Genomic DNA, 137,764 nt, shown 5'->3' on the forward strand with positions numbered 1-137,764 from the left:
TTTTGATTTTGAGATGAAAAATTACCCAGTTTTTGTAAGATTGACCCACGTGCTTGTGCAGTTGTAGGGCTTGTTTGTAAAAAGTCAAAATTGTGCATTTAACATATTTATACTGAAATCTGTGTATACAGAGTGTTTGTTGTTCATATATCAATTTAAAACAATGCAACTTGATTCTAATTAACTCTAGGATGTTGAAACGCTTTATTTTTTGTAGTCTTTCCTTACATTGGCATTTAACCCTTCTAGATATCATATTGTTTGATTTGACAGTTCGCCTTGACGTCACAGTCTCAAACTTTTTGTTTTAATTCATTCGAGTCACTTGCTATCCCCGACTGCGCCTGTATCACTTGTTACTGTAAGTGCTCGCACATAAATCGATCAATAAAATATCATATTTTCAAAGTAGGCCTATATACGTGTCTTTGAAATTTAAATGTTTGTTTCCTATTTTCGCACCTCAGCATCAGCATCAATCTCTGGGGGCTCTTCTCGTCTAGTAGCCTACTTTATCTTGCCTGTTCGCGTTTGGATATCCGCATAAATGTTTATCAGCCCGAATTGAACCTGTTTTATATCAATTACATAATTTCTGACAACATATTCTGTGCTCTATAACTAAGCGAGGTTTGCAATAAGCCCGTCACGCCCAGGACGCACAATTAAGTCGTCACGTCTTTCCGCGGACATGATGTAATTTATGCTGCATTTTTAATTAGCTGTGTCTTATTATTTAGATGCCAATTAAGCTGTCACGAACATTTCCTGGTCTCCAGCCACACTGAAACCCTTCATTTCGAATGTATGCCAACAAAGTGCAGGGCAACTGTCAAAAAAATGATGCCCTTGAAACTGCTTTGAGCTTAAAGGTGAGTGCTGTGTTGTTATTTATGTTTTTTTTTTTTTCACTTAGTTGAATAATGACTCACTTTCATTTGTCGGAGGCACGGCTATGCGCTTATTGTCGTGGTGAAAATAATTCTTCTTCTTCATGCAGGCAGCTGTGTAACCCCATGTAATTGAAATAAACCCGTTCGACACAAACCCGCACGAATTTAAGTGCACTTAATTAGATGTGTCTTGACTGAAAAATAACAGGCTTTCGCAGCTGACTATGTTCTCGGTTTCAGCCTATAACCGATTCACTCTGTGATCGCGTCCATTTAATATCCCACCTCAAAATCAATTGCCACGCGGGATACCTTGTGTTACAGTAGTCTGGGAAGGCGGCAGGGGGCGTCGACTACCACCTGCAGGTGTCTTTACACCCACCCACCCTTCTTCTTTATTCTACCACAGGGCTGGACTTGTTCAGTAATGTTAGGAAATTCATTGGAAACTGGAACGAACGGATTCGTTCAACGAGTCGATTCATTTGAGTCATCGCCGCAAAAGGTTCCTCGAACGCTTCGTCCTTATGCTTAAATATTCAGCTCTTTTAGACAAACGTTATAGGCTATTGTTTGCCTCCAACGTTTAATCCATTGTACAGTTTTACTCCCAAGCTTCTTTGCCGCTTAATTTAGCTCACTTTGGCTGCCAGTTTTCGTTGCTGGATGAGAAAAATGGCCAACGCACTCACAGAAGAACTACGAGTAGGCCTAACTGTTCATGAATTGTTCACTGAATTGCTCAATACCAACCTTGATGAAAGGATTTCTGATCTTAACTTGTTCTTACAAAACACACCAGTCAGACTAATAGAAGCCCATTTCTGCCAATGAATAATACAAATAATAATAATAAAGGTTAGGCTAACTGCACATCTCATGCTTGCTAGACAAAAGTCAGAATTATGAGGAAACTCTTTTCTTTTTTCTTTTTTTTTTTTTTGCAATTCTGTTTGTTTCCACCATTAAACAATAATAATAATAAAAATAAATGCAAAATTGTATCTATTTTTAATTATTGTGTTTTAGGCTGCTTTTATTTAATTCCAAGTTCGGATATTGTCTTTTTTCTAGATTGCAAGATATTATATATATATATATATATATATATATATATATATATATATATATATATATATATATTTGTCTATTTGAGATAGACCTATAGCATAACAAACTCAGAATTGCAAGACAAAGTAACTGCATCTTTATTTTTTTTATTTTTTTTTATTCTGTGGTGGAATATATATATATATATATATATATATATATATATATATATATATATATATATATATATATATTAAATGTACTGTATATAAAAGTAGCAAATCGATTCCTCGAAATCGTTCAAATGAGCCGATTCAGTAGAACGACTCGCTCGCGAATCGGACATCATCACTATTGTTCAGTGGGAACGGGACACTAGAGAGCCAGACAGCACAGAAGCGCACAGCAGCAGCACTGAGCGCTTTATACCGCAATTCCTCTCACAGTATAGTAGCTAGGGATCTCTTTATTTGTTATGCATTATTAATAGTGCGTTAAGACATGAGCACCAGAAACAGATCCCCACCGGACTGATAAATAACACGCATCCTCTTTCATCAGGACCCCCGGTTTTAAACCTGGACGCGCGTTTAAGTGGATTTGCTTCTATACCCTGCTGTTGTACACAGAGTCGGATGCGTTGAATCGCTGTGTGAAGTGCAGAGCATCAGCGTCAGTGGACTTCTTCCTCCTCCTCGGTCTCCGGATCCGGACACAATGGATCTGACAGCGGTCGCGCTGCTCGTGTCGCTCATCTCCGTGTCTCTGTCCGCGGATAACGCGGGCGGCAAAGTGCGGAGCTGCGCGGACGTGCGCCAGTTCTACAGCGGCAAGGGTTTCACGTTAAACGGCGTCCCGCAGTCCGAGATATCAGGTATGAATTACCGGTGAAAGAGGTCATTGTTACCTTTACTACGGTCTCATTCATATTCAACGCTGTCCTTTCTCTGTTTACTACGAGTATCTATCTATCTATCTATCTATCTATCTATCTATCTATCTATCTATCTATCTATCTATCTATCTACAGTCAGTCTGTCTGTCTGTCTTGCCTATGTATCTTATTGTTTACCTATGTTTTTTGTCTTTTTTTAAATTTCTATCTATCCATTTGTTTGGCCCATCTATCTATCTATCTATCTATCTATCTATCTATCTATCTATCTATCTATCTATCTATCTATCTATCTATCTATCTATCTATCTATCTATCAACCATTTTTATCAGTTGTGCACCTGACACGTTCCTCTTGTTCTGCGAGGTGTGTGTTGTTAATGTCAAGTTCAGAAAGCTCTTGAACAGATGGAGAGGGTCCCAGACAAAAGCTCTACTCGCCGCGCTGAAAAGAACAATAGGCACAACTGTAACTGCTAAAACGGGGCTAAACCTGGCGTAATGTCGTGGCTTCCGCATTCAAAAGGACCTTTGGGTTCATTCATCACCCACCTGATGTCTGGATCCCCGTGTGGTTTGAAAGAGCATGTTCTGGAGCTGATCTCCAGCGGTATGTGGTCCCTGTAGGTCATGTTATGATGAACACAGTGACGGCTGGATTCGTGGGTTTCTCTCAGGGTTGCAATGTCGAGGTAAAAACCTCACCGTAATTGTAATTTCTGTGGTTTGTCTGCAATTTGCAGTATTGATTAGGACTAGCGGTGTCATTAAATAGACGCACGCCAACGAGAAGTCAGTAAATCTTGTCATTTGATGTCCAAATCTGGTGATTTTCTTTGTCATTTGCAAGTAACAGACAGCAACTGAAATCCATGCAGTCAGCAAGTGATTCGTAGCTGCAGCCAAATTCCCATTAGCGGCCAAAAAATGTTGGCAGGTTGTGAATATGTCCAATGCATGCTGGGTAGTATGAAATCCGCCATCAATCTTTATGACACAGCCATCTTTTTGATAATAGGTCGCACATTATAACCGGTAATATGTCACCAATCAGTCTGCATAAACATGCAATTATATCAGTGCATGATGCACTCCCAGTTTTTTTTTTTTCAGAATTCCTCTGGGATGCATATGTCTAATTGTGCTGTGTGCCCAAGAAGCTAAAGGAGATAAATGATCGCACATGTGCCACGCTCGCTAACACACTTGTAAATAAAGCACAATTTACACAATATCGCCATTATTCAGTGCACTTCTTCTGTAAGGCAATGAAAATATATCCCGCACAATATCTATTCTGCCTTCCAGTTGTGTTCAACACACACAAACATCCCCTCAGCGGCCCCCTTCAGTAATAAGTGTATTTGAGGCGTTATACTTTGGCATCCTCAGCACATTTGAGAGGCTGAGAGAAACAAAGGGTTCCTATTGGCCGAGAGGAAATTCTCAAGGTCATCGCCTGCGGTCTCAATGACAGTAAGGGTTGGGGGGGGGGGTGTAGCATGTGCTGGGCCGCCCACCACCGTCTCATTTGAGACCGTCTCGACATCATTTATTCATCATCCGAACCGTCAGAAGAAGTTGTTCGTTTAAAAGCATAAAAATGGTTGGAGGCCAAATAGTGTTTGTCTGCTTGAAGTTCAGGTTTATTTCTAGAGATGTGTTATTAGTTCGTGGGTAAATATAAATGGTTTAAAATATACTTTGATTGACTGTGTTGTTGTTTATTTTTATTGAATAGTTTTTTTAAATGATTATTTAATAAACCATATGAAAAAAAACAATTATGAAAAAAAATATATATATATAAGAAATATTAGAGTGTGCTGTATCCAACTCAATATCTTTCAAAAGCCTTCATTTTTATTGTGAAACACAAAAGGAAATATTTCTATCAGGATGTCCAAGCTGCTCGTTTGCATACAATGAAAGTGAATGGGGACTGACATTTTTAAAGGGATAGCTCACTCAGAAACGAAAATTTGGCTTCATTTACTCATCTTCAAGTTATTCCAAACTTGTATGAGTTTCTTTCTTGTGTTGAACATAAGAGAAGATATTTTGAAGAATATGGGTAACCAAACAAACGATGGTCCCCAGTGTGCTAAAAAAAAAAAAAAAAAAATGCTATGGAAGACAGTGGGACCATCAACTGTTTTGTTACCTACATTCTTCAAAATATCTTCTTTTGTGTTCAACAGGTTTGGAACAACTAAAATGTTTAGTTTTTAAGGAAACGATCCCTTTAAGCAAAATTTTCCGAAAAATAATTTCCGTCTTCGATAAACGGTTTGAGAAGAGTTGGAATACTGCACATAAGTCATTTGGACTACTTTTATTAAGAAGTTATGATGATTTTGGAGCTTTTTTGGGCTTAACAGCCCGAGTCCCTATTGACGTTCATTGTAAGGAAAAGTACAACATGAACATGGTTCAAAACGTCTATTTTTGTGTTCCACAAAAGAAAAAAAAATCATATTGGTTTCGTACGGCATTAGCATGAATAAGTGATGACAGGATTATATCACGTAACAAATGAAAAACTGGTTGCGAACAAAATTTCTTGCCTAGTTTTAATACTTTAATACTAACATTAATGCATTTAACAAAATTGGATTTTCAATATAAATTGCATTATTATATTATTTTCTAATATTTTGTCAACAATAATATTCGCAGAATATTAGACGTAGCGTTAACAAAACGTTGTTTTAATGTTGAACTAATGTTATAGGTAGCTCTAGCGCTGTCATCTCCTCAGATTATTACAATACAACGTTATTTTGATGTCACGTTGACGGATGAGACGGTGATACTCGTATTGTGCTTTCTGAGTTGAAGGGTTTGAGGTTTCTGTCACATTTTCTTTAAGCATGTTAGCGAGTTTTAGAAAGAGCTGATCATAAAGCATACCTAAAGGTCAGAGAGGAACCAGAGCTGAATGCTGCTGTCTAGAATTACTGACGCAACTAGTGTGTCTGCCGTTTTTATGAACACAGAGGCAGCGTATTGTTCGGCAGGGGGGACTATGTGACACTTCGAGCCCTGCGGCGAATCTAAACAATGACAATCTCACATTTCACTCAAGTAGGCCATGAAGATGGGAGTCGGGGATATGTGCGATCTCGCATTTGTTTGCGATTGTAACTTTGTTGTTTTAAGAGATTTATTTCCAGGTTTTGAAAGTGAGATCCAAGTCTGGTTGGATTTGTGATGTTTGGATCCTTGTAACCTGTAGCCTGGTTTCAGAGCTCTTCTGCTCTTTAAACAACGAGGCAACACCCATGAGCCCTGTGTGTAATGAAAGAGGCACACACCCATGTTCTCAACCACACTGCTACACGCACATCCAACCCCCCAGCCATGTGGAGACGCACGGGCCTGATTCGGCTAAACATTTTGCATAAATGAAACCTGTTTGCACATGCAAATTCAATAATAATTATTCAGTGGAGAATGACAATCAAATTTGCTTATTTGAAGTTATTTAGTATTACACATCTAATTTCTGTTTGCATGACTGTCATGAATTTTACTCCAATAGCAATTCCTCACAAATTATGGAATTATTAGGCATGCTTTTTGACTGAACTCACAAACAAAATGTCTTGCTAAGTTTTAATTGTAAAATTGTGTTAATTTGCTATATTCAAAAATAATATTTGAAATATCATTAAAATATCATTGAGATATGAACATGCTTCCCAACATCTCCCTTTTGTCTGATTGTATAATACAGTCTTAAATGTATTATTAATATGGTTTGTATTTATATATATATATATATAAATTCGATATTAAGACTTAATTTATTTTACTAAATGTTCAATAATCAATCATAAACTAAAAATGAAGATATTATTTATTTGATCTTAATTAACAAGTTGTATTTAATTTCAAAATATTTTTACTTTAATACGACTGGATCTAGTTTAGATTTAATTGTAAGGTATGAAAACATTATTGTATTTAATAGAATATTTTACACAGTGTTCGGTAATTGTTCGTAATGTAAATTAAAAATATGTTTTGTATGATTTAAATTTGACAAGTTTTGTTCAGTTTAAAAAAAAGTATTGTAATATGACAGAATCAGCATGGCTATATTAGCGTTGATTAAATTAAGTATAAACTTAATTAGAATTTCTATTATTAGTATATTCTAAATTCAAATATGATGTATTACTAATTATTATATTATTATTTGTATAATCATTCATTATTATTATTTAATAATTGATGTGATCATATTTATTATTGAATGTAATTATTTTTATATTTAATATTTTTAGTAACGAAGATTATCTCCTGTCATGAAAACCAAAAATATGCTTCATCTGCTAACATTTCAATACGTTAAAAAGAAACAAGTTCATTCAAAAAGAATATTTACTGGTTACATTAGTTTACATCAAGAAAAGTCCTTTTAAAGGTGATATTAAGCAGAAATAGCTCCATATTATATTAATTAACTGCAATTTCACTTTTAGTAGCCTTGAGGTTGCGCTAATGCATACAGTACCAAGACATTTGTGCCAAATGTTCATGTTTTCGCTGATGAATTGTCGACTCGTGATTATCTGAGCATAATTACACCTTCTCCCACACAGCTTCTCTCCCTCTGGCCCACTGATTGTTCTTTTGAAGCGTGGGGGTGTTTTTCCTGCGCGGCTCAGCGGGGATCTGCAGTGCGCCGTGATGCTTGTTAGAGCCGAGATCATGCAGATCTGATCAGGGCAGAAACATGCCAGCGCTCTCAATCTTCCACCCTCATGCCCTGCCACTGATCGCGAATAAAAGCACAGCTGTACTCAGAGCAACAGCAGCTGGAACGACTGACTGCTCTGCTTTTGTTCAGGTGCACTGGAGTAGTTGCAAAAGTTGGGCTGGACAAGTCTTTTAAAAGCATTGACTGTGTTCTAGAAAGTGTGGAGGGAAAACAGACATTTCCTTGCAATAAAAATATAGAATAGATCATTTTGAACAAAAGCTGAATACATTTCAACAAACATTTTTGTGTAATTGCATAAAAAAACTAAAATAAGAATAAAATATTTTTCTCAAACGCTATAATTATAGTTTACTAAAACTATATAGCTTTTAATTCTATCTGATATAATGACATCAATATCCACATGGCGCAGCTGATTGGTTCCTTTTTCACATCAGCAGCCAATGAGCTTGCTGCTCCACATTCAAATACTCGGCTAGTGTTTGCTGTAGAAGTTGCAGTGTGCTTCAGAGACCCTCCACCTCCCCCAGCTCCACCTGTATCCAGGGTGATTTTGTGTAGTTATATATGTATGGAGCCAAAAAGAGTCTCAATAAAGATAAATGCACACACTACATTCACATATGCACACACAGGATTCATACAAGCACACACATGATTCATAAATACACACACAGGATACACAAATGTGCACAAAATTTACCAATGCACACACAAAATTTAAAAAGCACAGATTCACAAATGCATACAAAATTCAGAAATGCACACAAAATTCAGAAATACACACACAATTCAGAAATGCAAACAACATTTACAAATGCACTCAAGATTCACAAATGCACAGGACAAGATTCAGAAATGTATTTCTAATGCACACACACATATATCTTGATTTACAAACTGCTTGCGGTCTGTGAACTTCACTGCATTTGTGTGTGAATTTTGAGACTCCTCTGACTTGGCTCGACACACAAATGCATGGAATGATCAGCAACCAATCAGATGTCTCCCTTCTTTTAGCCAATCACAAGAACGCACTCCACCTGGTTGTTTACTTATAAGCCAATCACATGAACGCGTTCACACAGTCTATTGTGTGGAAAGTGCGGAAAGTGCGGAAAGTGAGTCTCCTGCTGCGCAAGGAGTCCCTGCTGCGCAAAGTGGGTGTCCGGCTGCGCAAAGTGAGTCGCCGGCTGCGTGAGGTAAGTGAGTCGTTCGCTAAGGATAGTGAGTCGTTCGCTGCGTGAGGAAAGTGAATCGTTCGCTGAGGAAAGTGAGTCGTTCGCTGATTGAGGAAAGTGGGTTGTTCGCTGAGGAAAGTGAGTCGTTCGCTGATTGGCTTATAAGTAAACAATCCCCCACGTGGGGTGCATACTTGTGATTGGCTCAAACAAGGGAGATATCTGATTGGTTGCAGATCATTTCCTGTTTAAAAAAAGGCATTTGTGTGTCAAGTCAAGTCAGAGGAGTCTCAAAATTCACACACAAATGCAGTGAAGTTCACAGACCGCAAGCAGTTTGTAAATCAAGATGTGTGTGTGTGCATCAGAAATACATTTCTGAATCTTGTCCTGTGCATTTGTGAATCTTGAGTGCATTTGTAAATGTTGTTTGAATTTCTGAATTGTGTGTGCATTTCTGAATTTTGTAAGCATTTGTGAATCTTCTGTGCTTTTTAAATTTTGTGTGTGCATTTGTGAATTTTGTAAGCATTTGTGTATCCTGTGTGTGTATTTATGAATAATGTGTGTGCATGTATGAATCCTATGTGTGCATATGTGAATGTAGTGTGTGCATTTATCTTTATTAATACTCTTTTGATTTCATATATGCTATCCACCTTATTCTTTAACCCTGAAGTAAGCCTATGGGCGAGAATTCTGGATTAATAGCTGCTAAAGGGAAATAATGTGATTGAATCTTAAGATACATCATCTGCTACATCAAGCATCAAAATGAGTGGTTTCGTACAGCTAAAAAAAGCTTGAAGCGAATGAGACCCATAAAATGTACAAATGGCCACGCCCATTTTTACCAGAAGAATAAGCAGATATGTGCAGCAGCAGCATGTCTGTGGATGCATTTGCAGTAGTCTTCAGTTATTAGTGCATTCCTTGAGAATCAAACACTTTGCCTTAGCATTGTTTAGCGCTATGCACTACTGTTTAAGCTACAGAAAATCACTCAAAAACAAGAAGCGAGTTGAATTTGCAGTTATATAGATGATGCTGTATGTCTATAACCCTCTTTAGTTGCTAGAATAATTCTCACTCTCCACAACTACAACACGATATCTTGACTGATTCGCTTCTTGAAAACAACCGCAGCTAGAGTTCATTGTTCAGGCTATGCTGTTAGCACCTCCAGCTAATTAAATACATAAAATGGCTCCATTTGTGATTAGTCTTCCGCAGCCACCAACAAGTGTTCGTCAGCGCGTGCTGAACGCTCGCTAGCAGCAGTGTTGTGAATAATTCACAGTAGCGCCGGGCGTTCCTCCAGCCACTTTGCTCTGTCAATATTAATTGCACGTTTTTTTGCGTTGGCCAATTTGCTGTCAGGTTATCTTGCTGCCAGCATGCTGGTGAAAGGCAAGAGAACTGAGTGAAGAAGACGGAGATGTGATTATTATCACTGTCAGCTTCTTTGTTCGAGAAACATTATGCGGCTCGAGTGGCAGAGTCATAGGGTGCCATGAAATGTGTGTCTCAGCATTGAACAAGATTTCCATGAGTGAGACTGAGAATATACAACACATGGACAAGCCTGTTCTCTGTGGGTCTCATTCACTAATAATGCATAGGTTTTATGTATTTATATGCACAGGAGAACATCTTACGAAAAATTCACAACACTTGCGTTACCACATACATTTTTTCTTAACCTTTATTTAATTTTAAAAGGAATAGTTCATCCAAAATTGAACAATTTATTCACCCCCAGGTCATCCAAGATGTAGATGAGTTTGTTTCTTCATCTGAACAGATTTGGATAAATTTAGCATTTCATCACTTGCATGCATCCTCTGTAGTGAATAGGTGCCGTCAGGATGAGAGTTTAAATAGCTGATAAAAACACTATAATCTACAAGTAATACACATGACTCCATTAATCAATGTCTTGTGATGCCAAAATCTGTGTTTGTAATAAACAAATCCATCAAAATGTTTTCAAACTATTGCTTCTGGAAATAATATTGCTGTCTCCAGTGTAAAAAGTCATTTAATCTGAATCAGAAGAAAAAAAAATGTCCAGATCAAACACCGTTTACAAGAGAAATCAGCACAAAAGCAAATATGTTGTTGGATTTTGATGTGAAAGGAAAACAGTTACGGACTTTTTCACTGGAGAAAGCCTTATTGTGTGTTATTTTATTTTTTTTGTATGTTTACTTATTTATTTTGGCCAGAAGCAACCGTTTAAACTTATAACGGCTTAATGATGGATTCGTTTCTGAAACAAGGTTGTCCTGAAACAGGTCATGTCAAGTTAGGGTTCAAGGAAGGTTTTAACGCTGGACATCATCCTCCGTTGACTGTATTAGTCAGGTAATCTCTTTACGGTCTTGATATTGAGTGAATTATAAGTTCTTTACAATTTACCCGTTAAGTGTCTCTTTGTAATTGGATCTAAGAGAGAAGAATGCTTGTCAGACTCTATTAAGGGTAAAAGTGTGACGTTCAGCATGTTATACGTTTAAGTATTGCCCGAGAGTAGTGCTGAGGTTTAGTCTGATTCGCCACAAACAAGCAGCTACAACTTCTACAGCTACAGTTCTGTTTTGGTACGGAACAATGCTAACGATGATAAATGCGAAAATTAAACTGCAACCAAATAGTCAGGAGTAGTTAGCATAGAAAAAGTATTACGCTAACCAAACGATAGAAACAAACATTTCATGTTTTGATGATGCCAAAGACGCTATGTCCAAACATTTTGGCATAAATTTAACTGTCATTTGGGAAAAGCTAGCAAAATTAAGCAGATGCTAACATTGACAGGTTGCTTATCCTCATGAAAAAAAAAATCATGAAACAACTACAACATGAAAAAAAAAACAACTAAGACAGGTCAAAGATCATTTAGAAGCATTCTGATATCTGAAATGAAACGTGGTACTGCATTTCGTTGCCTTTTACCCACATGTGCAATGACAATAAAGTTGAATCTTATCTAAGGGCGTAAAATATTGCACCCGAGTAGCATGGAGTGGAACCACTAAAGCTAAATGCTAACAGCACAAATGTAAGATGTTTCGCAATTTGAAAACAAAACATATACGCTCAGTTAAGGACACACTTCTGATTTAATGCATGACGTTTTTAGAGATTAGGATTTTTTTAGATGCTAACAGCCCAAATGTAAGATGTTTTAGAATTTGAAAACAGAACATATATGCTCTGTTACAGACACACTTCTGACTTTATGCGTGACAGCTCGGGGATTAGGATTTCTTTAAGACTCAAATGCTCTGGTTGTAATCCAGGGGCCCGTAATCCAGATTTTAACCGTGGCTAGCATGGCAATTTGAGCATGTCTCAATGACCCTGTTAGAAAGCAAGGAATTTAAATTAAAGAAAAGCACTCAAAGGACCCCTTTACCTAGCATTAGCGTTCATTTTCAGTGATCGGATCATGATTGGATAGCACTTGAGCTTTGACTTTGACTTGTCAGGTTGTAAATTTAGCTTGATTACACTTCCATTTTCCTCTCTGTGTTTATTTGTGGTTAAAGTGTTGTTTAGTGGATTCCTGCCTTTAAAATATTAAAATTTTGCTCTCACAATTAAAATAGGCTTCATTTAATAAATATATAAATGCTAATTTATAAATGTAATATTTATGAATATGAAAATGTAGTTGAAAAAAAGACACTTTAATCTATTCTATCAGTTCTTGGTGTGTTCTGTTCATTTGTCTTTGACCCTGTCAACCAATGCGACAGACCATTAGGCTGATGAGATTTATTTATTGTGACATTTTTTATTGTTTGAGTAGAAGCAATTAGGAACAACTTATTATTTTGCTTAATGACTTGCCGTTTCAGTCACGGCACGTTTTCCTCACTCACTATAAGAACCTCACGCACCGAGTGACAGCTACTGCGGTCGATAAAACCCAGTGAGGGATATTAAAATTAATGCATCACATTGAGAATGATGGAACATTATCATTTGCTGTTATTATAGTCTACTAAGTAAGCACATTCTCACTTTCTCGCTTTCTCTCTCCAAGCCTGGTGACTTGCACAAAGCCTTGTGATTTATCCCTTTTCCTCCAAGGTTTCTCTTCCTGTTATTATCTGGCTTAACCCCTAGTAATGTGTACATACCAGTAGCAATTAAATTAAAGCTACACAAGAAGTCCAGTACAAATTATCCATCCATCCATCCATCCATCCATCCATCCATCCATCCATCCATCCATCCATCCATCCATCCATCCATCCATCCATCCATCCATCCATCCATCCATCCATCTATCTATCTATTATACAAACAGTTCTTTCTGGTCCTCGAAATCTGATTGGCTGAGAGGAGTGTAAAATTCTAGTAATATCTTCTCCGTTTGTATCACTCCGCTTGCAGTATTTTTCACAGACGTGTCTTGATGGTAGGGTTGTTTTGCTAATCTGCCAATTCAATACTATCCCGATACTTGTGTGCCGATTCGATATATATTGCGATAATTGAGTATTGCGATTATATAACTATTGCGATTCGATATTACAATTTATTGTGATTTTTGTTTGCTTTTTAAAGACTTTTTATTTCATTTTAAAGAAAATACTTGATTATACCCTTAAAAGAGACTGTATATGTTGAGTCATATTAAAGGTCCCATGACATGGATTATTTCCCTTTCTTTAAATGCTTTTTAATGTTTCCTTAGGTGTACTTATATTGCTAGTATGGTTTTTACATTTAAAATTTAGAAATAAAAAGCATTTTTAGCCCTCTGGCTTGAATGCTCTGTTTGAAGGGGCGTGTCTGCTGTGAGACTCCGAGTAAACCACAGCTGTTGTGATTGGCTGACATCTTTGCATACAAAATGCGTAACATGTGGAACCCCTCTCAAATATATATATATATTTTTTTTTTTTACTATTACAGCTGTCGAGATTAACGAATCGTGGAATTGTTGATTATATAATTATTTTTTTGCATTGAGTAGACAGAGTCTGTTTATCGCGTGGATGCAGTGATCTCGTCATTATTGCAACACGTTATCTCTCACAAAATGCTTTCACCACAGCTAACAGCAAACACATGAATACAGTAAGAGTTTTGTTGTGCAGCATAACAGCGTCATTCATTGTAACGGCAGTTTAGGCAAGTTTGCAGATATACTCGCGATGTGTAACAGCTCCGAAAAAAAGGGACCGTTCTTTGATCGCTCCCTGTAGTTAAATCACAATTTAAATAACAGATTTGTTTCATGCTACTAAGAGAAACAACTGAATGTTGATAGTTTAGTCACTGGCTTGATTCACTGATGCATAAACAGTATTAAACGATTTAGAAAGAAAGTCCGTGTGAACTTGAATGATTAGCTACACATCAGAAATCACTGATCACAGATCAGGCATTAATGAACAATGTTACTCACTGTTTGTGGCGGTGCCGTCGAATCCATATCATAAAAGTCTGTTTGAAACGCCTGTGCTGTTTTATATTTAAATATTTGGGCGGGCAAAGCAGAGAAAGGGGAGGTAACATTTCTCCCTATAACGTCACAACGAGGAGATTCAAGATCAGCCTGATTGAGCTTCCATTTTCTCAAAGGCAGAGAACGATAGCAAAAATCTCGATTTACACCGATTCAAATTTCTAGAAACTTGGGGACCATATACAGGCTAGGGGAACTCATATTAATGATAAAAAAACTCAGAAAGTGAAATTTTCATGTCATAGGACCTTTACCAAAAACAATGCATCACATCTTTCTGAACTTTTATTTCAGGAGCATACACATACACAGTGTATATTTAAAGTAGCTTGAACCATGAAACTTTCAAGTACCATAACCCTGAACTTGCACATGAATATAATAGTCAACAAAATGAGTAAAATAAAATTCTATGTTACTTTGAATACGGTTTTTGTCATGTTTTCCCAGCTGTTTGTAGAATCCGAAGTGTTTCCACACTTGGGATTCAAAACGGAAGAATTGTGCAGAAAGAATTCTGGAAGAGGTATGGTCCTCTGGCTCTGTCATGGATGTATATGTAACGTATATGACATCATCTAATGCAGTGACACTGCGCACGCAGAATGATCATTGTATGACGTCATCAAAGCACTGCGAGAGCTAAAGAGAGCATATGGCTCTGCATGCTTTCAAATCGCTCTCACCATACTTTGATGTCATACGCTGAACGTCTGCACGGTGCTGCCCCAAGTCGAAAAACACCTATACATTTCACGCTCTGTTGGAATTAAAAAGCACTAACTTCTCCCCACCACCTCTTAGGAAAAGTAAAATAATTAAATACATATATATATATATATATATATATATATATATATATATATATATATATATCAATTCTGAGATAAACCAATTGATTTTTAAATCATTTTTAAAAGAATCGCAATAGTTAGGTTAATAGTTTTTTCCCCACCCCTACTTGACAGAAGCCAAATCAATAATAATTGAAAAAAAATAATACTGTTTTTTTTTTTTTTGTCATGGAATGTAGTTTTAAGAATTCTTCTGTGACAATGTACTTGTTTAAACTTGCATTATGTGGTTTGTTAACAAAGATAATGTTTATTAGAAAATTTACTTTGATGTTTTTGAAGATGTGAGCACCAGGATATTGCTCATGACGTACTGTATATAGCTAATATTTAAGTGAATGTTACAAAAACTTAAAATGGTCTGATTGCTTAAAATTATCTGATTGCGAACACAGGAGCAGAATTGTGTATAAGGTTAAGAATAGAAATTGTGCATTAAATTATATCCACGTTAAGGATTTTTGAATTTATCGCATGCGTTAACAGGCTGACAGCCCTAATTTAAAACGTAAAATGTCACATAGCACTCATGCACAAATGTTTTGCTTTTTTCTACATAAATATGTCTGTAGTCAGTGGACACAAGTTATACCTCCCCTAGTGGTGCGGATGAAGCATTGCACACAAATTTACAAAAAAAGTCAAATGCCAAAATACCTTTTTTTATTGGAGTGAAAATTAAATGCATATGTAATTTTTTAAAAATATTTATTTCATTACTTATTATTATTTATAAATTACTTATTTTAAATAAACAAAATGGCTGTGTGTTTGTATTATTATTTGTATTTAACTATACAACTATTGCCACTGATAACTGGCATCTGTGCTTCCCCACTCTTAAAAGAAATGCCAGCCACCACTGGTACGTACCAGAGCTGAATACTTCAGCATCAAAATCCAGGCTAAAAATACTTCTTAAGAAGCACTAAAGTAAACAGACAAGAGTTCTTTGAGGTCTTTCTCTTAAGTTTCACCCTCTCTTTTCGTCTTAACCCCTTAGCCCCGTTTTCCTCATCTGCACTCTCACACATGTTCTTGCCTCTTACTCGATTAGAGATCAGGACATCTGTTTTAACAAGGTTTGGCAAACATTTTAATGCATGCGATTACGTGTGCTGTTTGCACACACACGCACGTGCTCACTTGCACACGTGTGTGTCTACGCAGCAAGGCAGAGTCTAAGCTGTGGTGTATTTTTAGATTTATGAAAACCTAGAAATGTCCAATTCAAAAAGCTGGGTTGTATGCTTAGCCATCTTTCACCATTAGTGAGGCAAGGCATACTTTCTAGAGTGTATCCATAATGCATACTATGTGTTTGCTCTGATCTCAACAAACGTTCAAGAAGATAGGAAGCTGGTCGTCAAGAAATATATACTGCCTGCCTCAATGTACTGCCGCAAGCAAAGAAGGTTTATTAGATGTTTACAAGTCTGCTAAGCTAATATGAAATCAATCCCAAATGGAAGAATTTCGATATGCCATCAGAGTGGAACATTGTTCAATAAGAAACAAATGTTGGATGGAATGAGGTCTTATTCATCAGGATTTGATTTGATTATGAAATGTCATATGATGCATTTTTCACCCTACGAATGAATGAATGAATGAATGAATGAACGTTCATTAGGTGACATAAGTCAAAATAATGTTTCAAAGCAAGTTATGTTTGGACATAGATTTTGATATTTTTTCTTTTAAATAACATTCGTCTATGATTAGCTTACAATAATCATTCATAATCTCACAGGAATATATAGTAAAAAAGTCAATTAGCACATTAGCAGCCACGAACACAATTGCAAAAACCAATCAAACAAGTTTCCAGAACAACCCCTCGTCTACAATTGGTCAGACAAAAATAAAAAAAAATTAAAAAGAATAGTCCAGCTCCAAACTCAAACCATTGGTTGATTCAAGCCAAGCTAGGCTGCATTTCACAAAAACATGTAAAACCAGTAGACCGTAGAGACCAATGGTGCCAATGGTTTCTACAATCTACTTTAGGCTCTTTTTTTATGCTTTTGGGAAACACGTTTTTTTTACAGCCACTTTACAATCGATTGGATTATTAAGTTGACTTTCCACATTAACATGGGACAGGACAGTTTAACTTTATTGTGCATTTTGTGGTGTTTTAAGTGTTGGTGTTGCTCTTATCATTAAGTTCAAATATCTATGCTATGCTTTCTATGTAGCACTAAGCTGTACTTTTTATTTTACTAGTTTCCCGAAAGGCGCCTGTATATCATGTTCTAAATATAAAGTCAACAGGGTTGTATTTTCCATTTGAACCCTCTCATATATTGTGTGTTATAGGATCACAGCAGCTCATTAGACCAACCTATTATGGCCTTTATATTTCACACTCCCTTCTGCTTCCTCAGTTCCCCTGGGTCATAAAACTGTAAACACGCTTATGAGAGCAGACCATGTGCAAACTAAATCACAGTCAGGCTTGGGCTATTTTCACTGCCGATTATGGCCAAACCACAGACGTACCTCAGTTTGATGATCCTACCCATTTACCAAAGAAAGGAAGGCCTGGCATCTTAGCACTACCTAGGAAATCAATTAAAAGGTACTTTCCAGTGTTTTATAAGGCTTGTTCTGAAGTCGTCTCTTTTAGCACATAAAGCGAGTGGCCGTCAATCGCCTTTATTGCGGGTTCGTGCAAGGCCTGTTCAGGGGTCACAGGCTCTTAGCGTAAGACGGCACGGCGCCTGGGACACTCGGACTCTTTGAGCAGCCCCGCGACTCAGCAGGGTGGCGGATAAGAGAGACCAGAGGCATATGGTTGAGAGAGTGCAAGAAACCCAGCAGGAGGGGGGTAATGAGTGCTAATAGGCACAGGAAGAGGTTGAAAGAAAGGTCACCTGGAAATGTGGCGGAAGACCAGATGAGAAACGGACATGAGAGGAGATTAGAAGAGTTGGCCAGAGGTGTCAAAGCCCCAGATTATTTTTATACTCTCGGTAGTATAAGGACTTAATCCCTCATCAGTTTTTATTCCCCAACAGGGTACCTCCATGTATACAGGAATGGATTATGACGTCCGGATGTCCTGGGCATGGATGCCATGCATCAGAAACGCGAGGCACATTGAGATGTTACGTAACCAAAGCTTTCCCAAAATTGATGGCCTTCAAGTGCAGATACTTTGACTGATCTAGTTTTCGCAACAAGTATAAAGTGGTGTCTGACCAATTTGTTTGGTTTACTAAAATCAGCTAATTGCTATTGAGTTCTTGATCAGTTTGTCGTAAATTTATTTTCTTTTAAGTAATTTATGTTGGGTCTACAACTGTCTTTTTTTCTTCAGAAATTCAGGTTTAGAATTAAATTTTTCTGCTAAATAAATTCTGGTAAATATTCCTTAATAAATAATGTTTTAATAATAATTTTATTAGGAGCAGTAGTAGTACTATCATTACATTAATTCATATATTTATGTCACTGTTTCTTCAAGTTAACCCAAACTTTTATTTTGTTTGTAGTAAAAAAAGCCGTGTGTCTGCTCCATTCATTCATACATAAACGCACAGAACATGCAAGATTCATATTTAAATTGTATTTTTGCAGCCTAATATTCACAGACACTAGATCATGTTGCATTCTGATTTAAGTGTACTGACTTTTGTGTTATCCATCCAAAATTTAGCAAATTCATTGACATTCCATGTTATAGAGTCAATTCAGTTTTTATGACTGGATTCCATGATTCCATCTGCGTTTTCCACATCGCGAAACTCATAGGGCCCTGTCAGTTTTAAGTTTAACAAATATACAAGCTATGGACTATGTTTACAGTGCATTAGCATCCATTTCTGAAGCTCCAAACATGTGACCAAGTTCGTTTGCTCATTTTGCACTTTTTCTTTTGCATGTTTCTGCAGCTCATCAGGGCCCCCTGCTGGTCTGGAGCACTGGGAAAATGCTTGGCAGGGCTGTGCGTTAATCCGTCCATGCTTAAATTTAAATCCATGCTGCTGACACATGTGTAGGTGTTTGGCACACTTCTTTTACAGATAAAATTGCTCTAGGTTACACAATCCCACCCCGCATCTCTCTTTGTCTTCCTAACCAATTTTTTCCTCTCCGTATTTTCTCAGTGTCCTTTGAGGACATTGGTCTGCTGGGGATTACAGAGATATTGCATTGTGTTCATTAAAGGCAGCTTATTCTCTTAATTGAGACCAATGTCTGGGCAAAGCGCCATGCCACCCATAATCCCATATTTAAAAAGAAGGTCAGATTCGGAGATTAGTGGTGAATGGCGACAAGCTTAGTGTTTTCTGTACTCCAGTTGCCTGAGTAAACCAAATGATATGGCCACATGTACCTTGTCATTTCTGATTAGATCAGATCTTTTCAGATCTTAAAGGGGTCATTATACCCCGCCTTTCTGAAATGCATAGTTTTTTACAAAGCTCATCGTTCTGAAAAGCGAGGTGTGCTTTTATTGGCCAGCTATCCAGTGCTTTGTGATTGGCCGAATACCTCAAGCCTGTGATGGAAATGTTACGCCCCTCACCAAACTGTGATGCCATCTCCCGGCACGACCAGACAAAACCAATCAAATCCATCACAAACGAGCCATTTGTTGCATCCAGTGGGGACATAATTATGGATTATAATGACTTATGCTGTGTTTTTACGCTTTGTGTTTCATCGCTCCATGCTGAGTAAACATAAATCCATGTCTCCATTTGTGATCGGAGAAACCACAAACGACAAGCACCACTTTACACCAGCGGTTCTCAATTCCAATCCTTGCGCCCCCCAGCTGTATATATCTATATACATTTGGGCGGTGTTATGCAAATCTTCCCACATCGTGATGTAGACATGTGGGGGGGGGGTTTAAACAAGGCATTTTAGGAGGGCATGGTCTAAAATCTTAACTTTGATAAAGAATATCTCTTTAGTCTCTTCAACTTTATAGATCATCTTAATTCACCAAGAGCTTGTAACACTCCAAGGAGAAAGGAAAACTTGAAATCGCATCATATGACCCCTTTAAATCAGATCTTGTCACAGGTACTGTATTGCTGAGTTGCTCTGTCAGTATGTCAGCACTTGAGCTCCACTTCTCCCGCGCCTTAAATAAACCTCTCAGTGTGTTTCCATAAATTCTTTTACTGCTTGCTGAGCTTGTTCCTGAACGTTGTGCTATGCAGTACTTGTGTGGTAATGTGGGTGTGGTGTTTATAAGTCTTGCAGAAGGGCTTGGTAGGGAAGCAAGCTTTCCAAACACTTTCTCATTCCTCATAGACACACTGTTAATCAGGCACGGAGGACACAAGCATGTTTTTTTGGCCAGCGCAGGGATTTAAACCTCAGCCGGGCTCACCTGTAGATCCTCGCGCACCTGCTGCTGGTAAACCTGTGCCTGAGGCAGCCTTTGCTCTCATCTCAAAGGAGTGCACTCAAATCCTCTCCCAGGAAAAGAAGATGAGAAAATAAAATAACTATTCACATTGGTATGTCAGGGGCTTTGAAGATGAACTTGAAGAACATCCCTCAAAAGAACTTCCTCTTACTGTTTGGTTGTTCACTTTTAAAACGAGGTCTCGCGATTTTCTTTTTGAAGTCAGTCCAAGTCCATTTTCAAAAGCCAATTCAAAAAGCATGAAGGCGTTCTAGTCCGTTGTGTCAACATTGGTGTTTTCAATGAATTAGCGCTGATTTTCTTTTTGGAATGTGGTCTGTACAGAGCGGCCTCAGAAAATCTGTCAATATATTGTAAATCATAACATCAGTCTTTGAAAATCCTGTATTGTAATGTGATTGTTTTCTTGTACCATGTGTCCTATGTTAGTAATAATAAACCTTTTCTTTTTTTTTTAATCTAACATAAATTAGCTATGGTATGGAAGAAATACTGATGTATTTTCTTGCAGTTGTGAGTTTTTATCTCACAATTCAAACTCTTCTTCTCAGAATTTTGAGTTTATATTTCGAATTCTAAGAAAATTTGCAATTAACTTTTTATTTTTTCTCACAATTCTGAATTTTTCACTCAATTGTTAAAATTTTTCTCATAATTCGGACTTCTCAGAATTGCTTTTGTGATGCAATCTCCCCCCACCCCCGATATTTCAATATTTCTGTTTTAGCGCTACAATGGAAAGTAGCATAAATGTCAACATTTACTGCCATTTTTCTTTTTCAAGTCATCTACTTTTCACAGAGCAAGTTTGAAAAAATCTTGCTAAGCAAGTCAGCTAAAGCTATGTTATTAGCAACCTGAATAACAACACATCAGGTTTAATAGCACAGACAGAAATGCTTCTAAGTAGCCACTGTACATTTTCCCAGTGCTTTGTTCAAAAGAGCTTCGTTATTTGTAATGATCTGTTCAAAAGTTGATACCCTGATGTATTTTGCAGCATGTAAGCCAATATCAGAGAGGCATGCAAGGGAGAAGAATGGAAAAAGAGCACTCAGCACTACACCGCATGCATGAAGCATTTCTTTGATTAAATAGTCACAAGCCCTGAAGGGATCGCACCAGCTGGGTTGAAAGCTACCTACTAACAGTTTAACTTGAAGGGATTTGTTTCATCTGACACCACTCAAGGTTTCTCCACCGTCTCGGCCTGTTTGTCATCCTGCTCGACTATTTGTCTAGCTGTCCATCTCTAACAATTAGGCTGTCTGAAGAAACCCTTGATTTTTTTCCGGGCCAGATGGAGGCGGCTGACAGGTGATTCTCTGTCAAGCTTTGATTCAGGGTCGTTGGCAGCCTGTCGATTTCCATCCAACACACAGACATGGCAGCACAAGGAAGCCTGAACCATGTTTATTCGGAACAGAAAAGAGATAATTCCTCAGGATTTATTTTTAGCTTATTTAAAATATTGCTTTGGCGAGCATCCTGCATTCATAAAGATATGCATCATCTCTTGATCTGCCTAGAATTAAGTGAGATTCAGTTTGCACATGCACACACAAGAAGACCCATCTCTGTTAGTCTCTCTTTTGCAGCATTCAAAATTTATTGCGCACTGCTTACTACTTCATTGAAAACTGTGCGGAAAAAGTAAGTACTATGATAAACGTTTCAAACAATGTTACCTCATTTAGCATGTTTAATTACATTTCATGTAAAAATGTCATAAGGACCTAAACAACCTCTACTGAGCATGCGTTGCTGATTCCAATGTGATTTTAAACCGTTGTATTTCAGAATGTATGATTTCAAACGTTAGTACTAGGAGTAAAGTAATCTTTGAAGAGGCCTTTGCAAGTTAGTCCAAGTTTGTTAACTGTTAATATGTTTACAGCTCTGAATAATATTTAACAGTTTAATAGTACAAACATCTAAAAAAAAAAAAAAACTATCACCCACCTTAAGTACTGGTGGTGACGATACCAAAATAACATGTACAAGACTGCTTTTGTTGCATTCACGTATGCATACTTGTGTAGAATTTATTCGCAATAAGCAAAGATGTAAAAACTCAAAGTAGACATTGTGTTAAAAATTATAGATTTTTAGTTTACATCTCACAATTCCGTTTTTTTTTTTTTTTTAGCCATTGTTGCATTTTTCTATGACAGGACAGTAGAGATATGACAGGAAGTTAGTGGGAGAGAGATGGGGGATGGAAAAGAGGAAGGTCCATGAGCCGGGATTCGATCTCGGGACACCTGAATTGCAACCGCGCCATATGCCATATATAAGGCTATTTTTCTCCCAATTGTGAGTTTGTATCTTATAATTCAGAATGTTTTCCCTCACTTCTGAGTTTTAATTTCAAATTGTAAGATAAAAATTTGCAATGACTTTTTTTCAAACAATTTTTTCTCGCAATTGTGATTTTTATTTTTTTACCTCACAATTTTGACAATTCTTCTTTTCTTGTGCATTTATATCTCAAACTATAAAATAGAAAGTTGCTTTTTTTTAATCCTGAGGAAAAACAAGCTTCAACTCCATTGCATTGTGAGATACAGTAATCCATCCAGTGTGCTTTGGTTGTTTTTTTCTTAATTTTTTTTTACACTTTCTCACTATCTGTCGCTTTACATATGTTTTTAGTTAATGTGCAAAATGAGATCCCAGCTGTAATATAAGTATGCAATTACATATTTGGGTGTTTGGGCACATTGTCGCACAGATTCTTCCTTTGTGTGCCAGAGTGGGAAGAAAAGCTTCATCTGTCTTGTGTCTCGCGGTCCCTCGTCAGTACACATTGATATGCAGGCCACACGCCTGTGCTGCTCACGGACTGCAATGAAGGGCCCGGGATGCGATACGTAATGACACTGAAGGCTCTTTAACACCACAATATGCAGAGCGACACGCGGAATATGATCTTGGGATCTTGCTGCTTGTTGACGTACGAGGCTACACATTTCAAATCAGGCTCATTACATGCGTGCATGTGATTTAATGCAGCTGAGCATGTTTGAAACCTGGCCTCTGAGAGCCACGCTATGAAATCAGAGACTTACTTATTTGTACATATTTGTACTTTTTTTATGGGTTCAAGCACATTGTGCTGAAACCTACGGAGCCCTACGGATCTTTTTTTTTTTCTTGCATGTCATGTGCGGGGCTCCGCAGTAACCCTATAGTAATTTTTAGGATTTTTATTATTATTATTCTACGGTAAAACTGATCGGGCAGACCAAACCATAAAGCCTAGAAAACTGAAACTTGGTCAGATGGTAGTAGTCTGGCTCGTTACTCTGATCCAAATGGCCTGTGAGGGCGCTAAAGCAATCAAAAATGCAAAACGGCTCATAGCTCCTATACCGTTTGGCGTAGACTCTTTGGAATCCTTGGGTCAAAATGAAGAAAAGTGTAGAAGGTCATATTTGCTCTTCAAGGTCTGATTTTCCCGCCACTATCAAGTAAATTCAAAACCTACTTTTGCGAACTACTCCTAGGTTTCTTTTTTGCCTGATCGGAGCAAAACAAAAAAAGCTAAAATTTTGACTCACCGTTAAATAGGAATGAAAAAACATTTGTAAGGGGCAGGGCTATTTTTACTAAAATGGCTTTAACTCTTGAACAGAATAAGATATCTCCAACAAAACCAGTAAACACATGCAAGAGCTCAATCTTTGGACAAAAAAAAAATGCACAGGTCTGGAACTTTTTGGCATTATGAAATGAAAAAAAAAAACTATTAAAACAACGATTGAAAATTGATATGCTGTCTTTGTCTAATGTGCCATAAGGATCTCTGAGCACATTAGCATGTTTCCAAAAGCATGGACGCCATCGTCCAATGAAGTTTGAACACCTATTAGACAAATTTAACGGAGGCCAATCAGAATGAAACCGGTGGTGTTCAACCCATTGACCTAAAGATCTGTGAGAATTTTGAAAGAGACCACTGGAGGGGATCTATCTATCTATGCAAACACATTCTTTGTTACACATTATTCAGTATAATTTATACAGTATTATAGCATTTATTAATATTTTAAATTCGATTTTATTTTCATAATTTCAGTGTTCATTTTAATTTTAGTTATGTACTTTTGTCAGTTATTTTTATATTTCTATTCAGCTTTATTGTTATATTTCTAATCATAGAATTTCAACTTAAACCTATTTTATTTGTTTTTCACCTAAAATTGTAATTTGATTTGAATTAACAAAAAAAAAATGTTTTCACCTAATACACAAACGCTAAAAACTTTTGATGTATTGTCAGTAATTAAAAATATTGAATAAAAACTTTTGCAAATAACTTGAGTGCTTCTGTATGTCTTTTTACCATACTTCTATTTCTATAAATAAAATATTGCACACAAAAACTTCACAAAAATGCACTCTAGGCCAAACCCCATTAGCACAAAAAAACTTAACCACAGATACACAGGAGAGCTGATAGAAAGACTCTTAGGTTGGCCATAAAATGGTGAAAGTGAGTTTTTTAGCCCCCCAGCTACAGTCTTACCACAGTGAATGCATAAAATTGTGCTTCTTCATGATTTTTCACTCTCGCTGCAATCAGGCGGCATAAAAAATGCATAGCGGCGATAGCATCTCTCGCTCTAGTTCCCTAAGCCATGACCCAAGACAGGCTTAACCAGGAAAGTTGTTTGCTAAATTTCAGCCTTGTCCAAGAAGCTCTTGCTTTTCTGAGGACTTCACTGACCCAGTGCATTTTGTTTAGTGATGCTCAGGGGAAGCTATTTTAAAACCTTAGCTTGTTAAGCTACAAGCTAAAGCTACTCGTCGTTCAGCTACCCTTTAGTAAACACAGTAGTTAGCTACACTACAAGTTACTAATACACAACAACCCTGAAGAGAGAAAGAGAGAAAGAGAGAGATTGCATGATTTATCAAGCAGAAAAACAGTAAGCATTTCAATTTATAACTTGAACTTAACAATGGGTCGATAAACAGCAGATTTTCATTTTGTTGTAGGTTTAAGGATGTTGTCATTTTTTTGTTTTTGTTATATTTCGTACGAGTCACTTAACACATCGCAGACCTTTCCAGAACACTGTGTGAGATTTATCTGTCTTTATTTATGCTTTTCGTGGAAGTATGACATCATGTTTGACCTTTTCTGGCATCAGTCCAAGTTTAATATTATATGGGGCTTGATATATGACGATATTAGAGTAATTGACATCTTTGGTGGCATAACTAGGTTAAAAACTCTACTTAAATCGTATTATCTTTCCATTCCATCTGCAGGCGAGCATCTCCGCATCTGCCCACAAGGTTACACCTGCTGCACCAGTGCCATGGAGGAAACGCTGTCGAACCTGAGCCGCCGGGAATTTGAAGGACTGGTTAGGGAAGCGGGACGTTCCATTCAAGCCTCACTAAATGCCCAGTACAGGACCTTCGACAGTGAGTCCAAAATGCTTTCATTCTTGTAGTTGGTTGCCAATTGATTTACTGTATTATGTCTCACAGTTGCTAACACAACTGTTCAGTTTTTTTCCACTGTTAATGCTAGCAAGATGATTTTCAAACCCAAAGTGTGAAGGTGAAAAAGAACAGAGTAGCAACTGCAGAAACTCACAGAGGAAATGAGATTTAGAGGTTTTACAGTGTAGAGGTCTTATCTAGAGTGGTAGTTTATGAAACTTCATCTGCTTCTAGTTAACATTTTTCCTTTACCCTTCTGTGGATTTAATGGCATAAGGGTTAATGAATTTGAAGGGTTAAAGAGTTGCAGCACTTTGAAGTCCAAATTCCCTCCTGGTTTGTGTCTTTGTGTGCTTCGATAAAAGGAAAACTCTAAAGCTCAAATGTTTCCACACCGAGTGGCCCAATTACAGTGAAGGCCTTTTACAGCAGTGCATGAGAAACTGTCAATCAATTATGTGTGTGTGTGTTTTTTTTTACTTTATATGCGAACAAACAACTGTTATATAAATATATTAATTATGAATTATTGGTTATTACTTTAGTTACCTGAATGTTGAACATACAGTATACTTTTAATTAGTAGCATTCTTCCCCTAACAGGAAGAACATTAGGTACAGTATCACTTAAGCCCCTTTCACACTGTGTTTCTGGCAAATACATGGGTAAAGTGTTCCGGCAATTGTTCCCGGGTCGCTAGATTTAGCACTTTCACACTGCCAGTGATTACCCGGAATAGGAGCGTGCTTTCACACACAACCCGTAAAGATCCCGTAACGACACTTGACATCAGGGCGTGACATGTAATGTATGAGTCAAAAACTTTAACTGAAGCAAGCAAACGATATCGGCGTCAGCGTGGAAAGTGAGGAACTAACTGATCTCTGCTTCATTACAGTTTGTACATATTTTTTTCGTCATGAACGTTGATCTTCCTTCAAAAGAGCCGGTAAAAGAGTCACGCGATAACATGCGTCATCACTTTCGACACAGCATTAGATCGGGCTTTTGTTCACACAGTGCTCGTCCTGGGTTCAATGCCGGAATTAATTCCCGGGATGTGTTTGCTTTCACAGAGGGCGACCTGGCAATGTTCCGGCAAAATGCCGGGTCTGACGTGCAGTGTGAAAGGGGCTTTATTATTTGTATTTTATATTATCGGTGGAAGAGTTTTGATAAATATAAAAAAATATTATTAAAACTGCAATGTAAACAAATTTTCCAGAGAAAGAAATACTGTTTGTAGTCAATTCAACCATACTAATAAGCAAAAATTACTTTAGATAAAGTAACATTTGTGCTTCATGTTTTTTTTTTGCTGAAGAGTGTTGAAGCATTGAAGCCCTGCCCAGTGTTCTCAAGTATCTCAAAAGTAATGTCACACATTACTTTCCTTAAAAAGTAACATCATTAGTTACTTTTTTAGGGAGTAACACAATATTGTAATGCATTTCTTTTAAAAGTAACTTTCCCCAACACAGGTTATTGCAATTGCACTGGCAAACAGTAGTCAGTGGATGCAATTGTATGTGATTTCTTTATTACTTTCACTCGATGATAAGTGACTTATCCTTTTTTATCCATGCAGCATATTTCCTGGAACTCCTAAATGGCTCTGAGCGATGGTTGGAGGAGGCCTTTGTGGCCGCTTTGGGGGATCTGTACCGGCCCAATGCGGGAGTGTTTCGTGACCTTTATGCCGACCTGCGTCGATATTACAGCGGTGCCTCCCTGAACCTCGAGGAGGTCTTGGACGAGTTCTGGATGAGGCTCCTGGAGCGTCTTTTGAAGGCGTCTGACCCCGAGACCGCCTCCCTGCTCTCCGACGACTTCCTGGAGTGTGCCTCCAAGCAGACTGAAACCCTGCGTCCTTTTGGAGACGCCCCACGGGAACTGAAGACCAAGCTGGTGCGGGCTTTCATCGCTGCTCGGGCATTCATCCAGGGCCTTAATGTGGCTGGAGAGATTGTACGGAAAGTTTCTCAGGTAAAGTGTATTATTTTTCTTTTTTACGATGGGTGTGATGTAGTGGTTTAGGCTCAGGGCAGGTAAAGGAAGGTAGCTGGTTTGTTAACCACAAGAAACAAGCCGCGTGCCAAGACAGTTCTACCCTTGAGCAAGGCAATTAATCCCAGGGTGCTCAAGGGTGACTGCTAGCATTCGTGCATGAAAGTTAAAAACAAGCATTCTACTAAATAAGTTATAAATAAAACCCCTAGAGTGTACACTTTGTAGGACCACCTTTGGCAGTATTTTCGGTTTATACCAGCATTGGCATCTTCTTGGCAAAATTGCTCATGTTCCTTCAAACAGGATTGAGGCCTTGATGCTCAGTGGTGCTCAACTGAACTGAGGTCTAATTTTCTTGATTTTAACCAAGACTCACCAAATGTCTTTTACATCTTTGTCTTGTTAAAATATGACTCGTCTGCCAATAATCCTCAATGTTCTTGCAGATCATAGCATATTTTGCTCCAGAAATTCTTCTAACATTGATATTTCCTAATGAGTATTCCAGTGTGAGCTCCTGGGTTAAGTTTTGCATGAAACATAGCGCTTCACATCAAAGTCTTCAAGTTCAGTTAAGGTTTCATTAGACCAGGGATTCTCCTCCAAGTCACTGAGTCACTGACATGCCTTTTAGGCAAATACCAGCCAAGTGATAAAGACTTCCGTCTTCCACCTTCTTTACGAGCCTGATTTGTGAAAAGTTCTTGCTTTTGATGTGCATTTGTTGCCCCACGACAGTTTCTCCCATCTATGTTATGTTGAACTGTAACTCTTCAGCATTGCCAACATCTTCTTGTCCAAACAAGCAGTTCTGGCAAAATTTAAATTCTTTGCAGATGCACCGTTGGTCTGTATTTTCTCACCTTTATAATAACAACCCTCACAGTGCTTTAAGGTGTACTTTATACGAATTATATCCTTGCCCTTACTGGTATTTTTCAAAGAATCTTGCGTTAGATCTCCTAATAATGATCCTTGGGTTCCGCGGTAGGGTGTTGCCTTGGAAATGAAGTGTGTATTCTCCTAGACACAGGTGTATTTGACATTAGAGTCATACAGTGATGGGAAAAACTCTTCAATGAATCATTGTTCCATGGTGTAACACTGTGCAATTGAGAGAGTCCAAGGACACCAAGACTTTTTATATGTGGCTTAAATAAAACCATGCATATCCTTTAATGTCATACTCTCTGTAGGTGGTCTGGATGCACTAAAAGGGAGCAGTACCTCCTAGTGCCCTTGTTGCCTAGAAAGTCAATCAACAGAAACTCCCAAATTCATCAAGACTGGATCCATGTCATCAAGACAAATAACTACACAGCAACATTGCCGAAGATGTTTGCCCAAACCCACACAAGGAAAATTAGTCCAAGTCCTTAGTGGCTACCATACCCTTCAGTAGAACTCCCAGTTGCTTTGACAAATGAAAGTAGGGCGCAGTGGTACCTCTCCGATCTTTAAGGGATTTCTTACAGAATTGGATTCAGTCTCCCGGTGCCTGACTCTCAGGAGATTTCTGCAAAGCAGACCCAAATTCTTGCTGATGTTGGGAATATATCATTTTGGAATATGCATGTCTTGTTTAAGTGGTCTTATGTTGACATATGTAAAAGCTGAATCCACTGTATGGCATATTCCGCGGGATTAGCATTAAAAATTCATGCATTTGGTAGCTGTTTGCATTAGTAGCATAAGCAGCAGGTTCACGCACGTTCGCAGTAAAACGATTAAACAGAAGTTGCCTTCAGCTAATATACAGCATGATTACTCTACCTTCCAAACTTGCCTTTCCCAAAAGACTTTAAATGTACTTCGAAGCTATTCTTATATAACAGATGACCTGAATCCACATGCAGATAACATGCTTAGTTGAAGACAATAAAGAAAATCAAACTAGCTTTATCAACATTCATGGAAAACGATAACAAACTTGTTCAGCTGATGCTAAAAGGTCTTGTAGTGCTTTTATTACAGGAACAGTTCTCCCGAAGCGATGCTGTGTTAATTGCCTTGCTCACAATAGTGGTAGCTCATGGATAAATGCCTAATGGTCACTTTTCCCACAGGTTCCTTTGAGCCTGGAGTGTAATCGTGCCATTATGAAACTGGTGTACTGCCCTCATTGCCGAGGTCTGGGATCAGTCAAACCTTGCATCAATTACTGCAAGAATGTCATGAAAGGCTGCCTGGCTAATCAGGCCGACTTGGACACTGAGTGGCAGAGCCTTATAGGTAATGCAGAGAGTATACCACTCAAACTCTTACTCTGTTGGTTACTTGATTTCTGTTTTTGTTGCATCCCACTGGGTAGTGCTGTCACTTTGCTAAATATTTCAGTTTCGGACATGAAACTTACTTGACACTTTATTCATACACTCGTTTTCCTCAATCAGAAACCATGCTACAGGTGGCCTCCAGTTTTGGTGCGGAGCCCAGTATGGACACGGTGATCTATTCAATTCCTGTGAGAATCTCAGACGCTGTTCTCACCATGCAGGAGAACATGGAGATCTATACCAGCAAGGTTAGGACATTGAAATTAAGCATCTATTTTAAACTTGCACGATTGGGTTGGATTCACATGTGAGGTGTCAGTTTAAAGACTTATTGATCACATAAGGACTGTTTATACAACTATATACATCTAAGTTTGTGTTGCGTTCTCAGGTTTTCAAGGCCTGTGGGGACCGCGGTGAGGAAGGAACGCCAAGTTCAATATCTGAGGAGCCGAAAAAGAAAGCAAGTACAGTTACTGCCCTGGAATACAAGCCCAGCCCCAAATCTGCAGCCAGACTGGAGGTGCAGGTGTGTGCATGTGTGGCAGTGTCCACTTCTGGCAAACGTTTATGAGTTTTATACATTGTTATTGAAGTGTGTGTGCAATTCCCAGGTCACAGATGTGTCCAGTAAACTGAAAGAAATGCAATTTTACTGGATCCAACTCCCCTCGGCTCTGTGCAGTGGTAAAACGGCATCTTCAACTAATGCTGATAAATGCTGGAATGGCATCACCAAAGCAAGGTATTACATCTTTAGGGCAAACCTATTCTAAGATGAAAGGTGTCTATTCAGCTAATCACCACATGTTATTTGTGGTAAATGTTTATGTAATTAATGTATGCACTTTTCAAGGCTAAACTGATGTGCAAGCTTTTTGATGGATGACTTTTGGGATGAACACGCATTATGAATTTATAGATCATTACTCATGGTCACTGCATCCGTCCCTCTTTTAGTGGCCAAAGTCGTTAAATTGATTGTTTAGGTATCACTGCCAAAGAGTTGAACTCCCATTGCCCTAAGTCATCAGACGTGATTAATCACTGGATGAGGTTTGTCTTCATTTGTGAGAGAAGATTTAAGTAAGCACGGCCAAGAAACCTTTATTTTTAGTCATCATTAATACCTATTAGCTCTGTATAATCAAACTAGCAATCCCGTGGGATAATTAATGCGTACTGGTATGTGATTAGTGGTGTATGCTAACGCAAGCATCCTTAATGCTATTGCTTATAATTATGGTCCATATACAGACAATGAATAAAAACCCTACAGACCTTTTAGGAGGTCCTTGAGACAAATCTAAAGACTACTTGGCAACATAGAGCTAAAACACCCTAGCAACCACATAGCAAACCACTCAGACTGCCATTTAAAATACGACCTGCTAAAATCATTGCATTTCAACCACCTAGACCTAGACCTAGGCCCTAGCAACCACGTAGCAATGCAATAAATACCAATCAAACTCTTTTGCATCAAGCTAAAAACCAAACAGAGCACCTTAGAAATGTGCTAAAAACCACACAAGTTTTGCATAGCATGACGCACTATAATCGAGCTAGTATTACAAGCCTGGTTTTTAATTGAGAAAAGTGTAAAGCGTAAGGTCGTTAACTGTGAAAAATGTAACACAAGAGCTATTAACAAAATGTGCGTGATTGAAATGGTTCTGGAAAATGGATTTTTCTGCAGTTATCTCCCAGAGGTCATGGGCGATGGGCTGGCCAATCAGATTAATAACCCAGAGGTGGAGATCGACATCACCAAGCCTGACAGGACTATACGTCAACAGATCATGCTGCTGAAGATCATGTCAAACCGCCTGAAAAACGCCCTCGATGGCAACGATGTAGATTTCCAAGATACAAGTAAGATGACATCTTAACGACATGATCATACAATTGGCTTCATGAAACGGGAACAAATTGTTGTATATCATTCAGCATCAACTGAACTTAAGTCAATTCACTACTTAAGTTTGTTTTACTACTGTTACATGAATGAAGCTCAATGATGCAACATTTAGCACCATTCTAGGGCTGGAAGGTGTTATGCTGCAATTTCATGTAAATTAGATACTGCATAGTCACCATTACCTCTTTGACCTTTTTTTGCACAAATGTAAGCATCATGTTTTTTTTCCATAATGTGTCTCTAGGTGATGATTTCAGTGGCTCAGGAAGTGGCAGGTGTGAAGACCACCTGTGCGTCCGAGGTAGATCACCGGTTTTTGGTCCGAAAGCGGACAGGCCCAAACTCTCTCCCTATGGCCCTGAAAACAAAAGAGTCAAAGGATCCGGAAACCAGATTCAGCCTTCCGTCATCTTACTGGCTCTGTTACTCGCAACTCTACTGCTGAGACGATAATGGAGACGCTAAATCAAACTTTGGGATCCGGGTCAGGAAATTTGGCATAGGACAAGGAATGTTTCAAAGAAAAAGAATAGAGAAAAATGAGAAAAGGTGAGCTTAAATGTTGCCAAAAGAAAAAAAGAAAAAAGAAACCTTTTGAGTGAATGGACATTTTAATTCCTCTGACATACGACATGAGAATAAGGTGGAAAAGGAATTTTGTTTTCAGTGTATTTTTATGTTTTGTAATATACGTCAGATTAAACACTGACCTGTTACATCAATTGACTTCATGCTTTTTTATCTTTGAATGTAAAAAGTTGAACTGGACAGGAAGAATTCTGGTTTAGATTTACAATACGAGGTTCTCAGCCACCTAAGAGACTTACCCACAGTTATTTGCTCTTAAAGTCACATGATCACCAAGTCACCTCATGTTTCATTTTACCACACTTACTCAAGTTTGTCTTTGCACAACTGTTCTTTTTGTCTTAAATATTTCACAGATTGACATAATTACAAAACGTTGCATCAGTCTGATCCCTTTTAGATTACAAAATGTATGAACTATGGCATGGACATGAACTGAAATACGAAATTGCTGAATATCTGATGAATTATGTAATGGTGTTTTTTGTTATTGTTTGGTTTTTTTTTAACTCTGATTCAATGGTTTAGTCTGGAATTATTTTGTATGATAGCAAGCTGCAATAATGTATGAATTTCACAAAAAAAGATTAGCAACTGTCTATTTGTTTTCACACTAACATCAAAAGAAAAAAGCAATTATTTTGCATAAAAGAAAATACTGGTTTTTATATATATATATATATATATAATTTTATTTTTTTGCATTATTCATAATTATTTTCTTAATTTTATTTTCATACTAATTTAGAATTTACTTGTAAAATTTTTCATTAACAACATCTAACCGTTCCTAAAATAAGCAATTACAATTATTATAAGTATTAACAATTTTATTAGATTTAAGGGTTACATTTCATGAATTTAATTTAGATTTTAGGTAGAAGCATCATGAGGCAAATGTTTTTTAATAAAAAAGTTGTGTAATAATTGACATAATTTAGCACATTTTCCACCAAAAACTTGACACATTAGAATGAAAAAATAAAAAATTATTAAGCCCCCCAAAATGGGCTTCATTTTTAATGCAAAAATATTTTTCTCTGATGTTAGTGTGAAAACTTACCTGTACATGAGGTTCTCTTTTTTTAAAAAATGTAAACATAAAATAATAAACGTCCAAGGAACACGAATGCACGAAATATTTGCTTCCCTCACCCCGATGAAAACCCTTAACTTGCATTTGGAAACTCGTGGCTATGTTGCAGTGCAAATTCATATTCACAATGTTAAATAAATACGGTTCTGGAATACTTTCAGCGCCGATGGCAAATTAAATAGAAGCATGTGTCAGCCTTGAATGATATGATTTGCCTTGAATGGAATTTCATTATAGCCAAAGCCAATGGGAAGCAGTCATTTACAGAATAATGTACTTTAAAAATAAAGCCTGTCACTTTTAATTAAAGCTCGTAAGGCATAACGACAATTTTACGATTTTGATTCCAGAGCAATGTTAATAATTACATTTGTGGCAGTGATGTTTTAAAACACTTCCAAGGAGCTGATTCAGATTTACGAGCGTAATGTTACCATATTCCTGAACTTTTGATCAGACGAAAAAAAACAACAAAAAACATTCCTACAAAATGTCTTGCACAATATCAACATCTAGTCCCTAAATGTTGCATTTAAATGTGTCAAATGATCTTCATGTTTCTGATATTCTTTTTTCAATGCACAACTAGAGCTGAATCCACAAGGACCTGGTTTTGTCCGATGCGAAATGTAAAAAGTTGTGGAATGTAAACGCAGTTGAGAATGTACATGATGTGGTGTACGATTTCTGTCACAGGAAGGTTCGTTTTTGTACTCTGTTGTCCAGTATAACTGAAAAGCACATTGTATACTCTCAGTCGATGGCATGACTCAATGAATGGACATTGAGAAGGGCTCAAACACAAGCGTAACGTGTTTCATAAGACAGTGACAGACTGAGCGCCCGCTCATTCGAGAGAGCCAGAGATGTGTGTGTTACGGAACATTTGAGTTCGTTCAGTTTCAGCACTAGCATTTTCTTTGAGGTATGAATTTGTACATTTGGTCTGTTTTACGTAATAAACATGCACAGTTGTTCAAAACAAAATGGGTGTTGTCTGTGTTTTTAAATAAGTTCTATTCATTTCTACCAGACCTGCTCGTGTCTTTTAGTCTCAAGAATGCTAATGTGACCCGCAACCTTTTACACAGCTACATTTAAGGAAACCTTTGTAACGTTCTAAATAAAGCAGTAATTTTCATTCAGGTCATATTTTTGGGGTCACGCTGAGTTGGAAGGTCTTGCCTTTAGTGTCTTTGGCGGAAAGAGGTGAAACATGGTCCAATAGATGTGTATTTTTGTCTGCCGATTTTTCCACTGTCCACTGTGAAAACACAACAACACATTATCATTGCAATAAACTGGCATTCTGTTCAATTAATAAACTGATATTTAACCATTTGGAGATTACACTTCCAATAGACGCCGAATAAATTGACAACTGATAAAGTAATTTAAATTAGTAGAAATAACTCAAGTACATAAACATTGTTCAAAAGTTCAGGGTCTCATTTTTTGTTTTATAATTTATAAAATACATCTACATTTACCAATGAATTTGTTTGCACCTAATGTTACATAAGAGTTCTTTCATCTTTCAAATAAATGCTGTTATTTTCATCAAAAAATTGTGAAACAAAAAAGTTTCTAAAAAAAAAATCACGCAGCATATAATAACAATAAATGTTTCCTGAGCAGCGAATCAGCATGTTAGAATGATTTCTGAAGACTCATGAGACACTTAAAGGGTTAGTTCACCCAAAAATGAAAATTATGTCATTAATAACTCACCCTCATGTTGTTCCAAACCCGTAAGACCTCTGTTTATCTTCGGAACACAGTTTAAGATATTTAAACTTCCTCCATTGTGAGTGCGTTCATGATGCTGTTGAAGTATGACGCTGCTTATGTGTTTCTGGTGCACCCAATAACAAAGATAACACGTCAGCAGTGTCATACGTCAGCAGCATCACTGCAGTGTCGTGAACGCACTCACAGCAGACCCGGAAGAGAAGACAATGCTGAATAATGTCGTAGTTTTTGCTATTTTTGGACCAAAATGTATTTTTGATGCTTCAAAAAATTCTAACCGACCCTCTGATGTCACACGGACAACTTTGATGATGTTTTTTCTTACCTTTCAGGACATGGCCTGTATACGTTGCACACAGCTTCAATGGAGGGACTGAGAGCTCTCTGAGTTATTAATGACATCATTTTGATTTTTGGGTGAATTAACCCTTTTAGCCTGGAGTAATGACGCTGAAAATTCAGCTTTGCCATTACATGAAAAAAAAATTAAATATACATTTATTAAAATAGAGAACTTTTTTTATTTCAAAATGTTCTTCACAATATTACTATTAGTATTACTGTATTTTTGATTAAATAAATGCAGGCTGGGTGAGATTTCTCTAAAAGACATAAAAAATCTTACTGACCCCAAACTTTTGATCGTTAGTGTATTATATATTAATATGGTAGCAATTTTGTACATCTCATTTCCACCTATTGGTGAAATTTTAGACACTATTACTGTTTTTGTTCATATTTGTTGTTTTCAGTCTCACTTTTGTTAAAGGTTTAGTATTTTTTTTCAATTAATACTATTTAAAATACTAGTATTTTAATTAAAATTTTAGTACATCAAGTTGAAAAATGTTTCCTTTGCAGGTATTTTACTTATACAATTACATGTGTGTGTGTATGTATTCTATATATGTGTGTGTGTGTAGTTTGGTGGCCATAAAGAGTTGTTTGGACCTAACTTTTATGTAGAAACATTAGCTAGACAAATCCTCCAGAGAGAAGCACACTGTGAACACCCTAAATACACAGCAATCAGGTTCTGCCAGGTTCCTCCATGACCCGCTGAACACTCTGTGTGATTCTATAGCGCTCAGAGCTGGCCTCATTTGTTCTAGAAGTGTGGCCTTTACCGCACAAACACTTCTGAAATAACACTTTTGTTACTGGAGACTAGATCTTGATTCAGTATATTCTCACAGGAACGGACCGCTGCAGAAGGGGGTCATTTCTCGTTTCATACTTTAAATCCCATAAGATCTTCTTTCTGTATTAAAAAACAAATCCTCTGCTCACACACTACACAACTGATTTCAGAGTCTGCATCATATAGTGCATTCAAAGCTTCTGTGTGATTTACAGATAATATGCAGCAAAAGTCATTTATTTGTTTGAATTTGTTAATTAAGGCACATTTTATGGCAGAAAGTTTAATGGATGGATTGTTTCTTGTCTTTTTTTTAATTAAGTAAAATCTCTCAAATGTATTACAATTGATAAATACCCTGCCGACCAAAAGTTTGAAATAATAACAATATTCTTAACCTTTTTGAAAGAAGTGTCTTACGCTCACTGAGGTTGCATTTATTTAAACAAGAATACAACAAAACAGTAATATTGTAAAATAATATTACATTTTAAAACAACTGTTGTCTATTTGAATATTTTAAAATGTAATCTATTCCTTTAACGCAAAGTTGAATTTTCAGCATTACTCCGGTCTTCAGTGTCACATGATCGTTCAGAAATCATTCTAAACATGTAGTGTAGTGTCAATTTTTACCCGCAATAAAACCCGTTATAAAAATAATAATAAAAATATTAAAACACATTTTAAAGATCTTATGTAAAATGTATTCTCTAAAAACATTGATCTTTTGCAATTGACCTTGTTTCAATGATTCACTTTTATGGCTTTAATTAATTACAGGTAAATATTTTTTATTTTACATAACTTTTTCCTAATTTTCCTAATTAGTTAGCACATTCTGCCACTCAAAAATCATGCAAGACTACATCAATAATCTATTTTTTCTTTTTGAGAATGATTTTCTTCCTCAATTCACATGCATCTTGTTCTACGCAAGTATGTTTTATACTTGAAAACAAGAGCAAAGTCAAGTTCACTAAGTATGGTGCTTTGGGTAGGTGTATTAAAAGGCGGTTGAGACCAACCTGTCACATGGTCACACTCGTCCCACACTTTGGTTTTGCAGGTCTTGCTACAGCAGAAGACTTCACGACAGTGGCCACAGGCTGACAGCTGCACACCCCCTGAACGGCCGCATTCATAGCAATATTTGAAGCGAGGCTTCCTGTAATCAAAACCACACAGCACAGAAAACTCTTTGGTTCACAACACTGTGCTTTATGAAGTACCTCTGAACTCTCTGACTGATGTGTTTATTAAAGGATGTCATGTTGTTCTCCTCAGGAGAGCTCAGCAGACTCGATGTCGCTCTTGATCCGGTTTATAGACGCTTCTCTGTGGGACTGACACCTCAAACAACAGATAAACACACAAACTAGCAACCACTTTCTATCATGACAGCTCTCAAAGGGATTGGCTTGATAATGCATACATGACAATGTTAATGTGTTTGGTCTTGACGGAAAATATCTGCTTCGCAGCTGCAGCAGAGCAAGTACCAACTTGCTACTGCCAATATATCCACAACAAGCTGCTGTGAACGTGTAAGAAATACTGCTGCTGCACATATAACATATATGAAATAACCACCATATAGCTTACATGAATTATACCGTATAGATCTATACAGGTGGAGCTGGGGGAGGTGGAGGGTTTCTGAAGTGCGCGGCAACTGCTATAGCAAACACTAGCTAAGTATTTGAATGATAATAAAGTGAAAAAGTGACGTGACATTCAGCCAAGTATGGTGACCCATACTCAGAATTTGTGCTCTGCATTTAACCCATCCGAAGTGCACACACACAGAGCAGTGAACACACACACACACACTGTGAGCACACACCCAGAGCAGTGGGCAGCCATTTATGCTGCGGCGCCCGGGGAGCAGTTGGGAGTTCGATGCCTTGCTCAAGGACACCTAAGTCGTGATATTGAGGGTGGAGAGAGAACTGTACATGCACTCCCTCCACCCACAATTCCTGCCGGCCCGGGACTCCAACTTGTACAATTATTTACTTATAATAATTGCATATTATAATAAAATTTTGATATAATACTTTTATTTAGAATACATATAATATTTGTAATGTGTTAGTGTTATTAATATATTTAGAATATGATTATGACAGGTATTATTTATTATTAATCATTCAAAATTACAGACTATTATAACATTTCATTTAAATCAACCAACAGGAATGCATCTTAGGCATATACATTATTTTCATTATTTACCATATAAAGAGTAATACGCTCAGCAATATATTTAGAATAATAAATAGTAATTCTTAATTTAAAAAAATATTTATTTTGAATCAATTATCAATTATTCTGAATTGCATACTATTATAATAAATATTATTAATATATTACTATTACTATATATCTTGTTAAAGGGTTAGTTCACCCAAAATCAAAAAAAAAAAATCAGATAAATCTAGTTATGTAAAAAAATTGTCCCAACTCATTCAAGCGTTGGAATGGGAGTAGGTGGAAGTTACATGAAAAGTTTTATATCGTTTTACATTTGGATATTTTTTTTTCTTACAAAAATTGATTCGCTACAGGAGGCCTTTATTCACCCCCCGAAGCCATGTGAGGCATGTTTTATTATGGCTGGAATTGTTTATTTGACTATTTTTAGACTGTTGAACATAAACACCCGCCCATGCCATGGTAAAGAAAGATCCAGGACAATTTTTAATATAACTTCGATTTGGATTCGTCTGAAAGAATAAAGTCATATACACCTAGGATGCTTTGAGGGTGTGTAAAACATGGTCTTATTTTCAATTTTGGGTAAACTAACCCTTTGAAGGGGTCCTATTATGCTTTTTCACTATTTCAACTTTAGCTAGTCTGTAATGTTACACTTCAAAGTCCACTTCAAGAGGAGATATTTTATTTAACAGAAATCGCTTTTCAAAAACTACAACGAATGACTCGTTTGGACTAAAACGCATATTTTCTGGGGTTTGTGATATCACAAATATCGAGGAATGGGACGAGACCTGGCTTAGCTGCACTAGAGAGGGCAACGAGTGTTATCACTATATCGAAAACACGATTGCTTTCCCAAGGCAGATGAACTTAGAGAGGTTACAATCATCTGGGTTTAAATCGCGCTCAAATTGATTTGATTTTGACGCAAAATTTACACTGAAGCCTTACTTTGGTAAGGGGCATGGCATTTCCCAACCAGGAGCCAAGTGGGGCCAATCACAACACAGACTGGCCCAGCTAACCAATCACAGCACATTTTGTATTTCAGAAGTCGGGCCTTCATTTGATACAGGAACTATTCGAGCCGTTCATGCCAGACTGGGGAGAGAGGTGTTGTAATAATGTAAAATATCTGAAAAATAATGTGTTTTTCGAACAACCTCATATAAGAGCCTGTTATAGTACAACCCCAAAACAAAATCAAGTCATTGTAAAAGAGCATAATAGGACCCCTTTAAATCAGCCAACTGGAATGCATATTATCCTTATATCATACTTAGTGTGATTAATCATGATTAATTGCATCCAAAATATTTTTTTTGCCCATACATAATTATATTGTTTATTTAATATGTATATATAAATACACACACATGCATGTATATATTTAAGAAAAATATGTTATGTTTATATAATATATAAATATATATACATGTAAATAAATGTACATATTTTCAATATACAGTGTGTATGTGTGTCTTTATATATATACACATAATATTACTATTATTATTATTATTCACACATATATTATATAAACAAAAACTTTCATTTTGGATATGATTAATCGTGATTAATCATTCCCCAAAACTAATTATACATATAAATATTTTATTTAGAATATACAGAATTATTTCTTTCATATTCGTTTAGAAACATTTAGAAAAATCCATTTAAATTATTATATAAATAGAATAAGTATATTTATGATAAATGTATTTATTTTTTAACTACCTATAAAATCAATTCATAAATTATTTAGGTTGATCTTTCTAAAACATAATTTTTCATTTTATACTTTATATAATTATTATCAATACTTCTGCTACTAATAGTAATAATAATAATATTAGTCCATTAATACTGATCTGGTAGATATAAACTTGTCTGTGGGACTGACACCTCAAACAACAGACAAACACATAAATTAGCACTCTGTTGATTTCAGTCGATAAGACACGAACTCCTTCGAACGGCTGCAGAAGCCCTGAGGGCAGTGAGACAAAATCCATAAAGCACTGTGCATTTATAGAAACGATCGGCCAGTCTCACCGAGTGCATCTTGGCCCTGTTCCTTCTCCATTCTCATCGCCGCCTGTCTCAGCAGATCTCCCATGAGGCCTTGCAACTGCCGGCGGGTGTTATAGGCTCGTCTCTCATGCTTGTTGAGGGCATGATACGGGGTGTGGGCCATGCACTGGTTCTGGTGGGAAAGTGGAACCAGTCTTGTGAACGGAGCATATTTGGTTGAGGTCATAGGCGAGCATGTGTAGGGCTGCAGAAGCCTCCTCCTGGCCTCAGGAACTGGGGGCAAAAATGCCCCTGCACAAACAAATTAAATCTATTACGTCTGCTGCAAAAAAAGTGAGTATGAATAGACAGTGTCAGCTGAATATGAATAGACAGCTATTTTTACAGTCTTGCGCATTTGAACTAATCATACATAATTCCGTTGAGCTTAGGAATGCAATGGCCAATCAGAGGCGTTCAGATGAGTCATCGCTGAAACTCATCAGTTTTGTTGAGAGTGCACGTGTTCGCTGACTGAATTCGGGATTCTTGCGCAGTCTCTCATTATAAACAACAAATATTTTCACAGTGCACACAGCTTCAGTGATTATAACGATAGTTTAGTGCTTAAACTCGCGATAGATCAATGTTCGTGATAAAGTCACTTTCTATATATAATTTATTCGCTGTTTGAATAACAATGGAAAGGAAACGTTATGTAATTTTCCAACTATTTTTATTAAATTGTAATCACTTTAAATAAAAAACTCAGTCCCGTTAAAAAACTTTTTTTAGCCTACATGACACCCATGTGTTGTTCTTGCCTGAAAAGACGGACGTTTAACACATTTGGCTGCTTTTAGCCTTACCCTGGAGTTGGTTCACCCTCCGCCTATGGTTGAGGTGATAAATGAGATTTCAGATGATCTGGAGCACGGGATGAACTGGTGGTGAAAAGCTGCACCTGCTGGAATGTGCAGTGCGCATAATCCACGACTGTTCCCACAGCGCACCTGCGGCCCTCGCCCACCACCACAGGCATGAGGACGTCAGCGCCCACTTTGATCAACTTCTCCGGCTTAACTAACTGAAACTAAAAAAAGAGAGCGCAGTGATAATAACTATGTTTATTTGACAATCCTCTGAGGTGCTGAATTGACCCTGACCGTGAGTCGAACGATAATTCAACCTGATCTTGTCAGGAAAAACATGAATAGGCATTTGCTTTCTGCAACCCATTAAATGCAGAACATGGTTTTATGTTTCAGTGAAATACTTGTTTTATCATTTTGTTTACTATTTGCAGATTTGTATTATTTTTTCATAATTTCATTATTACAAATTATTTCATCATTTTCTAAAATTATTAGTATTATAGTTGTTGTCAAATACACACCCATGCATTTCCACTAAGCCTAACTAAATTTAAATGTATATCTCGATTTTTATTTTGCAATGCAGAGTGCAACTACAGAGCAACACTGCAGAAACAGATTTCTCATATGCACAGTCACGTATTTCCCCATGGGACTGCGTAGGATAATTAGTTGAAGAAGATCACCAGCTTGACTTGGTTGCGTGGATGTGGCCCACGGTCGTAGATGATGTTGGCAAGGGCACAGAGAGCGCTGCCCACAGGACAAGTGAGAGGAAGATTAGGATCAGCCCCTCCAGCTAGCAGTTCATCCACAGCCTGGGAAAACAGCGTTAATATACACGGCACGTCGATGCAGTGCCATAGAGTTCTCACCCTCATCCTTCAGTAATGACTTATTATTCCACATTCATCCTGTGCCTTTGAATAGACAGCATTTAATTACACCATAAAAGATGGTTCCTTGCAAATAGCAGCACTACAGATGACTCCGTTGGAAGAAGTGATGTCAAAAATGATTAGATGCAAGGTCGTAGTCGCTCTGGATGGCCTGAGATAGGGGTGAATGGCCACTCCACACATCGTTGGGGTTTGAGTTCTGAGAAAGGACGAGTGCCCCACATCTCTAGAATTCTGAAAGAGAAATAAGGAATCTTCTTATTATAATTCACGAATAAATTCCAAGTCATTTGCATGTAGCGCAACACCATCATATGTCGGCACACTGCATTTCAGTTAATAATTATTTGTTAATAATAAAATTACATGCAAATTAAAATGAAAGGAGTATCATGTTTTTTCTGTGTATATACTGTCTCTTTGGCATGACACATATTGGGTGAATTTAGCCAGGAGTCCAGAGGCAATGGGATGCTGATTCTTAAAGGGGCTTAAATGTGCCCTGAGGGTTTATGTTTCTTTGATTAGAGAGATTAAAAATGTGTGATGCAATACATTTATACAAGATGTTTACACAGACCTTAACAAGCTCACAGAATTGATGGGCACCCTGAGCTTTGACGGGCATGCAGGAGGAGCTCTGTGATTTCAGGACCCTCTGCTCCACATAAACACACTGCTACTGTGTGTGAAGAGGACACAGACCCTTTTGCTGACATGAACACAAAAGAAATAAAAATGCCTTGCTGTCAATATTTGATTAAACTTTTGTGATTAGTAGTTGGTCCGTAAGAATCTTTCAAATTGCTTTCTATTGTCATTTTAAATGTTTTGTCAATATTTATACATTACTAATATCAATAAAATGTAATCTTCGTAGATTCAATTATTATTATTTATTAACTTACAAATTATATGGTTTTCTAAATGTATGCATTTAAATTAAATTAAATTAAATTAAATTAAATTAAATTAAATTAAATTAAATTAAATTAAAAAGCAACAACTTTCCAAATAATAACATGAACAAACAATGAAATGCCCATCATATTTTTTTTTATCTCATTCTCATTGCTGAAATGAATATATATGGGCAACTTTAGCAGAACAACTGTGAAATCAGAAGACTAAAAACTCAAACTCAAACTTTTAGGATTCAGATTCAGATAAATTTAGGAGGAATTAATAGGAATTTAGGTATAAACTCTGTCTTAACAAGTGCAAGTTTCCAGACTGTCTCCTGGATGTCTTTCTGTCTGGCACATGATCTCAGCACTCTTCTGCAGGATATCCTCTGTCACAGGAATATATGGAACATGCAGAATCAAAAGTAGGATCGTCTGATCTGATGCTCCTTTCCAGGTTTTCATCAGTCTCCAGATTTGTCACCTCATCCTCAGAGTCAACGAATGCCTTCGCTTCCTTCTCTTTCCACGATACAGAACCCACTGGGATTTTATCATCAAAGACTTGAATAGATCTTGACTTTATAACATGTGGTTCTTCTGCTGGTCTGTCTTCTAAACGTTTAAGTTGAACAACTACCTTCTTGTTCGGGTCTGTATTGTGATTGATTTGCTGAAGTTGAGGTTCCTCCGAGCTGTTGAGGCCCTCTGGTGGGTCAGGCTGAAGAAGTGTCTCATCTTCATTTGTGTCCTCTTTTATTTGCTCTTGAGCTTCAAGTTTCTCCAAGTTATTGAGGTTCTCCGGTTCAAGACTTTGGTCAGTTTGGTTGATTTCTCTTGGTGTCTCAAACGTCTCTTGGCCACTTTCATCTTTGGGTGTTCCTGTCATTGGATCCGGAGAGGATTCGTGGGAGACATGTTCCAAAAGCTTGATCTTTAGGGTTACGGGCAGAAAAAAAGGGGAGGAGAAATAAACAAAGAATAAAAAAATGATCTGAAAAACAAGCAAAACCATTATGCATCCCAAACGTCCTCTCTGTATTATTACCTGTGGCTCTGGGCTGATGTTCTCATGTAAAGACTGAAGTGGGTAGCAGAGTGTAATGACAGACAGCCAGAGCAGACATGCCTTCATCATTTAACGTATTAACATCTGCCCTGCCGTCCAACAGCATGTGGATAACATCCTCATAACCAACACAGACACACAACTAATTATTGTGTATTGTTATTTCCATTTATCCAATGTTTCTTTACAACTGTGAAAAAATAAAAGATAATGCTGCCACCTTCTGGCCAATATTAGTCACTATTTATATGACAAGAAGGCTCAAAGTCCATCACAAATTAGACACAATGTAACAAAAAAAATCATGCATATATATACTTTTTATTATTATTATTTAACCTTTATTTAACCAGATGATCTCATTGAGATTTAAAACCTCTTTTTCAAGAGAGACCTGGCCAAATGGCAGCATATTAACAGTGCATAATATGCATAATAATACAAATATGATCACCAAACATATACTCAACAACAAGAGACATTTAAACAATATCCTCAGATACTGCTATGAGAGCCATGTGTCCCTGTGGATCACTCATTTCAGGATGGACTTTTTTCCTCTCTGAGGATTCGGTAAACAATCCTAGATTTACCATGTGATTAAAGTATAATTCATCTAAAAATTGTTAATAATTAATATAATTAAACATATATTTGTTTTTGTTTTTTCAGTGCATTGTCAATATTAATAAATGTATAAAAATTTTATAATAGACCTTTTAAAATATTTGCAATCTAACTTCACCATTCTGAAGAAAATGTATCTACTTTGTAGATTAAATTCTTATTATTTATTTACTTAAGAAATTAAATATTCGTTAACAATAAAATATACTTCAAAAAATAAAATGAAAAATAAAAAACAACAATAATAATAATTTATCAGTAAACCATTATTTTGGAAATCAAGTGCTTTGCAGATTAAATTAATATTCTTATTTTTCTATGTCAAATTAATAATTATATGGTTTCATTATATCTAATTGCCAGTATTTATAAATAAAAAATTAAAAAATAAATTAAATTAAATATGTTGGTAAACAGCCCAGGTAACAAAGCAACAATCTTCTTACCTGTGTTCAACAATGACCAGAGCAGCTTATTTCCTGTTTGCACCTTGAGAAGATGATGGCTGCATCAAAGCTCTAAAGCTAAAGGCTAGAAAAGTGTCTTAACATAAATATATGACAAAGATTTTTGGTACCTGTGATCTTTTAGGCTGTCTAGTATTAATATATGAATTCACATATATTTCGTTTTGTTGAGTGTGGTCACAGAATGAGTAAACATGTTGATGGTCACAATAGTGAATTTAGATATAAATGTTACAAATATGTTATATTTTACAAAAAAGTTACAATTTTGAAATGCTGTGTTTGTTTTTTCTCAGTGTTCCTATAAATGTAGCATAAGGTTTTTTTTATGCATAGTAGTAACTTTAGAATGTGATCAAATGGTTTAAAATAGCTGGGCTAAGATATCTAATCATTTGATGATTGCAGAAATATGTTATTTCAGTACAGACATTATCCCACCAGTCACAATTGTGACTGAACACTTTTCAGAAAAAATTATAATAATAATAATAATTGATTATTTCAAAGGGTTACTAATGACACATCATTTGGATATAGGGATATGCCGGTATCAAATATTCATGTTGAGATTAATTGCTAATGCTAAGTGTGAACGAACAATAAAGAATCAAAACTCTTTCAAACAATATCTAGGGCAAGTTGTAGTCCAGATTAAAATGTTTTTGTTTGTTTTTTATTGAAAATAAATAGCCTATTTAGTCTAAATATTTAAGTATTTGGGCTGTGATGAACATCATAGCAAATCCACAAATCTGAATGTCTATTTAACCTTTTGAGCGGGATGGTCCCACATATGGGATTCTTATTTCCTTGCCCCTGGGAGTATGGTCCCACATATAGGATTTAGAACGTTCGGTGACATCACATAACTGTCAAATTCAAACTGAATTTTGAGAGCATTTGGAAGCTGTGACATTATCGTGAGGGAAAAACCATCATCCAAAACAAACCATGGCTTAACAAGATCAACAGTTTGATCTTGTTAAGACAGTCAGATTCAGCCGTTTATTTATGATCCAGAATCAGATCCTGAGGCTGAAACTGAACGAGAGCAGCAGCAGCAACGACTCGCTCCGAGCGGGGCTCGAACCCGGGTCTCCGGCATGGGAGGCAGACACACTAACAAGGAGGCAAAGATATTTGAAGCAGTTTTACTCACCGCCTGCGGTTCCAACACACGATCGTGACCCTTTTTCATTGGGATTGCATCATCCTTAAGAAATAAAAGATATGCAAATCCGTCGTCAAACTGGGCCTTGTTTGTAAAACAAGCATCTTCGAAATGCAGGGAACAAACACAAACACTTGCACAACTCTGTTGATGCTCTATAAAAATAAACTCCATCCACTGGTCCCTTAATGCTGGTTTTTTTTTGGTAATCTGTGCAGGGTTGTCTTGCCCTGGCAACCAAAAACACACTTCTTTTGTGACATTTCGCGACGCTCTCGCTCTGATCAGTGAAGTCTGTTGTGCTCTCAGTGCTCTGCTATACGAGAGCGCGCTCTTCCGGCAGAAGTGCCCTTAGGACCCATAAAAGGAAATTCCGTTCCATCTAGCGTCACACAGAGCCATACTCGAAAAAAACTTTCCGAAACTTGTGACAAACCGGAAGGAGTATTTTTGGAACAGAAATACTCCTTCAAACGTACAACTTAATTTTTGAAACTTTGTCCAAATCCCCCCCCCCCCCCCCCCTTTAAATACGTTTTAGAATGTAGCCTGCTTTATTTATGAGGTTTTTAGGGTAATGGCTGCATTTTAGCGCCATCTTCTGTCAGACAGTGCATGTGCTTTCATTCAGCGAGTCTCTCACAAGTGTTCCCCCATGTGCTTCTCATTCCTGCTTGTTTACATCATTTGTTTTTTTCTCAGTGCTCCTTTAAATGTTGCATAAGGTTTTTATGCATAGTAGTAACCTTTGGATGTGATCAAACCGTTTTAAATAGCATTTATGATTGCAGAAATATGTTATTTCAGTACACACATTATCCCACCGGTCACAATTGTCACCGAACATAAAACTCAATTTTTCTGAAACAAATTAATAAATAATAATAATCATTGATACTTTATACACGGTGCACTTTAAAAATCCATAATAGGGGAACTTTAATGGAGGAGTTCACAACTTAAAACGTCTTAGAACCAAACAGACCATTATGTGATATAAGGCATGTGTAAGTGAAACCTACCTCTTTGGCCATGTGAAGACACCAGTGCCATTCTTCAGGTTAGCCCAATCTCGGTTATTCACGAAATCCCCCTCATATTTACATCCACCCGGCCATTCCTAAATCCCATGTCCATTTATTTTATTAAAACTATCCCTTCCCCGCATTACTGTTTATCCTTCTTATTCAGTTCATATCATAAACACTTCTAGTGCGACTTCGAAATACACTTTATCGTCTTAACTTATAATAGATGGTCTATTCATGACAAAACATACAAGAAAAAGGCCGGTGTCCCTATTCAAATAATCAGTTGTCTCTCGTTGCGTTTGTGTTTGTGTTTCAAGTGACCTGCTGTAGTTAAACCGCGCAAAGCAGGGGCACGCGCTAGCTGCTCTTTCTCGGGCGCTCTCACACACAAGCCCACACGCATTCATACCTGATAACATTGTCTGTTTAAATAACCTACTATATAATCAATCTATGTTTTACTGACTTATTTGACGGCAGTCAGATATGCAGCAAAGCGGCGCGTGCGCAAAGCTTCCGCGAGCGCGCGACACATACGCGCCATTACAAGTGGCTGAACACACCTGATTGGCCTTTACAACGAGATCAATAATTCATTAAGAAGCCAGGATCTTCTGATACTATCGGATAAAGAGTTTTTACAAAAGTTTGTTTGGTGGTTTTAGGTCAATTTATGATAGTTTTAGTGGGATTTTGGGTGCTGAAAAGGAACTATCGCCTCGAAGACCAACTAAACCATCATAAACCAGCTACATGATGAAGGAATATAGATTTTGTAAATATTTGTAATAAATGTTTTATTCTGCCCATTAATTGTGTGCCGTTTAGTGCTAATTATTGTGGGAATGTTCTTAAATAAATATTAAAAACATTCCTATTTCAATATAACCAATATTATAACAAAATATACAATCATAGGCTACATAAATCTTTGAAAACATTTAATATACACAGGTTTCACAGGATCACACAGGTGTATTGGCTGGACAAACCACCTAACACAATATTTTGCTATCTCTATATGCACCAGAGTTTTATAAATATTTCATAACAAGGACTTCATCAGCATAACGTTTACTTGCGAATGCACCACAAATCACATTGTACTATTTTCTTCATACGCTTAAATAACTCTTTTGCATGTACAGTCATTGTGTAAATTTGTATAGTCTGTCTCAATACTTGTGTATGTATATTCAATTATTGATAATAGTTATATTACTGCTTTCAGAAAGTTAGCTTTGTATAGGTTTAAAAAAAACGTTTCTTAAGTCTAATGTTGTATGTTTATGTTTACGTATGTAGCATTGTGGTCCTGTGTCCGTTGCAATGTATGTCCACACATTTAGCGGAATGACAATAAACCTCGACTTGACTACAAACAGCAAATACTTGTCTTAGATCTAATTTAATTGTATCAAAGGGGTTTTCGCCGCTTTTTTACCAGCTAATCCACCTAAGACCAGCCTGGAAGACCAGTTATCCCATGACAAACCAGCTTCAACCTGCAAAATGATGAACAGAATCATGCACCACAGAATTTACATGATATTCCAAGGTACATGGAAGAAACAACATGTTAATTATTGTATCACCTGTACATTTATTGACCATCTGCAATAAAAAGCTAATATTTACAATGTTTTTTTTTTCCTGATATGTAAAGTGCCAGATTTTAGGAAGTATAATCCAGAAATATATTCAAATTCATGCCCACAGGCACAACATGCTCTGTTTTCATTATATTAATATATTACCATGTCCAGCAGGTTTTTCCAGGTTACAAACCTCTGTTCAGCATGTGTGGAGTCAGAAATTCAAATGTAGCATAATAAAACAGAACATCACAACAAAGAGATAGATTTCACATTATTCAGTGACAATAAAACAAATGCTCTGGGTAAAACCACACGTGATGTTTTTATCTAGTAACCAGGTGCAAAAGGAGGTGGATTCAAGTACTCCAAAGGTAACTGTCTATCTGCGGAGTTGGGAATCCCATCAGATGCCCGACGGCCTTCAACTGTGGATTTTTCAAGTATTTCCTGATAGTCATTTTCCTCCAGTTGCTCAGGGTTCATGTTACTACTCTCCAAAGCAGAAAAAGTTGCATTTTCTTGATCTTGAACAATCTCCTCATACATGTTCTCCTTAGAGCGGCTCTTTTTAAGCTTTTTCTTGATTTGCGCCAGTCCCATGACCACCGGATTCAATGGTTGATGGTTTTTCTGTTGGGAACGGCCTTCGACGGGTGCGTCGGGTGGGATATGATGTCTATCGGAGCTTATCGGCATCATCCCTTGGGATCTGTCAGCATCTGCGGTGGCTTGCGGGCGATTGGGCAAGCATGATCTGGGAGGCAGCTGTGGTGGCGTGTCGTCAGTTGGTGTTTTGGATTTGAATATTGTCCTAGGCTTCGGAATGGGCTTTGTGGGCTGATTCTGAAATACCAAAACACATTATTAGATTTTTAACAACCTGTTTTTTAATTCACAATACAATGAATCACAAAAACAATAATTTTAAATGAATAGTTCACAAAGAATTTTTCCATGACTGAACAGATCATTTGCTCACCAATGGATCCCCTGCAGTGAATGGGTGCCGTCAGAATGAGAGTTTCTTTACATACATGCAGCTTTTCAATTCACAAGATACTAACTGATGGACTGGAGTCGTGTAGATCACTTGTGGATTTTTGTGATCTTTTTATCAGCTGTTCAGACTCTCATTCTGACGGCACCCATTCACTGCAGAGGATGAAATGGTGAGAAAGTGATAAAAAAAAGCACTACATGAGGAAGAAACAAACTCATTTACATCTTGAAAGGGCCCAAGGGCGAGTAAATTTTTTTTTTGCAAATTTTCATTAAGGGGAGAGCTATTCGTTTAACTACAAAAAATTTTTATATATATATACATATATATATATATATATATATATATATATATATATATACATATATATATATATATATATATATATATATACATATATATATATATATATATATATATATATATATATATATATATATATATATAATTTGTAATTTTATTATAGAATCTGGTGAAGCTGTATTACCGTGCTCTGTAGATTCATAGAGCTCATTTCTGTCTCCAAGCTGGGATACAGTCTCGCAGAAAGACTTGTAGGTTGCGTAAAGGATTCGTTTTGGGCCGGCGGAGTTGGGTTGCGTTCAGAAATATTTGAATGAGCAGTATGTGTTGGAGTTGAACATTTCATCCATTCAACCTGTCCAGGGTTTTTATCTTTCTTTTGAGGAAACAACAGCTCAGCGTAGTTATTTTTATCACCCTGCACACAAATGAGACCACAAAAATGAGGCACATATTCAAAGATTATGAATAATGTTGATGGTGAAAATAAACATTGACTCTTTCCCCTATCATGCTGTTGATGGGGTAAACAACATACATATACTATTTAACAATGCAAACATGTTCAAAACTTTATATAATGTTTGTGACGTCAAAATCTTCGTAATTGTTATAAGACACGGTGATGTTTTCAGATTTATATAATATATATTTTTATACAGTTTTATTACAGAATTTCATATGTATGTATGTGTCATAACAGCTTAAAGGAATAGTTCACCCCAAAATTTTAATTGTCATCATTTACTCACCCTCAAGTCATTCCAAACTTGTATGAGTTGCTTTCGTATGTTGAACATAAAAGAAGATATTTTGAAGATTGCTGGTAATCAAACAGTTGCTGGTTGCCATTGACTTACATAGTAGGAAAAAAAATTGTATGGAACTCAATGGCAACCACCAAGTGTTTGATTACCAGCTATCTTCAAAATATCTTCTTTTATGTTCAACATACGAAAGCAACTCATCGGGGTGAGTAAATGCTGACAGAATTTTCATTTTAGGGTGAACTATGCCTTTAAGGCCGTCTAGAAGGAACATGATAGCCAGTTTGGTGATTTCTATCAGTTTCTGATTGTCTTTTTGGTTCATCTTGATGGATAACCATAACCACCCCGTCTGTGGTATATTTAGAAACAACAAGCTAGCATGCAAATGACACTCTATACCTGTTCGCAGGCCACAGTGAGCAAGTCATTGTAGGGGAGAATGGGGCTTCTGCGATGAAAGGCCACCAAGTCATGGAGGGAAGAGAAGGGTGTGTTTTCTCCCACTATAATATACTGGTTATCATGCAAGACGTCAATCATGAAGTGTCTGCAGCGATCTTCAGCTCTAGGAGAAAGGTTTATATTGATTCGTGGTCTCATTCATGTACAGTACTTCCTTATAGTGGAGTTTATTGACTGACAACAATGGCCACATTGACACAGACTCACCGATAAGATAATGTATAACCCACCCTGCTCTCACCAACACGAATGAGGAAGTAACCGGGAGGTTTGCACATCAACATGTCCTCCGCAGCCCTATAACACAGAAATAGTTTAATTGACAGTTATCAGTAACCTGATTTTCTGCTCTATGATGTCACTGTGTAGTCTGAGCATTCAAGCACATATTTCAGAGTCTGTCTGCTTAGTTTTGTTATAATACAGAGTTCGATCCATTACTTTCTGGATATGATTCCATGGAACCATTCTGGAACAATCCCATTCTTCAAAATGCAGCTGCGCTGGAATTCATTGAACCAGTCGAACGCTGCATTGCTGCTGTCATTCGGTAAAGGCACAGCCATGACATCCAGTTTGTCCTAAAGGCACAAATAATTTGAGGGGAATATGCACACTTTTAAGAACATGAATGTAGGCTGGGGACATCCATTTTGTCTGGAATTATTAAAGTATTTGTTTTAAATACATTAAAATACAATACATTCAGACAGTGAGTTAAATACACCACTTCTATGATGAATAGGTTTTCAACATTTAAATTAAAATAATTTCCTTTTTTATATATATATTTAGGTGAACTGTCCCGTGTTTGGAATAAACAATAAATTGTCAAAAAATATAAATAAGTATATAAATAAATAACTACATTCATATTTATGTACATACATGCATAATGCTTAAAAGTTAAGTTCAATTAAATCATATCAGAACGTAGGCTATCACATATAGGAAGTTATAAATATTTAAAATGTCAAATTAATCAGCAGTTTTATATGACACACAAAAACTTGATTATAACCAACTCGTTTAATGTGATTAAAAAATACAGTCTATATTCTATGTTAAATACGTGGTTGACGTCAAGGTGTTTTTAAAAGACTGTCCCTATTATAAATAAACAAAAATACATACAGAAAAATGTAATGTTTCTCACCTGCTGTCGAGTAGCACGGTTTAGTGACAGGAGTCTACCTGACCTCACCTGTTAAAACTGTTGTTCTGGGTGTGGTTTACACGAAAGGTCAACGACACATTTCTGATTATAAGGTATAATCATTTATACCTTTGTAGTCATCAGTCGCTTTCTGGTGAAAACATATAATCAGTTTGCAGACGAGTGCAGTTGATTTGTTCGCGGACTTGCGTATATGGCTTGATATGATGAATATTAATTTCGTCCTGTTCACTTTCCTGGATCGTCCAGTGACACAGCCTAATTAATATTCATAAGGCAAATGCCACTCATTGAGCAAAATAATTAATATTAATTAGTCTAGGCTTCCGCTAGTTTTCCTACGCTCACTCTGCTGGCTCTCAGCAAATCAGGTAGGACCTGCTCGAAGAACGTCACATAACATAATTAATAATTTATGAGCAAGGCCTTCGCCGTTGTTGGATTCATACATATTTACACAATTCACAGGTCTGGACGATTCAATTATAATTTATTCATGCTTCGTTTTGTGTCAGATTGTCTTATACTGAAACTCATTTACCCTGTGTACCAAATGTTTTTCACAGAAATAAAATTAGGCAGAATCAACTTGGAAGTAAGATACGAAGCTTAGCCTGTTCTTCATGACTGTTCTGGACAATAATCAAACACAAAGTAGACTTTTTATAAAAATTTATTACAAGTGGAAAAGAAATGTTATTTATGCGATATTTTGAAATACTAATTTGACGGGGGGTGGAGGGGGCAACAAAACGCATTCACAGAAATGACTAGGGAAGAGCTAATGTTTCTTTGGCCTTTGTTTGGTCCCCATTTTGTGGTGGTTCCACAAAAGTTCTCTTGTCAAAAATAACATGGCATTATCAATGGATTGATGTACTGCAGTGCATCATGTGGCCAATAGATGGAGCGCATGATGTACATATGAAAGGCTGAAATGATAACACATAATGTCTTCATTTGACCATAAAACACATTAATAGCACAACTTCAAGTGAATTTCAGCTCAGCACATTAACATATTCACTTTCCATGCGGTATGGCATTTATTAAACTATTTATACCGTTCTTTTAGTGGGAAAACTCGGTTGTAGCACCTCAGGTTGTTTGCCTATGTTTTGGAAGTAGCTATATCAAGCCAGCTTGGATAAAAGCGCAAAAGAAATACCTCAGATCAAAAATTAAATTATTAGCCCATTCTGTGAGAAAATGGGGCTGAATAGCTTGCGAGTTGGAATGAAGGAGAGTATTTGTGGAATGTTGCACGATGGACGTCGTTCTCTCTCATCGTCGTGTCTTTTATAAGCTGTTCAGCTCCTGAAGTGTCTGATCCAGCACTTGATGCATTCCGAGGTTTTCTTCCTTTGCAGAAGATAATTTTTCTAAAAGCAAAAATGAATGTAATTAGTCAGACGACATTGTTATAATTTTTGACACGTTAAAATAGGCTTAAAGACTTAGTTTAGTGCACTTCATCCACAACCACACTATATATTAAAAAAAAAAACATTTTTGCTTGCAATAAATGGTCAGAAAAAGTAATAGTATTAAATTACAATGAAGTGTACTACGTCTAAAGAAGTACTTTTCTATTGTGAAGATTAGTAAACTAGAGATATAAGTGGGAAATCTGTCAGAATTGAAATGTAACCTCACCTTTGTAGTCATGAGATTTTTACATGTAAGGTGTAGGAAACTTTTTAATAAAAAAAATCTTTGTAATATAGTTAATATTTTTTATAAATTTAGAACTAACTCCATGGTCTGGGTCATTTAGTAACAGAGTTTTTTTTTTTTTTTTTTTTTGTGTAAAGGTCCCAAATTTCTCAAAGGTTCACATACTTTTGAAAAAAATGCATTACCATAACCATAGAATTTCATCAACCTTTCTTTTTAGTCATTTGTGATTGTGATCACAAATCGGACATCACTACATCTTAGAAGCATGTACAATATTTCATCTAGGCCTAAAATTGTCCTCAAATTTCCAGGTTTTTCTTCACCACAAGGACCCCTCCTAATCTTCATAACAATTCATTAACAATGAAAACAGAAGATTGAGAGTCTGAAATGAAAGAAAAGGAATGTTTTATTGAGACTAGTGAAGACACATTGAAGAAAATGAAGCGAACATGAAGAAAGTGTCTAAAAATCTGAGATAGCAGGAGGTGCAGCAGAGCGGGACAGAGATGGGTCTAGAGGGAGGTCATGTCATTGAGAGCATGGTCCAGCTCCTCGGAGATGGCCTTATACTTCAGCTTCTGAGAATAGAGTTCATCTGAAGATCGGCAGGAAAAGCAGGAAAGTGAAGGATCAGAAGCAGCAATGGACAAAAACCAAATGAAAAGAGAGAGACAAGAAGTTAACGGATGTTTGAAGACTAAACATGCTATGAAAGATCATGGTTTACCAAGAACAATGTAAGAAAATCATGTGCAAACCAACAATCAATGACTGTTTAAAATTTCATCTGGCCCTGAGAAGGTATGGGTACTTTTACTATTCATATACTTTTATTAATAAGCAAATGCAGAGTTTGGTCTCTTAAAGAGTTGCCTTGCACTGTAGGAAACAGACATACTTCATTTCTCTTGGGACAGAAGTAATACCAGGCTTGTTTAAACTGATTCCATATACTGAGCTTAATATATCATCTTCCAGTGAAAGCTTCAAGCAGATGAAATATAAGCCTGCTGGAACCCTGACAGAATTTCTCTAAACCAATATGGTGTCGTGTGGTTAATAAAAATTGATGGCCGCTCTATGCCCCGCCTGTGATCTGTAAAACCCTATCCATGAAAGACTTTAACGTGTTCTGCTTAACCACTGGTCATTTCTGAAGGTGAAAAGTTCATTTAGCCACTTCCTTACCTTCACTGAAGTTTTCATTAGAACAGTTTAGTATGTAGTGTTGTTTACCAAGTCAAACTATAGTCAAAAGTGACCCTTTGATATAACTTTTGAAAAAATAATTAATTTACTTAAAACAGGCTCATTTTCCAACTCTCCTAGAGTTAAACAGATGAGTTTTACCGTTTTTTTATCCATTCATCTCCGAATCCTTTCAGCCGAACTCTGGCTCTGGCGGTAGCACTTTTAGCTTAGCTTAGCATAGATCACTGAATCTGATTAGACCGTTAGCATCTCGCTCAAAAATGATGAAGAGTTTAGATATTTTTCCAGGCTGATATGGCCAGGAGCTATACTCTCATTCCGGCATAATAATCAACAAACTTTGCTGCTGTACCATGCAGTGATATTACACAGCGCCTGAAAATAGTCCTGAACATACAAAATAGCAGCTTTTAATTTTCCGTCGGTCTTAGTACACGATGTAACTACAGAAGGGAAAATATCTAAACTTTTTGGTCATTTTTCAAGATGCTAACGGTCAGATTCAGATTCAGTTATCTATGCTAAGCTAAGCTAAAAGTGCTACCGCCAGACCCAGAGATCGGCTGAATGGATTCAAAAACGGTAAAACACAACTGTTTAGCTCTAGGGGAGTTGGAAAATGAGCCTATTTTTTAAAAAAAGTGGAGTGTTTCTTTAAATGTATACAGGAGTAAAATATCTCTCTTTTGTTCTATCCATCTGAACAAATTTGTTAAAATAAACCACCCAAACCAATTGAATCTAGATTTTGAACCAGTTCATTCCTTCAGTTCAGAATGAAGTGATTCACAAAAATTAACCCCCCAAATAAATCAAATCTAGTTTTAGAACTAGTTCACATTTTCTGAATGAAGTGATTCACTAAAACGGACCACCCAGACCAATCAAATCTGGTTTATGAATCAGTTGATTGCTTTTAAACTGCCCAAACCAGTCAAACTAAAATGAATCATCTCCGCCTATGGTTTTTGTTGTGCTAATCTTGATTTACTAGAGAAAATATCTTATTCCTGGAAAAGTAACAATGCTTTGACAACAGCTACTGTGAATTTTTGAAATGAACTATTTGAATAAAGTCATTCTTAACGACAAATCAATCCAAAGGAACCGATGCACTAGAATGAGTCAGCATGTTGTCGTGCTACACAGCTAAAATAGCAGTCATTGCTAATTATGGGAAAAGCTACAGTACAGTGTTTTGGAAACAGATACTTGCACTTCTAGAACATGTAGTTAATCCAACAGAATCTCTATGTTCATTTACAGAGTCTTCCCAAGATTCAACTTTTGGCTCCACAGTAAACTTGCGTAACTCAAATATTTAACACAAATATTACTATGTTCGTACCTTCCAGGTCATCGATGGATTTTTCCAGTTTGGTCACTGTCCTCTCAGCAAACTCTGCACGGGTCTCGGCCTGAAAAACACAATACGGAAGTAAAAAAAAAAACAGTTGGGATGAGAAAGGGCAGCTTATCTTTGACCCTTGTCTCATTTATTGCCTTCTTTACCTCCTTCAGCTTGTCACTAAGAACTTTAATTTCCTCTTCATACTTGTCTTCTTTTTCCGAGTACTGAAAACAAAGACAGATACGGCAAATCTGCATAAACTTTGCTTCGCTTTCAGAGCTATTATGTTGTGAGAACTTTAACCGTAAATTACTGTCTTTTAGTTTCAAAGCAATTATCGAGCTCTGAAGTCGAGCGCTGATTATTATAGAGGTCTGAAATTGTGACTCGGTGAACATTAACAGATAAAAGAGAGATGTTGACTTACTTTCTCTGCCTGAGCCTCTAGGGATTTAAAGTTGTTGGTAACGTTTTTCAATTCCTCCTCTAAATCACTAGTTTTGCTGGAGGTGTTTGAGAGGAAAACAATGTTTTAACTGGACAAGAAACAAACATTCACATCATAGAGTGTGAGAACAGAAGTGTGAGAATAGGCAGATGATACCATTCGGCGACTTCAGCTCTCTCCTCGGCTCGCTCCAGCTCCCCCTCGAGGATCACCAGTTTACGGGCCACCTGTGGACGAGATGACGTTCAGATGAAGAGCTTCAAGCTTTCACACATCTGGAAGCGTTGTTCCTTCAAGACGCTTGTAACTCACCTCTTCGTATTTGCGGTCGGCCTCCTCGGCGATGTGTTTGGCCTCCTTCAGCTGCATCTCCTGGATCTCCATCTTCTCCTCGTCCTTCATGGCACGGTTCTCGATGACCTTCATGCCTCTGGAGGAGAAACAAGCAAGTTAGTGATTAGATCTTCAATAGGAGATGTGAGTGTTATTTCATAGTAAACAGCAATCCCACGGTCATGGAATCTGGAAACAGGAAGCAACCAATGAATTTCCATGAACTCTCTGCTTGTTTGTGATTACTGTACACAAGACACTTATTCAGATAACTTCGCTAATGAATCATTCAAAACAATTTGTGAACCAGATTGAACAATACATGGAACATTGTGATTTCAATCCATCTAATTTCTAAAAAAACTCATGGAAAATTTCCATCTTAACTAGTTGTTAATTAGCATGCATATTCCTAGAATATTAGCCATTTATTAGTAGTAATTAAGCACATATTAATGCCTTATTCTACATTCCTAATCCTACCCAATTACTAAACTCAACAACTACCTTACTAACTATTAATAATCAGCAAATTAGAAATTTACTGAGGGAAAAGTCATAGTTAATAGTGAATAAGTGTTCGCTTTTAAAAGTGCTCCCGAACAATAACCTCTCAAACATGGTTAAAAGTAAATAACTTGACTCTTTTAATTATATTTAATTCTGTCACATTGTGCTATCATCTTATACATTTGCTTGTGGATTGATGAGACAAAGATGTTCTGGTCCAGCAGAGCCATGTAGTTTGTACCCGAAGCAACACAGCAATTAATTCCTTTCCGCCATTCTTTAAAAATGCAAGGTTTCCATTGACCTCTCGCTCTCGTCTGCTGCTTTCTCCGCCTCTTCCAGTTTCTGCAGTGCAGTTGCCAGCCTCTCCTGAGCCCGATCCAGTTCCTCCTCCACCAGCTGAATCCTGCGGTTCAGACCCGCCACATCACCCTCAGCCTGACGACAAAAAAGGTCAAAGGTTACTTCTATGTAATTATATGCAAATATACATGTGGCTTTTTAAAACGATGTTCTAATATTTTTCAAGTCTGTGGGGATCCTCAAGATGATGGCATGTCATTTCCGTCATTTTTTTGTGTTTTGTTTTTGCACAATGCACAGTCAACTGCGACAGAAAAAACATTTTTACACCCTTTACGACCACCACCACCACCCGTTGTGATTCAAACAAAGATTGGCCTCAGAATGAGCACAATGGTGCCTCTGTGACATTTCTCGGCTTTTAAGAGACCTCACAGCCAAACAGGCAAGTTATTGGACTGATAATTGCAACTATAATTATGACAAATATCACCATGGCTCTCTCACAGACTCTCAACTGAGCGAGCGAGCAATGCTCTCAGAACGGTAGGAAAATCTCGCAGCCAGGAAACCGCATCTGGGTTTAAACTTTAAGAGAAGACAGAAAAACAGGGCATAGGGGAAAAGTTAAGAGGAGTAAATCGTCCATTTTCTGATAGCATCTTTGTTTTGAGTCAGAGCTGCTTCTACGGACTCCTGTTGCTTTCTTTAAGGTCCAGTAAAATATTTGAAGCATGAACGGTAGTGAACGGATCAAGGCTGACATACCACTTTACTTTCAAGTTTTTTTATAGCTAGTTTGCTACTGGATAGCATAAAAAAACTTTAATAAAACACAAAAAAGAATGTGATGACTCCCAGAATAGGGCCAAACCTCAATATTGTGAATGTTTTCTCATAATTTCAACTTCTTTTCTTGTAATCCCGAGTTTTTTCTTAAAATTGTGACTTACATTTCGCAATAAAAGATTTTATCTCACAATGTGACTTAGACTATTCAAATGTAACTTTATAACTTGTTCGAAAATGTGGGTAATGTGACTTTATGTCAACAAATATAACTTTCATCTCATAATTGTTTTTTCATTTTATATATCACAATACAACTTTATATCTCGCATTGTGACAACAACTTTCAAACCAACTATCAATGTGACTCTACAAATGTAATTTTATATTTCGCGATTAAGAGGAATAAAGTCAGATATAAAGTTGTATTTCAAGGTATAAAATATTTCACACAATTGCGACTTTTCCTCATAATCTGGACTTTATTTCGCAATGCAACTTTATATCTCACAATTACGAGAAATACATTTAGAATTGCGAGATATGTTTTATTTCAAGATAATTCATTGCAACTTTTTTCTCAAAACTGTGACTATTTTTCAATGTGTGAGCTTGTATTTTGCAATTTATCTCAAAATGTATCGTATTTCACAAAGTCCCATTTAAATATGCTCTTCAATATCAACAATATTAAAGAAGGAGGTCAAATGAACATTTATTCACACATATTTCACCAACACATCAATGGAGTAGGAAGTTGACCCCCTTTCGAAATAAAAGAGAACCAGAGAGGGGAGGAGAAAAATGCACAGGAAATGGACACACTCCACATCCTTTCCCCTCCCAAAATGCTCATTCAGTTCAGGGTCAGGATACTCCCTCATGAGCCGTGCCCTTTCCTTAGTCACCGCGTTCCCCGCGTTGCTTTAGATGAAAGCCATATATGGTAAAAGAAGCTCTGGAGAATGCTAGTGGTAAAGTGCCAAAAAGATTTAAAGGCTAAAGAATACCAAAAACAAAAACAGCCATATTTTATCGAAAAGCGTCTAGACGCAGCCTTGAATGTTTTATCATGTACCAAACAAACCCAAACACCCATATGAATGATATGAGACGTCGACATTCCCAGATCTTTGGATTCCCAGGCCCATTTAAACCACAGTGCACTCAGATCTTGTTAGAGCCCCTGTGACGTCCGTTTCCAATTATACGTTTAGGGTTGAAATGAGGGGGAATCACCTCGGACTGCTGTCGACTTCCTGAGGCACAGTACTATTGTATGTGACACTCAGCAAACACTGAGACGAACCCTATCAGTGTAATGACCTTTCTATGGGCTGATATTATGAAAATAAGGCCTATCGGATGAAAACGAACAGTGGCAATTAAGTAAGGAAGTGAAAGAAACGAAGGCTCGTTTTCAAGTTCATTTTCTAGAGACCTAAAAGAGCCAAAGAAAGAGTTGCAGATGCAAAATGATTGGTGATTTCTCACCAAACTCAAGGAAAAGCAGAAGTTTATTGGAGTATTGTAAAGTAAACGACCACTTGTGTGACTAAACTTTGAAAAGATATGCAAAAGAGGTCTTTATCATTTATGACACCATGGGAACCTGTCAATGCAAATTTGACAAGCCTAATGGTTTTTGTGCAGGCTTCGCCATATGTTTCTAGTCATGTTCTTGACTTTTAACCCCGCTCTGAATTATGGCCTACATAGATTAGGACCATCATGGAGAGGTCACTGGTCACGTCATGACCAAATCCAGCAGCATTCTGTCACTCTAAGGGTGGGAAAACTCCCACTTATGAATGCAAAGCCAGCAAAACTTGTATTATAAGCATATGACTCGACACCACAAAAGAGACAGAAGGAAGTTGAGGTAGAAGAAGGATGGGACCAAAAACCTTCCTAACATTTCTTAAGATCTCCATTAACAGGTCTTAGACAAAAGACACTATTGGTCTACAAACACCTGAAGAACTGGACTTTTCTCAAGCAGTGCCAGCTTCCTGCATATCTGCATGGTCATCTGAATACGAAGAGGGTCCACAGGAAACTCCAGTGTGGAGCAAGAGACAACATCCTGACTCAGTTCCTTTGGAAGCTCTGGATGGGACATCCTTTGGGTCTTTCTTGAGTAGAGCCAAATCTAATTCTTGAGTTCTGCGAAAGATCTAACAAAGATCTTCACTGTCTAAACCCAAGCAGGAGAACATTCACATTTCCTGGAAGTTCCATTCCAGTTAAATGAGAACAGACAGACTGTAGGGTTCTGGCTATGTTTCCTTAAGGCAGTTTGAACATTAAGTGCTCCAAAAAGGATGAGTCAGAAAATGAAGCATCTAAATCCACCAAGGACCGTGGGGGAGAGGGCTTCCTTCACCAGCATTTACATTTACTATTCTTCATCTGAATTAAGCGGCTTTATTCAAAAGAAATATTATTAATTAGGTCTAAATGAACGTTGCATTTTGATTAAACCAACAGAATACAAATACAATACAAATCGATCCTTTAACTGCAATAACTTCAATTTCTCTTTGTTTTTCTTTTCTGCTGGATGGATGGTTGTATGACTGAATACATTAGGTCCCTCAGACCAAAAAAAAGTTAGACAGGGTAGAAATAACTCATAGACAGAGATAGATAGATCTATAGATAGATAGAAAGATGAGATAGATAGATAGATAGATAGATAGATAGATAGATAGATAGATAGATAGATAGATAGATAGATAGATAGATAGAAATCTTTAAGAATTATGCTTTAAGTACTAAACAGGCAAAAACGCACCAATTGCTAGTTAAAACAAATACATTGTTAATTTTGTAAATTAAAATGGTTTGTAAGACTAAAATAACAGTAAAACGGTGCAATAAACTTATATGAGAAAACAGTGAGGCCTAACAACTGCCCAAAGGCAGATTTGGGGGTCGGACTGTCCCTTTGGACCAACGCCTTTCATTCCACAACCTCACGTCTTCATCCAGGTCTCGTTTTCAGCTAAACATACAATTACAGTCTTCAGAGGAGCCCAGGAGCTTTTTATAGACGCCTGTGCTCACAGAGCGAACGCGTAGAAGAGTCCGGAGACTGTAAAGACGATATGTAAGAAGTAAGAAGAAGTAAGAAGATGTGTCTCACTTTCTCCCGGAGCTCGCGCTCATTGTCCAGCTCGCGCTGTAGAACCAAAGCTCGATCTTCTGCGTCATCCGCCTGCTGCTGCAAAGTCTGGATCTTTCTCTTCACTGAGTCCAAAGAAGTCACACCTGTCATTTTAGATACTTTTATTATACTATACTTGCGACTGAAAAACGAAACAAATCGCGACTTTGCTCAGGGAAAGATAAAACGATGTGCAAAAAACAACGGGAAACTTTTCAAAAGGCTATTAAAAAATAAATACGTCAAAATATAATACCGAATATAGGGATGTTACAAAATAACGGAATGCTAATGTACTTGGATGGCCAGTGCAAAAAAAAGGAAAAGAAATAGAAGTGAAAAAATGATATGAAATAGGCAATCCCAAGTTCTTCCCAGTCCGGATCAATACAAAACGCTTCAATGAACAAAAACCGCTCTTCGCAGGAGGTTATTTCTGTCTCATGGAGTCATTGGAATGTGAGAGAATGTAAGGAGGCAGAACTTCTGCAGGAAAGTTTCAATGTAGTGAAAAAGTGAGGTCCCTGTGACGTCACGGCGGGCGGGGCTCCCATTGAGTCACAATTCAGTCTCGTTTCCTTTTAATTACGTTTTTACATAAACTTTGACAACTCCGATCCCTAGAAAGAAGTAGTCTTTTAGTTTATGCTCGTTCTAATTTTTTCTCTTCTTTTTCAAATATATAATTACTTTATTCTACACTGTAAAATCATTTTTAACAGAAATGTAACATTCGAAATACAATTGAACACAAATAATTTCTTAATTCTAGACATCTCAAAAAGGATCACATTAAAGATTTCATATTATGAATAGCCTGATATCATCTTGCATCCCTCGTTAGTTTTCTGAGGCCCCTTATTTGAGAAACACTGCCATTGCTACCCAATCTGTCCATTAAATGTTTTCCGGTTGATTGATTCGATCACATTAAATAATATTTTTGGATAAGACTATGAGTTTTAGATTTTCACATACCTGACAAATGTTACAGTAGGCTATATACATTTATTTTAAAGCAAAAAAAAAAATGTTTTTAGTCGTATTAATGATTCGTTGCCATTGAAAATATTCATTATTTTTGTTACCAAATGAAAATTCAAAGTAGTCAAAAGGCGAAATGCACTACAGGTTGTGACTTTGCCACCACTTACTACTTCAACACAGCAATTAAACGCAAGATTTCAATTACAACCCCCTCAGTTTTGACCTTAAACACCATTTCATGTGTGACACACTTTTCTCAGAAGTGTGCTTTTGTTCTAAAGACGAGCCAGCATTGATTTCATTAGTCACAGGAGTGTGGCCCTCTGTGTTTGCTTTCGCTGCATTCTTGGGATTCCTGGCCTGCTACATGGCAACCCAAGTCCCAGTCTCCCCTGCTGTTCACTGACTTATCAGAAACAGACCTCAGAAATCCAGAGTATCTTACTTCTGTGGCATTGCGAATGCAGATGTATAATTAGTTTACAGTTTCCTCTAATGCATGACATGTGGTAGGCTTGTCTGGAGCACATTTTCAGGGCAACGCTCCAAGGAACTCAAAATGTGCTTGTATTCCCAGTTTTAGGCCTCACGGTCTGCCTACAGAAAACTAGAACGTTCTACAGGAAATGAATCTTGCTCAAAAATACATTTGTCCTCTTATTGGATAAAGTTTGATGTTACGGTTTGTCTCGTAAAAGTGTTTTGTGGTCAATGATAACATCTCTCCTTAAAGGGATTTACCTCCATCCTGGAATCATTAAGGAATCACAAACAAGCGGTTTGCCCCTCCTCGGCTTCCTTCTCGAACTATGCAGTCATTTCCTTTGAGGTCACATTGTGAGGAGTAACCCGAGCTTATCAGAGCAGAGGACAGGATGGACCACTTCAGACCCATGTGTAATTACGGCAATTTTCTCCCTCGTCCTAAAGCCAAACCCGTTTCTACAGGTGAAACCCTTTGTGCTTCATTTCAGCTTCAAGGAATAGTTCACCCAAAAATGAAAATTTGCTGAAAATGAACTCACCCGCATGCAAGTAGTAGATGAGTTTGACTCTTCTGCGGAACGGATTTTGAGAAATTCTACATTATATCACTTGCTCATCAATGGATCCTCTGTAGTTAATGGGTGCCGTCAGAATGAGAGTCCAAACAGCTGATAAAAACAACACAGTAATTCACACCGCTCCAGTCCATCAATTAATGTCTTGTGAAGTGCAAAGTTACATGCTTGTAAGAAACAAATCCATCATTGATGCGGTTTTAATTTCAATCCATTGGTTCCAGCTAAAATATGAGACCTCTATCTATAATAATTGCTTTTTTCCAGTGGAAAAAAAAACAGTTGTCATTTCTGTATCAGGAGAGAAATATGCACAAATCAAGCATGGTTTACAATTAGAAATATGTTGGTGGACTTTGATTTGAGCGGACAACAGGGGATGGACTTTTCACTGGAAGAAGCAATTTTATGGAATATGGACTCATATTTTGGCTAGAAGCAATGGTTTAAAGTTTAAACACCTTAATGATTGATGGATTAGATTTTTACAAACAAACTTCACAATATGTTAACTAATAATAGTCATGTGGACTACTTCTGGATTACTGTCATGTTTAGACTCTTATTCTGATGGCACCCATTCACTGCAAATGATCCATTGGTGATGAAGTGCTAAATTTCTGTAAATGTGTACGGATGAAAAAATAAAATCATCTGGATCCTGGACGGCCTGAGGGTGAGTGCATTTTCAGCAAATATTCATTTTTGTGTAAACCATTCCTGTAAAAGTACTTAATTTGTGTGTTTAAACCTGAAAATTACCTTTTTAGGGAGGGAATTGTCCGTTTCAAGGCATTACAAAAGTAAACCTGAGGAGAAAGGTATTTTAAAAGATTCATGTCTTGACATGTTTTATTGAGGTAAAGCTTTTTATTGCCCTATAAATCCCCATTTGAAACGCTTGGAAATGGTGCCGTGACCCTGAAAGGGACCAGCTGGGATCAGAGCCACAGTGACAGGAAGTAAAAGCATCATAACAAAGCCTGAATGACTTAAGTTGTTTATCATAGAGGTATCATGTCTGATTCTGTTTTTATTGAACCCTAGTCTAAAGAATGCGTCACTTACGTCAGCAGCTTTTTTTTCAGACAGTTCCAGTTTCTCTTGGGCGTCTTTCAGGGCCTCTGAGTACTTGTCCAGTTCATCTTCAGTCTGTTTGAGCTTCTTCTGCAGGCCGACCAGCTCATCCTCCAGCTGAATGTGGAAGAGTGAGTAAATGTGTCAGAGCACTGCACACATGACATAACTCAAAGGAATTTATCCCAGCTGTCCAAACTAAAATCTGTCTGGAATGCGTATAGTGTTGATAGATTTTAACTATTTTTCTGGTGCATAATATTATTTTTAAATGTACATGCTATACATATACATGATTCTATACGTAATGTATAAAAAGTGGTTATATTTCGCCTAAATATTTCATTTAATTTTTTTTGCATTTTATGACTATGATTTTATGAATTTATAATATTTTATGACTGATATTATTATAATTATGTATAATAATTGTAACAATTAATTATAATTAAATAATTTTACTAATAAATTATAATTAAATAATTTTACTAATGAATTATTATTATATGACCTTATAACCCATATTACATTCTAAGGCCTTCTCTTTGTATTGGACAGATTGGGCAAAATTTCTACAGTGACTTTCTAGAGGACTAAACACATATAGTTTTATTAAATATACACTATAACAATAACCCAATTCACAATTATTTCCAAATATTTCATTATTCATTATTAATGTTAAATCATTAGCCTATTTATCCATGTATTTTTTTATTATTATTATTAGAGTAAAATTAACCTATGCATCTTTTAACATTAAACAATTTTTAATATATGAAGAAAAAAGACATTAACCAAGATTAATAAATGCCTTACTATAATTGAAATTGTTAGGTGCAGATTTTTTTAGCATTCCTATATAATTGTACAAAATAAGTAGCCACTGTTGTGAAAGACCCAGAATTGCAGCTCAAATGCATACTTGGTTTTCAAGTATGAGGTCTTGGCTCACTTCTCCTTGATTACAATCATACAGTCCAGCCTTTACAGACGCTATTGCCAACACTTTTGTTGGGACTTTAAGCATTCATACATTTTTCACATCACTTTCTTCTGGATCTACCTGAAATCCTGAGTTCTTACCTGCTTGCATTTGTCCTCAGCAGCTTTCTGTTCTGTCTCTGCCTGCTCTGCCCGGTCGATGGCGTTTTCCTTGTCCAGTTTGAGCATCTGCATCTTCTTCTTGATGGCCTCCATGCTTGCAGGTTGATCTAGTGTCTGGGTTAAATATGAAATTCGAGGGAGCTACGAATGAAGTGCAGTTCTTGGTCCTTCAGCCGAAAGTGTGGTCAGACTAATGGATGCGAGGAGATTTAGGAGACGAGAAGAATGCAGCTGATGCTGCCTGCAACCAAGAGCTGCCAGCAATGCTGGATCGCTTTACATAACCCAACCAAAGTCTAAAACACCCCTCTCCCCCACCCGTCTCCCTATCTAACCACTTGTGAGAAGGAATGGCCTGGACCAAACACAGTCAGAAGAACTTCTCCTTATTTGGAGTGGTGCATATTGTTTTTAAAAAAGGACCAAGGGATGGAGAAGTGAGCAGATAGGACCTGGGTCCAGATTTAACCATTTAAATGAGCTTCATGTTCTTGTTACATTCTTAAAAATAAATGTTCTTTATTGGCGTTGAAGATTCCATGAAGAATCTTTAACATTCATGGAAACTTTCCATACTACAAAAGGTTCTTTATTATAGAAAAGGGTTCTTTGGGTTGTAAAAAAACATGTTCTTCTCGTTAAGAAGAAGAATGGTTCTTTTAAGATCTGTTCACTGAAAGGTTCTTTAGTGAAACCAGAAATGTTTATTCAGTAGAACTGCTGCGAAAAAAAAACTCATTTTGAAGTGTACATGACAATCATCAAAAAATTTGTCTAAAGAACTCATTCAAATACCCTAAAATGTATGGTTATGTACTTTTCAAAAACCCTAACCCTTAGCAGTCGTGTACAGTCTGCTGTGGAAGCTGGTATTATTTTTCTTATTATGCAGCTCTCTGAAATACTCCTTAATTATTGGTCAATCACGGAACTGGGCATTCAGTTATTTTTACCATATAGTTCATGGAATTGATTCAAACTGCTCAACATGAACTAAAATCGCCATTTATTCTTATTTCATATGCAATTGGTGCCATATTGCATCTCATTATTGGCGGTGTTTGTCTTGTTACTGATTTTTTTGCGCATTGTAATGGACTTTTTTTTACTTATCACAAACTTTACGCTAAAATTATAAAGTAGCCATAAAATAAGCCATATAATAAGCTTACCATTTTAATCTGGCCAATAAACCTGTAGGTACACAGTAAAGATTATTTAATGACAAGAATATTAAAAAAACTTGTAAGTGGACCATTTTGAATTGGGCAAAAGCGTAGTCAACCACCACAGCAATGTCCAAAAAAGCCACTAAGAACACATTTAAAACCCCAGTTTTAAATGTTAAACATTTAAAACCCCAGACAAGGGTTAATCACATTTATATCGAAAGGAAATAAAGTGGCTTTCGATTTATTTCATGTCTTGTTCAGTCAAGTCTGATATAAAGCAAACGCAAACACTTGATTTAGAGTTTTTGAGACCCAAAGCGCTAAATGGTCAAACCGTTGGGTTTAACTGTTTTGGCACAAAAACTAGAGCAGAAGTGCAGAATGTAACACTTTTTTTCCCCACTGCATGTACCTTAGACATACTCGTCTGTCAAACAGATGATTCACTCTCCATAACACCTGGATGAACACGCTGAGAAGGGTGTCCAAAAACACCTGTGCTCCAGACAGACGGCTTTCTGCATGTCATCGTTACATATGACGTCATAGCAGTACACAGATGTTTGGCACCTGTAAACCCACTCCAGTGTGCCCTGCCTTTGTTGGCCTCCTTTAAGCACTGTTGTAAGGAAAAGATGCAACGTCATTTGGCATTCGTTCAACGTTACTTACTCATGCCTCTCCCGCTGAGCTTTAAGGATAAAGGGAAGTATGAATGTGTGTCATGTTGTGGAAGAAGTTTAACGGATGAGTACAACACAAAGTGTACTTTGTCAAATCGCCAATGGACAAAAACATGTTTTAGGAATTCATTCAATCCAGGTAGAAATCTAGAAATTGCTTAGATCAATGTTCAATACACAAGATTCTAAGTTCAATACAAGTTAAGGTCAAGGTCGATTACCACATAAAATATTGCTCCTCCATCAAAACAAAACAATTTGGCAATTTTTCACTATGTAAAGTTCAAAAGTTATTTTATAAAATGTCAAATTGTGTGTAAAAAATTTAATATTATGGTAGGACTGCTCATTTACTGAAAAAAATGGAGCTGTTGGGTTCCATAATAAAGTATAAACTTACATTAAAAAGTTTTAAAATATTGCGCTGTAAACTTCAAAACTTCTATTGAGCTGTAAACTTCTTAGAAAGTGTCACATTTGTAAGGAAAGTGTAAAAAGAACGAATGTGTAAAGTCTCAATCATTGTTTTGTGACAGGACTATTATTTAACATCAACTAAATTTATTGATAAGTAGGTAAAAATTAAGTAAAAATCTTGTATTCTGTGCTAATACGTGGTCAGTTTTTTGTCCGTAGTAATTAACATGCCACAAGTGCTATCAATAGATATTAACATTCCTTTAAACTAACCTTAAAGGGGGGGGGGGGGGGTGAAATGCTCGTTTTCACTCAATATCCTGTTAATCTTGAGTACCTATAGAGTAGTACTGCATCCTTCATAACTCCAAAAAGTCTTTATTTTTATTATATTTATAAGAGAAAAATAGTCTGTACCGATTTTTCCCGGAAAAACACGAGCGCCTAGAGGCGTGACGTGTGGGCGGAGCTAAAGAATCACGAGGGCCAGTAGGCTTTTGCTTTGATAGCGTTTGGAAGCTGTGACACAGATCCAGAGGCTGAAATTTAACAAGAGCATCAGCAAAGGCGTCTCTATGTGGTATGTACTGAAACTGTATATGTTTGCTTAGCGGTTTTGGAAAATGACTAAGTTCCACTTTAAGTCGTCTTTTTTTTTTTTTTTTTAAGCTGTACATGTGGAAAGTGAAGTTTAATGACAACATCGCATGTTGTTTACTTGATATGCTTACGCGATGATAGCTAAGTTAACAACACACATATTTGAAGCAGTTTTACTCACCGCATGTGGTTCCAACACACGATCGTGACCTTTTTCGTTGGGACTGCATTATCCTTAAGAAATAAACGATATGCAATCCGAAATGCAGGGAACAAACAAAAACACTTGCACAACTCCGTTGATGCTCTGTAAAAATAAACTCCATCCACTGGTCCCTTAATGCTGTTTCTCTTTTGATAATCTGTGCAGGGTTGTCTTGCCCTGGCAACCAAAAACACACTCCTTTTGTGACTTTTCGCGACGCTCTCGCTCTGATCAGGCTGTGCTTGGCCTCTCAGTGCTGTGCTATACGAGAGCGCGCGCTCTTCCGGCAGAAGTTCCTTAAGACCCATATAAGGAAATTCCGCTCCATCTAACGTCACACAGAGCCATACTCGAACTTGTGACAAACCGGAAGAGGTTTTTTTGGAACAAAAATACTCCTTCAAACGTACAACTTAATTTTTGAAACTTTGTCCATGTTTAGCATGGGAATCCAACTCTTTAACAGTGTAAAAAACTCAGTATGTATGAAATAGCATTTCACCCCCCCTTTAATGTGTTGGAGTGTACTGTACATATGAGATAAATATCTGCTATATGCTATCTTTTCTAAAACATGTTGACATGTCAGAAGAGAGCAGACCGCACTAAACACAATGAAAAACGTAACGAGTGTCTATTTTCTTTGGATGATCAAAGTAACTAAAATTAGTGCCACTAACTACATTTTTCAATTGCGTGACAGAAGCCCAGCTGTTTTCAAAATAATATAACTTTTCCTTAAACGAGCTAGTGTTTTTTTAACAATTATCGTAGCATATAGCATGAAAAAAAAAAACTACGAACAAAGGTATTTCACTGCTAGTAGGCTAATATTTGTCCGCTAATAGACATAGCGATGATTGGACATCACTAACGCCAAGATGGCATTCCACGTTGACCTTTAATAAGTTTTATGTCACTAAATATGAATATTCTGCAGAAAACTTTTTCACAAGTTTGTCAAGTAAGCTACAGTTGTAAAGTAGCTTCTCCAAAACTAACATGGACATAAACTTAACACACGCACACAGACATTTATTTTAAGTTCCCTCTCAACTGTTGATGTATTTGTATGCTTCTTTTAAATGCAGAATGATCTGTTCTGTGGGAAATGCAGGCATTCAGCTGCAGATAAGACTTTGTGTGTATAAATTGTGAACAAGTGAGAATGAGACAGAGGCAGAAATCACAGGCCCCTCCCACAGGAAACCCTAGCTCAGCTCAGCATGACCTTTTATGGTAATAAAAAAATCCCCAAACCGCTGGCTGCCTGTATTGGGAATAGCTGTTAAAAGATATAACTCGATTTAAAGGAACAAGAGCACAGAAAACACAGCCACAAGTCCGAATTTAACTGAAGCAAAGAGAGATATGAAGGGAGAAAAGCCACATATAGTTATAATTCTGATCTTCTTGTGTTTAAAAGTGCTGAAAACGTGACAGGATAAACAGCTTTAAAACAACAGCTAGGCTGGTTGTGTAGTTCACCACCCCACTGGTCATAATTGCTTTGGTATTAATTATAACTATTTATTTTAACATTACATTAAAGTTTAGCCTCAAACGTTCCAGAATGCTACATCAATAAAACATTTTAGCGAATTTGGAACGGACATTAACATGGAACTCTACATAAACGGTTTGTCGCTAACAGTTATGCAAACATTGACGACTGATTCTGTAACTGTAGCACTAGCAAAAACTAAAGTGCCCCCTTATGGTATATTCGATGCACTATTTGGACCACAAACTGCTTTCCACGTGAACGGCTCAGATTCATATTTCCCAAGCCTAATCTCGCCATCTTGCGAACAAAGTAAGGGACTGTAGGCTACATAAAAACAAATAAATAACTGAAAAACACAATACAGCAATCAGGATAAATGTAATGAATGTTTATGTTAATATTTCATAAATATATTCTTAAAATCGCACAAAAGCACCTGTCAAACAGGGAAGAACTTACTTAGTCTTACAGATATTATTAGACTAAATGAATATATTCATAGGCTACTTGTCCTCCTACGTTAACTGATCAGCAGAGGGAGCAATGACTCCAAATATGCATAAAACCCTGCTGTTATGGCTGTTTTCACAACAAGTGATCTTTCAGATTTTACATATTGCTTCATCCCTGCACAATAATACAATAAAAACCATCATATAATATGTAGGCTAATGGTTTTACAGGTTATAATGGGAATTGTATTGGTTTTATTGGAAACTATTGGAAACTATACTGGTAATTTGTCACCTTCTATGGCTTGTTAAACCATGAAATCCTATTGGAATATGTTTTAAAACACACTACAGGAAACCATTTTAAATGGTTAATAGTTGATTGTTTGTAGTGGAAACCATTCAAATTTCTGTATTGGTTTATATTTGTTTGTTTTTTTAGCAGGGAAGACATTTGCAAAAAAAAAATTCACAGAGCAAATTAAGCACTTCATATTAAAATATTTAATAAATAACATTTTTTCTTAGTCAGTTGAACTAAAGATAACTTTTTGTCTTAGTGACTAAAAACTGATGAAAGTCTTGGGTTTACACTATCTGTTTGTCCAACCAATGGCAGACAGGTGGAGCCACCATTGCCATTATTACTTGGAGCTGCATTAAGTGCAGCTGTTGGAATAGTTATTACATGCTTGATGAAAAACATGAACAATAAACCTGACGAAGAAACGGAACTATTGAAGTAGACTTGCCAACATAAATCTCTTCCAAATCCATCAACCTAATTTCAAAAGTTAATCCGTCCTATTCCCAACTAAGCTCTCCGCTTACATGAAAAACATTCTTCCAGTTCCTCTGTTCTCTGAAAACAATCAGGGGCCCCTGCATCCCGCCTTAAGACATGCATTTGAACAGAAACAATAACTGATGTTCTCACAGAAACTGGGCTCAGACATCAGGTGACATTATGCGAGTTGTTAATGCACAGCATGATAGACTATATTTTGCAGTGGCAGGCGTCCAATCTGTGAAACATCAGAGAGCAATCCAGCACACAGCTAATCCCAAGCTGTGGAAACATCCTAATAGTGTTTCTGTGGAATTCACTGAAAGTATTCGCCTACAACAGACATTGAAAAATGGGCATTTTAAAATGGCAGCATACCAAAAGCAACAGAAATCATTTGGATGTGAACTTGGTAGGCTCTAATCAGAGGTATTGTGAAAGGAGAGGAGGGAGAGGTTTAACATGCGTCTTCAGTGTGATGCTCCTGGGAGTGAGGACTTGTGAAACGCAGTTTGCAGCAGTCTGTGGCGAGGTCCCCGCTGAGAGAAAAGATCCCGGGTGTGCCAAGTGCATTTGAGTCCTTTGGCAGACATTGCCCATGAAAGCTGCTGCATAAGATACTTCAAAAGTTACACAATTGCTCACAAGATGCTTACACACACCCAAACAGACTTGAAGAGACAGGTAAATATCACAGGTGAAGGGTCTACAGAGGTTTTTTGATGCCAAAGAGTGTTATGGCTACTCTAAAACTCTGGCAAGTAAACAAAATACATTGTTTTTAGCTTGAACAGGTATACGCTAACACAGAGCATTAGCATCACAAGCAGGAATCTCCATTAGATTTGGGGCTACTAAGTTACAAGATAAGCCTAAATTAACGTTCAATTATAGTTGAGCTATACTTTAGAGAAAAGAAAAAAAAGTGTTCATTTGTTCAGTCTTTATTCCTGGAATGACACAGCGGACACAAATATGTTCTAAGAACATTCCCATTTCCAAATGTTCTCTGAATATAAATATATATATATATATATATATATGTTTTATTGATTGATTGATTAGTTGGATATGTTAACATTTGGGGGAAAAAACATTAAGTGAATGTTAAATTTTATGATTTTGCAAACATTATGACAACGTTAATTTTGAACGTTCTAAACGATCTTTACATTTGAATGATCTGAAACAAGCAGCAAGTAGCATCCAATTAAAATATTTCAGTTTTTTTTTCTATTAACAACACAATAACATATTTGTGCTTAGATTTTGATAACATTAATAAAAAATGAAAGAACGTTACACTAATTAGGCTGTTAACTTATATAAGAATGTTCTTAAATTATCAAAAATGAAAGAACTTTAAACTAATATATTAACTTTACTGGAAGAATGTTCTTAACTTTTTGCTGAACCTAGAAAATAATAATAATAAATAGCCAACGTTCTGAGAACATTCTTTGATAGCTCAAAACAAGAGCATCATGTATCATATTTTTGAATAAACAAATTGTACATCACACTTTTATATACTTTTCAAATTATTTTTTCTTTAAAATAAAATCATGATTATGAATTACTATTGTTATTATCTATATAGACAACGGTATGCCAACATCTGGCAACACAGAACAAAAAAAAAAAACGGTTAGGTTGTTTTTCAAACGGGTTTTTCAAACCCTAACCCGCGAAAAAAAATGCTCCAAACCAAACAGCATTTTACAGACCTTTCCGTGAGTAGACTAGTATACACACGTTGAATTGGTGTTGCAATTGAATGAATCTCTTCTCAAATTACAGAGAAATTCTTCCACTGAGAATTACTGCGAAACATACATGTGGTACGAAGCTTCTCATTGCGTGTTTTACGTAGCCTACATACAACATGAACATGTGGTGAAACAGATGTGGCATATGGAACAGCGATCTCTATGCTCTGGTGGGAACAAGGGGGGATGTACGGCAAGAGTATCGCTGACAAAAACATAACTCAGAGACCCCTACTGACAGCCGTGTTATTTCACATGAAACAGCGCTCCGCGTGACCTGATGTGTCGCTTATGCTGTCGTTGAATGAATCACGTTTAAAAGTCACGGAAGGGATTCGTGGCACAACGGGGATTAAAGTCAACTTGTATGTGTCTTTTATCGTCTGATTCATCCGCAGCAGCGCTTTCAGTACATGCTACCAAAAAATAATGGTGTGCAAAGGGAATCACATGGGTGTTCTTCATCAGGGGCCAGCTGTCTAGAAAGATTAAACACTTGGATCTCTCCCACAGATCTCTGAGCAGCTGTTGCTCACTATGACATAGAACATTTTGGACGACTTTCCCTCTAAAAGGACCCAGAAGAGCCGCAACTGAATGTAACGCTAATCCACAGCATTCGCTGAACTTCACCATTCGCGCTTTTGCAAACAAAACAATGAGGCTTATATCTCGCGCTGAGAGAAAGCCCTCACCAGCACGTGACCGGATCCTTCCGGAAGCCTTGTAGCAACAATTTGCTCTGGCAAAATTACTAAACCCCTCCTGAATACATCTAAATACGTAAATGTACAATATTTAAGTAGGACTATAGGGACTATCTTACAATATTGCAAACATGCATATTTTAATTGAAAAAAAAAAATATGTCTTTTAATTTGGCATTAGTTAGTTTTTATTTATTTTGCATCTATATACGTGTAGCTACATTTCAGATTACTTGACAGATGTCATACGCTAAAGTTTTCAAGATATAAACCCTTCCCTAAAATGATATTTTTTTGCATTTTTAAAAAAGTAGCTATTAGCTAACTATTCATCCTCATCTAAATTCTCAACTTTTTTAATGTATCAGATCTTTTTGTGTTTGTTATCTTAAAAACCCAGTTCTGAAGAAATTGCCCATCAGAACTCAATTTTCTTAAAAAATATTATAGAAATAACTTTAAAACCACCTTATTATTGTAAAAAATAAAAGAAAGTTTCATAATGAGCCATATTGCCTTTTCATTGACTTTCATGAATAACAGCTGCCTGACCATTCATAGGATTTTATTTTACATCAATATTTGTCATAATCTGACATTTTGCTTTGTCATCTGCCATAATTTCAACATGACCTTCGATGCATGATGTGAATCTAAAATAAACATTCTATTAAAAAACTAAGAAACCTCTTACACATTAATTTTGAGAAGCGAAACTTCCGATTATTTTTTTTTAACCTCCTAACATCCTCTTACTATAGGTGGGTGAAAAAAAGGACAAAAAAATCTAATTAACTTTTCTCATAAAGTACTGACTGCATTACATTAAATACATTAAAATATATTTTTTTAATTATTAAAAAAATAAATACATAAATTAATATAATTTGTTTACATTATGTATAAAGATTGTGATTAATTTAATTTAAACTTTTATAATCGTATTATAATCAACTGACAACATTAATAATATATATTTTACTAATTTCAAGTATTTTATATATATTATTACTATTATTATTTGTACTATTTTTTTATAGGTTTCATAGGTGTAACCAGATAAAATCTGAATCTTTCCAGTTACCACTTTCGAGGGTTTAAGCAGACAAAGTTACAACATTGACAGCTGAAAGGGGCTTAGTTTCATGCCCATCGGGACCTGACTCTGCAATCCTAATGTTTCAACATGAACGCAGTAGATGCAGCCATCAAGAGACACGTGCACTGGCCTCATGTAATCAAAAAAAACTCTGCTAAACTCAAGATGGGAAGGAAGGATAAGACTAAGAGATGAAAGCCTTGGAAGTTTGGGTCATGGCTTTGACCAGATGGGTTTTATTTAGTGCTCTCACAAACATTTGGAATCACTGTTAACATATTTCCCCGAACTGTGTAGGATATAGTCTGATGTTGTTGTATTCACTGCACTTCATACATGCAACGAATTAGCATCTAGTTGCTAAACAGCAATTGTAGTTAAACGTTAGCATGCAAATGCATGCTGATATATTCGCATTGCTTCAGAAATTAAATATGCATTTCAATATATAAAAACACATTTGTGGAGGCCTGCTGGTACAGATCAAACTGTAGAAAAATGTTTAGGTGGCTTATTTGCAGTCTTTCATTAAGATAATATTACCAGTGCACAGTAAACTACCAAATTTTAACACTGATTGCTATGAGACAAACCATAAACCTAAACGGGTGTTAGGCGTTGTCTGCTTTCGGATTTCTGGGTTGGGTCATTTAGGATTACCTAAGCTTTGCAAAAGTTATTTATCCGAACCAAAATGCTATTTTTAACATCATTAAAGCAATAGTTCAACAAAAAATGAAAAACTGCTGAAAATGTACCCACCATCAGGCCATCCAAGATGTACAGTAGATGAGTTTGTTTCTTCATCAGAACAGATTTGGAGAAATTAAGCATTTTTTCACTTGCTCAGCATCAACTATAGTGAATGGGTGCCGTTAGAATGCGTGTCCAAACAGCTGGTAAAAATATTATAGTGAACCACAAGCAATTCACATTAAAGCAAAAAGCTTTATGTTTTTAAGTATCCATGAATAAGATGGTTTTCAAATTCAAACCGTGGCTTTCGGCTAAAATATGAGTCCTTTATCCATAATATAGCTTTTTTCCAGTGAAAAAAGTTGTCTTGTCTTAATCTTGAGAGAAATATGCACAAATCAAGCACTGTTTGCTAGCGAAAATGTTCCAATGCATTTCTGAGCAGGTGGTTTTTGATGTGAGAGGACAACATGGGTTATATGTTTTCACTGGAAGAAATATTATTATGGATTTTGGACTCATATTTTGGTCAGAAGCGACTGTGTAAAGTTAAAACACCATAGGGCCCGAGGACCCTCTTGGAATTGCTCCATTTCTTACTATGGATTTGTTTCTCACAAACTCACATCTTTTTCACTTTACAAGTCTAATTGATGGACTGAAGTCATGTGGATTACTTGTGGATTATTGTGATGTTTTCATCAGCTGTTTGGACTCTCATTTTGACGGCACCCATTCACTACAGAGGATCCACTAGTGAGCAAGTGATGAAACTCTATAAAACTGTCTCTAAATCTGTTCCGATAGGCAAACAAAAGCATTTACATCTTGGACGTCCTGAGGATGAACTATATATGTGTGAATCAGTCATTGCAATGGTTTTACAGAAAACTTTACAGAAAAGCTCATATTTTAAATGAACAGTGGTTCATTTCTCTGTATTCATGTTCCTAAGAAAACAGGATGAGATATGATGTGTGCTAAATATTACATATTACAAAAATCAACGTTATACAAAAATGTGGAACTTAGAACTATAAAACAATAACTGAAATTACTGTTTCAAATCGACAGCACAGTAATATTGCATTTTTCCGCTATTATATCATTCATGTTAGCATGATCATTTCAGCTATATACTTTCATACATGTGGTTTGCATAAAACATAGTGCCAGAGCAATCGCATCCAACTTCGTATATTTGTGAGCAAATTTTCTTGCGTACCTTCATTGAGTATAAATGATTATACATGTGTAATCAAAAAGTATAAATGTTTATACTTGCTAAGGCATGTACTCGTAGGACTGTGTTTATGAAAGGGCACGTGCATGTGTTTTTCTTGCATTTATTTTTAGCATTAATCCCAAATACTGTTGCATCTATTTATTTAGCACTTTTATCCAGATGAAAACAAACTGTGCCAAAATATGACATTCCAGGATTGCTCAGAAGTTGTACTCTGTATATCTGTTCTCAAAAAGCCAGCGCTTTGCATGATTTTTCTTTGCTGAAACGTTAAAAAGTCTTGGCTGTCTGTCAGCTCACTGCTGTCTGGCCAATGAGACGCAGGGTGGCCAAACACGCCCACTGACCGTCTCCCTGAATGGAAATCACACTGATATTTGTGACCCTCTTCTTCCATATGCTGCCAAGAGCAAGCTGTGATTGGCAAGCATTATATTGTTGGTTTTTAACTTGGCAAATATTCACACAGGTGTGTTTTAGTTGAGCGGTAGGCCTTCTGTAGGGACACGGTGTACAATGTTTGGATTGGAAGTAACATTTTAATTTGTTGCGAAGCACTGATCAAACAGTGTGGGTGATTTTATCAGTTGGTTGTGATGACCAAACAAGAACGATTTCCTTAACATAAATCAGAAAAGTAGTATAATTAAATAAATTTACCCCACAACTTTAACAGAAGTCCCTGATTATTTTTAAGATTTCTGTTTATGTCTGGTTACAGTCATGTAGCTAATTAAGTTTTTAATAGCTTTACAATATGCGGTTATAGTTATAGACTTTCAAATAAAAATGACAATAAATGCAAAAGTAAACTATTAAAACTGTAATTTAGAAATATTCTTCAGAACTGATTAACCAATTAAATATTTTAAAGCACGTTTGTCATTTGCATTTGCAATGTATTTGTATATTTTGTAATATCTTAGATTCAGAAAAGTTAATTGGAACTGAATTTCACCAGAAAAAGAAAAAAAAAAACTCGTTTGCTTGCAGACTCTCAGGGGCCTCACAACTTCATAGACATGTAATTCTAAGTGATGAGTCAGTGTGGGGGTTCCTGGCGTTTTATTGGTCATATCAGGCCTTACCCCGCCTCTCTTGACCAATAGGATTTCACTGATTTGCATGCGGTCCCGCACGGGAGGATAAAGACGCACTTGTAGCGGTACTGATTTAAACTTCGAGAGAAACTCTGGACACAAGACATCTGAAGCAGCTGCTACCCCCCCAACTGGAACATTAACGTGCTGTAACGCTGTAACTACCCGGATCTCAACGGCTTTTACGCTCTGTTTAAGAAGTTGTTGCATCCGTGATCGATATAATTATATTAATATGGGGAGAGTACGCAGCGCTTGTTTTATATCTTGGATGTATTTGGTCTACGTTTCCTCGGGTTTTGCAAGTACGATTGAACCAGCGAGTGAATTTACCACTCTTGGTAAGTAAAAGCTTATTAAACCTTATTTAACTGCATTTTACTGAATTTTAATTTTGTAACTTTATGCATTTTCTTTAAATAAATGTATACTTTTATATTTATAAATTTTGTCTCAGAATTTAATGTTGGATGGTGCAAAATGTTATAAAAATGTATTGCTTATTTATATAATTATTAATTTATATAGGCCCTTCTGTGTTATTTGTATTTTATTTATGTCTTAAAAGACTATGTTTGGTGGTGCAAAAAATATTTACGTTAAAAAAAGTTATTCACGTTTTTATGAATCTTTTTATTAGTATTTTTAAGAAGCATTTATTATTATATGGCGATTGTAAATGTTATTAATTCCTTGTCCTGTTCTGGTCAGTCTATGTTTATTAACTTTTAACTTTTAAAATATATTCCAAGCTTGATGATTTGTAAAGAATAACTATAAAACTTAATAGTATCTTAAAAAAATGGTAAACTTTGACTTTACTATATACAACACAGTAATTATCATGTCAAACGGTTGTTTGAGACTTTGTTTACTTTTATTTGACATGCCAGACCAGTCTGTTATGAACACATATTGAAAGACTTATATTGCAAAACTATTTTTTATGTATGGTCAGTCAAGCACTGGGAAAGGATCCAAGCTTGCCATTTGGAAATAATTCCTCATATACAAAATAAGGGAAAAGTATAAGCACATGCAAGATAAGCTTCTTTGCAACTTCAATAATTAAATTTTTTTATAAGTAGCTTACAAGTAAAAAGCATTTAATGGAAGCAGCACTTACCTTGCTAGCAGTGAAACTTGTTGATCTTGATTTTGACAGATAACATCATGGAAAATGCCACAGAATGGATGATGGACTTAAATGACATCGAGTCCAAGTTTTCCTTAAGGACCACCGAAGAACCGGAAGATGATCTGTGCTACATAGTTCCAGGCCAACCCGAAACCATCAAAGAATGCAACTTCAATCCAGACACCAAGACTTTCATAGTTATTCACGGATGGACGGTGAGTGTTTCTTCTACACTTGTTGACAACATTGAGTAAATGTGCAAAGCAGTCCAAAGCATGACGCCATTGATTTCCTCTCAGGTCACGGGTATGTTTGAAAGCTGGGTTCCCAAACTGGTAACAGCCCTGTATGATCGAGAGCCAACAGCCAACGTGATCGTAGTGGACTGGTTGTCCCGTGCGCAACAACACTACCCTACATCAGCTGCCTACACCAAACTAGTGGGGAGGGATGTGGCCAAGTTTGTCAACTGGTTACAGGTAAGTCAAACGCTCGGAGGTGATTTGTTCTACGTCAAGATGGAGTTTGTTTTATGCAGTATTCTTCATATTTCTGGTTTCTTCATCCAGGCTGAGATTGACTATCCTTGGGAGAGGCTGCATCTGTTGGGCTACAGTCTTGGTGCTCATGTGGCAGGAATCGCTGGGCTTCTCACCAAACATAAAGTTAACAGAATCACAGGTAACTTGATTTTGTTTCCTAGGGTGTCACCTTTTTAATTTACCCGTAAAAATGCATTGATCAACCATTAAAATGGACCAATTTTATTGTATCTTCAGGCATGGATCCTGCTGGCCCTAGTTTTGAGTACGCAGATGCCCAAAGCACTCTTTCCCCCGATGATGCCCTTTTCGTGGACGTTCTTCACACCAACACTCGCGGTTCTCCAGATCGCAGCATTGGGATTCAGAGGCCAGTGGGGCACATTGACATCTACCCCAACGGAGGAACCTTCCAACCCGGCTGTGACCTCCAGAACACTGTGTTGATGGTGGCCACCTCTGGTTTAAGAAGTATGTTCCCATTGTCCTCCTCCGAAGTTCTTAGATTTCAAATCACAAATACACGCTTTAACGTTTTTCCTTGGTTCTCACAGACATGGATCAGATCGTGAAGTGCTCCCACGAGCGCTCCATTCACCTGTTCATCGACTCACTGGTGAACCAGGAGCAAGAAAGCATGGCTTACCGCTGCAGCTCCAAAGACAGCTTCAATAAGGGAATGTGTCTCAGCTGCCGCAAGAACCGTTGCAACAAGGTGGGCTACGGAGTCAACAAAATTCGCACACGCAGAAGCACCAAGATGTACTTGAAGACCAGAGATGTGATGCCATATAAAGGTGAGAAGCACCAAAGTTTATGTAATTAATAAAACAAATAAAGGGTGCATTTTATTTGTATATACATTTGGAATTTTAGAAGTTTTTTTATTTTATTTTATATTAAAAATAAAAAATCTTTCCACAGTTTTCCATTATCAAGTAAAGGTCCACTTCTTCAGCAAGACAAACCTAAGCTACACTGATCAGCCCATGAAGATCTCACTGTACGGAATCCATGGCGAGAAGGAAAATATCCCCCTCATTTTGTAAGTTAGCAGCATTTCCTGATTTATATGTCAGGACTTCGTTCACACAAGTTCTAAATGATCTACGAATGCAATGTTAAGATGTTTACCAAGAAGGTTCTTGGACCTTTTTTTGATTTCAGTGATCTTTTATGGTACCAAAAACCAGGTCGTGCAGCTAGTTTAAACCATGTTTGGCTTAATATTGAACTCTGTCCTGAACTGAGATAACAGAGAAAGTGATAGAGATGGTTTTTGATTCCACAGGCCTGCTTTGAACACAAACACCACCGTGTCTTTCCTACTGACCACGGACACAGACATCGGAGATCTGCTGATGGTAAAACTTCTCTGGGAGAAAGACACCCTCATCAGCTGGCCATGGTGGAACCCCGATACCTTCCACGTCCGCAAACTGCGCATTAAATCAGGAGAAAGACAGTCTAAGTAAGCAGAGAGACATAGTTTGGCAACTTAAATATTTTTTAAATAATTGTATGTATTATTTTTCCATAATGAATACTCAGTTTTATCTTTAATACTATTGATGTGCATTTTTATTGCATAATACTTTATTTTGTACTTTTACCTTAAGCCTGTGCAAAATTTAGAATGTATGTGTTTGTTTTCAATCTAGGATCATCTTCAGTGCCAAAGAAGGTGAATTTTCCTACCTTTCCCGTGGAGGAGAGGCCGCCGTCTTCGTGAAAGACAAAGAAGCCCAGTCGAGCCGCAAAAGCCAGAGGTAAATTTCTATCTGCCATCTCCCCCAATCTGTTGACACAGCCCAATAAAAGTGGCCTTCCCTGCTCCGTTATTATGTTCCTGTTTTATTTGTTGTGGTGAGTTTTGTTTGACTAAACCCTTTGCACTTTACACTGGCAGATTGCACAAGTTGAAGATGCACGGAAGTTCGTTCAAACAGAGCACCGAGTAAAAACACACGTAAAAATCCACCTCCGCCGGGATCTGGCACAGAATCTGCCAGGGAAAACTGGAACAGCAGGGACAAAACCTCTCCCGAATCTTCAGACTAGTAACCTTCACCCCACGCAAATTCAGAAACACACCCTGCAAGAAACCACATCTTTAAAAAAATGTTGCTGCTGTGCAGTTTTAAAACAAAACAATCACTTTGGATACCACATTACAGGTCATCTGAGATCTGGCTAGACAATCTTTCCTGCATCTTTAATCCATAAAATTGATCAAGTCTCTGTGCAACATATTTATGCAAGTAATCAGTTCCAGTCTATCTAAAAATGACTTGCACTTAGTTAAATGATTGGCTAGTTGTCCACCAAAGAGACTCTTCTTTTGGATAAAGATGCAACCTGAAAACATGTTACGGTTTATTTGGTTTATCAGTATAACTCTTGAAATTCCACTTAGAAACTAGGTTATGTAGCCATTTGTTTGGTTGTACTGTGAATTATGTTGTACCAAAACAGTTTTCTAGCTATGCTAATCCTCTTTGCTTCACTTCCAAAACCGTTTAGATTTGTCTGTTGCAACCGAAAATCAGTCTGATTTGCTTTAACCAATAATGGGACCAAATCCTCTCTCTGCTAAAACAAGTTGAAATAATACTGTAAATATTTGTAATTGTCATTATATATACTTACAAACAGCTCTTTAAATGTCTACCTTTTTCTTCCGTTTCTTGGGTTATTGTGTCTGGCACAGATCACTTTAAAGGCTTTACCACCCTTTGATTCAGTATTGTTTGGTAAATGAGCAAAATCAACAAACGATTCTGCTGATTCAATTTTGTTGTGTTTTTTGTCACTTCTTTCAATTCAGTTTTGTTTGGTAAAAGAGAAAAATCAACAAACAGTTCTGCCACTTTTGTTTCGTCTCCCTCAAAAAAACTCAACGATGATTTCGTCTGCATTTTGAAAAAGTAATGAGGCAAGAAAAAACTAGTTTATGCATGAGCCAGCCAAGAATAAAAGCAAGATGCATTTGATCTAAGAAATGTTGACAGTTGTCCAGGCCTGACAGGGTTGACTGCCCCGCATAATAGTCACAAATACACCAAAACTATCCCTTTTTCCTATTTATTAAATGTATATATTTGTATATTAAGCACCTAATATATGTATTCCATGTTTCTGAAGTGCTCTTGCCTTTTCTTTTGAATTATGTAGCCTCTCTATTTTTATAAACAAACGTTGACTGATTGAAGTCACTGGAAGGAAAAGAAATGATCAGTTGTGATAATATGAATCTATATGCCGTGCACTGTGTGATGTCATTTTAATAAACATTATGTTACTGTATGTGAGCGCTTTGCATTTTTAATTTAAATCTTCATTTTATGTGCAAATGACAATTTTTGCATTTAATTTGTATTATTTCATTCTTAAATCCTCTTTAGGAATGTTTTTGATATTTCAGGCCTTTAACAAATTGAAACTATTTTGAAATTGGCTGCAAATTTCACAGCATCAGCAGAAATCTGGGACTTGACATTTGGCAGGGCCTTAATCTTTTTAGAATGTGTTGTTTAAATATAAATATGCTAATCTTATCTAATAAAAAGTAATAAAAATAAATAAATAAAACAACCACATGTCATTGTTTTGTTCACATTAGCTTCATTCATATAAGATTTTATGTGAATGAACCTTCACACATTCAAATAACAATGTGTTGTAAAAAAAAAAAAAAAACAGTAGTGCACTGACTTGTTTTATGGGAGAGCGGCTCATGTGCAGTAACCTCAAATCAAAACACAAGGAGTTTGTTTTTCAAGATCCCCTCCACTTTTTCGTGGAAGAACAACTTCTTGGAATGAAAATACAACATTCCGATACTTTCATTAATCAGAACCTTCTGCCAGAGACTATTGTGAAATTCAAGCATTACATTTTTGGAAAATACCCTACTTCTGCCAGTTTATCACAGTAAGGAAAAAAAAAGTTAGATATAGAGATTTAAATGAAGACTTTGATTTATCACTTTCTAATTCTTCTTAGAAATCATATTTAAGCCCCACTGAGTTCTTGAACGGTGGACAATGATTTCTTGAAGTGTTTCCATCTGCTAAAGAACATGTGACAGGTTATTAGTTGTTTTTGTTCTCTAAGAATATTTTGGATAAAACCAGCAATTCTGGTGCCTGGTCCTTGCTATAACAAACGGAAAGAATGACCACAATGCAAGTGTCACTGAGACTTTCGGCAGGGCCTGAGTGTTATGGTATGACAAATGCTGGGTTAAATACAGCCTTGCGTTGGGTAAAATATGGACAAATGTTGTAAGACAAAAGAACCCAGTTGCTGGGTTTGTCCATATAGTACCCAGTGCTGGGTTGTATTTAACCCATCATTTTTTTAGAGCGAGCAAAGAGCATTTAGGCTATTGGCACATATGTTATAAGTCTTTTTTCCATCGAATGTCTGTTAGAGAGACATTACTTCTCTCTTTCCTCCATGTTGAATTAATTAATTGCATGAATACTGACATAAGGTGTTGTCAATTTTCATGACATACAGTAACATGTTGTTGCCACAAGGTCAGGTCAGTTTGAAGTGGTCTAAAACCTGTCTGACCCATTTTACATACTTATTCAACTATAAGCTTTAGATTCAAACTCTGTGCAGTTTATAGCCTATGTTAAGTTAGACAAATGCATGACACATACATGAAATTAAGTGTAAAACATTGTTTTAAATAGAACAATAGTTAGAATGATAAATAGAACTGATAGAACAATAGAACGTCTGAAAATAGATTTATGCGCTACATTTTTAGAAAATTATTAAATACCAGATAACTGCAATCAAACGTTCTATTAATGTTGCTGCAAAAACATTTGTTCATAACTTGGGGAGAACCTTGCCAGAACGATATATAGATAGATAGATGGATCTGAAGGATGGATCACATGAATCTGAAACGATCCGAGAACGAATATGATGACAGAATTTTCATATTTGAGTAAAAAAGGTCAGTTCAAGGTGAAAACGGCTTGTTTTATTTTGGTAGAGAACCTCGTGAGACTTCCACAGCTCTGTGTGACCGTATTACCCCGCCTGTGGGCTGAGACCAATGGCTCTTATTTAGGAACTCAGTCTCAGATTTCATTAAAGAGTATTCAAGCAGCACCGGGAGCTCGCGAATATTTTATTTCTCAGTTTATGTTATAAGAGAGCGCGACAGGAAGGTGAGGATCAAAAGCGCGCCAAAAGTTTAAGCAGAAAAGACATGAACATTCTGTCAATCCAATGCGTTTCGTGGCTCGTATTAAGCTTCACTGGTCTGTTCGTCGCTGCTCTGGAGAAAGAAATCTTCTCGAACGAACTCTTTGGTAAGATGTTTATTAGATGTGTGTTGATGCGGCGTGAGAAATGCATTCGGATAACCTTGAGGGGTTATTTTGTTTGGACGCGACGCTTTTCTTTAATTTGTGATGTCTGTGTTTTCAATTCCTACCGCGAATCCTGCATTTATGATGGGAAAACTTTAATATCCGGCATCTGTCTGAGCTTTTGAATCCACGAATTAGTCTGTTGAAGACACCGGTGATCTTTTACTAGCCAAACATTCTTAAGAGTCGCCTAGATGCATTAATTTTTATGGACGATTCTTTAAATGTAGGCTACATTTCATACTCACCACAAGGTAGCTAGTCTAAGCTAAATGCAATCCGATTAAAGGTGTGATAATTGTGTATTATGCATATTATGGCTCCTTCACCCACCTATTATGTCGGCTGAGGTGAACTATGAAAATATTTAGTGTCCTCTCATAACCTGTTTTAGGCATGCCAAGTGGCCATGAAACCTATTTTTTATTATTCCGTATTTAATTTATATATTACAATACATTTAAATAAATAATATTACTTAAATATTACTTTTTTTTATTACAGTTTTCATGTGAAATTGTCAATTAATGCCTTCCATTCAAATGTTATTTTAAAGGGAATTAAGAGCTATTTAATTATAATTAATTACAACAATTGTGAATCATTTTATTTTAATAGTATAACTTAATATATTATATATTTACATAGAGTACAAGTTAATAATTATAATGCAGATTTCTTTGTATAATATTTATAATAACAAAATCATTTACTTATTTTTTGAGTTGACGGTTTTTAATTGTACTTTATTAAAATGTTATATTTCACTTTTTAATGTATTTCATGTGTTTTTTAATTACATTTAAAATTTTATAGTTTTATATTTGATATGAAATTTTTACTTTTAGAATTTTTCAGTGATATGCAGTCATATTTATGTTGATTTAATATTTTTGCATGCTCAGTTTTATAATTCTTATAGAATTTTTGTATACTTTATCTAAATATTTCACTTTTTAAAATTTGATATTGCATTTTCATCTTTGACTTTAAAGTACGTTATAATAGTACTATATTACTTTTTCAATGGCTATCACCTTTACATAGATAATTTTCTGGAGGATCTACGAGACCTGTCAGATGTCAACAAAGCCAGCGTCAAGTTTTCTCTGAGAAACCCATCCCGACCAGATGACGACGTGTGTTACATTGTGCGTGGCAAACCAGAGACTCTCAACAGTTGCAAATTCAGAAACACTTCTAAAACCTTTTTGGTCATTCATGGGTGGACGGTAAAGCAACAGTTACATAGATTCTATAAATTCAGCTGAGTCTTTTTCAATATGTTAGTGTTAAATTAGCTCTTTTCCCCTAGGTGAGTGGATTGTTTGAGAGCTGGGTTGAGAAACTAGTTGCCGCACTTTATAACAGGGAGAAGGATGCTAATGTCATTGTTGTGGACTGGTTGGAGATGGCACAGAACCATTACGTGGTGGCAGCACATAACACGAAGATGGTGGGACAAGAGATCGGACTGTTCATAGACTGGTTAGAGGTACGTGTTAGCAAATCAAATCAAATACACATACTGCTATTCTAGGTTTTCATTTGCCATCATTGTGCCCAATTCATAAGGAGACTTCCAGGATTCCTCTGGAGAAGTTGCACCTCATCGGCTACAGTCTTGGTGCCCACGTTGCAGGTTTTGCAGGAAATCATGTAACCAATAAAGTTGGACGAATCACAGGTAGGTTTATTGGTGTTCTTTTGGAAATAAATCTTAGAACAGGTCTTAAACACCATATGGGACAACAATTGGATTTTTTGCAGGTCTAGACCCAGCTGGACCAGACTTTGAAGGGGTCCACGCCCATGGACGGTTGTCTCCAGATGATGCCCATTTTGTAGATGTCCTCCACACATTCACCCGAGGTTCCCTGGGTCTCAGTATTGGCATTAAGCAGCCAGTTGGCCATGTGGATATATACCCTAATGGAGGAAGCCTCCAGCCTGGTTGCAACATGAGAGGAGCGCTGGAGAAAATTGCCAGTTATGGAATATTTGGTAAATACACTTATCTGGGATATTTAATTAAATTCCAACCTAAAGTACAGGTCTGCTCACTATTTACCACCAGTTTTCCTCAAAATACTTGGGAAGATTACACATACATGCGAGTGGTTGTTGAATTGTTGATTGATGAAAAGTTGATTGTAGCATCATAGAAATTTGACACACATGAAGTAATATTTGAAAATCTAAGTCCCGGTTCATAGACACGGCTTAGCCTAAAACAGGATTAGGGCATAGTTCAATTAGGATATTTAAGTGATTTTTATAAACATTCTTTAGAAAAAAGCATTATCGGTATGCATCTTAAGACAACACAAAGATAAGTTGTTTTAAGATCAGTCAGTGCAAGTTTCTTGAAAAAGCCCAGATTTACATTTTAATCTAGGACTAGGCTCAAGCCTTGTCTGTGAAACCGGGGGTAAATGTTTTAAACATTGTGTTTTTTTTTATAAAATATATTTAAAATACATTTTAATTTATTTACAATAAGTGCAAAGTAAATTCTTGTTTAAAAAACTTAATTTTGATTCATCATTAATCTGGACAACACTAAAACATAATACAATATAATCAATTATAATAAAAAAGTAAATCAACATACATTTAAAATATATAAATGTTTTTTAAATATAAAATGCTGATTTGTTGAAAATCCTAATAACACTAAATAATATATTACATTGTAAAATATTAACTTAAACACACTAAAAAGCATTTTAAAGTTTTTGAACACATTAAAAAAATTAATACATTTATGCATTATTTTTGTTAAGAATTAAATGTTCAATTATTTTGCTATGAATAAATAAATACTGCATGCTGCACAGACAAAAAATTTCTAAAATGCCTGTTATTTGTTACTTTTGCAAACATGGATAGAGATTAGTTATGTATCACGAATAGGTTGTCACATTTTTTATAATCTGTTTTTTTGAATCTGTTTTGGCAACCCTTTTACAATTAAATCATTCATCACTACTTAAAACCAGATTATTTACATATATGACTTAAAAGAACATATTTAAGTTTAAAATCATATCAATTTTGTTTCATTAATACCCTTAGCCTTAAATAATGCCATCAGATGCGAGCATGAGCGGTCCGTCCACCTGTTCATCGACTCCCTGCTGAATGAGGAAGAAGCTAGCAGAGCATACAGCTGTGGGAGCAATGACATGTTCGACCGCGGCATGTGCCTCCAGTGTCGAAAGAACCGCTGCAACACCGTGGGCTATGACGTCAGCAAAGTTCGTAAGGCAAGAAGCATCAAGATGTTCACCAAAACACGAGGCTCCATGCCGTTCAGAGGTAAGTGTCAAGTTTCAGAGGAGGAATTTTGAAATTGTCATTTAAACAATAATTTTGTTGCCTTTTTGTTTCTGTATAGTTTTTATTAAGAGTTAAGACAATACCGTTTTCAACTAAAAATGGAAACCCTTTAATTAACCTCATTTTCGTGGATCCATGTCAACAAGGACCATTTTGAAAAAAAATTGAGAATTATGAGAATCTTTTCAAAAACTTTTTTTAGTAGGCTACTTCAAATAAAAAATTGTAATGTAGCCTTGGCAGTTAGCTGATTTTTTTCGTTTTTTTTTTTTTTTTTTTTTTTTTTACTTTTTATTCATGGTTTTAGTGTTAGCTAACAATAATAACCCCTTTCTGTGAGACGCTAAAACATTTATAATTTTTTTTATTTTCAGTCTTTCATTATCAGCTGAAAATCAACTTCCTTGGAAAAATAAATCAATTAGCGATGGAGCCAGCATTGACAGTCTCACTATACGGTACCAATGGCGAAGCAGAAGATCTCAAGTTGAACATGTGAGTTATCAAAAAATGACATCTTAACGATCACGATATAGTGTGCATATGAGTCAAATTCCATTTGCTAATGATCTTCACTAACTTCAAGCAGACAGGAGAAGATCACCCCCAATAAAACTCATTCATTCCTCGTTGTAACCGAGAAGTACATTGGAGATCTTCTGATGCTGAAGTTTAAATTGGAGGAGTCCACATCGTCTTTACTCACTCTGCTCTTCTCGTGGTGGTACGGAGATTCTGCAAATTCTGGCATACAGGTCCATAAAATAAGAGTCAGAGTTGGAGAGACACAAAAGAAGTATGTTTCTAAGATTTATTCTTGATATAGTGAGCATAACATTTTTTGAACGCATTATAATGTAGAACATATCTACTGTTTTATAATTTAAATAATTTTCGCATTAAAAGACACCTGATTTGAAGTTTTATTCCCTAATGCATTAACATTCACACATTTTTAAGAGCATTCATTCTTCATTTTTTAGGATTGTGTTGTGTTTGAAAGATCCCCAAGCAGGAAGTTCAACTCAGAACGTTGTATTTGTGAAATGCAAGGAGCCATGGAGGTCTTTATCTAGAAGGTAACAATAGCTATGATTGTCTATGATAGAATTTGGCTAATATCTTTACATTTAATTTTAAATATTTCTCATAATTACAATTTTTTTTGTTCCAACACAGGCCCAAATTGAAAAGCCAATGAAAGGATTTACAAGTGATTTTGATAAAGCACTTCAACAAATGTATTTGTACAGCTGTTATTTATTAAGACTGCAACTGCACTGACTGTACTCTGTTGGATATATTATGTGTTGCTATGAATGTGATTCATGCAAATAGATTGTGGACTTTTGCACTAGGGTTAGCCATAGGCTTGAAAAGCAATGAAATGTGATTGATTTTATTAAATAATATTGGATTTGTGTTTGAAATTGCATTTGTAACGATGATGCTTCTGGCTAACAGATTGTCTTTTATCTGTTTTACGAAATAATTTAAGCATTTTGTACGAAATAATAACAAGATTAACATTATTTATCCTACCGTTGTTTTGACAAATTTTCACGGGTTAAATCGAGTCACTTCAATAGGAATCCATGTGATTAAGAAAATCACGTGAAGGCAAAATATTTCCACACAGACATTTCATAATGGGTTACTCTCGCAACTTCGTCATATTAAAAGTCTTGCCAATTTAGCTATTTAAAAAATGTTTTTTGCCAACTTTTAGAAACTTTTTATAAGTGACTCAAACAATAATAAGGCTCACATTTTCAATCTAAATTACACAAAAAGAGGAAACCCAAAATACCTAGAGGTACACATATCACTTGAATTTTGTTAGGTGCTATTTGCAACTGTTTAATTTAATGATAATATTGAAAAACTGAATAATTGTTAATTTATGATACACCTTGTTAGTAACTTGTTCTTGCGATACGGAAATCAATACGGAAAATTCCTCCATATTAACATAGTAGATTGTGCCCTATTTTCACAGGCTTTTCTTAGAGTGTAGCATACTGATTAACTACTAATACACTGCTTAAAAGTATAATTGTTCAGAATGTGTAGTTTTGTTTACTGGGTAATAAAAAAAAACAACAACAACTGTAATCATTCAAATATGTGTACGTTTTCAATGATTCATTGTATTTACAAATAGTTATTTAAATTCTAATATCATATTATGCATTTATATTATTTTTCGAACAAATCTAAATAAACATTTATAAAATATATTTTTTGCTGAAATGTTATGTAGTGAAAACTTAGCGATTTGATTACGTAATGACATCATCGCACAATGACGTCACAATGTCATTTACCAACAAATCAACCTACCATTAGCAACTTCCACTGAAAATTATTTGGCAAGTGTTTAAAGCTGCTCGCTTTGAAAGTTACATTTGTTTCAGCTGTTTGAACATTGCTACCCTATAAGCAATGGACCTTTTAGCCTGCTAAGTTTGTCTTGAGCATGTCTGGATAAAATATTATTAGGTAAGAAACGTGGTTTGATTTTGACTGAATTATCTGTCAAAAAGGACAACGTTGAGGGTTCCTTTTCTCTGAGGAAAATGTAAACACAATATCATCCCTGCTGAAAACAACAACACAAAAAACAACAGAAACCATCAAAGAAATTCTAATGGTTTCCACTAGAAATACCATTGCAATCATCAGCTATTAACCATTATATAATGGTTTCCTGTGGTGAGTTTTGGTACATAGTCTTTAAAATTAGGATTTTTTTAAAACTAGCCACCAATAGAAGTTGACCAATAACCAGTAGAGACCCAAAGGGATATTTACAGTTTCCATTAAAACCAATACAATTACCATTATAACCAGTAAAACCATTACAAATTATATAATGGTTTCTTTTTTTTCCAGCAGGGATTACTTTAAATATCTTGAATGCTTTATGCTGTTTAAGCAAAAGGAATAATTGCATCAAGAAAACACCTGTTAAATTCCAAATAAATAATTATTATGTATTATTAATATTATGTATTATTATTGGTACCTTTTATCTTTTGTATCTTTTGCACTTGAATTAGATAATCGATTTACCTAGGCATACTGTAATTGACATTTAATCTGTAAACTGGATTGTACAAACTGCTACAATACTTTACACATTTATTAAAGATAATGTGATGTACTGTATATCAATCAAGTGAATTGTACATAACTGTAAATAAAATAAAGTCATAATAAATTATATATTTGAGCTAAACATATACCTGTTTTAATGTCTTGAAATCGGAACTTGAATGGTTTAGCCTTTTCATCCTAATTTCTAGATACACATTTTACTCATATTAACTGTTTTAATTATTTACACATTTATAACATCGAACATGTTAAAACAACATTAAATAGTGTCCTGTTATTTTCTTTACCTCATTCAAGCTTAAATGTCACTTAGTGCTTATCATGGTAACCCCTCTCAAGGACGACATGAATTGATAAAATCCAGCAGCTTAAACAATGTGGTGTCGTGAAATCACTCATAGCCAAAAGTTTGCGCAACACTAAATTTGAACCTTGCTGATATTGTTCTGAACCTGTAATTTCTGGAGGAAACGCATGACCAGAGACAACCACAAGTAAGCCATTCATAGGTTTACATATACTGTATTTTTATTGTACCTTTCCCAAAAACATGTTGCGTTTCTTAAATTTCCATGAATCTACAGCCATCTTTTGTCATTAGGGATGTTGAGATACTTGGCTTTCTCAAAATCGGAGTCTCATGTCCTTGGATTTCTTTCAAATAAACATAGGCAACATTGTGTTCAAAGTTATTAAGAGCACAATGGTTTATAGTTGAAAAGCTGGACAGTATTCAATTCTCAAATCAGCAGTGGAGTTAAAATAACTTTGTAACGACCAATGTTGCGAGACACATGGCTGGAAGAGGCGAAGTAAACTCAAATCATGTTTGTACAGATGCAGTCGACTCTCTGCTGTGCATCTGGACAGGCTTTAGTGATCAGTCAGATGTTTTAAACACTCAAAAGCCAAGTTTTCTTGTTTGCAGCGAGTGTTTTTTACCAGTTGGAAGGCTCCAAGTGAAGAGATGTTTGCTTGTCGTCATCAATCTCAAGTGGCTGTCCAAAAATACAGATAGTTGCGGCCATTACTGCTGAAATGGCGAGAATACCCAGAAGTATTGCCCACCAATGTGCCTGCAAATGAGAAGAGAGAAGTTTCAAATAATAGCAGACATATATTCACTAGAGTGTTTTTAGCTTGCAGTTTTGCAGCATTGGTTCTCTGGGTTGTTCTTTAATGGTCCATTTGGATTAGGTGTCCAAAATAAGTATCCTTGGAAATTTTGACAAATGTTAAAGCTAAGTCCTATTACTATACACAAGACTAGTGATGCCATCTCTGCAGTAAACGCAAAAAGGGAAGATGGTAGCACACTATAATAGACCGAATGATAACAACAAACCTTCATCCAACCGCCCAGGTCATCAAACTCATCCAATTTCAGGAAAGAATTCTTAAGTCTTGCAATTGGGCCATCGGCATCTAGTATTCGACACACTTTGAACTTGTCGCAGTAGCCTCGGTTTCCAGAGCACGGAGACCCAGGAACCAAAGCCACATGTTTCCCGCTAAAGTAATGCAAAAGAACGGAAGAAGTGGTGCTTGCGCAAGTATTAGGTTTATCTATGGAGAGAAAATAACAAAGAAGAAAAATTCAAGTCAGATAAAAGAACATATGCACTTTATTTACACATGTATGGAGCAGTAATGTCAGCACAAACAGTCCATTAAAACAAATGGCTGTTTATGCATCTAATTTATTTGGAGCAGTAAACACAATCTTTTTATGGCGGAACATTGTGGTCACCTTTCTGCTGGCAGCACATGTGGCACTTTTCCGTCTTGTTCTCTCCCAGGCAGTCACATTGCACCATGTTATACAGTGCACAGAGAGACAGGCTGCATTCCTGAGACATCAAGCCACAAGACATTGGTTATAGAGGACATCACATTGTGTGATAGGATAATAGGCAAAATATAGCCAATTTGCATGATTACTAAGCTCATTAAGCTTGAATGACTCCATGTGCTCAGTTCCCAACAACATCATCCCAGAAAAGCAATTACTTTGATTTATCTTGTCTTTGCATTTCTTCCTCAAACAAAATTTACGACAATATAATGTTTTATGACTTTGGCCCAAGAAAAAAAAAGGTGTCTGTTTTCAATTAAATCACATATTTGTATTACATAATATATGTCCTCAAGGCTGTTCTGACTTTTGTAGAACTCAAATGTGTTGTTTTGTTGTATTTTGAATAGCAGAAAAATGCATGAAATCTGATTCTGACAAACATCAAATCAGTTTGAGACCAGTATCAAATCTGGATGAGTCTGAATGTTCTAATCAGAAACCAATGTAAATATGTAGATAGACTGAATATGGATTACATTGGACTGAAAGAAACCAAAGATCAGATTTTATAAATTACAAAATGCAGATAGCAAGTTCTAAATATTACAATCCAAATCAACATAGAACAAAGTCAAAAAATAGGTTGGACATACCCCGTTAAAACAGACACGTGTACCATCACTGCATATTGTCATGTCTGGCTTGGCGGCGGGTTCTGGACATACAGCGGAGGAACCAGTGCATATACTTTGGTTGCGACAATCGGATTGGCGTTCACACGTCAGCCCAGATTCCTTGAAGACACAATGCGAGCTGCAGCATAGACCCTGGCTAGGACTGTGATGGATATAAAGTAAACAGTTACCAATGATCATATTCAAGAGGGTGGATGTAGTCTACCATAATCAGTTCAGGCATTATTAGGCCCCAACCCAAATAGAACTGTTTATGACATAATTCCATGAAGTCCACAAGACTCTACAGAAGGGCCCCAACCCAGATCCTGGAGGGCCACCTTCCTCCAGAGTTTAGGACTGGACACCCCTCTCTTACAGAAGTGGGGTCCGACCCAGCTCCTGGAGGGCCACCTTCCTCCAGAGTTTAGGACTGGACACCCCTCTCTTACAGAAGTTGGGTCCAACCCAGCTCCTGGAGGGCCACCTTCCTCCAGAGTTTAGGACTGGACACCCCTCTCTTACAGAAGTGGGGTCCAACCCAGTTCCTGGAGGAAACACTTAAGAAATTTTAGCTCAAATGTTCTCCAAAAGCACTCGCTGTGACATTTTGAGTGATTTTGATGACCTTGATTAAGTGGTTTACAGTATGTTTAGGTATCTAGGGTTGGAGCTAACCTTCTTGGTAACCTCCTGCACTATTGCAGTCTTCAAAGTGCTCTACTATACAACAGTTGATTTGACATTACGTCACCAATGGACCACAAGTGTTAAAGGTGCCATTTGGAACCTTACAGTGAAGAAATTCCATTTGTCCAAAAAGTCTACAGGTCATTCTGACACAAAATGGACTGATACAAACCTGCATTGTTTGTTGGGCTTCAGTCGACATTCAGTGCCTGCAGGTTCCTTTGAGCTGTAACAGCATGGATCACTTTCATCATGGCCCACGTCGCATTCTTCCCCCTCTTCTACAATACGGTTTCCACAAATGGGATGCTCACTCTCTGACGAGACAAAACAGGTAAATCTTCAGCCAGTTAAGTTTACCTCAAGCCCTGATCAGCCATGGAGATAAAACCCATTGAAGGTGAGATTTAGGACTGAGACAAGCTAAAGTTCATTAGCTTATCTAACCCATCCCAGAATCTTTTCAGGCATCTTACCTACAAAACATTTGTCCTTCTTGATATTCAGAATGCTACTCATGTGCCGCAGGCTGCAGGGGGAGAACTTGTCGTTGTTCTCCTCGATCTTGTAGGAGGCTTGAGGGAACATCAAGAACCTGCCTTTGTCACCGGTGAACTCAAGGCCTCCACAGTCAGAATCCTCATCATGCTGCCACAGTATATAAATGTAAATGTAAAATAAATTTATGCATTTAGCAGACGCTTTTATCCAAAGCGACTTACAGTGCATTCAGGCTATCAATTTTTACATATCATGTGTTCCCAGGGAATCGAACCCACAACCTTACGCTTGATGGCACAGTGCTCTACCAATTGAGCTACGGGAACACATATGTATATATATGTATATATGACACATTACGTAAAATGTAGACTGGGAGTCTCAAATTAAATTATCTACTACTAGTTAGTTGTTCTCCTCCATCGGGGTTCAATTAAACAGTTTTAACAACAATAGTATAAGCATAAATTTTTAATACTATATATTTATTTGCCCAAGTAATACAAGTAATTTACTTGCTTCGTTTCTATATTTCATTGTCAAGGGAAGTAGTACCAGGTATAAAAATTATGCACACTAAAGTGTGGTGTTGCTTTTAGTTCACAGAAACTCTGCAGCACATTAAAGCCTCCAGAAGTTAAATGAGATAAGTGGGCCAAAGGCCACCGGCCCCTCTCCCAGGCCTCCCCAAAAATCAAAGATGATGTGGATTCTCCGATCTGCTCTGCATCCCACATTCAGTCTGGAAACCCCTAGCCATGCTTTTCTGCCCTTTCGCTGTCAAATGTGACTTAACATGTTAAAGGGAGATGGACAGGCAGAGCAGAACTAATCTGCCAAAGAGCCGTAGGAAGTGTGAAGAACATGGCTACCTCAGATGGAAAAATTCACTAAAAGGCAATTGGATATGCAACAAGCCCATCATGCGCTATAGCGTCACATGCTATGTCGATCTAGCCTGCAATCAAACAAAAATAATCCAGCATTTGGCATCAGCGTAGCAGCATGCATTTTCAAAACAAATGACGCCAATAGAGATTGCTGCCCAAACCCGGTGTTAATCATTCATGCATGTGTCAGTTGTTGGCTTTAACTATAGAGGTTAGTTTGTAAAAGGCATCAGACTTACAGGGGCTCCAAGACTATGGCCCAACTCATGGGCGAAGGTCAGGTGCACCTGTTTGGGAGAAAGGTAGTAGCCGTAGTTCTGAAGGGTGATGAGACCTGTGTTATGGCTGAAATTGTGACCATCCTTCGAAACCATCTGAGAGCAGATCCCTCCCCAGTTATCTAAGAATAAAAAATAAAAGTAAAGAAAATATACAGTACAACCTTCAGGCACATTTGTTGAAGCAAAGATTAGATTGACTTGAGTTTTAATTTAGAACTCTTAGCTATAGGATCAGGGCAAAGGTACCATGTCTCCTGGAAATGGATGTGTCAGTTGGCCAAAATAACTCAAGTCATGATTTACATTCTGAGAAGAACCCCTAGCAGAGTTGTATAATTTACATTTTTATGGTCTCCCCTTTGTTTCAGACTTCATATAATGCCAACAGACGATTTTACTGCTGATCACAAACATCTGGTCTTTTTCGCACAGCACTAACCAATTACATCATTGCTGACTAAAGTCTGCTGGTGGGTGGTAAGAGGGGTTAGACTTGTAGTTGGTCAAGATCAGCCTGTACATCAAAGTCCAAAGTCCTGGACTGTTTTAAACCAGGCTGTGAACTCGTAGTCTGGCAGAATCAAAGGTCAGGCTTATGGCTCCTTAGATGTTTTGAGATTTGTGTTCAGGCCCAAAGCATCGAGAAACCATTCACGTTTTTTTTTTTTATGCCTGTCTCTGGGATATTTACGCTGAGGTTGGATAAACTGGCTCACATAAAACGTATGTGAACTGTGGGTTTATAGAGGCTTTATGGTTGTCATCTGTCTCTTATTTAGGGCTCTCATCATCACACAAGGAATAGGTCTTCGTTTTTGGAATTGCTGAGTCATTTGTCACTGTGGTCCAAACAATCATAGACAATTGAAATTTAAAATGCAAATGTCAAAAAATTCTTAATGGCAGTTAAGAAATATTTCAAAATTTGAAGGTCTTGCAGACCATGTCCAACTGCCAATAGTGCAACTGGAAGGACAATGGTGTTGTCCAGACAAACACATTAAAATAACTATGTGAGCTATATTCAATTACACAATGGAATATAAATGCATTGCATTGCAGAGCTTACTCATTCCAACTGACTAGGAAGAGTGCCAAATGAAATGAAGGTGAACTGTTTACTCCATTGTACTCTAGGTCAGAGGCATCTTTACAGATCGTTGAGCTTGTTCAACAACATGCAAGGTGACCAGGATGGTGCCTTTCATAGTTGATATATCAGGGTCTTTTTAAACTAGACTCACATGGAGCCATTTTTGTCACAAGGTTTTTTAGGACATAAGACCGTTGATTTGCACTACAGCACGCCCATCATGATTGTTCAAAACAATCAGCAAAAAGTCCAAACCAACCAATATAGCGAAGATTAAGGAAGTATTTATGAGATTGGAAAGTAAACAGGACTAACAATAGAGGAACATTTTTAGTCCAATAGATAGCTTAAGTAATTACATGTTTTTGAAAGCCAACCCAGACGATTGTAACACCTTGGTTTACTCAACAAAAACCTAAATGATTTTTCATTGCTTTAAACAAATGTTTATGATTCTCAGTGTTTTGTAAATATACCAATATAAAGCAGCTTGGATTGGAAGATACATCTAAATAAATGTTCATGCATAGCTACACTATGACAAAAATTCCCTCATGTGAACGCACCATGCACATTCTATTCATCATGATGAAGATTAAAATCCCCACAAATGAACAACTTTTCTGCATTGTGAAACCTAAATACAACTGCCAGAAGTAAAAAGTTAAGTGTAGGATATAAACAAACAACACCAGAGTCGCATGACTTTAACGTCACCAAGCTTTTGAAAATTCTTTCAATCTTCATTTAAACATTTTAACTAAATTTGGAGTTTGAATTTTTATTAGGAGAGAAAACATAAACACAACGCTGTCAAAAGGACTAGCGAGTAAAACTGAGGGTTTTAGCATTATGATGTTTAATATCTCAAAACAACCTCTATGTGAGCCATTCAGCCACTTGTTAAAAACCACAAGTAAAGGCTTTAAAACATCTCACTGACGTATTTTATGTCAACAAATGTGAAAACATTATGAGAGTGTTTAAATCCTTATTTCAGGCATTTTACCAAACCCCATTTTAAACCACCGACTTCAGTATAAAAGTGCTCAAATGCTAAACCATTTATGGGTTTTGGCCTACAAAAATTCGCCATTCCTGCATAACACTATACAACAAATATAATTGGAGAACACATTAAAGACAATATATATCCAAATCATAATGCATTGAAATAAAACAACTACCACCCACCTACAAAACACTGACCTCTCTCCAACCTCCCAAGCTGCTAAAGTAGTGCGTCTATGTTAGGTTAGTATGATTGATAGAAAGCCCCCACAAACCCCTTCACCCCACTCCATCGTGGAATAAATGAGTGAGAACAAGCCCAGTCTAAACAAGGCCAAAAGACTGTATAGGGCTTGCAGAAGTCTTGATTCAACTTCCCAAGGCCAAATTATGAAGATGTTAGTGTTAGCATCCATCAGATTTCTTGACATGTTTGAGTGCTAAAGCAGTAAAAACTCACATCAAAGTCACAGCTGCTTTTAGGTTAGTCGAAAAAGGGCCAGAATGAACAAGTTTACAAACAAGGCCCAACACATATGGAACTGCATGCAACTTGATTCTGGATTTGCATAGTGGTAAAATGCTAATGTGCGTGAAGGAACCTATGTGCCTCCTCACGTGAGGGCTTCACCATGGAGGCAAATGGGGATAAAGGAATGCAGTTATCCGAGTTTTTGCAGTGGGGGTAGAGGTCTAACACGCATAGCTCTCTGGTCACATGTCACCACCTCTGTGGACTCACACCCCCTTTCTCAGCCAATCACAGTGGCGCAGCGCGGTCAAGCCCATGGCAGCATTCTAGGATCTCAGCTGGCGGCCTGCACCTCCAACCGCAACAATAATAATCAAAACAATGACTGCTCAGTTTGCTGGCCGTGGGAGATCCCAGTGACATTCAGATACCGTAACCCAATGTTTTCAAACTCAATTCCTGGAGGGCCACAGCTCTGCACAGTTTAGCTCCGATCCTAATCAAACACACCTGTTCCAGCTAATCAAGGTCTTTGGGATTACTAGAAACTTCCAAGCAGGTGCGAGTTGGAGTTGGTTGGAGCTAAAGTCTGCAGAGCTGAACTAGCTTACACCGGACCATTTTGCTTGACTGCATGACTATATTATTCCTATGGTCTAGACCAGTATGAACTATGAAGATTCATGCTGGTCTAAGCTGATCAGCCAAGTAGAGGAATTCATTGATCAATAAAGGCAGGAGATGTCTTATTTAGAACATTAAGGACGTTGCAGATGTCCAGATTAAAAGGGAGCGACAGCTAAGGTCATGTCCTGTCATGTAGAGGAGCTGCTAATGTGGAACGCAGCATTCAGAGGAATGTTAATTATGAGGTCAACTTAGCAGCGGTACTAAAATGTACCAACAAGACGTTTATTGTTTTGGTTAAAAAAATTTACAAATAAAAACATATTGGGGTAATACTGTAAAGGTTTTTTTGGAACACAGCAATACAGTATAGTGTACTTTTCAATTTACTAATTACTTTTTTTCTGAGCAGTTTTAAACACGTTTTCTTCCATGTTTTAATTTTCACAGTAAATTTATTTTGTCTAGCAATGTTCGGCAAAAAATAAAAGGAATTTTCCAATTTTAATTTTATTACACTTCAAAATATTAATTAAATTGTTTACAAGATACTATTATTATTATTATTAAAGTCTACCAGGACCGGGATTGGTTGGGGTAGGTTCTAAATTTGCACAGTTGCTTTTCGTTTTATATTACTATTCCCAGAAGAAAATTCAGTAAACAGTTGTTAACCAAAAAAACAAAAAAAAAAACAAAAAAAAAATCGATGTTTAAAATATTAATTAAGATGCCTTTGTTTGATGATCAGAGTCCAAAAAAAATTCAAAAGACAACACTGTCTTTGATTAAAAAAAAATATATTATTATGTCACAAAATAAATAAACTATTAAATTGTTAAAGCTTTATGAATTTAACTGAATAGACATGCTTTAAGATAATTTCAAATTAATAAACCAGAAAACACAGAAAAAAAGTCCCCTAATAAATATATTTTTGTTAAACATTTAATAAACTGATATTTAATTGTTTAAATTTCAATTAAAATTGATTCAATTCAATTAAAATCAATGATTTCAATTAATTTTCATTACTTAAATATAATCATAATATATAACCATTTAAACAGAATCTAGAAAAATCTAATCTGCAAAAAATAATAATAACAAGAATTTATTTATGGAAAAAAATCAAATGTCAATTTGGGGGAAAAATTTCATAAGGCCCTAAACGTCCTTGCATTACTGTATTCTGGTTTTCTCATACAATTAGAGTCACTGTAAGTCTTGCAGTTTCTTATTAGCAAACTTGTCCACTTGAATCTCATAAATCTCTCAAAGTATACATGCAATTACATAAAAACTTACAGGAAGGCTGTTTCTCTGAATTTTACATTAAAGCACATTCTTTCCTGGAAGACCACCACTCCACGCCCAGACCTCCACCATTCACATCACAATCTTTCAATAAGGTGTCTAGGGTTTGAGTGATGTTATCAGATAGCTTCGCTTCAATATCATGTTGTGTCAAGGACAGCTGTGGATAGAGGTCACATACCAAAGGCCTAACACACCATCACTGAGGCAGCTTGTGTTGCTATTTGTCTAGAGCGGATGGATGAAAGTACCTGTTTTTCCTTCCCAGGCCAAACCGAGAACCCCGCTGAAGTCTCTGTTGGTCAGGAGATAAGACAGGCAGTAGTCGTTCCAGTTCGTCTCGGAAAACAGACTCAAAAGCTTCTCAGGCCCAATGTAGGTCTGGCCCAAGGGACTGCTGGGGTCTTCTTTAGTGATCACCTGAAATAATTAGCGACCTGTTTTATGTCATTGCAGGTTGTGCGTTTAAATCTTTGACATTGGTGAAAAAGTAGTAAGGAAGCATAAGAGTAAAATGATATGTGAAAAACTGAGAACCTTATGAGGAATTTAAGTTAAAAAAAAGTTAAAAGGCAATAAAAAAATACAAAATAAGATTCAATAAATTTAAATAGTATGAAATTATTTAAAATAAAGAGGCAAAAATACAAATGACAGTAAAACAAACAAAAAATATGATCAAAAGCTGACCATAAATACTAAAACGACAACATGAAAATCAATAAATATTATGAAATTATCTAAAACAATAAACAAAAACTAAAACAACGGCAATAAATAAATACTAAAAATAAACAGGATGATTAAAACAGTCAAAATGTACATAATACAGCTGTAATTATTTTGTTTAAACCATGACTAAAACAAGGACCTTACGGTGAGAAATTTAACTTTGAAGTTCACCAGCTCTATGCCGTCAAACTCGGCTTTGTCATAAATGTCGTTTACTGCTTTCATGTAGGAGGCAACCTGCAAAACATATACTGCATTAAGCTTATGATAACTGACTTCACTTTGACACCTTATTAGACAGAAATAGTGACACAAGACAAGAGGACAGACGGACAGATTAATTTTGCCACAGTAATCTTATCACAGTATTTGATCAATTGAGACACTGTTCTTCAGAGTTTCAGCTGCAACAGTGAATCCTCCAGAGAGTCTCTTGCCCCAGTCACTGTCAGTGGATTGAGGCACATTTCGTCTCTGAAGGAATGAAAGCACTCTGGGGTAAAAGTGCCTGGTGAGGAATAAGAGTGACAATCTGGCCTCTGATTCTTACAATGAGCAGGCCAAGACCAACATATTAGCACACAGCACTGGGTGAATATGGAAACGTGGAATAACTCAGCCCGAGTACCTCCACCCACTTACACACACTTCTGAATCGGTTAAACATTTTATATAAATGACTTTACATACATATTATGATTTTTAGTATCATTTAAAATTTACATTAATATTAGCACCAATAAAATGTATTTATTTTTATTAGTTTATTTATATTTGCTCAGTTTATTTATATTCTGTTATTATATTTAATATATATATATATATATATATATATATATATATATATATATATATATATATATAAATATAATATAATTTTTTACACAAATTGCTATATATAAATATTGTTTCTCATTACATATATTAATATGTAATATTAATTATGATATATTTATATTATTAATAAACATTTATAATTAATAATTGAACAATAGTTTTTGAGACCAGTAAAAATTATTTTACTGATATAAATGATATTATTAAATTTGTTTTAAAGTTGTCTTCCCTTTTTACTTTCGAGAGTATCTTTATTGAAATTTACATTGTGTGGTGTTACTATATACACCACCAAAACTTCTCTCTTTTTTAAGAAAAATACATTTTTTAAATAAATTTATACTTTTAATCTGCAAGAATGCATTAAATTGGTCAGAAATTACTGTAAATATATTTACAATTTTAGAAAAGATTTCTATTTTAAATAAATGCTGTTCTTTTTAACTTACTATTCATCAAAAAAATCTGGAGATGCATCACTGTTTTCACAAAAACATTAAGCAGCAAAATTGTTTTGAACATTGACTGAAATTCAGCTTTGCATCACAGGAATAAATTACATTTTAAAATAAATTGAAATAGAAAATAAGTTTTAAGTTGCAATAATTTTTCACAAGGTTACTGTTTTTACTGTATTTTGTATCAAATAAATGCAGCAAGTCACTATGTTTAAAAATATTAAATCTTAACAATCCCCAAACTTTTGAAAACTAGTTTTGCTGGGCACAAACATAGGGACCATAAACAAAAGACTTATTAACCGTTTTCTTCAACTAAAATGCCGGTTAAATAAAAAAGCAACAAAATAACAAAGACCCATTATCATTTAAAAACATGTGTTTCAGTTAATCGTTTGGCAGAAACATTGCTTTTCAGGAATTTCGTACACGCAGTGATTTGTTAAAACAATAAAAATCACCAGCTGTGGAAAGTAAAACAAAAACATTGCGTAAACATCAAAAATGATATGCAGACAATGGGAACTACCCCCAAAGTAAAAGCTCAGTGATCTCAGTGGTCCAGCCCCCAAAATACACCAATCTGGAAAACTCGTCAGATAAAAGATAACAAATGCTTAACTTGTGGAAATCCTGTCTTTTATCTTCAGCTTATAAACATTACAGTTTCTCACATCCGAAGCAAAGAACTTGGCTTTGTTCCATTGGTGACACACAATCCCACCATTTCGGAGAAGTCTCCAGTTGGATCAAGGAAGGAACATGCTGTGAATCCCACTTTGTGGAGATTGGGCAGCGAAGGGAGGGGGGCAAAACTTAAACGTCAACAGGAAAAGTATTGTTTTTATCAGCCTGTAGATGTCCAATGAAAGAATCTTTTGAGCACTCGGTCTTGGGAACTCACCTGAGCCACAACAGCTTCAACACTTCCAAAGCGTTTGTAGAAGCGGTGGTCTGCATGGAGGTGCAGAAGACAGCTGGTTTTGGACTGGTCGACCTTCCGCTTTGACCTGGACACTGGTATCTGTTGTGGGTCACAAGACGGAGAAGATCTCACAAACTTGAGAAGGCGTCAAGGCAGAACTTATAGAGATAAGATCACATCTGGTTTTTCAATGCTGCCAACGAACAAGTGGAAGTCATGTGTTGTAGTAAATATGAGCTTAACATATAATGCTAGCGTGTTTCTGATTTAAAGATGCGGCATGTTGTCCTTGCACCCATTTTGGGCTTTAACCCAACCAGGAGCTTCAAACAATACATAGATTGGACAGATAGTACTCTTTTCCATACAGCAGGACGCCTCCTAAAACAAGACAAGGTGGTAGTTGGTAGCATTGATGTAATGTCGGACACCTCCACGTGCAATCTTCTAAAAAGCTCTGAACATCTGATTTCAAAATTATTTCAACATTTAGAGCTCCTTTTAAAGAACTTATTTGGGTTTGTAAGGAAACGCTGTACAGGACAAAACTGGAAATGAGGTGAAGTCATGTCTGACCTCTTGGTGGTTTTGGACAAGGGCCTGCAGACGTCCGGCACCACAGAAGCCAACATGAGTCTGTTTCAACGGAGCACTGTCTGTGGAAAAACATATTCAAGGGTTATATTCTAGGAGTCAACAACTAAGCAGATGTAAACGAGGGATAAAAATGTTGTAATTAACAGTGTTGTTGATGTTAGCTGAAATGAAAGCTATTAAAAGTCATTTTAATTTCCTGAAATAAATCTGAAATAAGATGAAATATAAATGAGATGAAATAAGCTATACCTAAAACCGGTGAAAAACCTAAACCTAAGCATTAGCAACTAACTGCAATAGGTTTAAGTATTGAAACTACTAAAAGTAAAATAAAATCTAAACATAAAGATTAAAAATAAATAAAAATTGCACATAAAATTTGTAAAACTTAAATGACACTTAAATTAAAATGAAAAAAAAGCTATTTTAGAATGTTAATAAATAATGATAATACATAATTATATATATATATATATATAGAAAACATAAAAAACTGGTAATTAATCAGATTGTTGCTTTGATATGAAAAGAGAAGCATCCAAATTAGTTTCAGTGGGATTTAAGTGGTTTTACCATCCTGAAGTTCTTTTTTTCAACTTTTTTTTTTCTATAAATATCATATTTCATAAATGTTCATAAATAATTATTTGGGCCTCATTCAGGAAACAGAGAACAAATAAAACATGTAAATCTCTCACGAAAGATACTGCAAGATTTATGTAAGAATGGTTTTTATGAACCGCTTGCACAATAAAAACTGTTGTTTGTGATTCACGATTCACGAATGAGGCCAAATACAGTCTTATTAATGTCCTGTGAAATAAAAGACTAGATGACACAGACGTGCTGACAAAAATAGATTGCAAAAACTTTGGAGCCCTTTGTACAGTCTTGAAACTTGAAAATTCATTGCAAAACCAACATGCTTGCTCAAGTGGGACTTGGGCGATTGTAATCTTTTCTGACCTCTGTTGAAAAGCCTCATTGTAACATCATTTCTAACTGTACTAAACTTTGCTAGACTTGATTCTTTGTACATCGTAAATAAAAAGAGAGTACATTGTATAAATAGCACAATATTTTGTTATTTTATTTCTGTAATTAGCCGGATTTTAATTATTGTGTTAATTTGAAATGAAGAATTTTTTTTTAAATGAGTCACTGCCACAGTGCGAAGTGTAGTGGGTGGTTGTAAAGGTCCTGCTAATGTGGTTTTTGTGTATTGCTGGTTGTTAGGGAGTTTTTGTTGGTTGCTAACTGGCCCAAATCAAAAGTGCCCACATTCTTTAAAATGAATGTTTCTAGTTATTTATGGTTCCGTTAAAACCTTTAACATCAATGGAACCTTTGCGTTACACAAAAAAGTTCTTTATAGTGGTAAACGTTTCTTTAGATTATTCAAATGTTCTTTACACTTAGAAGATAGCGGTTCTTTTGAGAACTTTTCGCTGAAAGGTTCTTCCAAAAAAGGTTCTTCTATTGCATCCCAGCGAAAACAACCGCCTTCTGGAGCCTTTACTTTTAACAGTGCAGTCCCAAATCTATTCTACAATAAGACATATAAATTATGTTTGTTTGTTTTTTTGCCAAATTTTATCAAAAAAGTACGAAAACCTAGAAATATAAAAATCTAACAGGTGTACAATATTTACTATGCCCAGGACTTAAGGTGGTTCACAGCATGGATGATAACTAACACTGTAAGGTTTTAATAATTGTTGCAGGGAAATCCACACTACAGCTATAATGATAATGGCACAGGGAAAAAATATCACCACTTTCGGAAACATATTTTTTCCAGCTAACGATCAAAAACATTGACAGTCAAAGAGAATCCATTTGATTAAGCTCGAGAATTTACACAACATTGTAGGGCATTGGTGTGGATGCTAATATAGTTAGCGTTACAGTTATCCCTCTTGGCTTTAACCCCAAGCATTAGCTGTAGTAATCGCAGGCAACAAGTTTAAATCTCGCACGCCACAAAAAAAGTGATATTACATTATATTTAAAGTCTTTAAGATCCGACATTGAAAGTTGAACCTTCTTCATAGTTACATTGTTGTTGTTAAAAAAAAAAATCACTTACAAAGATTAAAGTGTTCCAGAAGCCTTTCAACAAATAAAAACACATAGGTCATGTTGTTTTATTATGATTCTTAAAGAATAACTTAAAAACATTCTCATGGAAACTTCAATCAACTATTAATAACAGCTACACTGATTGTTTTTGATAGTGGTGCATCGTGACCCAAACCAGACATAACATAGCTGGGTGATATGACCTTAAAACTCAAGGTAACTGACTCTCAGACTTCAATGAGAAGGTTTTTCACTATGGCTTCAAATTCAGGAAGGTCTCAAGATTGACACAAATTAGATTAACCATTAATTTGAAGCAAAAAAAACAAGCTCATGCAAACTCATGTGATTGACATCCTCAACAGCCTGGTTAAATTTTACCTACACTGTAAAATGACTGGGAGTTTAGCTGGGAATAAATGTCAAGTTGACTCTAACTAGAGAAGCAACATGATTGGATCACACCATCCTGGTGTGGAAGAATCGACCAATAAGAATCCGAAAATGTAAATAAGGTGGACAGCAATGTTCCACCACTGGTTTCGGATCATTCTTTGGAACATGAGCTCAGTTTCTATAAACAAAAAGGCTAGCAGAGTCGTTCCTGGATCAGTGAGTTTGAGAGAAATGGAGCACGTGAGAAGAAAGGGTAAATGTCGGGCATTGACCCATTGATGGAATTACTTCCAGACTTTGGCTTCATCCTGCGTGCGTCTCTTTCAAGTAGTTGTGCATGTGGAGACCAGGGCAGAAAGGTTTCAGGAGTTGTTTGAAGAAAAATATGCATTAATTTGTTGAGAAACAATCCACACTAGGGGGGAGCGGAAATTAAAATGAATGTTTATCCAAGTACACTTGCAGAATCAAAGACTAACCTGGAATAGATATTGTATTTTTTTTTTTTATAAATCCATCCAGCACCAATTACATTGACGTCATTGAAGTATACAGTATGGAAATCGAACCCAAGCATTTAGATATGGCAGTGAGCTCATGATGAAATACAAACTTGCTAAACTCTCCTGTTTCTGTGTTCATATCTATGATTTTCATGTGGCCAACCCTGATTGGTTGTTTCCTTTACAAAGCCAGCTGCAATGAAGCCTAATCAAAGCTGCTCCTCTTCCTGTTAGTTTTAACTTCCAGATGGCAGACAAACCATGGCATTGTCCAAAAATGGCCTGAGTATAAATAACAGATCTGACTGGGACAATCATGTTTAGTCTTCAAGTGACTCAAACAGGAAATCACTTACTTTTAATTGCTGCAAATTAGTATACTGTTTAAACAACAAACAACTCAGCATAAATCATGGCCACCATTTTAAATATTTCTGGATGCCAATTAAATAAATAAAATAAAAATATATATATTTATATATAAATATTAGGCTAAATCGTGTGCATGATTAAAAAATTAATTCCCTCAATATACTAAAGCGTGCACACGGTTACTATTTAATTCACTTGATTTATAAATCGAGGGAATGCAATAGTAATCTTGTGCATGTTTTAGTACAGTGAGGGAACGAATTAGTAAATCATGCGCACAATTTATTTATTTTTTCTTGCATGTCATGTGCGGGGCTCCGTACAGATTTAGATCATCAAACTAATTTTAATATTACACAAAGATAACCCGAGTAAATACAAAATCCAGTTTTGAAATAATGATTTCATTTATTAAGGAAAAGCTGTACAAACCTGTCTGGCCCTACGTGAAAAAGTAATTGCCCCTAAATCTAATAACTTGATGTGCCACCCTTTGCAGCAACAACTGCAATCGAGCGTTTGTGATAACTGGGTTTTTCGAGCATGAATGGACTGTTTAAGGTCATGCCACAGCATCTTAATCGGATTTAAGTCTGAACTTTGACTTGGCCACCCCAAAACCTTCATTTTGTTTTTCTTGAGCCATTCAGAGGTGGACTTGCTGGTGTGCTTCAAATCATTGTCCAGCTGCATAACCCAAGTGTGCTTGAGCTTGAGGTCACAAACTGACGGCCGGACGTTCTTCTTCAGGATTTTCTGACAGAACGCAGAATTCATGGTTCCATCAGTTTTCACACCAAAATCACACCTGAGCAATGTATGCTACTAGTTTCTCCATACAGAAGACATCTTGAAATGCCTTCTTGAAGTGTTAAATAAATTTCAGTAAGCGTTTTCAATACTTTTTCTGTGTCATTCCACTTTATAACACAAAACTTAAATTCTGAACTTTATTTTTTATGGATTACTTTAGTATGGATTACTTAGGTTGTTACCGACATCTGGTGAAAATTTCATGTCAAAAGCATCTTTGGAAAAATGGTGTTCAGTGCTTATTTTACCCGCTGTATATATATACACATCCATGGGAATCCATGGGAAATATTCTACAGTAACCTTGAAACCACATGCGCATGGTGTGACCACAAGATCACATGACCACCAATATCCCCAGACTATACATACACTGGTCTCTCTGCCAATGTTTACCTCCTGCTATACAAAGACAGGAACACGTGTCTTTTTATGACCCCAGTGAAAGAGGCGCACAGACGCAAATGTAAATCCCAGAAATTGCATCAAAACAATTCAAGGTACAAAAGTCGAACCACTAGTTCGAAATGCACTTGCTTTGCATTCTTGTAAGATCTACTATCGAGCATTTGGAGCTTCATCTGAAACAAATTCAAAGTTTTGTACAAAAGATTTTGGATGCTCCATGGCTAATACATCCTTAAAAGAGACAAAATGATCATATTTTTAATGTGGTCTCAGACGATATATTCATTACACCGTTGAGAAAATCTCATCATGTTACTTTACAGTGCATGGCAGATCTCTAATCCTCTCTTGACAGGCTATTTAAAACAATTATTTCCATGTCATTTGACAAAAAAAAAAAATTATTAGGGTTTAAAAATAGCGTGGCTGAACAATAAATGAATTACGGCCATTATCAACCTTCTCTATTACATTCATTATTGTAGGTTGTGGTATAAATAGACTCATTTGTGATATCTCTAATATATTTATGTTCTTTAAACAATCAAAATAATGCGTAACACAGTTCAAAGAATGTTTGAACAAAAGAAATTAAATACAATAGCAACACCACTTGAAATACAAATCTCACTTTTAAAACCGTAACTTTCCAAGTAAATAAAATTGTTTTTCTCCAAAAGCGGAATACAAAAAAATTAGTTTGTTAAACACTCGTTTTTTACTTATTTTCCAAATAAAACAATTTGAGATCGTACAAATTCATGCAAGTACAGTTATAGGGGTGAGCCTTCATGAAGGTTTTTTGTTTTGTTTTTTCAAATAAAATCACATTGTACAAATTCATACAAAATCGTCTACTCGTAAAACATCTCATGAGATTGCGTTGAGAAAGTACTATTGTATTAAACTACTAGCTATATTGAACAGCTCTGCTTGCAATAGGCCTAAATGTATCATGGTTTACGGCTTTTTCGTCTTTATTGGAAAAATCCTGAATAAGAAAATTATTTTTGCAGTAAACACACACAATTATGTTAGGACTAATTCACAGCTTTACCTCAGCGAAGAAAGAAAAACATTATTATGACTTACCCACATCGTCCTCATGATAAATGATGGAATGGTGGTCAGTGTTGGAGGTGGTGTATCTGTCAATGGGCTCGACGTAGAACGTCCCGTTAGCTGTTGTGATGGAGCCTTCAAACTGACCCTCGAGGACAGACCCTTGACATGAGGATGCACTCTCATCTCGAGACAAGAACAGTTTCATCTTAGTGACATTTAATTATAGATCTGAATTGTGTGGCATTCAAAACAAGGAACGTGTTTCAGAATATCCTACCTTCTACTACTCCTGAGAATATGTGAGAGAGATCCACCGTCTGAGATTCATCTGCTGACTGGACCTTGAAATCTTCTGTGAAGCCATTCACATCTGGCTTGAGACGTAGGTGGAATTCCCTACCCCCCAAAATAAAAATAAATTTTTGATAAAAATCAGTGGTTAATAAAAAGAACATATTTAAGTATGGTGGCTGTTTTAGTACCTTTGAAAGGCGTTGAAGTTTAGATGAAGCTCTTGTTTGTTTGTATGTGTCTCACGTCTGACGCGCTGGTGCTGTTGTTTTATGAGCTCTCGGTCATAAGACAGGCCTTCATAGTGTCTTATGTACTTGCTAATATCTTGTAAAGCTTCTGAAATATTAAAAAAACAAAGGATACTTGGTTAAATTGGACTCAAGTTCAAATATACATTTGTTTACCACAAAGCAGTGACAGTGAGTAGGTTTTTTAAATATAAGATAATTCGGACAAATGCATTGTGCGTTGCTGGTATTGGTTGGTTTTATTGAGGTTGTTGTTCATTTTTAGCTGGTCAAGCTGGGAGATCACCTCACCCCAAGTTGGAAACCAGCTTGGACTGCCTGGGAGCTGTAAGCTAAGTCTAGAGAAACAACTTAAGCTAGTTTAAATCCAAGTTCCTGTTCTGAATGCATTGTAAATGTTACAAATATATTGCTGAAACACATTTCAAAGACTGTGATCTATGTAGTACTGAATAGTGGAGTTAGCCCGTTAAACAGTTTTTCACCAATTCTGTGTTCAGGATCTTTTCAGGGGGTTCGATGATGCACTGGAGCCCCTGGGCCATGGCCCTTGCCCTAACACTATAGCTAGAGCACATTCCCATCAGTTAACTGCTTTATCGCAAGTTGTCAGTACCATTAGTAATAAACTAAGACAGGGGTGTCAAACATATGACCCACAGGCCAAACACGGCCCACAGAGGTATCCAATCTGGCCACAGGATGATTTAAACAATAATATAAAAAAAAACATAATTTTAAAAACGGAATAGTTATATTCGCTACAATATTTTATTTTAAATTTAAAGTAGAACAAATTGCTCATTTATTTACATTAATATTACGCCTCGGGAGTCGGGACACCTAACGTTAACATGTGCGTTTTATTTGTAACTTAAAATTTAGCACAAAAAAAACAAACACATCATGGAAGTTTTTCAGTGCCAGATGAAGGCTATCAGGTTACAATATAATTCAGTATATGACCTGAAAGAAATTTTGTTTTTATAATTTATGTCATGATAGTTAAGTAATGTCTAACTATAACAAGGGAGCTGCTTTCTCGAATGTCAGCGCGATCGCAAATGAATTGATTTTATACAATAGCTCAACAAACAAGATCCTAGTATTAAGTGTGTTATATAAGTCACAGAAAAAGTTTTTAACAGAGCCGAAGTAGGACCAATTGTGCGTCTCCGAGCAGCACTGTGTATTTTGTTATTGAATGAATCTGTGTTTTTGAACAAATCATTTGAGTCAATGATTCAGTGGCCCATTCAATCGCTAGACAATCACTAGCTTCGTTTCTAAACGAATCAGCCATTTTTAATGAATGGGTCAATGGATTGATTACTAATAATGAAGGAAACTTGCTGCCACCTACTGCCAGTTTTAGTGTATTTATTTATCAATGAAGGGCTTAAACCAACCATTTTGTGTTAGTATTGCAAACCCCTAAAAGAATCTAGTATCATCTTTAAAAAATATTTACTAGATTTTTAAAAATAAATTATATTGTAGTTTGTACGGTTAATATTAATATAATTATGAGCAAACTAGGTTTTAAACAAAAAAGGTAATTCAGCCTGCGAAAGGGGTCATTTTCTCCGATCTGGCCCTGAGTCTCAAATTAAATTTAATTAATCCATATGCTTTTATTCAAAGCGACTTATAGTGCATTCAGACCAGGGGGCAAGGAACTCGACCGGAAGTTGAAGTCGGGTGGGGGCTGCCATGTTTTAGCAGAACTTCACTTGCGTTAGCATTCCCATAGACTCCCATTCATTTTGGCGTCACTTTGACAGCGAATAACTTTACATCTGAGGTGTTTAAAGACTCCGTTTGTCCATTATTTATTTCTAAAGATACACGACAATGTATAAAGGGCTCCATTACCTTCTATGTAACATTATGGCCCCGTAGAAACAGTTTTTGTAAAAAATAGGCTAACGATTGCGTCATAACCACTCGTCTCTCTGTCACATTACCGTACAGACAGGAAGAGAAGCTCGCAGGCAATTAACTTAATATGGCGTACTGGCGTTACATTTTAAAATACTATACAAAATAATTAATCAGAATACGTACTCCTGCTCACTCATGCCAAAGAACTCCCCGCTCAAGCTCGCCGTCTCTGCAAGATTAACGATGGCAGTTTTCACGCACAGCCACTTAGAAGATTTACATCTGTCAGACAGGTTGCTGACGTCGTCAAGCTTCGTTTGAGTCTGCGCGTCAGAAACGGAAGTGCTAAAAAACGCAAAAAAAATGGGCTTCACTTGTCTCAATTGAGTTCCAATGGGGTCGCTGTGTCCATTTCTTTTACTGTCTATGATTCAGACTAACATTTTTTACCTCATGCGTTCCCTGGGAATCAATCCCACAACCCCTTGCGCGCTGCTAACGCAATGCTCTACCACTGCCACAGGAACACCAACGAGTTTAAAACCCCTGTACTTACAGCATCCATTCAGTCTGTAGTAGTGTTTTACATTATTATTATTTACTCTTATTAATCGACAGCTTTCCCGCAAGTAGGTGTGGTTTCAGCGCAAAAAGAAGACAAGCCCCCAGCGTTTGAGTGCAGGGAATTCCGCCCATTTTATTCAAGATTTTGCTCACTTTTTTTTATTTACTTGGCAGATTTTTGCATCATTCAAATTGGGCCAGAGTGGTTAATAGCCTAATACGTCTTTATGTGGTGTAACAAACCCAGAACATATATTAAATATCGCCTTTACACGGACTTTAATGACAGTTGTCAGCCATTTCTGCTATTTACTTGCTTTTACTTCGCTGCCCCTATTCTGTGCTGTTTTTATATTTTTAAATACAATTCTTTGTGAACAGCACCTGATGCTAATTTCATACTATAATGGTTTGAATGGTTAAAGTCAAAATAACTTGTCTGTATAATAATTGTTGGAAATTATTATCAATTTTATCATCTATCAAATGAAAATCGTTTTGCTTAGCAATAGCGTACCTGTCCTCCTCAAGTTTCATGGCTGTATATGCACAAACGGTGCAGTTTAGGTTTACACCAAAGCATAATATTTTCCAGTTCGTTCAAATCCCTGACCTTAAGTATGAACAAAAATAGTGTTGCTTACCTTACCTAAGCAAGACCACTAATTACGATGAAAGTTTTCTCTAATCTGAGTAAGGAAGAAAATCAGATTTTGCTGCAGGCAAGTTGGGGTAAGCAGGCCAATGTAAGGGGCCAAAAACTTAATCCATTCAAGTTTCCCTTCATTACCTCAGATAAACCCCCCACCTGCAAGTCAAAGCATAAAGGCATATCTTACCTGTGAAATGTCCTCTAGATAAAATATAAATCAGCAGATAAATCTTGGAAGCGCTCAAAAGTATGGCTATCATGTTTTCTTAGCAGACTAGGTGCTTGAAATCTATTCAGAGAGGAATGTTTTTGGTTTCACATGCCCGAACTACACTAACTAGGCATATACAGACTTGTTTTGAAGGAGGACCACAATTTGAATTCAGTTCTTAGACTATAATGGGGATTTTAAATCAGTTTTGCTCAGGGAAACATGAGAAACGCCAAAGACATGTTCTGAGGAAAAGGGTCCCCCACATTCATGAGGATGTTTTTTTTTTTCTCTCTCTTTTGGGAAACGTCCAGAAACCTCATTGTATAGCTATCTGCAGGGGAGAACACAAATTCTCATGGGTTTATGGTACAGTAATTGAATTTCCAGCCTTGCTCATGTTTGGCTCCAAATGGCTTGGTCTAAATACTAGCATATTTTCAGAGGAGAACATGTGCCAATTCAAACAGACGAACATCATTCAGACCTGAGACAATGAGGAGTATCATTAGGACTGAAGGCAACCAGCAGTTCTTGGATAATAGTTCAGTCGGGAGGATTGTAGGGCGCATAAATTTATGAACAATTTCTTGGCACATTTCAACATCATGATATATCATGAAAGTTTTACGGCCTCCAGGCTTTTCTAGGAATGAAAATCTGACTCCACCTCCAAAACCTTCAGCTTGGACGCGATTGGCCACTCAAGCACGACCTGATCTAAGTTGGTGACATCATTCAGGATGCCTCCCAAGAAGGCAGAGGTTACTTCAGGACATTGTTACACATCACTGGAGTCAAACCAAAGTTTTACTGATTTTTTTATAGGTTTCATTCATCTTTACTTATATATTTTTCAAATAAAAACCCTATCATATTGATGACCATTACAAATTCCCACCCACACCAAAAGTTGCACTGCAGTGCTTTGTATTGAAATATTAAACAACAGACCGTAACATTACCATGGCTAATTTCAAGCCAGCAATGCTCAATACCCCCAAGGTTTGTCATCACAATGATTAACTGAAAACAGATTCACGATTGTATTTAGAGGTTCAAAGTTGGGACAGCATCGCCCCCTAACTTATAAGATTCTGAGGAACAGCTAAACAATAAGGAACTTGCAGTGTGATTCAGGATATATACACCAAAATAAAATGGTTTTGCTTTCAACATGGGAACTTGAGGGTTATTATTAGATTTATTAGTGATCTAATACTCCAGTGATAAGACTTCCACAATATGCAATCTTTTGCACTTTTGACATTTAAATGTCATGTAGGATGTGCATTTATTTATATTGGTCTATTAAAAACCATAATCCTCCTACACCATGAATAATCAAGACGTTTTGAGCAACTGGCTGGTGGACGTGATGGTAATGTCATCTGTTTTCTCAAATTAGTAATGGAAAAGACATCTTAAACTAGAGAGATGCCACATTATTAGCTGTGCTTGATGACACGACAGTTCACTTTTACTAAATAAACCTGAAATATGAATTTAACATTGAATGATATGCAATTGCAAATGATTGGAATGATATGCAATTGTTAATATGTAGTGTTCTTTTTCAGAAAATGTTAAAATGTACTAGCATTCTCCAGTTCCTCTACTAATGCTTAGATTACAAGTGCCACCTAGTGGCATCTTCAGAAAACAAGAGCACTCCTTTAAAGAAAACCGCACAATAAATTTATTGAAACACATCAAAAACAAGTGGACATCAAGTTCATGGTGTAAAAGACAGGTTTCATTTTAGCAAAACAGTCCTGAGCATTCACCAACAGAAAGGACTAAAATCTAAAGAGACGTGGAATGGAGAGAAAAAAAAAAAAAAAAGGTTGAAATAAAATCTCTACACAATGTAACCAATTGTCTATTAGTCTTTACACCATGAAAAGAAAAGTGGACTTAAAAAAAAAATTACAATGCTTGAATGGCAATATACAAGCTGCAAAGTCTCTTTACACACAACACGTTCACAAAGGAAGAGGATGCAAGTTAATAGCGTCGACCAAAGGCTCCACCTCCCTGTATCCCGCTGCCTTGCATGATCTGATTCGGTCGGTTTAAGGCCCCAGGGATCGACTGGGATGTCCCTGTCTGTATGAATCCACCTCGGCTACAGAGACAAATATATTAGTTTCATGCACAACAAAAGAAAACCCCAATGATACTCACTATACTCCAAACAAGACAATGAAAGCCTAAATCTCACTACCTTGCCATTCCACCCCGCGCCATGGGACCCTGTCCCGGGACACCCCGGTCTGCTCCTAAAAAGACAGCGAGGTAATAAATCAGAAGGGAGGAGAACATGCAACCTTTTCTAAGCTTAACAGGTGTTTATTGGACAAACCTTGCCAGTTTCTGTCACCGTCCATTTTACGTCCAGGCTCCCAGTCCCTGTTGTCACGACTGTTAAAACAAAAGCAGCAGAACAAACAGTTGAACAAAGAGAGGTCTAAGACCACAGCACATCAGACAAGAGGAGTGAAAACAACTTACCCGCCTGGCACTGGCCTGGAAGGATTCATTCCACGCTTGTCGTATCCGCCAGACCAATTGTCCCTGCCATGTCTATCCCGATCAGATAAGTGCTGTGGATGGAGAAAATAGAATGAGATGCCATCCAAAACCCAAATATCAAATTAATTAAGAGCCGTGAAGGACTTTTCTTACCTGGTTGTCTCGGTCTCCTTGCATCCCGCCTCTCCTATAAAAAATAAAATGCAAGTAAATTATTACCGTATAGTAGCAAAATCTATAGATCAAGGATGCTGTTAAGATATTGCTGGTGTTTACCTGTCCATCATAAGGTCATCCTGAAAGCGGCTGCGGTCTCTGTGGTCAAAGTCTTGGTAGCGGTCTTGGCGTCCAAAGCGGTCATCCATGGTCATTCTCTTCATCTGCCAGTCATCTTTTCTGTACATTTGAAAGAGGAAACAGAAAAACTGCATAAATCTAGACATATGACTGCATGGTCGGAACTGACAAATCAACATGCTCCTAGACACAGAAATTTCCAATAAAAGAATCCGGTCGAGTAATGAGTCGGTTGTGGAATCTTTGTCTTTTACTGGTTTTTCCACAACCTGTGACCCTAAGAGAATTTGGGACTTGGGCAACCCTGCCCTATGCATACCTGCCATCCATGTCGTAAGGCCTCTTAAGCGAACGTCGATCCTGTTCAAATCGTAGCTGTTCTTGTTGTCGCCTCAGCGCCTCCCTCTCACGATGAATGCGCTCCTGCTCACGCCGCCGCTCAAACTCTATCCGGAGACGCTCGCGCTCCAAAAACTCACGCTCCATGCGATCCGCATTCAGCCTCTTCTTCTCCACTTCCAGCCAGTTGCGCTTCCTCATCAACCTCTCCTTCTCCTCCCGCTCCCGGAAGAGGCGGATACGCTCTCGCTCCGAATGGCTGTCGCGGTCTCGCTCACTAGAACGTAATAAAACAGGTTTAAAATAAAATCTGAGGAAAAACTGCTAAATTGGTTTTTGATCAACTTTAGATCATGTTGAGGGGAGGCAGTAGTTACCCAGAGTGTCTGCGTCTCTCCACCTCTCTTATCTCTCGTTCCCTCTGCCTTTGGCGCTCCCTCTCTCTCTGCTCTTTGATCTGGTCAAATGACAAAATGTCCTTCCTGTCTTTGCTGGAGGACTTACGGTCACGGCTCTTAGTGCTCTAAAAAACAAAAATTGGTACATTTCAACACCACCTCCCAAACAACAAGGCACTTAGATTTAAAACCGTTCCAATTATGAAACGTACACGTTCTTTGCTTTTTGTTTTCACACTGATGACCGGCTCTCCTTTCGACTTGTCCATCACAACAGTCCTCTCTCCTCCTGGCTCTGGAATGGCAAGATTTAACCATTAAACATCTGTATACCTTAGGATATTAAGGCTGTAACAAACATGAATGCAAGCCATTTTGTTTTTACCTTTTCCCTCAGAGTTTTCAGGCTTCTCATCTTTGCTCTCAGATCTGTACGGATGAAACGGTATGATGAGAATGTTACAGTTATTTGGCATGCAGAGATGTCTGCAAATACTATTGATCTACACTTACTTTTCGGTCTTCGAGTCTGTGGAGTGTCTTCTGTCACTGCCAGGCTTTTTGGTATCGTTTTTGTCAGCAGGCTTCTTTCCGGCAGGCTCGTTCTTAGCCTAAATACAGATACAAATCAAGGCTTTGACTACACACCTTGTGACAATCATATTGACAGCCACCCAACTCTGAAGCAATACTTCATGCACTGGTGCAATCTATAATAAAACGTTTAGAAATAAAGGCCCTTACACACTAGAAAAAGCTTTTGGAAAGTCTGAGTAAAGTCAGTTTGAAATAAAACAGGAATAAAGCGAGTCCTAATACAGAAACTGTGTTAAAGCCTTAATAATAAACTAAACCATTTACCCTTTCAACTGAAATCATCCGTCCATGCAGCTCGGTTCTGTGCAGATGGCTGATGCACTTTGTGGCCTCCTCAGTAGAGCACATCGTAACAAAGCCATAGCAGCGAGCACCAGGGCTTCGGGCATTTGTTACTACTTTAGCGCCAACAACCTGCAAGCAGTGATATATACATATGAGGGCACCATCCCACCTAAGAGCAACCTATTTGTTTAGTTAAGTCTTCTAGAACATGCTGACCTTGCCATATTTGCTGAACAGAGTTTTTAGATCAGTCGCTCTCGTGGTTGAAGACAGTCCACTGACCCAAAGGTTCCTTCCGCTAGCAGCTTCGCTACCTGATAGGCCACAAAAATCAATGTAGAAAAGCCCAGAAACAAAAGCCTTTTTCTCGTTTAAAGGCCGTGTTGCAGGGTAAAATTTTTTTACGAATTTGTGCAATTTGCTTGTTGGTAATAAACATTTAAACTGTTATCCATTGTATTTTATGTTGTTGGGTATCACAAAACGGAAAATAATATGAAGAATTAGGTACTATCTTACAGCGGTCTCCTTTCCCCCACAATGCATTGAATCAGGTCACGTTTGGGGGAGAATTTACCAGAGACCGCCTTGAGAGCATTGAGAGTGACGAGTAGTATACAAGAGTATTCAAATTATAGATAAATAGATAAATTCATAAGATATAAATAGATAGACTAGATGTATATAGATAGACAGACAGACAGACAGATAGATATCGACCAACAGCTACCCAAACACTCACTTCCCTACAGCACAAGCTTTTCAGCGCAGTTTTCATGGGACAGCACCCACACAAGCACCTGCCAAACACAGCAGCAGACACACGGCTACGTTTGCAACAACATTTTCACCGGAGGAAGAGATAAACGCTTAGAAACGTCCATATAGCTAGCATGATGCCTTCTATTTCTAAAGTGAAAGTGACTTGACATTCACTTGACTCATTCTCCTCGGACCATGCATTTAATTAGCTTTGACGGACATCAGTTCTTGGCAATTCCTCATTTGCTCTCTCACGTCTGGCTGATTTGAAATTACACGGCTGCGGGAACATCATACATGTTGGTTCTTGCCACCTCTTCTTCATCCCAGTCAGTTTCTATAACGTTAGTTCTGATGCTGCGTTCCAAGCAGGTTTTTGAGCTCGTAATCACTATTTCATACCATGACTAATGACTTTGTACCGTTCCAGGCAAGTTATGCCAAACTTTGAGCGCAAGGGATTGTAACTAGATTATTTATATTATTGCAACGTTACATTGACCTAAAATAATTTTTTCAATGTGTACCACTTGCATAAAACTGCATCCGTAGGTAGTATTATTCGTAGAGGCTGCCATCGTTGTTTTGCATGCAGTGTGACCTCGGAACCTGGAGTACATCGATCTAGTACGAGACATGAGTTCACGGGTGGGAAGTCACGGGTTTGAGTTCCAGTGCACTTTCATGGGTTTAAGGTTGGAAAAACATGGGTTACAGGTTGCCTGGAACGCAGCATCATACTAGGCTGAGGCTACCTTTCCTCGACTTCTCCCCAACGTGACGTCATCAACAAGTTGTGTAAAAAAAAAAACGTTAATACCAAAAAATGTAAATAACTGGTCTTTAAGACCATTTTTGAGACATTTTAAAAATGATATACATATCTTGAGTGATTTATGTACCCATTGATCCAAAGTGGTGGTTAACCTGCAACATGGCCTTTAAAAAGTTTGAGTGCACACCCACCTTTATCATCTTTTGAGTCAGGCTTGCTTGATGAATCCTCATCACCGCTAGAGAAAAATAAAACGGCATAATGAGAGATTGAATGGGCAGTTTAAACCGGATCACCAGTGTTGACAAATACCCACCTAGTGAGGACAAACAACCTCAGGCAATGAACAAAGATTTGGATACTACAACTTGAATAGTCATGTGAAGCCCAATTACGTTAAACATACCTTGGACTGGCAAACCATATTTGTGGTACATTACTTTTTGAAGGTAGAAAATAAAAATAAAATGGTACACGAAATGCGCAGTCGATTATACCTCCCAAGAGCACCCATACTTGTTAACAAAGGAGCCAATGAAACAGAGAAAGCCATTGTTCTAGTAGACAGAAAACAACAAACCTCTTTTTCTGATCATCACCCTCTACAGAGGATTCTTTGACTTCTGAAGACTCAGCAGGTTCAGTCTTCTTGCATTCCTCGACCGCTTCTCCTTTAGATGCCCTTTCCGAATCAACTGCGCTTTCGATATCGCGCAAATCTGTTTCGTTAGCATTAGCGGCCTGAGCAGAAGTGCTCTCGGCATCCACCAAATTGTCCGGAATATTTTCTTGGTCCTGGCTTGTCGATTCAATTTCACTTTGCTTTGACGCACCAAGGTCCATTTCGAAGGCAGATGATTCGGCTTCCAAATTGGTGGCCTCCTCGGCGTTAGCGAGGTCCTGCACATTGTCTTCCTCTTTGTGAGAATCCCAGACTGAAGATTTCTCGTCTTCAGTGGTGTCTTCCTTAAGTGGCTCTGATATACAAGACCCGGCTACTTTCTCACTTTCTACGGATTTAACAGGAATAGAATGGCACAGAGTTTAATCACTTCTGAGACATTGCAATGGTTATCGTGGAACTGGACTAGGACGTGGCCCTCTGCTGTCTCATACACAAGCAAAGGCAAGCTACCCTATGAAGAGACTGGAAAAACCAAAGCGAGAACAAGCAACAAGCTTCCAGACAACAGGCCATTTCGTTTCAGTTCACCTGCACCCCAAAGCAGAGGGCAAGCTGTTGACTAGGGAAAGCCACAAGACCTGCACCACATCCGAGTGTCCATCGAATCGTCGACTTTAGTACTTGAAGTGTCCGTGATATAGAAGAAGCAGCTTGAGCGATCTTTACAGGAATTGGGTTTCTTTTGAAACAAGCAAATGGTCCATAAGTGAAATCTCCAATTAACAAACTTTTGAGTCCTACAGCGATTTCGCTCCAGCGCGATCCAATTCTTCTCATCTTCTCTTCGTGGTCTTCTTTAAGCAACCTAGAAACACTAAATTGCATCTGCAACAACCATTTAAACCGAACTATGTGCTAACTGAAACCGATTGCTGGCTCTTTGCATTTCTGCACCTACCAAAAAGAGCATATGAATGACTATAACATGGTTCTAGATAAATATTTAAAATGTCTAGATGTATAGTCAGCCATGCAGAAAGCCAGTAATCAACTTTGGATTTCCAGTCTCTTTTTCCTGAGTAACCTGATACATTTATTCTATAAGGACCTTATGGCTTCACCCTGACTTTGCAAGAGCAATTTCCAGACAACCCCATACAGTACCTTTTTCACCCTTTGGGTCCTCGCATCCATGCTCACCATCATCTTCCTGCTAAAGGTGGAAAATGGATAAAGATCAACAAAATAAACCCAATGCAATCAGAGAGAGAGAAAAAAACAATTCTAAAATATTAACTTGCTTGAATACCTGACAAGGCACTTCCTGGTTCTCATTCCCCTCTGCGTCATTAGTCTCCATTTCCTGAAAGCCAAAGAAAGCGTCACACAATGTGGAACAAGAACAAAACAACGGTATGACTTGGTGATTTTAAAACCTCACCTCCCCTACCTCAGATTTACTCGGGACAACATCAGTGACATCATCTGCGTCGTGGTTACTTGCGTCATCTTCCCTCAGCTCGGCGTTGTTCTCTTCATTCGATAGCGTGTCTAGGACCTCCTCGTCATATTCGTCACCCTCGGGCTCCTCTCCATTGCCCATATCAGCTTCATCCAGGACATTCATGTCCATAATATCCATCTCATGAATGTTCTCTGGAATAGCATCCGAGTCCTCCTAAAGGAAGTGAAGGAGACTGTTAAGTTAAGATAAACTTATGCAAAATAACCCAAACCCAGTTACTTAAATCATCTCCATCAACAACTTTATAATGACGAAGCACCTGGCCATCAACAGAGTCCTCCTCAAGGGTGTAATCTTCAGGCTCATCAGGTTCACCTTGTCTCTTTCCTGTAGAGAGAGAATGAATAAATGCATGCTTGCGTGCATATACATATATATTAGTGCTGCGACGACGCGTCGATGTCATCGATTACATCGACTACAAAAATACGTCGACGTGCGTGAAATGCGTTGACGCGTAACACTGTTTGTTTACATCTCACGTAATGGCATACTGGGAATGGAGAAAGTTACATTCTATCACAAAAACAGACCACTGTTATCAAAAGTATTGGAATACTTTAAAAAGAGGACAAATAAAATGGCCCTTTGTTCCCTTTGCAAAACCGACATGTACCACAGCAGCACAACTGCAATGCGCGAGCACCTCAGAGGAAAACATCTTGCCGCTCTCCGGTGTTACGGTTTAACTGGTTACCATGTGATCTGGTGACCAACTTCTTGGTTCAGGTCTGATATTCTTGCGCTTGTGGCATTCTGAAAAGATGAGATGTTTTTAACTTGAACGAACTTGAGTGCCCAAAAGACGTGATACTATATGTGAACGGCCCCTTAAAAGACAGCGTGCCGCGAGACAACAGTCACCAACCACCGAGCTACCCAGAATCAGCTCCAGATCTCTGGAAACCATGCTAAACCATAGCAGAACCCTGACTACATTTTATGGTTTGTGATGCTAAAGAACATTTCATGACGTCTCAGACAACTGTAAATTTATGGCTACTGTGGTTTAATTATAAATTCTATCATAAACTCATATTTACCATAGTAAAATAATTTTCTTTGCCTCTTTATTATTTTATACTGTAAAAACTTCAACCACACTGGTTGAAAATGAATAAAGGTTGAAATGTTATATTAGAAGTTGTACTTATATTTTTTTTGTAAAGTTATCCAAAGGATTCATTAGCTAATTAAAAAAAGAACATTAGATTAATTATCTATTGTAATAAAAATAATCGTTAGATTAGTCGACTAATCGAAAAAATAATCGTTAGATTAGTCGACAGAAAAAATAATTGTTAAATGCAGCTCTAATATATATACACAATTTTTTTAATGTACATTTTCGAAACACAATGTAGTAGTTAAACAAATATAATAGCTTGAAATAAATTACACATCAAAACACATTTTTACCTTTTGGAGTTCGCCGAGGTGTTTTTTTAGGCGTTATCTCAAGGTGTACAATGATCTCATCAGGATTTCCACCCTCTTCTTCAATGGCCTGAAAACGAAAGTATGATTTATACAGTCAAATACAAGCATAAAGGTCATCCATTTCCCCATTCTTTGCAGCTTCACAACAATCAATCATTATTCTAAAACGACACCCTACGCTTCATTCATTCATTGCATTTTACAAAAGCACTGAATTCAAAACATCCTGCAGATCTAGTTTGATGTCTGTACCAGCCAGACAGCTGTGCGTAACATAAAGTGTTATGAAAGCGTATGCATTTTACCGGTTGACAAATTACCAGTAATAACCCAATACAATCTACAAATAAATAAATATATCAATACAAAAATACAAAATAATAAGCACACAGAATACATCTTATTAGCAAAAGACAAAAAAGAAGCAGGAATCGCCTATAACAGCACGTGATGTTACTGCAGTACCAGTAACGTGTGCATGCAAAGCATGTTTATACCACAAACTGCTGCAAAATGATTTGATATGTCTACATCTGGTGTTCCACTTGCCTTTTTGAGTCTTTCTGAAAGCAGGCTCTTATTGCCCGTGATGTCGAGGTTTCTGCGCTTCAGCTCGGCCTTCAAATCGATCACTCTCAGCTCCGATAATTTACGCACCCCCGCCTCCACGGGCCCCACATCTGCTGTCGAGGAGTCTGACATTTTTTCTGGTTGTGAGAACGTTACGGTGGAAGTCAATCTCTATCCCGCGCACTCACCGAATTTTAGATAAAGCGCGATAAACAGCGTTTCTCACTCGAAGCAAAATGGCGCAGTCTGCTGCAGCCCCACGCATGCGCCTGCCTTGGGAATTTTAGGCGCATGCGCGCAAACGTCACCGATTTGACATGAGCGCGGGAACGATATTGTGGCGTAATTTATGCTTAAACGATTTTTTTCTTATGAAATGGTTTAATATCTGGTGGAATGACTCAGTCCAAACAGCTGAGTCCTTGGCCATCTTCAAGAATCGGCTAAAATACATCTCTTCCATCTTTTTTGACCCTCTACCTCCAATTCTACTATCTTAAAAAAATCCTGGCACTCTATTTACTAACTGCTTGTTTTCTTTAAAAAGTAAACTAACACTAGGGTTTCTAATCTTTATGCAGTCTATTTGATTTATTTTTACTTATTATACAATTAACAAAAGCAAAAAAGGCCTCTTCCACTAGCTCTATTTTTTCTATTATATACGTTTTCTTTTTATTTATAAAATAATAGCACTTGTTTTAGCACTTGCATATCTTTGCTCTTTTGCTGATTTTGATTGCTTCCATTGTCCTTAATTGTTAGTCCCTTTGGATAAAATAATCTGAAATGACATATATTTCTTGTGGCCAAGAGTTAAATATTTTTATAATTATGCAAGCATTTGCTATATTTTGCAAATAAACACCTGACCATAAAGTTTTGAGTTTATGACTGTATATATATATATATATGCCTATGTCAGGACTGCATTTTCATAATAATAATAAATGTTTTTTGAACAGCAAATCAGCATATTAGAATAATTTATGAAGGATCATTGACACTGAAGACTTAAATAATGATGCTAAAAAAACCGCTTTGAAATCACAGGAATAAATAACATTTTAAAATATATTCAAATTGAAAACAGTTATTTTTAAATAGTACAAATATTTCACAATATTGCTGGTTTGCTGTATTTTGGATCAAAATAATGCAGGTTTGGTGAGCAGAAGACACTTCTTTAAAAAACATGAAAGATCTTACTGTTCAAAAACTTTTGACTGCTCGTATATATATATAAAACAATACATATTATTACATTCTCACAAATTATGTTGTGGCCATGAAAAACTAAGTGAACTGAACATATCACCTCCTAGGCACTGCATGGATCAACAACCCTGTTGATCTTGAAACAATATTCCATGCAACCAATCAGAATTGAGAGATAAGTTTACAGGAAATGTCAGTTTTAGCCGCAGAGTTAGGTGCTTTGTACACCCTTGTTATTCAACTATCATTTCCCTCTGATTTTAGAGATAAATTATGGGTAGGGTTTGGTTAAGGGTTAGAAGAAGGTTAGGTTTATCACAAACAAACCAGACTTGAAAGTAGATTAGCGTTTGTGAACTTGAAAAACATGTATTGACGTCTTCCAGAATTTGATACAAGGTACCTTCTGATGTTCATTCACGTTTATTTCATGCTATAACTTGTAAAGAGGAAGAGATGATCAGTTCACATGCTGCTTGAACTGAGGAGCTACAGCGATCTGTCACGATACATTAAAGAGCCACAAAAAATATTTATTGTTTGAATTGCTTAAAAATGTACAAAATTTGAAAGTGAAGACTTTGTTTCATACCCAAAGTAACTTGCTCTGTCTTGTCTGTCGGCATGTTGTCAGTTTCCTATTCGCTCTGCAATATATTTTTCACTGAGTGAGAACACTTGTGGCATGAGAGCAGTCTTGCAACAGTGATGAAGGAGGTGGGTCTTTGCGAAGGGTCAGTTACATTACATTCACAAGCTTCTGTAACATGGCAGGTCGGGTGGAATATAACAAAACCATACTTTAACATATACACTGTAACATACAAGACGCACAGCTTTGAACACTTTCTTGCTAAAGCGAATTTGGTAAGTTGCTAAATTGAAATTGAAGTTCCTGAGAAGAGGCGCTAGGCAAACTCTTGATGGCGGGAGGCTCTTCGGATTCAAAGAACTCAGGACATATGGTTTCCTCTGGTTCATTCTTAAAACTAGAGAGTGTGGGTGATTCCATGGATCCCTGATAGTAGGACCAGCATGTAGATGCAGATCCGATGGAGGAAGGGCTTGAGTCGGGTAGGCTAGCTCTGAAGCTTTCACTGAAGGATGGAGACTCCATTATACTGGACATTTGAAGGTCACAGGAGGACCCTGAGAGATTTGTAGGACTCTGAGAGAGTCGTGGCTCGTGGAGGTTGAGTTTGGACACTAAAGGTTTGCCTACACTAACCCTTTGCTCTTCCAAGAGCTCCTCATCCAGATTAGTGTACTTGTAGTGTAGACACACAGTAAATGAGAGCTCTTTCTGTGAGGGGAAAATCAGAAAGATATGCCTTATCATACACATATAAAACATTAGATATACAGGGGTTTGACAAAATAGTGTGAACACCCATTATTAATCAAATTTGTGTAGGCCACAGTGAAAAAAAAAAACAAAGATTGTCATTATCCTGTATTTAACTTTTCATCTTCTATATTCTCTATTTTGTAAATCAGTTTACAGGTAGTGTAAACTTCCAAAGAGAACAAATTATGGACGCTTGTTGAACATTAGCATCTATAACCTTAAAAGCCCATTTTTTATGACTATGACTGCGAACACAAAGTATGGCATGACATCTTCAGCTAAATTAGAGCAGTGGACAAACTGAGGGTGAATAATATGGGTCGTTGAACACTAAGAAGAACTGTGCCCACCAGTGATGTGGGTAACGCGTTACAAAGTAACGCGTTAGAGTACTCTAATTACTTTTTTCCTGAAATGTGTAACTTAACGCGTTAGTTTCGTGCGTAAGTAATCAGTAACTTCGTTATTTTTTTTAAAAAGTAATCCGTTATTTTAAGGAAAGGAAAATCCCGACTGCAGCCTGCTTTTTGTCAGACAGTAGTCCTAGGTCTACTGTGCCACCTGTGGATGTATCAGCGGAGCCGAAGCTCTGTGATCGTAAAGTCAATGGCTGTGATGCGTCTGTGCCCTGCGCCTGACCATGTGTGTGTGTGTTTTTTTTTTTTCGAACTCCCGGCAAGATAGCAGAGAGGACAGCGTTTGGTTTATGGAAGTACGCACATTATTTTCAATGTGTCAACGAAAAAGAAAAGAACATAACGGTAAAATGCACACTCTGCTTTGGTGAAAAGCTTCTGTCGACCGCCAAAAATTCTACCTCAAATTTAACGCTACGTTTTAGTCACTACTTTGAAGAGTAAATGTAAGAGGACTGCGTTAAAGCGAATTTAGGCTTGTGACTGTGAGTGACACTTTAATAATAATTAGTTCAGCTATTAAGCGATTTGTCATTTGCCTGTGTGGCAGTGAAGGATTTAATTCGGTCGGTTTGTTATCATTTTTGTTTGACAGGCAGCTGTTAATTTCTGTTAGATCGTTGGCTGGCTGGTTGTTCATCATTTCTAAATGGATTTAAATCTGCAAGCCTGTTTAAGGTTGTGTTTACAAGTAAGCATACTTGTACTTTGATAACTGCATTATTTAAAGTTAAAGAAAATCAGGAGTTTTCTTGTGGTGCTCATAATATACAGTAGCCTAGGCTACCCGGGCTGGGTAACGTTAGGTGCGAATTTTTATTAATAATATGTTCTGTGATAATAAATAAATAAAACGCAATGTGGAATAGCCGATTGCTGACTGTCTTTCCTGTTATTGTTATCCTGCAGTGTTAATTTAGTCGGATGACTGACGTTATTCATTGTCGGGAGTCACGACTTCTAGGTGCATTTATAGGGGCCGGGGGCTGTGTCTGTCATGTGTGAGCCGCTGCAAACGGCTTTTAATTTTTGGTAACGCATGAGTACTCTAACGCGTTACTTTTATGAATAGGTAACGCTGTATCATAACTGATTACTTTTAATTGATGGTAACGTTGTAACCTAACTAACTACTTTCCAAAGTAACTATACCCAACACTGGTGCCCACACAACACATAACTACTGTTACAACCTTAAAGTACGTTTCCACAAAAACCAACCACACAGAACTTCACAAAGCCAACATCCATGATATCGCTGCAACTGTTAAAGTTATAATCAGAGACACCAATTTTAAAATGTCAAAATGATGGTATTAAACCTGGAAAGTTGGAGCACCAAGATGAACTATAACATACGCTCCGGCCAGACAAATCACCTGACATGAATATTGGTGAAAAGCAGATTCCCTTCTTTAAATTTTCTGAAGAGAATATTCAGAAGTTTTATCAATCCATTTTAAGTAGGTTGGAAACTGTATTAAAGGCCAAATGGTGGTAAAACACCTAAAGGAAATAAAATGTCCCTGGTGTTCCCTTATTTTGACCAATCCCTGTATTATATTGTGTGCATATTGTACCTTGAGTCTTTGCAGGGCGCTAATACGAGTAAAGAGCCGAGGTTGTTCCGGAGGCAGTAGATCATCCATGGACAGTAGTAAGCTGCCAGCCTCGCGAAGACTCTCCTGATTGCTGTGCTTCAGGTCTACTTCAGGACCCTAAAATTATATCATTGTGAAAATTGTAAACAAAGCTTCTTTGCCTACATGTTTGACAATCAACCAAAGATACACCAAACTGAAGCAATTGAAGCAGAGTAGTAGACCATGGAAATTCATTCATAGGACAGCAATTATTGATGCATCTAAGGACTGACTCAACACATTCTTTGCCGGTCTACAAGAAATTCAGTTTACCTCTGTAAAGTCAGAGAGCTGAGCAGAACAAGAAACAATGTCTTTAGGTGTCTCCAATATCCGAGTGTAGATTATCATGATGTTGGAGAACTCTGCAGCGAAACCTAGCTGTACCCTGACACCACATTCAAACCGAAGACAGCGGCTCTCTGGGATGACTGGAACAGTTTACACAAAATCATCATGTTTATCATCATTTTATCTACAGCCAAAGTTATTTGCATAAGGATCTAAACTAAAGGGGTTTTATTTTAAACAGCTCCCACCATGTGCGATGGCCCACTGTAAGTTTCGCGTGGACGCTGTGACTTGGCATGCTGGAGCCTGAATGCTGTCTGTCAGGGCACGACGCTCCGAGAGATTACTGCGCAGCTCTAGAGCCTGCCGACCACGAGTGATTTCACACCTTCCCATGTCTGAAATGGACAGTGACTCTGTAAAACTGTGTGGTCATGCTTAGTGTCATCAGTTTTTTGCTAAGAAGCCTATGGCAAAGATGTGGCTTAACAGTCATAGCACATTTTGTAAAAAATGTTGTCTGAAAAGTAGTTCAAACTAAATACCAACGATGATTTGAACATCTTTAACCCCAAACCTTCTGCTACTTTGTCAAGTATGACCGAGACCTTCTCTGGCTCCATCAGTCTTTTCTTAAGGAAGCTCATGAAGATTCCATTGGAGAGATCGTCTTTATTTACTTCAAATGCTTCGGCATCAACACACCTGAATCCAGAATGTGACAATTAAAAGCGCAATTTCTAGAAGTCAATACTATTATTGTCATTGCTTTAGACTTACGTTGCATAACCGAACACTATGTTCGCGGTCACTCTCAAGGGCCAGGTTGTGGGATGCTCTCGTCATTTGGGTTTCTGAATGAACACGACAGAAGTCAGTTTCAAGTAAATTCTTATGCACAATATTGCAGAACTGATACAGTTATCAATCAACCACACCGTTTCCGACACATGTCCAATAGAAAGACGTTAAGTCCCGTCTGGCGCTCTTGCATGCGATGTAACACGTCCTGCACCCAGAGGCAGTGCTTGAAGGTATAAGAGGCTGGAGCATCAATAGGTACCATGAAACTGTTCCCATAGTTCTCATAGCCATGGCCAGCAAAGTACAACAGCCCTTGAAATGGTGGACATGGATGAAATGATCCAAATGTATTTCATAAACAAACAATCAAGAAGTGTAGAACTTAGTAACTGGCCCAATCTTCCATCGTTTCAAAAATCCAAATGGTGCATCAAGGAACTAACCATAAACGCCTCGATCCAACAGAAGCAGGAACTCAGTAACAGCACTTTGCATCTCCTGCCAGTTGAGGTTTAGCAGAGAGACGACTTTAAAGTCTAATTGGCGTAGAAGGTTTGTCAACTCGTGCACATCCGCCATGGGAGCTCTCAGTTGCTGGTGATGCAGGTAGTTCATGTTCCCAATAAGCAATGCTACCTTATCAGTGGCTGTACATTTGTGAAACAACAAGATTAAGATTTCAGATCCTTTACAAGAAATGCCGAGAGTCACCAACACACTTCTGCTTATCACTTACCAAAACAATCACCCATTTGCCTTGGACCCGCATCAGACGCACCTGTAAAATATAAGATGAATGTGAGTGACAAGAAATTATCAGCAGATGTGTTGAAATCATACGGTTAAACACATCTTGCTGACCTAGTTTTGGTGCTTCCCATGAAACATCAGGGAAGGAACCAGGACCTGAGTGAAAACAGACCATGCTATAACAAAAAATCTTTGTTCGATTTGTTTCACTTTTTTTCAGGTTTTTAAATCTTCTCTTAAAACTGACTTTTTTCGTTAGCTTTGAATTCATTGTGATATCATGAAACTGTTTTTTTATTTTTTTTATCTGGTGTATTGTTCAGCACTTTGGTCAGACCTGCTTGCTGTTTTTAAATGTGCTATATAAATAAATACAAACTTGAAACTTGAAACTTAAGGGAACAGTTTTGAATAATTTCGTCTCAAACACCTTACCAATGTTTACTTGAACCTGATCACTCCATGCTTCATGATAGAGGTTGTAAACCTTGCAAGAATATATACCTCTATCCGCTGTGGTTATGCATGGAATCTGTGGACAAGCCCATACAGATGCTTAAGTAAGTAAATTCAAGTGAATTACTCTATGCATTCAACTGTGAGCCTTTCGTGAGTACCTCTAAGATGCTTCTAGTACAGTTTGGCATTGGCTGTTTGTTTAAATACCATTGGAACTGGGGAGGCGGGTTGGCCCGAGCAGCACATTCGAGATAGAGAGCGTCTCCCTCCACCAACTCTTGAGGCCTAGGTTGCTGAGTTATATACAACCCACTACCCGACGAAGGGAAGTAGCCACTATTGGAACCTGCAATTGACGTAATTGATCAGTAATAAAGGAAATCGGATTCATTTCAGACTCAGCTTAAAGTGAAATCTTCACATGCCTGCACTTGCGCCTCCAGACTTTGCCACACGTACATGGACCCAGTTGGAGAAGACGTACTTGTCCCCAGAACTTACACGGCAGATGTAGTGGCCCTGTTGAGCTGAACTAACAGAATTCAGCACCAACTCTGGGCCATTGCCTCCTGGCACCTACCGAGAACATAAAGAACCAGACTAAGGATAATATTTCAAATCAGCAGGTTCAGTTGCAAATTGAGTGCACCAGACCTCATCTTTGCCTTTGAACCACTGGTAGGTGAGCTCCACGGGTCCAACTGCTCTGCAACTCAGAACCACGGGACTTCCCTCGGGTACCCGTTGACTCTGTGGTTGCTTTGTGAAATCAATCTGCTCCATCACTACCCAACAACACAAACAACACCAGGGTGATATGACTTAACCTCTTCGGCCTTTGGCTTACCAGACTAAATCATTAACCACAAAGGCACACAACAGTGAGGATGGAAGAACAGTTGGAGATTAGCTACCATGTGTAGTGAGATATCCAGCAGCCTCTCTGTGGTCGATTTTCTTCAAGCACTGAAGCAGGAAAGCCAAGGTACACCCTCTGTCTGATAGAAGGGCAAGCAGGGATCGGCCAGGACTGCCATTTGGGCTTAGCACTTTGAGTGAGACGTCAGTCAGCTCTTTCTCACTACAAAGAAGTAGGTTATATCACTGTGAACTGGTCATAACCATGCACAATATTGGTTAGTTATTCCACATAATTCAGGCTGTAACAGACCTACCTATAGCAGAACTGTGGATGCTCGGCCACTGCCTTTGCCAGCCGTTTCCAACCACCCTCTGGATTGTCTAACATGTAACCAAGTCTGTTTAGCACTGCCTCGCTCAGGGTTTCTACACCCAAATTCTTGTCCTCCATAACTTAGTAAATGATTATCTGAGAAATAAATGAGAAGAGGTTTATTCAAATTTTTCTTCAGACGTGAATGTTTTTCAGTTTTTAGGATTTAGTTTTAAGCATTGATGTAATTTCTACGATAGGTATCAGTGTTCACGATTTTTTCAAAAATAAACTAGAAATTAACTTCCAAAACTAAACGTTTACAAAACTATGAATTTCCTTACAAATATGTTTTTGCCCAAACCCTATCACAAAAGGGGAAGACATGATTAATGTCTAGCCTCTCAAACAATATCACATAATATCAAAACAAGAACTAAAACAAAAAAAAAAAAACCTACTCCATACTGGTATTTTTTGGTGAGGACTTAAATAGGGAAATGTGTAGGTGGTAGGCTATAATTGTCCAAAAAGAAAAAATCCCATTTAAATGCTACAATTCTTGATGTTTTGTCCATCAAATAAAAAATTGGCAATAATAATAAAAATTAGATCTTAATCTCGACATTCTTGGAGTAATCCAAATTTGAAAGACAATGCTATTAAAATGTTTTACTTCAATGTAATTTTTTTTAGCACGAACATAAAAATTACATGTATGTACATATGAACATGGGGTTTCAATCTAGATTTGTGAAATGCTTCTCTTTTCTATAATCTAAGAATTATTTAACAACACACACACACACACACACACATATATATATATATATATATATATATATAAACACACACACGCGTACATTTTAAAATTATATTTAAAAACACATTAACACCAAAAAATCTCAATACGTGTTTTATATTAACGCTAACTTGTGCCTGTATTAAAAGAACCCAACATAGGCTGTAGTAAAATGAAAATGAGGAACCGAATGCACCCTTTATTTTTCTATATACGACACATTTGTCAATGCTATAACAAATGTAATTTTAAATAACCAACCACGCGGGTAATTAATTAAAAGTTTTAGTTCTCCATCACATCATAGACATCACGATTAAAAAATCTCGTATAAATTATTGACTTTAGATCCTAGATCTAGGTCCGATTTCATTTCATAAAACGAAATACATAAAATAAAAAGCTCCCTAAAATATTTCATCGACAAACGGTACACAAAAGCACACTTACCTGTTATACCGGTAATTTAAACACCAGGAAGTGAGTTTACCCCGGTTTTTTAACACTTAAGACTGTCAAGCGACCGCAGCAACAAATACTGTTATTTAAAAAGAATCGCTCACTGCACACAGCACGCATTCAACAATAAATCAAATCAATCGGAAAGACGCTAAATATCAGTTTAACTTATTATTTATCAGTTACTGCGAACAACGATTAACAAAATCAGTATGGTAAACATCCCGTAGCAGCTCTCGTTCAAGTCAGTAGTTCCTCTTTCTGTGATGTATTTGCATGCACACCCCACACAGCGAGCAGCACGAGCTTTTTACTTTCATCTTCTCTCGACCTATAGCAGCAAACCATCATCAATATACATGAGAAGCTCCTGCTGAAGGGATGTGACCGGTCACCTCACACAACTTCCACAAAATATACATACACAGATACATTCATCTAGTTAACAATTAGACTCTTTAACAATTTCTCTTTGCCATTTCCAAGTTTATCATGACTATAAAAAAAATGCCTTTTTTTTTTTACATTTTGCATTAGAGTTTTTATTTTTCACGCGACAGAATTGAGACAGAAACACAACGAGGTTAACAGTAATGCAAAGAATGACAACAAAAAATACAAGCACTTGATCCTCAGACACAGTAGATCCAACACAACCAGCAAAACTGAAAAAGTTCACTTGTTTTTGTCAGCATGGATTTGTTCGTTACACTGGAAGAGTCCCCTCTGAAGAGAAACACATCTCAAGCTGTGCCTCAGGTGATGTCCGCTGTGAATGCTGGGAAAGCAAAGGCTCTCAAAGACGCAGGATTCTGTCCAAACCCTCTACATCTTTTTGCCTTTATGCAGTTTATTATGTCTCCAAATATGCTCCTTCCTTAAAAGCTTCCAGTATTCCCGACTGTCTGGTTCCAATTCGTTGAGTTTTTTGGGGGGACCGAGGTCCAACTGAAACAACCTGAAACAACAAGAGAAGAAAATCATCTGAATTGATTAGATATACACTTGCAATTGTGATGGGGAAATCTGATTTGTGACAACAACAAATAAATAAGGTAGCATGAAAAATGTAATTTTTTTTTTTTTTGGTAACACTATTTCACCGTTACATCTATAAGTTGATTATTAGCATGTATATTACTATAATATTAACAATGTATTAGTGCTAATTAATCACATATTAATGCCTTATTCTACATGCCTAATCTTACCCAATACCTAAACTTAACAACTACCTTACTAACTATTAAATTATGCAGAAAAAAAAAGATTTATTGAGAGAAAAATCATAGTAATTCATAATAAACAACTAATAGATGTAACTGTAAAATAAAATGCCCCCCCCAAAAAATAAATAAATAAATAATAATAATAAAAAAAACTAATAATCACAATTTAATTTTTAATTGGTGGTAACAAAAAAAAATTAATTAATTAACAAATTTAAGATGTTCACTCAGAATTTACAGGAAAATAAAGTGAAAATAGCTAAATGTAAACTCAGAATTCAGAGGAAAAAAAGCTAAGAATTTGAACATATTTTTTTTCCGTGGAGGAAACATGCTTCCATAAATCAATGCATATATACAAGCACCAACTAGGCCTGCACGATAATGACACAAATCATAATTGTCGTTTATTCCCTTGAAATTGTTATTGTGGTTATTAATTACAATTATCACAATTGAATGATGTTTATACCATTGTTTGATGGAACCGCATGCTGTACTTTTATAGGAAAATAAATAAACTGAAAAACCTTAAGTGCTTTTAAGTGTATTAAGCCTCAAATGTCAAAAATGCATCAGATTGGTTTCTTCTTTAAGTTATATATAAAAAAATAAAAAAGTCAGATTTGAATGGCATTATAATGTTATACTAAAGCAATGGAAAAACCCTTAAAATAACATAACATATCTTAAGCATGCAGAATAACCGTCTATCCATAATTTTAATTGTGATTAGAAATTTAGAGATGAATTGTGCAGCCCTAGCACAAAGTAAAATACACCATCGATCATACCATTCTGGGTATTCCTCCCTGGGTTTAATAAGAGGGTCCTCGCCTTGTTTGAAGATGTTGACTCCAACTGCATGTGTACAAAGTCTCACTGGATCCTTACAGACTTCTGGACCCTTAAAAACTTCCTTCACCATTCCTTTGCCTTTGCCTTTGGTGACTAAGAAAGGCAAGAATAATATTTGACAAAATAAAATAGCCATTCAAATATTTTATAATGTGAAATTTATTATATAAAACAATAACACAAATAATCGTAATGTTTTGAAAGTTGGACCTACAAGGTCAGAAGCTGCAGGGTAATGTAGACACTGTATGTATACAAATACAAAATTCATACACGGCACACCTTACCTGGTTTCTTACTAGCATAATTACGGGACTGAATCCGTAGAGTGTTAACAAAAAGCTCGTTATAAGCATTAAAAAACAGGCAAGTTTATCCTCTTAAAACAATGAAGTACACTACAGTAAGCCATCGTGCCTCCTCGACCTTCCAC

General features: G+C 36.9%; 8 protein-coding genes and 2 pseudogenes across 14 annotated transcripts; 3 read left to right on the plus strand and 7 right to left on the minus strand.

Annotated features, from left to right (window-relative positions):
• Nucleotides 1-784: 784 nt before the first annotated feature.
• gpc1a (glypican 1a) lies at nucleotides 785-33,207 on the plus strand. 2 transcript variants are annotated; one of them, XM_026198445.1, is made up of 10 exons: nucleotides 785-872; nucleotides 2,505-2,817; nucleotides 25,769-25,927; nucleotides 27,538-27,935; nucleotides 30,026-30,191; nucleotides 30,353-30,483; nucleotides 30,627-30,764; nucleotides 30,850-30,980; nucleotides 31,935-32,110; nucleotides 32,401-33,207. In XM_026198445.1, exons 2-10 carry the CDS (start codon nucleotides 2,661-2,663, stop codon nucleotides 32,607-32,609), a joined length of 1,665 nt encoding a protein of 554 aa, XP_026054230.1. In that variant the 5' UTR covers nucleotides 785-872; nucleotides 2,505-2,660; the 3' UTR covers nucleotides 32,610-33,207. The 2 variants fall into 2 exon arrangements, with proteins under 2 accessions (XP_026054230.1, XP_026054229.1); XM_026198444.1 differs by lacking the exon at nucleotides 785-872 and having other exon boundaries at nucleotides 2,297-2,817.
• A 1,820-nt stretch (nucleotides 33,208-35,027) lies between these two features.
• Nucleotides 35,028-45,314, minus strand: LOC113040549 (ankyrin repeat and MYND domain-containing protein 1-like; annotated as a pseudogene).
• Nucleotides 45,315-49,599: 4,285 nt separating this feature from the next.
• LOC113040161 (hematopoietic SH2 domain-containing protein homolog) lies at nucleotides 49,600-53,838 on the minus strand. The gene is made up of 6 exons (XM_026198446.1): nucleotides 53,306-53,838; nucleotides 52,591-52,730; nucleotides 52,357-52,446; nucleotides 52,087-52,252; nucleotides 51,102-51,335; nucleotides 49,600-50,457 (listed from the first exon to the last, which is right to left on the minus strand). The coding sequence occupies exons 2-6, from the start codon at nucleotides 52,713-52,715 to the stop codon at nucleotides 49,942-49,944; spliced, it is 1,131 nt and encodes a 376-aa protein (XP_026054231.1). The 5' UTR covers nucleotides 52,716-52,730; nucleotides 53,306-53,838; the 3' UTR covers nucleotides 49,600-49,941.
• A 145-nt stretch (nucleotides 53,839-53,983) lies between these two features.
• Nucleotides 53,984-67,637, minus strand: LOC113040162 (tropomyosin alpha-1 chain-like). 4 transcript variants are annotated; one of them, XM_026198447.1, is made up of 9 exons: nucleotides 67,336-67,636; nucleotides 66,241-66,366; nucleotides 59,168-59,301; nucleotides 58,333-58,450; nucleotides 58,177-58,247; nucleotides 58,000-58,075; nucleotides 57,734-57,796; nucleotides 57,570-57,639; nucleotides 53,984-54,708 (listed from the first exon to the last, which is right to left on the minus strand). In XM_026198447.1, exons 1-9 carry the CDS (start codon nucleotides 67,447-67,449, stop codon nucleotides 54,626-54,628), a joined length of 855 nt encoding a protein of 284 aa, XP_026054232.1. In that variant the 5' UTR covers nucleotides 67,450-67,636; the 3' UTR covers nucleotides 53,984-54,625. The 4 variants fall into 4 exon arrangements, with proteins under 4 accessions (XP_026054232.1, XP_026054235.1, XP_026054233.1 ...); XM_026198448.1 differs by lacking the exon at nucleotides 53,984-54,708 and adding an exon at nucleotides 55,398-55,604 and having other exon boundaries at nucleotides 67,336-67,637; XM_026198450.1 differs by lacking the exons at nucleotides 66,241-66,366; nucleotides 67,336-67,636 and adding an exon at nucleotides 63,104-63,598.
• A 12,215-nt stretch (nucleotides 67,638-79,852) lies between these two features.
• On the plus strand, nucleotides 79,853-84,782 carry LOC113040163 (lipoprotein lipase-like). The gene is made up of 10 exons (XM_026198452.1): nucleotides 79,853-80,137; nucleotides 80,962-81,149; nucleotides 81,234-81,413; nucleotides 81,504-81,615; nucleotides 81,714-81,947; nucleotides 82,031-82,273; nucleotides 82,401-82,521; nucleotides 82,768-82,947; nucleotides 83,138-83,245; nucleotides 83,386-84,782. The coding sequence occupies exons 1-10, from the start codon at nucleotides 80,032-80,034 to the stop codon at nucleotides 83,435-83,437; spliced, it is 1,524 nt and encodes a 507-aa protein (XP_026054237.1). The 5' UTR covers nucleotides 79,853-80,031; the 3' UTR covers nucleotides 83,438-84,782.
• A 1,754-nt stretch (nucleotides 84,783-86,536) lies between these two features.
• Nucleotides 86,537-92,341, plus strand: LOC113040164 (lipoprotein lipase-like). The gene is made up of 10 exons (XM_026198453.1): nucleotides 86,537-86,815; nucleotides 87,923-88,107; nucleotides 88,191-88,370; nucleotides 88,451-88,562; nucleotides 88,646-88,879; nucleotides 89,954-90,196; nucleotides 90,592-90,712; nucleotides 90,807-91,013; nucleotides 91,201-91,296; nucleotides 91,397-92,341. Exons 1-10 carry the CDS (start codon nucleotides 86,713-86,715, stop codon nucleotides 91,416-91,418), a joined length of 1,503 nt encoding a protein of 500 aa, XP_026054238.1. The 5' UTR covers nucleotides 86,537-86,712; the 3' UTR covers nucleotides 91,419-92,341.
• Nucleotides 92,342-93,843: 1,502 nt separating this feature from the next.
• Nucleotides 93,844-115,847, minus strand: LOC113040165 (disintegrin and metalloproteinase domain-containing protein 10-like). 2 transcript variants are annotated; one of them, XM_026198454.1, is made up of 15 exons: nucleotides 115,709-115,847; nucleotides 112,362-112,509; nucleotides 112,157-112,275; nucleotides 111,907-112,062; nucleotides 106,220-106,299; nucleotides 105,623-105,742; nucleotides 103,568-103,660; nucleotides 102,943-103,111; nucleotides 98,130-98,290; nucleotides 96,976-97,147; nucleotides 96,672-96,816; nucleotides 95,789-95,972; nucleotides 95,088-95,187; nucleotides 94,683-94,903; nucleotides 93,844-94,413 (listed from the first exon to the last, which is right to left on the minus strand). In XM_026198454.1, the coding sequence occupies exons 1-15, from the start codon at nucleotides 115,779-115,781 to the stop codon at nucleotides 94,276-94,278; spliced, it is 2,079 nt and encodes a 692-aa protein (XP_026054239.1). In that variant the 5' UTR covers nucleotides 115,782-115,847; the 3' UTR covers nucleotides 93,844-94,275. The 2 variants fall into 2 exon arrangements, with proteins under 2 accessions (XP_026054239.1, XP_026054240.1); XM_026198455.1 differs by lacking the exons at nucleotides 112,362-112,509; nucleotides 115,709-115,847 and having other exon boundaries at nucleotides 111,907-112,084; nucleotides 112,157-112,271.
• Nucleotides 115,848-117,407: 1,560 nt separating this feature from the next.
• Nucleotides 117,408-126,142, minus strand: LOC113040166 (scaffold attachment factor B2-like). Of its 2 annotated transcripts, none has more exons than XM_026198456.1 (21): nucleotides 125,860-126,142; nucleotides 125,290-125,377; nucleotides 124,130-124,197; nucleotides 123,787-124,023; nucleotides 123,655-123,708; nucleotides 123,510-123,558; nucleotides 122,301-122,730; nucleotides 121,912-121,958; nucleotides 120,400-120,497; nucleotides 120,163-120,312; nucleotides 119,815-119,912; nucleotides 119,687-119,730; nucleotides 119,514-119,596; nucleotides 119,281-119,426; nucleotides 118,884-119,180; nucleotides 118,544-118,663; nucleotides 118,421-118,454; nucleotides 118,247-118,338; nucleotides 118,098-118,156; nucleotides 117,960-118,014; nucleotides 117,408-117,860 (listed from the first exon to the last, which is right to left on the minus strand). In XM_026198456.1, exons 1-21 carry the CDS (start codon nucleotides 126,010-126,012, stop codon nucleotides 117,740-117,742), a joined length of 2,523 nt encoding a protein of 840 aa, XP_026054241.1. In that variant the 5' UTR covers nucleotides 126,013-126,142; the 3' UTR covers nucleotides 117,408-117,739. The 2 variants fall into 2 exon arrangements, with proteins under 2 accessions (XP_026054241.1, XP_026054242.1); XM_026198457.1 differs by having other exon boundaries at nucleotides 117,740-117,860; nucleotides 123,796-124,023.
• Nucleotides 126,143-127,155: 1,013 nt separating this feature from the next.
• Nucleotides 127,156-134,159, minus strand: LOC113040168 (mucosa-associated lymphoid tissue lymphoma translocation protein 1 homolog; annotated as a pseudogene).
• Nucleotides 134,160-135,861: 1,702 nt separating this feature from the next.
• On the minus strand, nucleotides 135,862-137,743 carry LOC113040691 (39S ribosomal protein L54, mitochondrial-like). Its single transcript, XM_026198964.1, is given in 4 exon segments — nucleotides 135,862-136,202; nucleotides 137,268-137,424; nucleotides 137,619-137,691; nucleotides 137,693-137,743. Coding segments are annotated over 4 exon segments (414 nt in total). The 3' UTR covers nucleotides 135,862-136,069.
• Nucleotides 137,744-137,764: the final 21 nt, after the last annotated feature.

This window comes from Carassius auratus, chromosome 22 (genome assembly GCF_003368295.1).
Source record: "Carassius auratus strain Wakin chromosome 22, ASM336829v1, whole genome shotgun sequence".
Lineage (NCBI taxonomy): Eukaryota > Metazoa > Chordata > Actinopteri > Cypriniformes > Cyprinidae > Carassius > Carassius auratus.

Coding starts and splice junctions, on each gene's coding strand:
- LOC113040164 (XM_026198453.1), top strand. CDS start 86,713: ATGAACATTCTGTCAATCCAATGCGTTTCGTGGCTCGTATTAAGCTTC. Junction 88,880..89,953: donor TGCCAGTTATGGAATATTTG/GTAAATACACTT, acceptor TAATACCCTTAG/CCTTAAATAATGCCATCAGA. Junction 90,713..90,806: donor GAAGATCTCAAGTTGAACAT/GTGAGTTATCAA, acceptor AACTTCAAGCAG/ACAGGAGAAGATCACCCCCA.
- LOC113040162 (XM_026198447.1), bottom strand. CDS start 67,449: ATGGAGGCCATCAAGAAGAAGATGCAGATGCTCAAACTGGACAAGGAA. Junction 58,451..59,167: donor GCAGCAGACGAGAGCGAGAG/GTCAATGGAAAC, acceptor TTTCTCCTCCAG/AGGCATGAAGGTCATCGAGA. Junction 58,248..58,332: donor CCGACCGCAAATACGAAGAG/GTGAGTTACAAG, acceptor TCTCGTCCACAG/GTGGCCCGTAAACTGGTGAT.
- gpc1a (XM_026198445.1), top strand. CDS start 2,661: ATGGATCTGACAGCGGTCGCGCTGCTCGTGTCGCTCATCTCCGTGTCT. Junction 27,936..30,025: donor TTGTACGGAAAGTTTCTCAG/GTAAAGTGTATT, acceptor CTTTTCCCACAG/GTTCCTTTGAGCCTGGAGTG. Junction 30,981..31,934: donor AATGGCATCACCAAAGCAAG/GTATTACATCTT, acceptor ATTTTTCTGCAG/TTATCTCCCAGAGGTCATGG.
- LOC113040165 (XM_026198454.1), bottom strand. CDS start 115,781: ATGATAGCCATACTTTTGAGCGCTTCCAAGATTTATCTGCTGATTTAT. Junction 112,276..112,361: donor AACTTCAACGCCTTTCAAAG/GTACTAAAACAG, acceptor TTTGGGGGGTAG/GGAATTCCACCTACGTCTCA. Junction 98,291..102,942: donor GGCCTGGGAAGGAAAAACAG/GTACTTTCATCC, acceptor TTTTATTCTTAG/ATAACTGGGGAGGGATCTGC.
- LOC113040166 (XM_026198456.1), bottom strand. CDS start 126,012: ATGTCAGACTCCTCGACAGCAGATGTGGGGCCCGTGGAGGCGGGGGTG. Junction 122,731..123,509: donor GGACCCAAAGGGTGAAAAAG/GTACTGTATGGG, acceptor TTAAATCCGTAG/AAAGTGAGAAAGTAGCCGGG. Junction 120,498..121,911: donor TGACTCAAAAGATGATAAAG/GTGGGTGTGCAC, acceptor GTGGCCTATCAG/GTAGCGAAGCTGCTAGCGGA.
- LOC113040161 (XM_026198446.1), bottom strand. CDS start 52,715: ATGGCTGTGCCTTTACCGAATGACAGCAGCAATGCAGCGTTCGACTGG. Junction 52,447..52,590: donor CATGGAATCATATCCAGAAA/GTAATGGATCGA, acceptor TCTGTGTTATAG/GGCTGCGGAGGACATGTTGA. Junction 50,458..51,101: donor CTATGAATCTACAGAGCACG/GTAATACAGCTT, acceptor TTGGTATTTCAG/AATCAGCCCACAAAGCCCAT.
- LOC113040163 (XM_026198452.1), top strand. CDS start 80,032: ATGGGGAGAGTACGCAGCGCTTGTTTTATATCTTGGATGTATTTGGTC. Junction 81,948..82,030: donor GGCCACCTCTGGTTTAAGAA/GTATGTTCCCAT, acceptor TGGTTCTCACAG/ACATGGATCAGATCGTGAAG. Junction 83,246..83,385: donor TCGAGCCGCAAAAGCCAGAG/GTAAATTTCTAT, acceptor TTACACTGGCAG/ATTGCACAAGTTGAAGATGC.